General features: G+C 48.6%; 1 protein-coding gene across 2 annotated transcripts; it reads right to left on the bottom strand.

Annotated features, from left to right (window-relative positions):
• Positions 1–5,915: 5,915 nt before the first annotated feature.
• Positions 5,916–113,661, bottom strand: pigs (phosphatidylinositol glycan anchor biosynthesis, class S). Of its 2 annotated transcripts, none has more exons than XM_059973715.1 (11): positions 113,594–113,661; positions 109,856–109,995; positions 35,670–35,784; positions 27,798–27,887; positions 25,239–25,565; positions 22,807–22,949; positions 19,209–19,323; positions 17,436–17,581; positions 12,368–12,468; positions 10,839–11,049; positions 5,916–7,219 (listed from the first exon to the last, which is right to left on the bottom strand). In XM_059973715.1, the coding sequence occupies exons 1-11, from the start codon at positions 113,619–113,621 to the stop codon at positions 6,956–6,958; spliced, it is 1,680 nt and encodes a 559-aa protein (XP_059829698.1). In that variant the 5' UTR covers positions 113,622–113,661; the 3' UTR covers positions 5,916–6,955. The 2 variants fall into 2 exon arrangements, with proteins under 2 accessions (XP_059829698.1, XP_059829699.1); XM_059973716.1 differs by lacking the exon at positions 5,916–7,219 and adding an exon at positions 8,147–8,243.
• Between the last annotated feature and the right edge of the window lie 8,279 nt (positions 113,662–121,940).

Here is a 121,940-nt window from a genome sequence, read left to right on the forward strand (position 1 = left end):
TTATAAGGGAGGGGTATAATTAGGGTAAATGCAAGCAGGTGCTTCCTCTGAGGTTGGGTGACACTACAATTAGAGGTCGTGGTTAAAGGTGAAATGTTTAAGGAGAATGTGAGGGAGACTATCTTCAGAGGGTGGTGAGAGTGTGGAATGAGCTGCCAGCAGCAGTGGTGGAGTTAAGCTCGATGTCAACATTAAAGTGAAGTTGAGATAGGTACATGAAGGGCAGTGGTCCAGGTGTAGGTAATTGGGACTAGCCACAGACTAGTTGGGCCAGAAGACTTGTTTCTGTGCTGTAGTGTGCTGTGACTATTATACCCTCAGTGGCCAGTGTATTAGGTAAACATTAGACCTAATAAAGCGGCCACTGAGTATGTTCCTGGTCTTTTGCTGCTGTAGCCCATCCACTTCAAGGTTTGACGTGTTGTCACCACTGTCATGTGGCTAAGGTACTGTCACCTTCCGGTCAGCTTGAACCAGTCTGGCCACCTGGCCATTCCCCTCTGACCTCTCTATTTAACAAAGTGTTTTCACCCACAGAACTGCTGGTTTTTGTTTTTGCACCATTCTCTGTAAACTGTAGAGACTGTTGTGCATGAAAACCACACAACGGCAGTTTCTGAGATACTCAAACCACCCCATCTGGCACCAACACTCATTCCATGGTCAAAGTCACTTAGGTCACAATTCTTCCCCATTCTGATGTTTGGCCTGAACAACAACTGAACCTCTTGACCATGTCTGCGTGCTTTATGCATTGAGTAGTTCTCACTTGATTGGCTGCTGATATTTGGTTTAACGAGCAGGTGTACCTGATAAAGAGGCCTCTGGGTGTATATCCCAAGGGACAGATTTATCTGGGATCAGCATTTCCAAAGCAGAGGTGACGACTTTCCAGCCAGTGTGGTCACTGTTGTAATATAGGAAGCCTTCCAGCTATTCTATGCATAGCAAGACCTCATTCCTTGGGTTAGTGAGATCATTCAGTGATCCTTGTTGAGGGGATAGTCAGTATAGAGATGGGCTGAAGGGCCTATTTCTGTGCTGTGTCATTCTAGCGAGGGATAAACATGTCACTTCAGAATAATGAAGGGCCCTTTCCCACCCAACTTATATTTGTGGCTGGGGCTGGCTTGCCACTTCTAGGCCTTTTCTCTTCTGAGCAGAGGAGAATGAGAGGTGACTTGGTAGAGGTGTGCAAGATGTTAAGAGGCATAGATAGAGTGGACAGCCAGAGACTTTTTCCTGGGTGGAAATGGCAGATACCAGGGGGCATAATTCTAAGGTGACTGGTGGAAAGTCAGAGGGAGGATTTTTTTTGGAGGGGAATGTGCTGCCTGGAGCAGTGTAGAGGCAGATATACTTAAAAGATGCTTAGATAGAAATATCAAAGGTGATGTGAGAGGGATAGGTTAAAGGGTCAGCACAGTTTGTGGGCCAAAGGGCCTGTACTGTTCTGTCTAACACCCAGTGGTCCAGCCGGCCTGTGTCAATCGTGAGAAGTATTAGATGGGAACCATCCCTTCCTGACCCTCTTGAAGAGATCACACCAAGAGCTGATGTAGCTTGGGGTCCCATCACTGGCCAGGCCGGATTCTCGCTCATCAGCTGGTCGATGCCACGTATCAAGGCCCAAGGGGCCAATTGAAAGTATGTTAGTCTAGGCACATTGGCTGGTACCCCAGACCTGAAGATCTCTGAGAGTCCACCAGGGTAGTCAAAGGTCTAATGTCTGAGTCCACTGGAGACGGTGTCCCAGGTCTGCAAGTCCACTGGGGTAGTTGAAGGGTCAATGTCTGAGTCCACTGGAAACGGTGTCCCAGGTCCACAAGTCCACTGGGGTAGTTGAAGGGTCAATGTCCGAGTGTCCTCCACTGCAGGCTGTTGTCCCAGGTTCTCTCCTCTTTTGGGGAGAGTTTAAACTAGAATTGCTTGGGGGTGGGAACTGAACTGAAGAGACAGAGGAAGGGGCTCACATATAGAGAAAACTTGGGAGAGACAGTACAAAAGAGAGGATAGGCAAGTGATAGAGAAGGGATGCACACAGACCAATGGTTTGAGATGTGTCTATTTTAATGCAAGAAGCATCAAGAACAAAGCGGATCAGCTTAGAGCGTGGATCAGTACTTTGAGATATGATGTTGTGGCCATTACAGAGACTTGAATGGCTCAGGGGCAGGAATAGTTACTTAGAGTGCCAGGCTTTAGATGTTTCAGAAAGGACAGGGAGGGAGGCAAATGAGGTGGGGTCATGGCATTGCTGATCAGAGATAGTGCCACAGCTGCAGAAAAGGAGGAAGTCATGGAGGGATTGTCTACTGAGTCTCTGTGGGTGGAAGTTAGAAACAGGAAGGGGTCAATAACTCTACTGGGTGTTTTTTTATAGACCACCCAATAGTAACAGGGGCAGGGCAGATAGACAGGCAGATTCTGCAAAGGAGTAATAACAGCATTGTCATGGTGGGAGATTTTAATTTCCCAAATAGTGATTGACATCTCCCTAGAGCAAGGAATTTAGATGGGATAGAGTTTGTTAGATGTGTTCAGGAAGGTTTCCTGACACAATATGTAAATAAGCCTACAAGAGGAGAAGCGGTTCTTGATCTGGTATTGAGAAATGAACCTGATCAGGTGTTGGATCTCTCAGTGGGAGAGCATTTTGGAGATAGTGATTATAATTCTATCTCCTTTACAATAGCATTGGAGAGGGATAGGAACAGACAAGTTACAAAAGTGTTTAATTGGAGTAAGAGGAAATATGAAGCTATCAGGCAGTAACTTGGAAGCATAAATTGGGAACAGATGTTCTCAGGGAAATGTACAGGAGAAATGTGGCAAATGTTCAGGGGATATTTGCGTCAAGTTCTGCATAGGTACGTTCCAATGAGACGTAAAGGATGATAGGGTACAGGAACTGTGGTGTACAAAGGCTGTTGTAAATCTAGTCAAGAAGAAAAGCTTACGAAAGGTTCAAAAAACTGGGTAATGATAGAGATGTACAGACAGACAGACATACTTTATTGATCACGAGGGAAATTGGGTTTCTTTACAGCCGCACCAACCAAGAATAGTGAAGAAATATAGCAACATAAAACCATAAATAGTTAAATAAAAATACGTTAATCATGCCAAGTGGAAATAAGTCCAGGACCAGCCTATTGGTTCAGGGTGTCTGACACTCCGAGGGAGGAGTTGTAAAGTTTGATGGCCACAGCCTATGACGCTCAGTGTTACATCTCAGTGGAATGAGTCTCTGGCTGAATGTACTCCTGTGCCTAACCAGTACATTGTGGAGTGGATGGGAGTCATTGTCCAAGATGGCATGTAACTTGGACAGCATCCTCTTTTCAAACACCACCGTCAGAGAGTCCAGTTCCACCCCCACAACATCACTGGCCTTACGAATGAGTTTGTTGATTCTGTTGGTGTTTGCTACCCTCAGCCTTATACCCTCAGATTATAAGGCTAGCAGGAAGGAGTTTAAGAATGTAAGTAGGAGAGCCAGAAGGGGCCATGAGAAGGCCTTGGGAGACAGGATTAAGGAAAACTCCAAGGCATTGTACAGGTATGTGAAGAGCAAGAGGATAAGGCATGTTAGAATAGGACCAATCAAGTGTGACAGTGGAAAAGCGTGCATGGAACCAGAGGAGACAGCAGAGGTACTTAATAAATACTTTGCTTCAATGTTCACTACGGAAAAGGATCTTGGCGATTGTAGGGATGACTTGCAGTGGACTGAAAATCTTGAGGATGTAGATATAATGAAAGAGGATGTGCTGGAGTTTTTGGAAAGCATCAAGTTGGAGACTGTGAGAGGTGAGGGAGGAGATTGCTGAGCCTCTGGCGATGATCTTTGCATCATTAATGAGGATGGGTAAGGTTCTGGAGGATTGCAGATGTTGTTCCCTTATTCAAAAAAGGGAGTAGAGCTAACCCAAGAACTTATAGACCAGTGAGTCTTACTTCAGTGGTTGGTAAGTTGATGGAAAAGATCCTGAGAGGCAGGATTTATTAACATTTGGAGGCATAATATGATTAGGAATAGTCAGCATGACTTTGTCAAAGGCAGGTTGTGCCTTATGAGCCTGACTGAATTTTCTGAGGATGTGATTAAACACGTTGATGAAGGTAGAGCTGTAGATGTAGTGTATATGGATTTCAGCAAGGCATTGCTGAATCCTCAGGGATCTGTTCTGGGACCCCACCTCTTTGTGCTTTTACCTGGATGAGGAAGTGGAGGGATTGATTGTGTGGATAGTCAGAGGCTTTTTCCCAGGGCTGAAATGGCTAGCTTGAGAGGGCACAGTTTTAAGGTGCTTGGAAGTAGGTACAGAGGAGATGTCAGGGGTAATTTTTTTACGCAGAGTGGTGAGTGTGTGGAATGAGCTTCCGGCGATGGTGGTGGAGGCGGATACGATAGGGTCTTTTAAGAGACTCCTGGACGGATACATGTAGTTTCAAAAAAACACAGAGCTATGGGTAACCCTAGGTAATTTCTAAGGTAAGGACACGTTTGGCACAACATTGTGGGCCGAAGGGCCTATATTGTGCTGTAGTTTTTCTATGTTTCTATGTCTGAAAATCTCTGCGAGTCCACCAGGGTAGTTGAAGGGTCAATGTCTGTGTGTCCGAGTCTGAATCTGAGGCCGGTGGATACATACTATCTCGGGGTTAGAAGACTGTGGAAGGAGAAATGGGGTTGGTGTCGCTGCTGTTGTTTTGTTGCTTGTCATGCTCTGTATTGTTCTGCTGAACATTGTGGGCATGCTATGTTGGCACCGGATTGTGTGGGGACACTTGTGGGCTGACCTCAGTTATTAACACAAAATACTCATTTCACTGTAACGTGTGACAATTAAACTTAAATCTTGAGATCAGATCACAGAGCCAACCCAGTCTCAGTGACTCCTGCCCTGGCTGGAAGCGTCTCACCCAAAGGAACTCAGGGACCCTGCAGACGACCCACTTTGAACTGCCCATCTTCTATGCCCCAGTCACCATGAGTGTGGAGCAGCACGTACGACGGGCTCCAAGCTGAATAACTGCTCCCCGTCAACACAGTCTAGGCTCTTCCTTATTTTATGAATGTAGAGAGCCTTTGGCACATTGGTCTTCATAAATCAAAGTATTGAGTATAGAAATTGGGATGTTATGTTGAATTTGTACAAGATTTTGGTGAGCTCTAATTTGGAGTATTGTGTGCAGTTTTGGTCACCTACCTACACGAAAGATGTAAACAAGATTGAAAGAATACAGAGAAAATTTACAATGATGTTGCTGAGACTTCGGAAAGGTTGAATAGAGCATTGGTGAATAAGGGGACCTGAGTTATAGGGGAAAGGTTGAATAGGTTAGAACTGTATCCATAGGAGAATGAGGGGAGATTCACTAGAGGTAAATGCAAGCAGGTGTTTTCCACTAAGGTTGGGTAAGACAAGAACTACAGGTCATAGGTTAAGGGTGAAAGGTGAGATGTTTTAGGGGAAACCCCTTCATTCAGAGGGTGGTGAGAGTGGAACGAGCTGCCAGCACAGGGGTGGATTCAGATTTGATTTCAACGTTTAAGAGAAGTTTGTATGGGTACATGGGTGGGAGGGGTATGGAGGACAGGTCAATGGGACTAGACCGATTAATAGTTCAGCACAGACTAGATGGGCCAAAGGGCCTGCTTCTTTGCTGTAGTGCTCTATGACTCTGTCAACCTTGAACAGATTGAACAAACCAATACGCCACAGCCAGTTTGTTGAGTTTGTACTGCGAGGCAGTCCAGTGCCACCTCCACAGCTTCCATACCTCCCGTCAGACACGGAACCTGAACAAGGACAAACTGCTGTTCCAGAAGCCCTAATGAACACCTCTGTCGTTTTAAATCATTATTGCGCATGAGTTGGTTAATAATGAGTCGATTAAACACAACATTACAAGGTCAAACAGAACATTTACTGAAGCGCAGTTCTGTCTGACTAAATGGCTCACATCAGGGAACTGAACAGATGTGAACACTGAGGGTGAAGACGAGGGGAGAGAGGGAGTGAGAGGGAGCGATGGGGAGAGAGAGGGGGAGAAGGGGAGCAGTGGAGAGGGGGAGGGGGAGAGAGGTGGGGTGAGGGGGAGAGGCAGGAAGAGAAAGAAAGGGGGGAGGGGAGGGGGGAGGGGCGAGAGGGGGGGAGGGGAAGGGAAGGTAGAGGGAGATGGGGAGGGGAGAGACAGGAAGAGGGAAAAGGTAGGGGAGTTGAAAGAATAATGCCATGCGAAGGAGCTGGGATGAGAGGAATGGCAGAGAAATGAGTTAGAACAGGGTGACCGTATGATGAGAAATGCCAGGCACTACTGGGATGTGTAGGCCTCAGGTCTCAGCTCCAAGTATGCCAAGCACTGACTGTACAAATCTGCCTACTGTACACAACTTAGACACAAAGTATTTACAATAGCAATGGCACAGAGGGTTGAGTTTCGGTGTGTGTACAACAAACACAGATTCCCCCCCCCCCCCCCCCCCACTCTTGTCCCGACTCTCCTTGGCCTGTCTCCAGTGCCTTGGCGTTTGCCAGGGTTTTGGGGAAAGCGAATCATCGCTCTCTCATGAGATTTAATTTGGTGGAAACACACACAAAATGCTGGAGGAACTGAGCAGGTCAGGCAGCATCTATGGAGGGGAATAAACAGTTGACTTTTTGGGCTGAGACCTTTCGTCAAACTCTTCCTTTCCAGGCCTGATGAAGGGTCTCAGCCTCAAGGCATTGACTGTTTATCCACAGACGCTGCCTGATCTGCTGAGTTCCTCCGGAGTTGCTCTGGATCTGTGTTTTTGTTCTGGTGACACTTGCTGTATTTTCTGTGGGTAGTGTGAGGTAACTGAAGACTGCATGCTCTCTGATCCAGCACGATTCCGTGGCATCCACCATCCCAATAAATTAGATCACACAGAATCAACACTGCAAGTCGTAGTGTATCCTCTTCAATGCACCTTTCGTCTCCACCTGCGATCCATCCCCGCCTTCGCCAGTGACAGCACGATGGGGACACACATGGGCAGGAAGAGGGGGATGTAAATGGCAAACTTCTGATCGTCCGGGAAGTACAGGAGGTGCAGGAGTGAAGGATCGAAGAAGGCTTTCTCAGACGAGGTGATGGCCTCCTTGCTGGCCTGGAAGGCAGGCAAGAGCCTCCCGGCCTCCAGTTCCTCGAGCGACTGCTGCACAGAAGCCACAGCGCTGTAAACCTGGTGTTACAGAGAAGGGACAACAAGCTGTAAGTTAGCCAGGGTGATACTGCACAGAAGCCACAGCACTGTAAACCTGGTGTTACAGAGAAGGGACAACAAGCTGTAAGTTAGCCAGGGTGATACTGCACAGAAGCCACAGCACTGTAAACCTGGTGTTACAGAGAAGGGACAACAAGCTGTAAGTTAGCCAGGGTGATACTGCACAGAAGCCACAGCACTGTAAACCTGGTGTTACAGAGAAGGGACAACAAGCTGTAAGTTAGCCAGGGTGATACTGCACAGAAGCCACAGCACTGTAAACCTGGTGTTACAGAGAAGGGACAACAAGCTGTAAGTTAGCCAGGGTGATACTGCACAGAAGCCACAGCACTGTAAACCTGGTGTTACAGAGAAGGGACAACAAGCTGTAAGTTAGCCAGGGTGATACTGCACAGAAGCCACAGCACTGTAAACCTGGTGTTACAGAGAAGGGACAACAAGCTGTAAGTTAGCCAGGGTGATACTGCACAGAAGCCACAGCACTGTAAACCTGGTGTTACAGAGAAGGGACAACAAGCTGTAAGTTAGCCAGGGTGATACTGCACAGAAGCCACAGCACTGTAAACCTGGTGTTACAGAGAAGGGACAACAAGCTGTAAGTTAGCCAGGGTGATACTGCACAGAAGCCACAGCACTGTAAACCTGGTGTTACAGAGAAGGGACAACAAGCTGTAAGTTAGCCAGGGTGATACTGCACAGAAGCCACAGCACTGTAAACCTGGTGTTACAGAGAAGGGACAACAAGCTGTAAGTTAGCCAGGGTGATACTGCACAGAAGCCACAGCACTGTAAACCTGGTGTTACAGAGAAGGAACAACAAGCTGGAAGTTAGACAGGTAGAAATCAGGTCACGGGGTGATACTGCACAGAAGCCACAGCGCTGTAAACCTGGTGTTACAGAGAAGGAACAACAAGCTGGAAGTTAGACAGGTAGAAATCAGGTCACGGGGTGATACTGCACAGAAGCCACAGCGCTGTAAACCTGGTGTTACAGAGAAGGAACAACAAGCTGGAAGTTAGACAGGTAGAAATCAGGTCACGGGATGATACTGCACAGATGCAGGTGCATCACCCTATCTGGTACATGTCAAACTATTATTCTGCCTCGTCCCATCAGCCCATATCCCTCCCATCCATGTACCTACCCAAATTTCTCTTAAATGTTGAAATCAAACCCACATTCACCATTTCCACTGGCAGCTCATTCCATACTCAAACTACAGAAGTTGTTTCCCCTCATGTTCCCCTTAAATATTTCATCTTTCACCCTTAACCTATAACCTCTAGTTTTCATCCTACCCAACCTCAGTGGAAAAAGCCTGCTTGCATTTACCCTATTTTGTATACCTTTTATCAAATCTCCCCTCATTCTCCTATGCTCTGGACAATAAAGTCCTAACCTATTCAACCTTTCCCTATAACTCTGGTCCTCAAGTCCCAGCAACATCCTTTTAAATTTTCTCTGTAATCTTTCAAGCTTATTTAGTTCTTTCCTATAGGTTGTTGACCAGTACTGCACACAATTCTCCAAGTTAGGCTTCACCAACGTCTCATACAGCTTCAACACGACGGAAATGCTAACACTGGAGTTAACATACAATGTGTTCTCATTATAGACCACAGGCTGAGAACATTCACTATGCCAGCTATTCAAAGAACCCTCCAATCAGACAACACTTCGCCCTTTCTTGTCTAATTGCCTTTTAAATTCCTCAGTCCGATTCCACTGACCTCTTAAGCAATGTATTTCAAATCCCTGGAACTTAACACTCTCTCCGACTGTCAACCCTTCCACCACTGATAACCATCTCTACAGCATTTTACGAATGAAAGGATTAACGTTTGAGGAACATTTGATTGCTCTGGGCCTGTACTTGCTGAAGTTCAGAAGAGTGAGGGGGGGTCTCATTGAAGCCTATCAAATATTGAAAGATCTAGATAGAGTGTGGAGAGGATGTTTACTATAGTGGGGAGTCTAGGACCAGAGGGCACAGATAGAGTGGAAATGGAGAGGATGTTTCCTATAGTGGGGGAGTCTAGGACCAGAGGACAAAGATAGAGTGGATGTGGAGAGGATGTTTCCTATAGTGGGGGGAGTCTAGGACCAGAGGTCACCGATAGAGTGGATGTGGAGAGGATGTTTCCTATAGTGGGGGGAGTCTAGGACCAGAGGACACAGATAGAGTGGATGTGGAGAGGATGTTTCCTATAGTGGGGGAGTCTAGGACCAGAGGGCACAGATAGAGCGGATATGGAGAGGATGTTTCCTATAGTGGGGGAGTCTAGGACCAGAGGGCACAGATAGAGTGGGTGTGGAGAGGATGTTTCCTGTAGTGGGGGAGTCTAGGACCAGAGGACACAGATAGAGTGGATGTGGAGAGGATGTTTCCTATAGTGGGGGAGTCTAGGACCAGAGGACACAGATAGAGTGGATGTGGAGAGGATGTTTCCTATAGTGGGGGAGTCTAGGACCAGAGGGCACAGATGGAGCGGGTGTGGAGAGGATGTTTCCTATTGTGGGGAAGTCTAGGACCAGAGGACACAGATAGAGTGGATGTGGAGAGGATGTTTCCTATAGTGGGGGAGTCTAGGACCAGAGGGCACAGATGGAGCGGGTGTGGAGAGGATGTTTCCTATAGTGGGGGAGTCTAGGACCAGAGGGCACAGCTTCAGAGGGACGTCCACTTAGAACAGAGATGAGCCAGAATTTCTTTAGCCAGAGGATGGTGAACCCGTGGAATTCATTGCCACAGATGACTGTGGAGATCAAGTCAAGATCAAGGTACAGAGGAGATGTCAGGGTAAGTTTTTTAAGCTGAAAGTGGTGAGTGCGTGGAATAGGCTGCTGCGCTGGTGGTAGAGGTGGAAACGATAGGATCTTTTAAGAGACTCCTTGATGGCTATAGGGAGCTTAGAAAAATAGAGGGCTACGGGTAAAGCCTAGGTAGTTCTAAGGTAGGGATATCTTCAGCACAGCTTTGCGGGCCGAAGGGCCTGTATTGTGCTGTATGTTTTCTATATTTCTATATTTAAAGCAAGGATTTATAGGTTCTTGCTTAGTCAGGGCTTTAAAGATTAAGGCAGGAGAATGGGTTGAGAGTGACAGTAAATCAGCCATGATGGAATGAAGGAGAGGACTTGACAAAATGGCCTAATTCTGCTCCAATGTCTTATGGTCTTTGTTGCATATTTGATACTTCAATATTTGAGTAATCTTGTATTTATATACACTTAGTATATACTGGTTTAAAGAATTAACTATGGGGTAAGTGTATAAATACATGAATTACATACATCATCACGCTATCCGTGATACGCGCGTACTTCACTTAAAGTACACATTTTAGACTCCAGATTCATAACTTATGGTCCATTTCAGAATATCTTCCTCATCATCCCACACCAAGGAACACTGATCTCTGAGCCAGTCTAGTGCCCTTGGCTGGGCCAATCCCAACCCCTCACTGACAGTAGATACCAGGTGAAGGGAGCATTAGCCCTTGTATGAGGGCAGTGGAGAGTCAGACGTGCACTCGAGCACACAAAGTGGTGGGCGTGAGGGTGACAAAGAACCTACCTCAGAGGCAATGTTGTCATTGATCACGATGTTCCCAATTTCGTCGATGAGCTGTGCCAGGGAGGTCAGCGTGTTTGTGGCTGTGGCGATGTTTTCCACTGTCCTGACGCAGAGGAGACGGTCGGTCTCCCAGTCAGTGACAACCATGTTCCCGGGGCTTTGGATGACGGTATCTGGGGGGGGCTGCACCTTCTGTATCCCCATCAACAACCTGGCAGCAGGGAGAAGAGGGACAGAGAGTGTGAACGTGAGGGAAGAAAAGCAGGTCACTTGCCCTTTCACACGTTCTGCACTTGGGTGCATAAAGAGGCCATTCGCCCATCTAGTCCGTGCTAAATTGATTTTTTGCCTCGTCCCATCGAGCATAGTGCATTCGGACCATAGCCCTCCATACCTCTCCCATCCATGTACCTATTCAAACCTCTCTTAAATGCTGAAACCAAACCCACATTCATCCTCTACGTGAAAACGTTCTCCTCAGGCTCCTCAGGCTCCCCTTAAAAATTTCATATTTCACCCTTCACCTACAACCTGTAGTTCTAGTCTCTGTGGAAAAAGCCTATCTGCATTCATACTTTGGTTTACCCGTTATCAAATCTTCTCTCAGCCCAGGAAATAAAGCCCTAACCTACTCAACCTCTGCCTGTAACTCAGACCCTCAAGACTCAGCGACATCCTTGTAGCACATTTCCTCAGAGGGAGCGACATTCACACACGCAGGAGGCAGAGCGCCAACGAATACGTGATTGGTTTAGAGCGTATGTAAAGAGCTCCTATTGGCCAGTTGAATAGCAGCTGCTCTTCAGAAGTTTTAAGTGTTGATCAGAATGAATTTTTGTCATTTAAAAAAATTTCATCAAAGAATTGAATAACTGCGTTGCAACAAATCAGCACTGGGCGGGATCGGAGTGTTTGCATGTTTTTCCTGTGATCACGTGGGTTTCCTCCAGGTGCTCTGGTTTCCTCCCACAGTCTAATGACGTACTGGTTAGTAGGTTAATTGGTCACTGTAAATTGTCCTGTGATTAGACTAGGGTTAAATAGGTGGGTTGTTGGTCAGTGCGGTTTATTGGGCCAGAATGCCTGTTCCACATTGTATCTCTTAATAAATAAATAAATAAATAAATATAGATAGATAGATAGATAGGATCTTGGCCAGAAACGTTGATGATTTACTCCTCTCCATAGATGCTGCCTGACCTGCTGAGTTCCTCCAGCATTCTGTGTGTGTCATTCGGTGCTACAGTCACGTACACAAATCATCCAACAGGCACGTACCGGACACCATAGACTGTGTTAGAGCAGGTGGTGGGAAATGGATGACAGGGAAGTTGACAGGAGAGAGAGTAAATCGCTGGGCTACCCGGAAAAGGGGAGCACATGGGAGCCAGCAATGAGGCAAATGCCCCCTTTCTGTGTCAGTCAGTAGTTAAGCAAATTCACTGCAAACTGACATTATAAACCCAGGTTTCAGTGTCCCTTGAAAGATGTGACATCCCTGAGAATGCAAAGTTCCTTATTTTCCTTACCGCAGCTGAGACAGAAAGACCTCCATCACTCGAGCCATGTCCACCTTGACGGAAACCGGGAGGAGGGTTTTGTTCACCTGCTGTTGGTCCACATTGTAAATCTGACCAGAAACAAGATTCATGACTGTTTATTGGGTTAGGGTTAGGGTTAACCCTAATGCCAGAAACAAGATTCTTGGCTGTTTATTGGGTTAGGGTTAGGGTTAACCCTAATGCCAGAAACAAGATTCATGGCTGTTTATTGCCATTCTTCAGGACACAAGCGTGGAGGAGAATGAAGTAATTGTTACTCTGGATCCGAAGCAGCATGCAAAACTTATAAAGAACACAATAAATATAAATACATCAGATTAGCTAACGTACACAAACTGGTTGTATGTACTTGACTGTAGCTATCAGAATCAGGTTTACTATTACTAGTGTGCATGAAATTGGTTGTTTGCAGCAGCAGTACATAATAGACTATAAATTACAGTAAGAAATATACTTATACATTAAATTAGTTGTGAAAAAAGAGAAAAAACTTTGAGGTAGTGTACATGGCTTTATCATTGATTCAGAAATCTGATGGTGGTGGGAAGAAGCTGTACAGGAGTGACTGACGGCAAACGATGAAGTACCAGTGGTCACGTGGATGAAACTACTCCGACAACACAGCTCATGGCACTGATGTAATGTGGCTGACAATATTTGCAACTCTGTGGGTAAACTCTTCACTGAACAATCAGGAAGTAAAGGCCTTTCTCTCTCACAGCCCCTTCATAAACTCCTCACCTTTGTCACTCGCTTTATCTCAGAACTGGCTACCACCAATCCCTAACCCTAATCTCTAACCCTAACCCTAACCCAATCCCGCCTCAATGAAGTGGCCATGTGTTCATTATCATGTTGATGCTTGTGAGAGCTTTAGAACATAGAACAGTACAGTCCAGTACTGACCCTATGACGTTGTGCCAACCTTTTAACCTACTCTAAGATCAGTCTAACACTTCCCTTCTCCCATAATCCTCCAGTTTTCTGTCATCCATGTGTCTATCTGAAAGTCTCATCAATGTCCCTGATGTATCTGCCTCTACCACCACCTGACAGTGCATTCCACACACTCACCACTCTGTGTAAAAAAGCTACAACTGATAACCTTCACCCCAATACTCTCCATCAACCACCTTAAAATTATGCCCCCTCGTTTTAGCCATCTCCACTATGCGAAAAAATCTCTGTCTGTTCACCACATCTATGCCTCTCACCATCTTGTACATCTCCATCAAGTCACTTCTCATTCTCCTCCACACCAGAGAGGAAAGTCCTGGCTCACTCAACCTATCCTCATAAGATATGCTCTCTAATCCAGGCCACATCCTGGTCAATCTCCTCTGCACCCTCTCTAATCCAGGCAGCATCCTGGTCAATCTCCTCTGCACCCTCTCTAATCCAGGCAGCATCCTGGTCAATCTCCTCTGCACCCTCTCTAATCCAGGCAGCATCCTGGTAAATCTCCTCTGCACCCTCTCTAATCCAGGCAGCATCCTGGTAAATCTCCTCTGCACCCTCTCTAATCCAGGCAGCATCCTGGTCAATCTCCTCTGCACCCTCTCTAATCCAGGCAGCATCCTGGTCAATCTCCTCTGCACCCTCTCTAATCCAGGCAGCATCCTGGTCAGTCTCCTTTGCACCCTCTCTAATCCAGGCAGCATCCTGGTCAATCTCCGCTGCACCCTCTCTATTCCAGGCAGCATCCTGGTAAATCTCTTCTGCACCCTCTCTAATCCAGGCTGCATCCTGGTCACTCTCCTCTGCACCTTCTCTAATCCAGGCAGCATCCTGGTCAATCTCCTCTGTACCCTCTCTAATCCCGGCCGCATCCTGGCAAATCTCCTCTGCACCGTCTCTATTCCAGGCAGCATCCTGGTAAATTTCCTCTGCACCCTCTCTAATCCAGGCAGCATCCTGGTAAATCACCTCTGCACCTTCTCTAATCCAGGCAGCACCCTGGTCAATCTCCTCTGCACCCTCTCTAATCCAGGCTGCATCCTGGTCAATCTCCTCTGCACCCTCTCTATTCCAGGCTGCATCCTGGTAAATCTCCTCTGCACCCTCTCTAATCCAGGCAGCATCCTGGTCAATCTCCTCTGCACCCTCTCTAATCCAGGCAGCTTCCTGGTCAATCTCCTCTGCACCCTCTCTAATCCAGGCAGCGTTCTGTTCAATCTCCTCTGCACCCTCTCTATTCCAGGCTGCATCCTGGTGAATCTCCTCTGCACCCTCTCTAATCCAGGCAGCATCCTGGTCAATCTCCTCTGCACCCTCTCTAATCCAGGCAGCATCCTGGTCAATCTCCTCTGTACCCTCTCTAATCCAGGCAGCATCCTGGTCAATCTCCTCTGCACCCTCTCTAATCCAGGCAGCATCCTGGTCAATCTCCTCTGTACCCTCTCTAATCCAGGCAGCATCCTGGTCAATCTCCTCTGTACCCTCTCTAATCCAGGCAGCATCCTGGTCAATCTCCTCTGTACCCTCTCTAATCCAGGCAGCATCCTGGTCAATCTCCTCTGTACCCTCTCTAATCCAGGCAGCATCCTGATCAATCTCCTCTGTACCCTCTCTATTCCAGGCTGCATCCTGGTCAATCTCCTCTGCACCCTCTCTAATCCAGGCAGCATCCTGGTCAATCTCCTCTGCACCCTCTCTAATCCAGGCAGCTTCCTGGTCAATCTCCTCTGCACCCTCTCTAATCCAGGCAGCTTCCTGTTCAATCTCCTCTGCACCCTTTCTAGAGCAGGGGTTCCCAACCGTTTTTCAGATTCAGTTTATTGTTACTTAGAAACCACAAATGCAATGCAGTTATAAAATGAGACAACGTTCATCCAGAATGATATCACAAAAGCACATGACAAAACAGACTACACCAGAAAATCCAGATAACGTTTGGCAATCCCCAATCCAGAGTCCGGAGAGGCTGCTGCATTTTAATATTGTGCTACCATCTTAGCTCCCCGGAAAGGAGCTCCAAATCTACCAAACAAACAAGACCAAAAACTAAAGCTACACAAAACCACATAGTTACAACAGTGCAAACAATAGCATAATTGATAAAAAAAAAACAGACCATGGGCACAGTAAAAATAGTGCAAAGATGTTAAAGGACTATAAGTTCAAAAGAAATCACCACACAGTTTCCACAAGTCCCCAGGGTCCCGACAGACTCGCCATCCCACGCCGGCCACGCCATGGACCCCTACCATTAACTGCGGGGTCCCTGGACCTCAGGTTGGGTACCCTCACCTTCCTATAATGAAATGACCAGAACTGAAGACAATATTCCAAGTGTGGTCTACGCAGGGTTTTACAGAGCTGCAGTGTTACCTCACGTCTCTCGTACTCAGCCCCCTTGCACAAACCTTACCTCTGCCGAAGTTTGACAGTGGGCTCTGACCAACCACTGAGCTCAGGCTGACTGGTTTATTAGAGAAACAAAGCAAGCTCTAGCTCCCTCAGCCTTTCCTCCAGACATGCCCTCATCATGGTGGAGATACGGGTCCACAAGGATGTACAGCTTCTTCCTCTCCACCATCAGCTTTCCGAACCCCATCTCACTATGGAACTACCTCATTAGCTTTGCTCTCTCTATGCACCACTTATTTAATAAATATCTACAGCTCTGGCACAAGTTGTATGTGCAGCCAGGGTGCCTGAGACTTTTCACAGTCCCATAGGGATTTTATGTACTGCTGCCACAAAATAAAAACAAGTTTCATGAGATATGTGAGTGACGATAAACCTGGTTCTGATCTGGGTCTTTATTGTGGACTGAGAGCGGGAAGGGAGCAGGGAGGGTGGAATCACGGTTGGGAAAAGGGGAAGGGAGAGGGAAGGGAACGGGAAGCACCAGAGAGACTTGCTGTAATGATCAACTGGAATCAAATGACCTTGCCTGGTGAGTCAGGGCTGGGTGTGTCTGCACTTCTCTGCCACCTGACCCACACCCTCCTCCGGCACTCCACCCTCGCCCATTCCCAACACCTTTTGCTCCCGCCAGATTTACAAGCTTGCTCTCCGCTCCACATTGACAAATACAGTACAGTACAAAATCTTAGGCTGTGTGTGTCTAGGACCCTTACTGTACACACACAGTATATCTCATTGTAATTTATAGTAATTTTTAACATATTGCACTTTTCTTTCTTCTAGATTATGTATCGCATTGAACTGCTGCTGCTAATTAACAAATTTCATGACACATGCCTGTGATAGTAAACCTGATTCTGTACTGCCGCAACAATACCGCACTCTTCATAACATTTGCCAGTGATAATAAACATGATTCAGAGGCACTAATATAGCTGACAATAAACCAAACAAGGCAATACATTCAAACAATGGGCAGGAAAGGGTTAACGAGCTGATGCAGGAGGCACACTGCCTTAGCGAGAACCAGGGTGACAGGCACACAGAGACAGGCTAGACTGCCTGTTAAAACTATGCTCTCAATTAAATGAACTGGAAGGGGACAAATTTTGTGGTATTTGTGTTGATGGTGCTTGTAATAATGCTTATGGCTGATTTTGCTACCAATTCTGCTGGTTACGGAGGCAGCGAATGAACGGGAATCACCCTGGATTTAGGGATTTTTCAGATGGGGGTCCTTCTCTGGAAAACCAGAAAATTAAACTGGGTGCTATTTTCAGCTATGATGCACTCAGGGAGTGGCTGAGAAACACGGTTGCTATGGCCACTGTTGCCATGGATACTGCCTCACAGAACAGTACAGCACAGTACTGGCCCTTCAGCTCACCATGTTGTGCTGACCATTTAATCTAGCAAAGGAGGATGAGAGGTGACCTGATAGAGGTGTATGAGATGATGAGAGGCATTGATCATGTGGATAGTCAGAGGCTTTTTCCCAGGGCTGAAATGGCTAGTACGAGAGGGCGCAGTTTTAAGGAAGTAGGTACAGAGGATGGGATAGGAACTCCTATGTCATTGTATGTTTCCATGTACTGTATGTGTTGCAAAAAAAGCTAACATTTAACCTCTGGATCTTTAGGACAGGTTAATTATCTGCACTTACCAAGATCCCGCCCCAGCGGGGGCTGTGAAAAGCGTTTGACTCGACAGGAGAGCCACTGCTGTCATGGATGTACAGAGGAGAATGAGAATACTCAGGAACATAGAGAAGAAAATTCAAAACCGGATAGGATGAAGCGACATTGGATCCTGGGAATGAGTAGAGAGAAAGGTTAATTCAGGCTCCATGACTACTGGTGGCTCTTCCCTGTAATTCTCTCTCTAATATCTCAGGAAAAATCAAATCCACCCACAAGTCTTTTCCCGTGACAACTACCAGAATTTTATCATTCTGCAGAAGGCAACAACCAAGCGGGATTTGCCTACTGTTCTCACAAGAAGGAGATCTCCCTGGAAAGTAAGCTGGCCTGCCTTCACCGGCAGCTGACTCAGCACGAGATGAGCAACTGTTGCGCGCTTGTCTGGCAGAAATGTGGTTTCAGGTCAATGTCCCATGGATCATCAATCTCCAGGCCAGGTCTCCCAGCGACTATTATTCTGTGACTGTATGTGCTGGATTGTCACTGCAAAATCTGTGCTGTGTGTGACTGGATGTACTGTGGTTTGTACCTTGGTCCCAGAGGGACGATGTTTTGTTTAGCTCTATACGTGTGTATGGTTGAATGACAATAAACTGGAACTGGAATGATCCACTGCATAAACACAGGAGATTCTGCAGATGTTGGAAATTCAGAGCAAGATGCTGTTGGAAGTCAGCAGGTCAGGCAGCAACTAGGGAGAAGAATAAACAGTTGACGTTTGGACAGAGACCCCTTCTCAGGACTGAGGACACAAGCCAGAATAAGGTGAGCTGAGGGGGAGGAGTACAAGTTGGCAGGTGATAGGTGAGAGCAGGTGAGGGGAAGGTGGGTGGTGAGGGAGGGGACAATAAAGTAAGGAGCTGGGGAGGGGCACGTGGAAGAGGGAAAGGGCTGAAGAAGGAATCTGGTAGGAGAGGACAGAGGACCATTGAAGAACAGGAAGGAGGAGGGGAACTGAGGGAGGTGATGGGCAGGTCAGGAGAAGGGATGAGAGGGGAACCAGAAAGGAGAATAAGGAAAGAATTGGAGGGGAAAAATTACCATAAGTTAGAGAAATTGAGGCTTCTTAAATAGAATAAGAGGTGTTGCTCCTCCTCAGCTTGGCAGTAGAGGAGGTCACGGACAGACGTGGACCAGCGTTGGAATTGGAATGGGAAGTCGAATTGAAATGAGATCCTTTGGGAGATACAGTGTTTTGTGGGGGACACAGCAAACTCTATGGCAGTTCCTCACGATCACAGGAAAGAAAAGGAAAAAGAGAAACAGATGAAGGAGAAAGCCAAGGAAAGGAAGTAAAGCCCATTGTATGTTCAGGGGCCGGGACGGGGCCTATCAAAGGTTATTGTTGAGAATAAAAGCTGTGTAGTGGTTTCATTCTCCTTTACATTTGTTCATTGGACAGCAGTAAACAACAGTAAACAATCTTGAGGCCTGCATGAACAGAAGGGTGGCTGGCAAGTGACCCACCACAGGGACCGGTGTGGGCTCTCTACAGCTTATGGTACATTTAAATCCCTTGGTAAGGCTGCAAAATCCAACTGGAATGGACGGGGTTTCTTATGGGTAAAGGCAGGACAGACTAGGCTTGCTACTGCTGGATGTTCGAGATGTGGCAGTCATCTCGATCTGTATGTTTGAGTAAATGCTGAGGTGGTGTGGGAGTGTAGTGGCTAGTTAATCCCTTTAACTACATTAACGTCCTGGAAAACCCTTCAGTGGGCTGACCACATTCTTACCGAGTTTGGCTTCGACTGGATTGATCACATGGGACAAGCTGCCCTCAGTCAGTGAGAAGCTCGATGAGGCTTTATCAAAGCGTGGTGTCACTCCAAGAACTGCGTAATAGAGTATCTGTAAAGAGAGTCAGGTTCAGTCAGAAGCCATCGTTCGCACTAAACTCAAAACCTGACAGTGATGAAGGTCGTGAACCTGCCAGATTCAACCCAAAGTAAATTCATTATCAAGGTCATCACATACAACCCTGAGATTCATTTCCTTGTGGGCATTGACTGTATGTACAAATAAAAGCAAAATAATAAACAAGAAATAAGCAATAAATATCGAGAGCATGAGATGAAGAGTCTGTGAAAGTAAGTCTTTAGGTTGTGGGAATGTTTTCAGTGTTGGGAGGGTCAGGTACGGGGTGAAGCATGGCTGTGAGGTCCAGGCCCACAGCGCATCAACGCAACAGAGCATGGGTCTTAGAACGAGAAACGACCGGAGTTTGTACAATTTAAACACCAGGCCAGATGGATTGGTATCGGGACAAGGGGCAAGGATCGGGCCAATTCTGCTTCACTCTTCACTGAGCTGAGGCTGTGGGCCTGCTCCAGGCTGCATGTCTGCGGGCTCTGTGACATTTACCATGCTACACTCTGAGCTGAGGCTGTTGGCCTGCTCCAGGCTTCGTGTCTGCGGACTCTGTGACATTTACCTTGCCACACTCTGAGCTGAGGCTGTGGGCCTGCTCCAGGCTTCGTGTCTGCGGGCTCTGTGACATTTACCCTGCTACACTCTGAGCTGAGGCTCCAGGCCTGTTCCAGGCTTCGTGTCTGCGGACTCTGTGACATTTACCCTGCTACACTCTGAGCTGAAGCTCCAGGCCTGTTCCAGGCTTCGTGTCTGCGGACTCTGTGACATTTACCTTGCCACACTCTGAGCTGAGGCTCTGGGCCTGTTCCAGGCTTCGTGTCTGCGGACTCTGTGACATTAACCCTGCTACACTCTGAGCTGAAGCTCTGGGCCTACTCCAGGGAGGAGTGACCCTGTCAGAGGGAAGCACTGGGGAGGAGTGACATTGTCGGAGGGGCAGCACTGGGGAGGAGTGACACTGTCGGAGGGAAGCACTGGGGAGGAGTAACACTGTCAGAGGGAAGCACTGGGAAGGAGTGACATTGTCGGAGGGGCAGCACTGGGGAGGAGTGACACTGTTGGATGGAAGCACTGGGGAGGAGTAACACTGTCAGAGGGAAGCACTGGGAACATTGTCTTCAGTCTGGTACCCTCATTATAGGAAGGATAGCTATAGAGAGAGTGTACAGGAGATTTTCCAGGACGCTGCCTGGATTAGAGAGGGTGCAGAGGAGATTGACCAGGATGCTGCCTCGATTAGAGAGGGTGCAGAGGAGATTGACCAGGATGCTGCCTGAATTAGAGAGGGTGCAGAGGAGATTGACCAGGATGCTGCCTGGATTAGAGAGGGTGCAGAGGAGATTGACCAGGATGCGGCCTGGATTAGAGAGGGTGCAGAGGAGATTGACCAGGATGCTGCCTGGATTAGAGAGGGTGCAGAGGAGATTGACCAGGATGCGGCCTGGATTAGAGAGGGTGCAGAGGAGATTGACCAGGATGCTGCCTGGATTAGAGAGGGTGCAGAGGAGATTGACCGGGATGCTGCCTGGATTAGAGAGGGTGCAGAGGAGATTGACCAGAATGCGTCCTAGATTAGAGAGGGTGCAGAGGAGATTGACCAGGATGCTGCCTGGATTAGAGAGGGTGCAGAGGAGATTGACCAGGATGCGGCCTGGATTAGAGAGGGTGCAGAGGAGATTGACCAGGATGCTGCCTGGATTAGAGAGGGTGCAGAGGAGATTCACCAGGATGCTGCCTCGATTAGAGAGGGTGCAGAGGAGATTGACCAGGATGCGGCCTGGATTAGAGAGGGTGCAGAGGAGATTGACCAGGATGCTGCCTGGATTAGAGAGGGTGCAGAGGAGATTGACCAGGATGCGGCCTGGATTAGAGAGGGTGCAGAGGAGATTGACCAGGATGCTGCCTGGATTAGAGAGGGTGCAGAGGAGATTCACCAGGATGCTGCCTCGATTAGAGAGGGTGCAGAGGAGATTCACCAGGATGTTGCCTGGATTAGAGAGGGTGCAGAGGAGATTGACCAGGATGCGGCCTGGATTAGAGAGGGTGCAGAGGAGATTGACCAGGATGCGGCCTGGATTAGAGAGCATGTCTAATGAGGATAGGTTGAGTGAGCCAGGACTTTCCTCTCCAGAGTGAAGGAGGATGAGAGGTGACTTGATGGAGATGTACAAGATGGTGGGAGGCATAGATGTGGTGAACAGACAGAGACTTTTTCCCATGGTGGAGATGGCTAATATGATGGGGCATAATTTTAAGGTGGTCGAAAGAGAGTATTGGAGTGAGGGTTAGTAGGGGTAGATTTTGTTACACAGAGTGGTGAGTGTGTGGAACGCACTGTCAGGTGGTGGTGGAGGCAGGTACATCAGGGACATTGAAGAGACTTTCAGATAGACACATGGATGACAGAAAACTGGAGGGTTATGGGGGAGGGAAGGGTTAGACTGATCTTGGAATAGGTTAAAAAGCTAGCACAACATCATGCGCTGAAGGACCTGTATTGTGCTGCACTGTTCTATGTTCTGTTAGAGGTATATCTGCTCTTCAAAGAAGTACTTTATCAATCTTGAAATGCTTTAGGAAGCATAAAGCTGTAAAACATGATATAAATCAAAGCCCAGCTTCCCTATTTATTCATAGAGCTCTGTTCATACAGGCCACACAGTTCAACAATGGAATAAAGTGCAAACCTGAAAATACAATTAAAAATCCGGAAAATAAAAGACAGAAACATGCTATCTGAGAGCAACGTTAAATAAATAGGTTTGGAGCTGGCGTTTAAGAGCATCAACTGAGTCTGCATCCCTTACAGTTTGAGCCCCAGCTTAGCAGTTTAGTTAAAAAATGCTGACCTGCCAATTATCTTTCGAGGGAGATTGATTAAATTTAAGAGACCGGTGGAAGAAGACCTGAGAGCTCGAACAGGGTTCTAAAACAAAAACAATTCTGTGATGTACTCCACTCCCAGACCTTTGAGAGCTTTAAAAACAAGCAAGCAAACTTTAAAATCAATTCTAAATGATACAGGAAGCCATTGCAGAGTAGTTAGAAAGGGAATATGTTCCTCATCCTGGTTTTGGTTAAAAGTCTAGCAGCAGTGTTCTGAATGGGTTGAAGTTTGTCAATAGATTGCTTTGGAAGGCCAGTGAGAAGTGCATTGCAATGATCTAGTTTATCTGATATAAAGCCGTGAATTAGTTTTCAGCATCCTTACCTGACAGAAGTGGATGTACCTTTGCAATATTTAAACGTACAGATGCTGCTGTGGTGTCTTACTTTATGTGGAATTTAAAATTCAGATCAGAAACAACAGCCAGGCTTGTTATTTCCGATTGTCAAGTTCCCAAGTTTATCAAGACATTTATCTCCTGTGGCGTTGTGATTCCCCTCTCCAGCCAGCACACCGACACCAGCAGAGACCAATGCCACACTGACATTTTGCAGGACTCATTAACTCAGTCTTACCTGAGAGTCTACGGAAAAGTTGGCAACGAATGACAGCTTGTCCAGGAAGGGCTGCACGTAATTATTCACAGCTCTTTCGATATCCCAACAGATGTCATGGGACTTGGGATCAGGGTTCAACAGACTGAAGGTGATTTCGTATCCTGGCACAGAATAAAAGAAGCAGAAATTCAAATGGCCCACACATGCAGACAAATCAGACATCTCCTGCAAGGCACACCCTGCAGCTGACTATGGTCATACACTCAGTGGCCATTTTATTAGGTGTACCAGCTCGTTAATGCAAGTATCTAATAGCCAATCATGTGGCAGCAACTCAATGCATAAAAACATGTAGACATGGTGAAGAGGTTCAGCTATTGTTCAGAACAAACATCAGAAAGGGGAAGAAACGCGATCTAAGAGATTGATTGTTCATGCCGGACGGGGCAGTTTGAGTTCTCAGCAACTCCTGGGCTGATGTCCTGGGATTTAGAACTTACAGAGAACGGTGTGAAAAACAAAAGAACATCCAGTGAGCGGCCATCCTGTGGGTGAAAACACCCTGTTGATGAGGAGAATGGCCAGACTAGCTCAAGCTTACAGGACGGGAACAGTAACTGAAATAACCACGCACAACAGTGGTGTGCAGAAGAGCATCTCTGAATGCAGAACATGTTGAACCTTGACGTGGATGGCCACAGCAGCAGCAGATCACGAACAGACCCTCAGTGGCCACTTTATTAGGTACAGGAGGTACTGAATAAAGTGGCTGCTGAGTGTATTTCAGCAAATATCGGTGATGTTTATATTCTGGAAGTTGTAGCAAAGCAAGGGTTAAGATAATGTTCAGGCAAAGACAGATCGCAGATGAATGCAGACAGCCCAGGTCTTCGAAGAGCAGAGGTTCCCTCTGCACAGCATGGGGACCAGAGTCATTTGGTGTATGGAGACGAGATCAGGATGCAAACGAAGGATTGTAGGGTGACACTTACAATTAGTCAGTTACTTTACTAATTTTGAAGTATTATTGGATATAAACGTGAAGATGCTACTGGCTATTGTTGTTGAGTGATTGGTGATTGATCAGCCAATAAGGAACTTGAACATCCAGCTGGTCAGTATCCGGTTTACTCTGTATAAAGATGCCTTTTTTTTGTTCAGACTTTAGAACAGATTGGTGACAGGGCTAAGTTGTTCTTTTTGTTCACAGGTAAATAAAGTCTGATTGAGGAACGAGTGTGAATTTTCCGAGTCCGGTTAATCGGTGGTGACAATACACCGGTTCCTTTACCTTGCTAAAAAGGTTGACAGTACTCTCTCTATAGCTGCCACATTCGTCCTGTGGTGTCACGAGCCGAGCTGTACACAAGACTTCCAACGCACGATGTCTCAGTGAAGTTGTTCTGATGTGCTAGCTGAGGAGAGCAGTGATCTCCTCCAGTTTAGTTTTTATTTCAACCTATCCTGCTTGCCTGAGAGCACATCACTTTTACATACCGTAACTTTCCGCTTCAGTGGTAACAAACACACCAGGGCAGTGGGGCAGCAGGGTAACTAACACACTAGGGCAGTGGGACAGCAGGGTAACTAACACACGAGGGCAGCAGGGTAACAGGGTAACAAAGAGGTTAGGATAACGCTATCACAGCACCAGACACCCAGGTTCAATTTCCGATGCTGTCTGTAAGGAGTTCCTCCCACTTTCTAAAGATGCACTGGTTAGGCGGTTAATTGGTTACGTGGGTGCAATAGAGCAGTGCAGACCCGTTACACTGGTAGGACCTGTTACCGTGTTGTATACATGGATGATAGAAAATGGAGGGTTCTGTAGGAGGGAAGAGTAGGTTAAAGGGTCGACACAACATTGCGGGCCGAAGGGCCTGTACTGTGATGTATTATGCACCTGTTTATGACATTTTTCCGTCACTATGATCGTTCTTGGCAAATTTTTCCACAGAAATGGTTTACCATTGCCTTCTGGCCAGTGTCTTCACAAGATAGGTGACCCCAGCCATTATCAATACTCTTCAGAGATTGCCAGCCTGGTGTCAGTGGTCGCATAACCAAGAATTGTGATATACACCGGCTGCTCATACGACTGTCCACCACCTGCTCCCATGGCTTCACATGACCTGACCGGGGGCTAAGCAGGAGCTACACCTTGCCCAAGGGTGACCTGCAGGCCAGCGGAGGGAAGGAGCCTCTTACATCTCCTGTGGTAAAGACATATCTCCACCCTGCCTCCCTGTGTTCTAAGTACCCCTAAGTAAAAACAAAACAAACATTAGTCAGGGTGTAGGTCAGCAATCTGACTAAACGAGGTTCCAATGACGCCTGTCCTGTTTCAGTTATTGGGTAAGGCACGAGAGTAATGTGTGCACACAGAGCCTCTTTGTGGAACAGCAGGTACAGTCAATCACCAATGGCAGGAAGCAAGAAGTTGTTCTCACCCAGACTGGATTTGAATGCTGTCGAAGTCGCCGTGAAGCTGTCGGCACCAAAGGTTCCCAAGGGAACGCGGTTGGACAACGCGGCAACCACCATATCGTCAGTGAAGGACACCGTCTGCAGGATCTCCTCTATGCTGTCATCGATGTCCCGAAGCACATCCTGCACACTGTGCGAGCCAGTCACGGGAGAGCGTAGCAAGCTGGCCCTGTGCTTCCCGATGTAAACGCTGACTTCATCTGGCATCAGCTGGGAATCCGTGGGCACGACATAGATCACCACTGAACCCGCTGGGCTCTCGTAAACCTGCGATAAAGTGACAACTGCCCCTGAAAGTACAGGAGGGAGCAAGTTAGAACACAGAACTGTACAGCACAGGAACAGGCCCTTCAGCCCACAAACCAATTAAATTAGTAATCAAACGGCCAACTAAACTAATCCCCTCTGCCTACACGACGTCCACATTCATGTGCCTATTTAAACGTCCCTAAAGAGTCCCTAATGTATCTGCCTCTACCACCATCCCAGCCAGGCATCCACCACTCTCTGTGAAAAAACAATTGCCCCTCACATCTCCTTTGACATTAGCCTCTCTCACCAGAAATGCATGCCCTCTGGTATTAGACACTGGGAAGAAGATACCAGTGCAGTGGTTAAGTGGTCAGAGGTTTAGACCACAAATTCAAGTCCCATCAAGACAGCTGGGAATTTAAATTCAAGCAATTAAAGTATGAGAGATCATTCTGGAGCTATGACATTACGGATAGAATAATTGCGCATTGATTAAAATTGCAACCAGTTTTTGAGAAATAAAACCTGTGCACAATTTAATGGGACATAAACACGAGAGGTTCTGCAGATGCTGGAAATCCAGAGAAAAACACACAAAATGCTGGAGGAACTCAGCAGGTCAGGCAGATCTATGGAGGGTGTGAAGGGTGGACGTTTAGGGTTGAGACCCTTCATCAGGACTTGAGACTCATTCTGAGTCGCTCCCATTGAAACTCCATAGGGGAGGACAATAGGTGAACATTCCTGCTATTAACTCATTGCTAAAGATACATATAGATCCTTGTCACTTAACACACAGTTCGGGACAGAGCAACACACAAAATGCTGGAGGAACTCAGCAGGCCAGGCAGCATCTATGGAAAAGAGTAAACAGTTGACGTTTTGGGCCAAGGCCCTTCATCACACCAACTGGAGAAAGAAAGATGAGGAGGAGTTTTTCCTTCAGTTCTGATGAAGGGTCTTGGCCCAGTACTCTTTTCCATTGATGCTGAGTTCCTCCAGTATTTTGTGTATGTTGCCTGGATTTTCTCATTTGTTCAGGACAGATCCATTTTGTCACTGAACCTAACACACAAAACGCAGGAGGAACTCAGCAGGTCAGGCAGCATCCATGGAGAGCCAGCACTTATTCACTTTTGACGGTTCATTCCCCTCCATAGAAGTTAGCTGACCTGCTCAATTCCTCCAGCATTTTACGTGTGTTAATCTAGATTTCCAGCATCTCTTGTGCTTGTCCCTTAGCCTGCTAGTTAGTTGTATATTTATGGAGCCTCCCTAGAAGGTGGAACAGAAGAGTACCTGCCTTTTAAAACAGACACCGGTACTGAATGTTCAAAGGAGTTCTGGTAGTTGAGATGTGCTATTACATAAGACTACATTAGATGTATTACATAAATACATAATTCTATAAATTTACCTGATTATATTCTAAGCGTTAAAGTTAAGTATGTGATCATAACTACAGAAACTGTAATTTGTGATCTTTGTGTTGAAGTATAAAATATCTTGTCAGGAGAGTGAGATTCTCTTGGACTCTCCTGGAGATTGCTGTGTGAATAAAGACTTTAATATTTCCCACTTACAGCTCCTGTGTGACTCAGTATTGACACAACTTAAACAAATCTTAACTTTCAGTATGGAAAATCTCAGCAATGGTCACTCAGAAAATACCACAATCTGGTTAAATAATGCATTGACAGAGGAAGTGTGATATCATTAAATAGAATGAGTTACTCTGACTGCAAGATTTTCTTTTAGAGATACAACACGTTAACAGGCAATTTCACCCAACTACACCGATGTGAACAGTTAACCTATGGAATGTGGGAGGGATCGCAGGACGATGAGAAGAGCTTTGACAGGAATACAAGATTATAAGAGGCATAGATCGAGTGAACAGAGACCCTTTTTCCCAGGATGGAAATGGCTAGTACCAGGGGGCATAATTTTAAGGTGATTGGAGGAAAGTATAGTGGGGATGTCAGAGATAGGTTTTCTTACACAGAGAGTGGTGGGTGTGCGGAATGTGCTGTCAAGGGTGGTGTTAGAGGCAGATACATTGGGGGCACGTAAGACACTCTTAGATAGGCAGATGGATGATAGAAAACTGGAGGCTAAGTGGAAGGGAAGGGTTAGATTGATCTTGGAGTAGGTTAGTAGGACAGCACAACATTGTGGGCCGAAGGGCCTATACTGTGCTGAACTGGAAATGTTCTATGACATCTATCAAAGAAGGTACTAATATCAGATTTGAGACATATAACCTATACCTTCCACATCTTTGCTCATTAAGGCATCTTGCTCTAACCCAGTTACGGCTCTGTACGTCTTCTCGTACCGGTACTTCAAGCCTGTTTTACCTGTGAGGAAGACAGAACAACGGTTAAAGCTTTGGTAAATTACATATTTGAAATTGTACAAGGATCGGATGGTGAGAATCCTGTCTCTGACTCCAGTACCCACGTAAGTAACCTTTCTCTTGGCTTCCGACCATGAGTAGATGCACGGAGTCAACAACGACGGAGCTGAGAACAGGCCCAGGAACTGGGGCCTGAGACACACAGGTCAAAGGTGCGCTTACTGTCAGAAGCACGAGAACACCACTGAGCACATCGACATGAAACGCTGCCACAAGGAAGCAGATCCCACCTTCAAGAACCCCCACCATCTAGGCCGCGCTCCCTTCTCACTGCTACCATCAGGAAGCTAACAAACCTCACCACCCACGCCACCAGGTTCAGGAACAGTCATTACCCCTCAACCACCAGGTGCAGGAACAGTCATTACCCCTCAACCACCAGGTGCAGGAACAGTCATTACCCCTCACCACCAGGTGCAGGAACAATGATTACCCCTCAACCACCAGGTTCAGGAACAGTCATTACCCCTCAACCACCAGGTTCAGGAACAGTCATTACCCCTCACCACCCACGCCACCAGGTGCAGGAACAGTCATTACCCCTCAACCACCAGGTTCAGGAACAGTCATTACCCCTCAACCACCAGGTGCAGGAACAGTCATTACCCCTCAACCACCAAGTGCAGGAACAGTCATTACCCCTCACCACCAGGTACAGTAACAGTCATTACCCCTCAACCACCAGGTGCAGGAACAGTCATTACCCCTCAACCACCAGGTGCAGGAACAGTCATTACCCCTCACCACCAGGTACAGTAACAGTCATTACCCCTCAGCCACCAGGTGCAGGAACAATGATTACCCCTCAACCACTAGGTTCGGGAACAGTAATTACCCCTCAACCACCAGGTTCAGGAACATTCATTACCCCTCACCACCAGGTTCAGGAACAGTCATTACCCCTCAACCACCAGGTGCAGGAACAGTCATTACCCCTCAACCACCAGGTTCAGGAACAGTCATTACCCCTCAACCACCAGGTTCAGGAACAGTCATTACCCCTCAACCACCAGGTGCAGGAACATTCATTACCCCTCAACCAACAGGTTTAGGAACAGTGATTACCCCTCAACCACCAGGTGCAGGAACAGTCATTACCCCTCAACCACCAAGTGCAGGAACAGTCATTACCCCTCAACCACCAGGTTCAGGAACAGTCATTACCCCTCAACCACCAGGTTCAGGAACAGTCATTACCCCTCAACCACCAGGTGCAGGAACAGTCATTACCCCTCAACCACCAAGTGCAGGAACAGTCATTACCCCTCAACCACCAGGTGCAGGAACAGTCATTACCCCTCAACCACCAGGTGCAGGAACAGTCATTACCCCTCAACCACCAGGTGCAGGAACATTCATTACCCCTCAACCACCAGGTGCAGGAACAGTCATTACCCCTCAACCACCAGGTTCAGGAACATTCATTACCCCTCACCACCAGGTTCAGGAACAGTCATTACCCCTCAACCACCAGGTTCAGGAACAGTCATTACCCCTCAACCACCAGGTTCAGGAACAGTCATTACCCCTCAACCACCAGGTTCAGGAACAGTCATAACCCCTCAACCACCAGGTTTAGGAACAGTCATTACCCCTCAGCCACCAGGTGCAGGAACAGTCATTACCTCTCACCACCAGGTACAGGAACAGTCATTACCCCTCAACCAACAGGTTCAGGAACAGTCATTACCCCTCAACCACCAGGTGCAGGAACAGTCATTACCCCTCAGCCACCAGGTGCAGGAACAGTCATTACCCCTCACCACCAGGTACAGGAACAGTCATTACCCCTCAACCAACAGGTTCAGGAACAGTCATTACCCCTCAACCACCAGGTTCAGGAACAGTCATTACCCCTCAACCACCAGGTTCAGGAACAGTCATTACCCCTCACCACCAGGTACAGGAACAGTCATTACCCCTCAACCACCAGGTTTAGGAACAGTCATTACCCCTCAACCACCAGGTTCAGGAACAGTCATTACCCCTCAACCACCAGGTTTAGGAACAGTCATTACCCCTCAGCCACCAGGTGCAGGAACAGTCATTACCCCTCAACCACCAAGTGCAGGAACAGTCATTACCCCTCAACCACCAGGTGCAGGAACAGTCATTACCCGTCATGACCAGGTTCAGGAACAGTCATTACCCCTCAGCCACCAGGTGCAGGAACAGTCATTACCCCTCAGCCACCAGGTTCAGGAACAGTCATTACCCCTCAGCCACCAGGTTCAGGAACAGTCATTACCCCTCAACCACCAGGTGCAGGAACAGTCATTACCCCTCAACCACCAGGTTCAGGAACAGTCATTACCCCTCAACCACCAGGTTCAGGAACAGTCATTACCCCTCAACCACCAGGTTCAGGAACAGTCATTACCCCTCAACCACTAGGTTCGGGAACAGTCATTACCCCTCAACCACCAGGTGCAGGAACAGTCATTACCCCTCAACCACCAGGTTCAGGAACAGTCATTACCCCTCAACCACCAGTTTCGGAAACAGTCATTACCCCTCAACCACCAGGTTCAGGAACAGTGATTACCCCTCACCACCAGGTTCAGGAACAGTCATTACTCCTCACCACCAGGTTTAGGAACAGTCATTACCCCTCAGCCACCAGGTGCAGGAACAGTCATTACCCCTCAACCACCAGGTTCAGGAACAGTCATTACCCCTCAGCCACCAGGTACAGGAACAGTCATTACCCCTCAACCACCAGGTTCAGGAACAGTCATTACCCCTCACCACCAGGTACAGGAACAGTCATTACTCCTCACCACCAGGTTTAGGAACAGTCATTACCCCTCAGCCACCAGGTACAGGAACAGTCATTACCCCTCACCACCAGGTACAGGAACAGTCATTACCCCTCAACCACCAGGTGCAGGAACAGTCATTACCCCTCAACCACCAGGTTTAGGAACAGTCATTACCCCTCAGCCACCAGGTACAGGAACAGTCATTACCCCTCACCACCAGGTACAGGAACAGTCATTACCCCTCAACCACCAGGTGCAGGAACAGTCATTAACCCTCAACCACCAGGTTCAGGAACAGTCATTACCCCTCAACCACTAGGTTCAGGAACAGTCATTACCCCTCAACCACCAGGTTCAGGAACAGTCATTACCCCTCAACCACCAGGTTCAGGAACAGTCATTACCCCTCAACCAACAGGTTTAGGAACAGTGATTACCCCTCAACCACCAGGTGCAGGAACAATCATTACCCCTCAACCACCAGGTTCAGGAACAGTCATTACCCCTCAACCACCAGGTGCAGGAACAGTCATTACCCCTCAACCACCAGGTGCAGGAACAGTCATTACCCCTCAACCACCAGGTTCAGGAACAGTCATTACCCCTCAACCACCAGGTTTAGGAACAGTCATTACCCCTCAGCCACCAGGTACAGGAACAGTCATTACCCCTCAACCACCAGGTGCAGGAACAGTCATTACCCGTCATGACCAGGTTCAGGAACAGTCATTACCCCTCAACCACCAGGTTTAGGAACAGTCATTACCCCTCAGCCACCAGGTACAGGAACAGTCATTACCCCTCAACCACCAGGTGCAGGAACAGTCATTACCCCTCAACCACCAGGTTCAGGAACAGTCATTACCCCTCAACCACCAGGTTCAGGAACAGTCATTACTCCTCAACCACCAGGTTCAGGAACAGTCATTACCCCTCAACCACCAGGTTCAGGAACAGTGATTACCCCTCAACCACCAGGCTCCTGAACCACAAGGGATAACTTCACTCACTTAATACGCAACTGATTCCACAACTTATGGACCCATTTTCATGCTCTCAATATTATTATTTGTACGCACAGTTGTAATGTTAAAATTGTACAAGGCATTGGTAAGGCCAAATGTGGAATATTGTGTATAGTTCTGGTCACCGAATTATAGGAAATATATCAATAAATTAGAGAGAGTGCAGAGACGATTTACTAGGATGTTTCCTGGGTTTCAGCGCTTAAGTTACAGTGAAAGGTTGAACAAGTTAGGTCTCTATTCATTGGAGCGTAGAAGGTTGAGGGGGGGATTTGATCGAAGTATTTAAAATTTTGAGAGGGATAGATAAGAGCTGACGTGAATAGGCTGTTTCCATTGAGAGTAGGGGAGATTCAAACGAGAGGACATGATTTGAGAGTTAGGGGGCAGAAGTTTAAGGGAAACATGAGAGGGTATTTCTTTACTCAGAGAGTGATAGCTGTGTGGAATGAGCTTCCTGTAGAAGTAGTAGAGGCCAGTTCAGTTGAGTCATTTAAGGCAAAATTGGATAGGTATATGGACAGGAAAGGAGTGGAGGGTTATGGGCTGAGTGCAGGTAGGTGGGACTAGGTGAGATTAAGAGTTCGGCATGGACTAGGAGAGCCGAGATGGCCTGTTTCCGTGCTGTGATTGTTATATGGTTATTGTCTTGCTTTCAACAGTGTGTGTGTGTGAGTGAGTGTGAGAGTGTGTGGGTGGGTGTGTGGGTGTGTGTGTGAGTGTGTGTATGCGTGTGCAAGTGTGTGTGGGTGGGTGTGTGTGTGAGTGAGTGTGTGTGAGTGTGGGTATGTGAGTGTGAGTGTGGGTATGTGTGTGCAAGTGTGTGGGTGTGTGTGTGAGTGTGTGTGTGAGAGAGTGTGTGGGTGGGTGTGTGTGTGTGTGTGTGAGTGGTGCGTGTGAGTGTGTGTATGCGTGTGTGTGCGTGCATGTGTGTGCGTGTGCATGTGTGTGTGTGTAGATTTTCATTGATTCTATTGTATTCCTTTCTTCTACTGTGAATGCCCACAGAAATGAGTCTCTGTGAGCCTACATAATGAGACCCTACATGTTGACATTTGATTATAAATTTAATTTGAATTTTGTACTTATCTGAACAGGTGCAATGAAAATCTTACAACAGCATCACAGGTAAAAAGTATTGGCATTCACAAGAAAAACACATCAAACACAAATTATACACAACCTTTTACAAGAAAGAACACAATTAGAAAAAATTAAGACAACTCCATTATCGTGCCAAGAGACCATGGTGTTGTTAAACTCCAGTTGATTAGGGATCCGAACGGTTCCGGATCCTGGTGGTGGGACTTCGGGCTCATGGGAGGAGTGGGAGGGTGGGGATCCTTGATGATGGATGCTGCCTTCTGGAGGCAGTGTCTCCTGCAGATAGGACAGCTGGTGGGGAGGGCAGTGTCTCTTGCAGATAGGACTGCTGGTGGGGAAGGACGTGTCTGTGACGGACTGGCCCGAGTCCACCACTCTGCAGGTGGTCTGTCTAATCCTCTCTGTGCCCTGTCTCTCTCTGGAGGCAGTGTCTCCTGCAGATAGGACGGCTGGTGGGGAGGGACGTGTCTGTGACGGACTGCTGGTGGGGAGGGACGTGTCTCTGACGGACTGCTGGTGGGGAGGGACGTGTCTGTGACGGACTGCTGGTGGGGAGGGACGTGTCTGTGACGGACTGCTGGTGGGGAGGGACGTGTCTGTGACGGACTGCTGGTGGGGAAGGCAGTGTCCCCTGCAGATAGGACAGCTGGTGGGGAGGGACGTGTGTCTGACGGACTGCTGGTGGGGAGGGACGTGTCTGTGACGGACTGCTGGTGGGGAGGGACGTGTCTGTGACGGACTGCTGGTGGGGAGGGACGTGTCTGTGACGGACTGCTGGTGGGGAAGGCAGTGTCTCCTGCAGATAGGACTGCTGGTGGGGAGGGACGTGTCTGTGACGGACTGCTGGTGGGGAAGGCAGTGTCCCCTGCAGATAGGACAGCTGGTGGGGAGGGACGTGTCTGTGACGGACTGCTGGTGGGGAAGGCAGTGTCTCCTGCAGATAGGACAGCTGGTGGGGAGGGACGTGTCTCTGACGGACTGCTGGTGGGGAAGGCAGTGTCTCCTGCAGATAGGACAGCTGGTGGGGAGGGACGTGTCTGTGACGGACTGCTGGTGGGGAGGGACGTGTCTGTGACGGACTGCTGGTGGGGAAGGCAGTGTCTCCTGCAGATAGGACAACTGGTGGGGAGGGACGTGTCTGTGACGGACTGCTGGTGGGGAAGGCAGTGTCTCCTGCAGATAGGACAGCTGGTGGGGAGGGACGTGTCTCTGACGGACTGCTGGTGGGGAGGGACGTGTCTGTGACGGACAGCTGGTGGGGAGGGACGTGTCTGTGACGGACTGCTGGTGGGGAAGGCAGTGTCTCCTGCAGATAGGACTGCTGGTGGGGAGGGACGTGTCTGTGACGGACTGGCCCGAGTCCACCACTTCTGGAGACAGTGTCTCCTGCAGATAGGACAGCTGGTGGGGAGGGACGTGTCTGTGACGGACTGCTGGTGGGGAAGGCAGTGTCTCCTGCAGATAGGACTGCTGGTGGGGAGGGACGTGTCTGTGACGGACAGCTGGTGGGGAGGGACGTGTCTGTGACGGACAGCTGGTGGGGAGGGACGTGTCTCTGACGGACTGCTGGTGGGGAGGGACGTGTCTGTGACGGACTGCTGGTGGGGAAGGACGTGTCTGTGACGGACTGCTGGTGGGGAAGGCAGTGTCCCCTGCATATAGGACAGCTGGTGGGGAGGGACGTGTCTGTGACGGACTGGCCCGAGTCCACCACTTCTGGAGGCAGTGTCTCCTGCAGATAGGACGGCTGGTGGGGAGGGACGTGTCTGTGACGGACTGCTGGTGGGGAGGGACGTGTCTCTGACGGACTGCTGGTGGGGAGGGACGTGTCTGTGACGGACTGGCCCGAGTCCACCACTTCTGGAGGCAGTGTCTCCTGCAGATAGGACGGCTGGTGGGGAGGGACGTGTCTGTGATGTATGAGGAAGCAACTACTATGCTCTGAGTTACTTGCATTCCAGCACATTCAAAGTTATTCTGACCAGTAAATAACTGGTCGAAAGTACCAGCCTCCCGGCACCATGGCCCATTCCTGCTCGAGTGAGCGGAGTTTTAGAAATAGTGCTGGAAAATGCTCGTTGAATATCAGAACAACCGTAATCAGATTCAGACTGAGATTTATTTGTCACATGTGTATTAGAACAGACAAAGAAATGTGAAACTCCCGTTAGCAACCAACATACCCGAGGGTGTGGTGGGGCAGTTCACGAGTGTTGTTACACATTCCAGTATCAACACAGCATCTCCAGAATACTCAACAGAACACAGGAAACAAAACACTACACAATAAATAACAAAACAACAGCAATACAGGTCCATTTAATCCTCCCTGCTCACCCTCACACACACACACTCACGACAGTCCTCCAACTCCAGCAGGCGCCTCTGGACGTCCATCTCCAGGCTTTGGCTAAACTTACGGACTTCAGTCGTTGATATCCAGTACTGACACCCAGACTAATCATTCACCAGCCACTCAGGCCCTCTGCTCACACAGATATCTCATCCCAAAACCCATAAAATGGAGCAGCCCAGCATCCACAAAGCCCTTCATCACCCGTCCATGCCACGGGCCTTCGAACTCGAAGAGTGGAGAGGAGGCCTGCACTTGGTCACCCATCCACACTGCCGGCTTTCAAGCATGAAGCAGAGGTCGAACTCTTCAACATCCCTCTCCCTAAACACTACTCTGACCTCCAACATCCCTCTGGCTCAAAAAACATCCCTATCAATTAAAAATGCACAATCTCCACAGAGACTGCAGTTCTGGCACCTGGACCAGAACACAGAGGTGCAAGCTGCCAGAACCAGGTCCATGTTCTGGACACTCACCATCCAGCTGGGTCCGTTTATGGCTGAACTGAGTCTGAGGTAGGAGCTTCTTCTGTTGTTCTGCTGTCAGTGTGCCCCTCGCAAAGACCACCTCCACCGGCACGCTGATATCCAGCTGCAGGAGAAATGACAACACAAAGAGCACGTTACACTGAACAGACTGCAGGGTGTACTTTCCACACTCCCCATTCCCACAGTGAACACACTGGACAGTCTACTTTCCACACTCCCCATTCCCACAGTGAACAGACTGGACAGTATACTTTCCACACTCCCCATTCCCACAGTGAACAGACTGGACAGTGAACTTTCCACACTCCCCATTCCCACAGTGAACACACTGGACAGTCTACTTTCCACACTCCCCATTCCCACAGTGAACAGACTGGACAGTGTACTTTCCACACACCCCATAGTGAACAGACTGGACAGTGTACTTTCCACACTCCCCATTCCCATAGTGAACAGACTGGACAGTGTACTTTCCACACGCCCTACAGTGAACAGACTGGACAGTGTACTTTCCACACTCCCCATTCCCATAGTGAACAGACTGGACAGTGTACTTTCCACACTCCCCCACAGTGAACAGACAGGACAGTGTACTTTCCACACTCCCCATTCCCACATTGAACAGACTGGACAGTGTACTTTCCACACTCCCCATTCCCATAGTGAACAGACTGGACAGTGTACTTTCCACACGCCCTACAGTGAACAGACTGGACAGTGTACTTTCCACACTCCCCATTCCCATAGTGAACAGACTGGACAGTGTACTTTCCACACTCCCCCACAGTGAACAGACAGGACAGTGTACTTTCCACACTCCCCATTCCCACAGTGAACAGACTGGACAGTGTACTTTCCACACTCCCCCACAGTGAACAGACTGGACAGTGTACTTTCCACACTCCCCATTCCCACAGTGATCAGACTGGACAGTGTACTTTCCACAATCCCCCACAGTGAACAGACTGGACAGTGTACTTTCCACACTCCCCATTCCCACAGTGAACAGACTGGACAGTGTACTTTCCACACTCCCCCACAGTGAACAGACTGGACAGTGTACTTTCCACACTCCCCATTCCCATAGTGAACAGACTGGACAGTGTACTTTCCACACTCCCCATTCCCATAGTGAACAGACTGGACAGTGTACTTTCCACACACCCCATTCCCACAGTGAACAGACTGGACAGTGTACTTTCCACACTCCCCATTCCCACAGTGAACAGACTGGACAGTGTACTTTCCACACTCCCATTCCCACAGTGAACAGACTGGACAGTGTACTTTCCATACTTCCCATAGTGAACAGACTGGACAGTGTACTTTCCACACTCCCCATTCCCACAGTGAACAGACTGGACAGTGTACTTTCCACACACCCCATAGTGAACAGACTGGACAGTGTACTTTCCACACTCCCCATTCCCATAGTGAACAGACTGGACAGTGTACTTTCCACACGCCCTACAGTGAACAGACTGGACAGTGTACTTTCCACACTCCCCATTCCCATAGTGAACAGACTGGACAGTGTACTTTCCACACTCCCCCACAGTGAACAGACAGGACAGTGTACTTTCCACACTCCCCATTCCCACATTGAACAGACTGGACAGTGTACTTTCCACACTCCCCCACAGTGAACAGACAGGACAGTGTACTTTCCACACTCCCCATTCCCACAGTGAACAGACTGGACAGTGTACTTTCCACACTCCCCCACAGTGAACAGACTGGACAGTGTACTTTCCACACTCCCCATTCCCACAGTGATCAGACTGGACAGTGTACTTTCCACAATCCCCCACAGTGAACAGACTGGACAGTGTACTTTCCACACTCCCCATTCCCACAGTGAACAGACTGGACAGTGTACTTTCCACACTCCCCCACAGTGAACAGACTGGACAGTGTACTTTCCACACTCCCCATTCCCATAGTGAACAGACTGGACAGTGTACTTTCCACACACCCCATTCCCACAGTGAACAGACTGGACAGTGTACTTTCCACACTCCCCATTCCCACAGTGAACAGACTGGACAGTGTACTTTCCACACTCCCATTCCCACAGTGAACAGACTGGACAGTGTACTTTCCATACTCCCCATTCCCACAGTGAACAGACTGGACAGTGTACTTTCCACACTCCCCCATAGTGAACAGACTGGACAGTGTACTTCCAACACTCCCCATTCCCACAGTGAACAGACTGGACAGTGTACTTTCCACACTCCCCATTCCCATAGTGAACAGACTGGACAGTGTACTTTCCACACTCCCCATTCCCACAGTGAACAGACTGGACAGTGTACTTTCCACACTCCCCCACACTGAACAGACTGGACAGTGAACTTTCCACACTCCTCATTCCCACAGTGAACAGACTGGACAGTATACTTTCCACACTACCCCATAGTGAACAGACTGGACAGTCTACTTTCCACACTCCCCACAGTGAACAGACTGGACAGTGTACTTTCCACACTCCCCCACAGTGAACAGACTGGACAGTCTACTTCCCACACTCCCCATAGTGAACAGACTGGACAGTGTACTTTCCACACTCCCCCAAAGTGAACAGACTGGACAGTGTACTTTCCACACTCCCCCACAGTGAACAGACTGGACAGTCTACTTTCCACACTCCCCATTCCCACAGTGAACAGACTGGACAGTCTACTTTCCACACTCCCCATTCCCACAGTGAACAGACTGGACAGTGTACATTCCACACTTCCCATAGTGAACAGACTGGACAGTGTACTTAACACACTTCCCACAGTGAACAGACTGGACAGTGTACTTTCCACACTCCCCATAGTGAACAGACTGGACAGTGTACTTTCCACACTCCCCATAGTGAACAGACTGGACAGTGTACTTTCCACACTCCCCATTCCCACAGTGAACAGACTGGACAGTCTACTTTCCACACTCCCCATTCCCACAGTGAACAGATTGGACAGTGTACTTTCCACACTCCCCATTCCCACAGTGAACAGACTGGACAGTGTACTTTCCACACTTCCCATAGTGAACAGACTGGACAGTGTACTTTCCACACTTCCCATAGTGAACAGACTGGACAGTGTACTTTCCACACTCCCCATTCCCACAGTGAACAGACGGGACAGTGTACTTTCCACACTCCCCATAGTGAACGGACTGGACAGTGTACTTTCCACACTCCCCATTCCCACAGTGAACAGACGGGACAGTGTACTTTCCACACTCCCCATAGTGAACGGACTGGACAGTGTACTTTCCACACTCCCCATTCCCACAGTGAACAGACTGGACAGTGTACTTGTGTACTTTCCACACTCCCCATTCCCACAGTGAACAGACTGGACAGTGTACTTTCCACACTCCCCATTCCCACAGTGAACAGACTGGACAGTGTACTTTCCACACTCCCCATGGTGAACGGACTGGACAGTGTACTTTCCACACTCCCCATTCCCACAGTGAACAGACGGGACAGTGTACTTTCCACACTCCCCATAGTGAACGGACTGGACAGTGTACTTTCCACACTCCCCATTCCCACAGTGAACAGACTGGACAGTGTACTTGTGTACTTTCCACACTCCCCATTCCCACAGTGAACAGACTGGACAGTGTACTTTCCACACTCCCCATTCCCATAGTGAACAGACTGGACAGTGTACTTTCCAAACTCCTCATTCCCACAGTGAACAGACTGGACATTGTACTTTCCACACTCCCCATTCCCACAGTGAACAGACGGGACAGTGTACTTTCCACACTCCCCATAGTGAACGGACTGGACAGTGTACTTTCCACACTCCCCATTCCCACAGTGAACAGACTGGACAGTGTACTTGTGTACTTTCCACACTCCCCATAGTGAACAGACTGGACAGTGTACTTTCCACACTCCCCATAGTGAACAGACTGGACAGAGTACTTTCCACACTCCCCATAGTGAACAGACTGGACAGTGTACTTTCCACACTCCCCATAGTGAACAGACTGGACAGTGTACTTTCCACACTTCCCATTCCCACAGTGAATAGACTGGACAGTGTACTTTCCACACTCCCGACAGTGAACAGACTGGACAGTGTACTTTCCACACTCCCCATTCCCACAGTGAACAGACTGGACAGTGTACTTTCCACACTCCCCCACAGTGAACAGACTGGACAGTGTACTTTCCACACTCCCCATTCCCATAGTGAACAGACTGGACAGTGTACTTTCCACACTCCCCATTCCCATAGTGAACAGACTGGACAGTGTACTTTCCACACACCCCATTCCCACAGTGAACAGACTGGACAGTGTACTTTCCACACTCCCCATTCCCACAGTGAACAGACTGGACAGTGTACTTTCCACACTCCCATTCCCACAGTGAACAGACTGGACAGTGTACTTTCCACACTCCCCATTCCCACAGTGAACAGACTGGACAGTGTACTTTCCACACTCCCCCATAGTGAACAGACTGGACAGTGTACTTCCCACACTCCCCATTCCCACAGTGAACAGACTGGACAGTGTACTTTCCACACTCCCCATTCCCATAGTGAACAGACTGGACAGTGTACTTTCCACACTCCCCATTCCCACAGTGAACAGACTGGACAGTGTACTTTCCACACTCCCCCACACTGAACAGACTGGACAGTGAACTTTCCACACTCCTCATTCCCACAGTGAACAGACTGGACAGTATACTTTCCACACTACCCCATAGTGAACAGACTGGACAGTCTACTTTCCACACTCCCCACAGTGAACAGACTGGACAGTGTACTTTCCACACTCCCCCACAGTGAACAGACTGGACAGTCTACTTCCCACACTCCCCATAGTGAACAGACTGGACAGTGTACTTTCCACACTCCCCCACAGTGAACAGACTGGACAGTGTACTTTCCACACTCCCCCACAGTGAAAAGACTGGACAGTCTACTTTCCACACTCCCCATTCCCACAGTGAACAGACTGGACAGTCTACTTTCCACACTCCCCATTCCCACAGTGAACAGACTGGACAGTGTACATTCCACACTTCCCATAGTGAACAGACTGGACAGTGTACTTTCCACACTTCCCACAGTGAACAGACTGGACAGTGTACTTTCCACACTCCCCATAGTGAACAGACTGGACAGTGTACTTTCCACACTCCCCATAGTGAACAGACTGGACAGTGTACTTTCCACACTCCCCATAGTGAACAGACTGGACAGTGTACTTTCCACACTCCCCATTCCCACAGTGAACAGACTGGACAGTCTACTTTCCACACTCCCCATTCCCACAGTGAACAGATTGGACAGTGTACTTTCCACACTCCCCATTCCCACAGTGAACAGACTGGACAGTGTACTTTCCACACTTCCCATAGTGAACAGACTGGACAGTGTACTTTCCACACTTCCCATAGTGAACAGACTGGACAGTGTACTTTCCACACTCCCCATTCCCACAGTGAACAGACGGGACAGTGTACTTTCCACACTCCCCATAGTGAACGGACTGGACAGTGTACTTTCCACACTCCCCATTCCCACAGTGAACAGACGGGACAGTGTACTTTCCACACTCCCCATAGTGAACGGACTGGACAGTGTACTTTCCACACTCCCCATTCCCACAGTGAACAGACTGGACAGTGTACTTGTGTACTTTCCACACTCCCCATTCCCACAGTGAACAGACTGGACAGTGTACTTTCCACACTCCCCATTCCCACAGTGAACAGACTGGACAGTGTACTTTCCACACTCCCCATGGTGAACGGACTGGACAGTGTACTTTCCACACTCCCCATTCCCACAGTGAACAGACGGGACAGTGTACTTTCCACACTCCCCATAGTGAACGGACTGGACAGTGTACTTTCCACACTCCCCATTCCCACAGTGAACAGACTGGACAGTGTACTTGTGTACTTTCCACACTCCCCATTCCCACAGTGAACAGACTGGACAGTGTACTTTCCACACTCCCCATTCCCATAGTGAACAGACTGGACAGTGTACTTTCCAAACTCCTCATTCCCACAGTGAACAGACTGGACATTGTACTTTCCACACTCCCCATTCCCACAGTGAACAGACTGGACAGTGTACTTTCCATACTTCCCATAGTGAACAGACTGGACAGTGTACTTTCCACACTCCCCATTCCCACAGTGAACAGAATGGACAGTGTACTTTCCACACTCCCCATAGTGAACAGACTGGACAGTGTACTTTCCACACTCCCCATAGTGAACAGACTGGACAGAGTACTTTCCACACTCCCCATAGTGAACAGACTGGACAGTGTACTTTCCACACTCCCCATAGTGAACAGACTGGACAGTGTACTTTCCACACTCCCCATTCCCACAGTGAATAGACTGGACAGTGTACTTTCCACACTCCCGACAGTGAACAGACTGGACAGTGTACTTTCCACACTCTCCACAGTGAACAGACTGGACAGTGAACTTTCCACACTCCCCATTCCCACAGTGAACAGACTGGACCGTATACTTTCCACACTCCCCATTCCCATAGTGAAAAGACTGGACAGTGTACTTTTCACACTACCCCATAGTGAACCGACTGGACAGAGTACTTTCCACACTCCCCATTCCTACTGTGAAAAGACTGGACAGCGTACTCTCCACACTCGCCATAGTGAACAGACTGGACAGTGTACTTTCCACACACCCCATAGTGAACAGACTGGACAGTGTACTTTCCACACTCCCCATTCCCACAGTGAACAGATTGGACAGTGTACTTTCCACACTCCCCATTCCCACAGTGAACAGACTGGACAGTGTACATTCCACACTCCCCATTCCCACAGTGAACAGACTGGACAGTGTACATTCCACACACCCCATTCACACAGTGAACAGACTGGACAGTGTACTTTCCACACTCCCCATTCCCACAGTGAACAGACTGGACAGTGTACTTTCCACACTCCCCATTCCCACAGTGAACAGACTGGACAGTGTACTTTCCACACTCCCCACAGTGAACAGATTGGACAGTGTACTTTCCACACTCCCCATTCCCACAGTGAACAGACTGGACAGTGTACTTTCCACAGTCCCCACAGTGAACAGATTGGACAGTGTACTTTCCACACTCCCCATTCCCACAGTGAACAGACTGGACAGTGTACTTTCCACACTCCCCATTCCCACAGTGAACAGACTGGACAGTGTACTTTCCACACTCCCCATTCCCACAGTGAACAGACTGGATAGTGTACTTTCCACACTCCCCATTCCCACAGTGAACAAACTGGACAGTGTACTTTCCACACTTCCCATAGTGAACAGACTGGACAGTGTACTTCCCACACTTCCCATAGTGAACAGACTGGACAGTGTACTTTCCACACTCCCCATTCCCACAGTGAACAGACGGGACAGTGTACTTTCCACACTCCCCATAGTGAACGGACTGGACAGTGTACTTTCCACACTCCCCATTCCCACAGTGAACAGACGGGACAGTGTACTTTCCACACTCCCCATAGTGAACGGACTGGACAGTGTACTTTCCACACTCCCCATTCCCACAGTGAACAGACTGGACAGTGTACTTGTGTACTTTCCACACTCCCCATTCCCACAGTGAACAGACTGGACAGTGTACTTTCCACACTCCCCATTCCCACAGTGAACAGACTGGACAGTGTACTTTCCACACTCCCCATAGTGAACGGACTGGACAGTGTACTTTCCACACTCCCCATTCCCACAGTGAACAGACGGGACAGTGTACTTTCCACACTCCCCATAGTGAACGGACTGGACAGTGTACTTTCCACACTCCCCATTCCCACAGTGAACAGACTGGACAGTGTACTTGTGTACTTTCCACACTCCCCATTCCCACAGTGAACAGACTGGACAGTGTACTTTCCACACTCCCCATTCCCATAGTGAACAGACTGGACAGTGTACTTTCCAAACTCCTCATTCCCACAGTGAACAGACTGGACATTGTACTTTCCACACTCCCCATTCCCACAGTGAACAGACTGGACAGTGTACTTTCCATACTTCCCATAGTGAACAGACTGGACAGTGTACTTTCCACACTCCCCATTCCCACAGTGAACAGAATGGACAGTGTACTTTCCACACTCCCCATAGTGAACAGACTGGACAGTGTACTTTCCACACTCCCCATAGTGAACAGACTGGACAGTGTACTTTCCACACTCCCCATAGTGAACAGACTGGACAGTGTACTTTCCACACTCCCCATAGTGAACAGACTGGACAGTGTACTTTCCACACTCCCCATTCCCACAGTGAATAGACTGGACAGTGTACTTTCCACACTCCCCACAGTGAACAGACTGGACAGTGTACTTTCCACACTCCCCACAGTGAACAGACTGGACAGTGTACTTTCCACACTCCCCATTCCCATAGTGAACAGACTGGTCAGTGTACTTTCCACAATCCCTCATACTGAACAGACTGGACAGTATACTTTCCACACTCTCCACAGTGAACAGACTGGACAGTGAACTTTCCACACTCCCCATTCCCACAGTGAACAGACTGGACCGTATACTTTCCACACTCCCCATTCCCATAGTGAAAAGACTGGACAGTGTACTTTTCACACTACCCCATAGTGAACCGACTGGACAGAGTACTTTCCACACTCCCCATTCCCACTGTGAAAAGACTGGACAGTGTACTCTCCACACTCCCCATAGTGAACAGACTGGACAGTGTACTTTCCACACGCCCTACAGTGAACAGACTGGACAGTGTACTTTCCACACACCCCATAGTGAACAGACTGGACAGTGTACTTTCCACACTCCCCATTCCCAAAGTGAACAGACTGGACAGTGTACTTTCCACACTCCCCATTCCCACAGTGAACAGACTGGACAGTGTACTTTCCACACTCCCCATTCCCACAGTGAACAGACCGGACAGTCTACTTTCCACACTCCCCATAGTGAACAGACTGGACAGTGTACTTTCCGCACTCCTCCATAGTGAACAGACTGGACAGTGTACTTTCCACACTCCTCCCATTCCCATAGTGAACAGACTGAACAGTGTACTTTCCACACTCCCCATTCCCACAGTGAACAGACGGGACAGTGTACTTTCCACACTCACCATTCCCACAGTGAACAGACGGGACAGTGTACTTTCCACACTCCCCATAGTGAACAGACTGAACAGTGTACTTTCCACACTCCCCATTCCCACAGTGAACAGACTGGACAGTGTACTTTCCACACTCCCCATAGTGTACGGACTGGACAGTGTACTTTCCACACTCCCCATTCCCACATTGAACAGACTGGACAGTGTACTTGTGTACTTTCCACACTCCCCATTCCCATAGTGAACCGACTGGACAGTGTACTTTCCACACTCCCCATTCCCACATTGAACAGACTGGACAGTGTACTTTCCACACTCCCCATTCCCACAGTGAACAGACTGGACAGTGTACTTGTGTACTTTCCACACTCCCCATTCCCACAGTGAACAGACTGGACAGTGTACTTTCCACACTCCCCATTCCCACAGTGAACAGACTGGACAGTGTACTTTCCACACTCCCCATTCCCACAGTGAACAGACTGGACAGTGTACTTTCCACACTCCTCATTCCCACAGTGAACAGACTGGACATTGTACTTTCCACACTCCCCATTCCCACAGTGAACAGACTGGACAGTGTACTTTCCACACTTCCCATAGTGAACATACTGGACAGTGTATTTTCCACACTTCCCATAGTGAACAGACTGGACAGTGTACTTTCCACACTCCTCATTCCCACAGTGAACAGACTGGACAGTGTACTTCCCACACTCCCCATAGTGAACAGACTGGACAGTGTACTTTCCACACTCCCCATAGTGAACAGACTGGACAGTGTACTTTCCACACTCCCCATAGTGAACAGACTGGACAGTGTACTTTCCACACTCCCCATTCCCACGGTGAATAGACTGGACAGTGTACTTTCCACACTCCCCAGAGTGAACAGACTGGACAGTGTACTTTCCACACTCCCCATTCCCATACTGAACAGACTGGACAGTATACTTTCCACACTCTCCACAGTGAACAGACTGGACAGTGAACTTTCCACACTCCCCATTCCCACAGTGAACAGACTGGACCGTGTACTTTCCACACTCCCCATTCCCATAGTGAAAAGACTGGACAGTGTACTTTTCACACTACCCCATAGTGAACCGACTGGACAGAGTACTTTCCACACTCCCCATTCCCACTGTGAAAAGACTGGACAGTGTACTCTCCACACTCCCCATAGTGAACAGACTGGACAGTGTACTTTCCACACGCCCTACAGTGAACAGACTGGACAGTGTACTTTCCACACACCCCATAGTGAACAGACTGGACAGTGTACATTCCACACTCCCCATTCGCAAAGTGAACAGACTGGACAGTGTACTTTCCACACTCCCCATTCCCACAGTGAACAGACTGGACAGTGTACTTTCCACACTCCCCATTGCCACAGTGAACAGACTGGACAGTCTACTTTCCACACTCCCCATAGTGAACAGACTGGACAGTATACTTTCCGCACTCCTCCATAGTGAACAGACTGGACAGTGTACTTTCCACACTCCTCCCATTCCCATAGTGAACAGACTGAACAGTGTACTTTCCACACTCCCCATTCCCACAGTGAACAGACGGGACAGTGTACTTTCCACACTCCCCATAGTGAACAGACTGAACAGTGTACTTTCCACACTCCCCATTCCCACAGTGAACAGACTGGACAGTGTACTTGTGTACTTTCCACACTCCCCATTCCCACAGTGAACAGACTGGACAGTGTACTTTCCACACTCCCCATTCCCACAGTGAACAGACTGGACAGTGTACTTTCCACACTCCCCATAGTGTACGGACTGGACAGTGTACTTTCCACACTCCCCATAGTGTACGGACTGGACAGTGTACTTTCCACACTCCCCATTCCCACATTGAACAGACTGGACACTGTACTTGTGTACTTTCCACACTCCCCATTCCCATAGTGAACCGACTGGACAGTGTACTTTCCACACTCCCCATTCCCACATTGAACAGACTGGACAGTGTACTTTCCACACTCCCCATTCCCACAGTGAACAGACTGGACAGTGTACTTGTGTACTTTCCACACTCCCCATTCAAACAGTGAACAGACTGGACAGTGTACTTTCCACACTCCCCACAGAGAACAGACTGGACAGTGTACTTTCCACACTCCCCATTCCCATAGTGAACAGACTGGACAGGGTACTTTCCACACTCCCCATAGTGAACAGACTGGACACTGTACTTTCCACACTCCCCATAGTGAACACACTGGACAGTGTACTTTCCACACTCCCCATTCCCATAGTGAACAGACTGGACAGTGTACTTTCCACACTCCTCATTCCCACAGTGAACAGACTGGACATTGTACTTTCCACATTCCCCATTCCCACAGTGAACAGACTGGACAGTGTACTTTCCACACTTCCCATAGGGAACAGACTGGACAGTGTACTTTCCACCTTCCCACAGTGAACAGACTGGACAGTGTACTTTCCACACTCCCCATAGTGAACAGACTGGACAGTGTACTTTCCACACTCCCCATAGTGAACAGACTGGACAGTGTACTTTCCACACTCCCCATAGTGAACAGACTGGACAGTGTACTTTCCACACTCCTCATTCCCACAGTGAACAGACTGGACATTGTACTTTCCACATTCCCCATTCCCACAGTGAACAGACTGGACAGTGTACTTTCCACACTCCCCATTCCCACAGTGAACAGACTGGACAGTGTACTTTCCACACTTCCCATAGTGAACAGACTGGACAGTGTACTTTCCACACTCCTCATTCCCACAGTGAACAGACTGGACAGTGTACTTTCCACACTCCCCAGAGTGAACAGACTGGACAGTGTACTTTCCACACTCCCCATAGTGAACAGACTGGACAGTGTACTTTCCACACTCCTCATTCCCACAGTGAACAGACTGGACAGTGTACTTTCCACACTTCCCATAGTGAACGGACTGGACAGTGTACTTTCCACACTCCCCATTCCCACAGTGAACAGACTGGACATTGTACTTTCCACACTCCCCATTCCCACAGTGAACAGACTGGACAGTGTACTTTCCACACTCTCCATTCCCACAGTGAACAGACTGGACAGTGTACTTTCCACACTTCCCATAGTGAACAGACTGGACAGTGTACTTTCCACACTTCCCATAGTGAACAGACTAGACAGTGTACTTTCCACACTCCCCATAGTGAACAGACTGGACAGTGTACTTTCCACACTCCACATTCCCATAGTGAACAGACTGGACAGTGTACTTTCCACACTCCTCATTCCCACAGTGAACAGACTGGACAGTGTACTTTCCACACTTCCCATAGTGAACAGACTGGACAGTGTACTTTCCACACTCCCCATTCCCACAGTGAACAGACTGGACAGTGTACTTTCCACACTCCCCATTCCAACAGTGAACAGACTGGACAGTGTACTTTCCACACTCCCCACAGTGAACAGACTGGACAGTGTACTTTCCACACTCCCCACAGTGAACAGACTGGACAGTGTACTTTCCACACTCCCCATTCCCATAGTGAACAGACTGGTCAGTGTACTTTCCACAATCCCTCATACTGAACAGACTGGACAGTATACTTTCCACACTCTCCACAGTGAACAGACTGGACAGTGAACTTTCCACACTCCCCATTCCCACAGTGAACAGTCTGGACAGTGTACTTTCCACACTCCCCATAGTGAACAGACTGGACAGTGTACTTTCCACACTCCCCATAGTGAACAGACTGGACAGTGTACTTTCCACACTCCCCATAGTGAACAGACTGGACAGTGTACTTTCCACACTCCCCATTCCCACAGTGAACGGACTGGATAGTGTACTTTCCACACTCCCCATAGTGAACAGACTGGACAGTGTACTTTCCACACTCCCCATAGTGAACAGACTGGACAGTGTACTTTCCACACTCCCCATAGTGAACAGACTGGACAGTGTACTTTCCACACTCCCCATTCCCACAGTGAATAGACTGGACAGTGTACTTTCCACACTCCCCACAGTGAACAGACTGGACAGTGTACTTTCCACACTCCCCACAGTGAACAGACTGGACAGTGTACTTTCCACACTCCCCATTCCCATAGTGAACAGACTGGTCAGTGTACTTTCCACAATCCCTCATACTGAACAGACTGGACAGTATACTTTCCACACTCTCCACAGTGAACAGACTGGACAGTGAACTTTCCACACTCCCCATTCCCACAGTGAACAGACTGGACCGTGTACTTTCCACACTCCCCATTCCCATAGTGAAAAGACTGGACAGTGTACTTTTCACACTACCCCATAGTGAACCGACTGGACAGAGTACTTTCCACACTCCCCATTCCCACTGTGAAAAGACTGGACAGTGTACTCTCCACACTCCCCATAGTGAACAGACTGGACAGTGTACTTTCCACACGCCCTACAGTGAACAGACTGGACAGTGTACTTTCCACACACCCCATAGTGAACAGACTGGACAGTGTACTTTCCACACTCCCCATTCCCAAAGTGAACAGACTGGACAGTGTACTTTCCACACTCCCCATTCCCATAGTGAACAGACTGGACAGTGTACTTTCCACACTCCCCATTGCCACAGTGAACAGACTGGACAGTCTACTTTCCACACTCCCCATAGTGAACAGACTGGACAGTGTACTTTCCGCACTCCTCCATAGTGAACAGACTGGACAGTGTACTTTCCACACTCCCCATTCCCACAGTGAACAGACGGGACAGTGTACTTGTGTACTTTCCACACTCCCCATTCCCATAGTGAACCGACTGGACAGTGTACTTTCCACACTCCCCATTCCCACATTGAACAGACTGGACAGTGTACTTTCCACACTCCCCATTCCCACATTGAACAGACTGGACAGTGTACTTTCCACACTCCCCATTCCCACAGTGAACAGACTGGACAGTGTACTTTCCACACTCCCCACAGAGAACAGACTGGACAGTGTACTTTCCACACTCCCCATTCCCATAGTGAACAGACTGGACAGGGTACTTTCCACACTCCCCATAGTGAACAGACTGGACACTGTACTTTCCGCACTCCCCATAGTGAACACACTGGACAGTGTACTTTCCACACTCCCCATTCCCATAGTGAACAGACTGGACATTGTACTTTCCACATTCCCCATTCCCACAGTGAACAGACTGGACAGTGTACTTTCCACACTTCCCATAGTGAACAGACTGGACAGTGTACTTTCCACCTTCCCACAGTGAACAGACTGGACAGTGTACTTTCCACACTCCCCATAGTGAACAGACTGGACAGTGTACTTTCCACACTCCCCATAGTGAACAGACTGGACAGTGTACTTTCCACACTCCCCATAGTGAACAGACTGGACAGTGTACTTTCCAGACTCCTCATTCCCACAGTGAACAGACTGGACATTGTACTTTCCACATTCCCCATTCCCACAGTGAACAGACTGGACAGTGTACTTTCCACACTCCCCATTCCCACAGTGAACAGACTGGACAGTGTACTTTCCACACTCCCCATAGTGAACAGACTGGACAGTGTACTTTCCACACTCCACATTCCCACAGTGAACAGACTGGACAGTGTACTTTGCACACTTCCCATAGTGAACAGACTGGACAGTGTACTTTCCACACTCCCCATTCCCACAGTGAACAGACTGGACATTGTACTTTCCACACTCCCCATTCCCACAGTGAACAGACGGGACAGTGTACTTTCCACACTCCCCATAGTGAACGGACTGGACAGTGTACTTTCCACACTCCCCATTCCCACAGTGAACAGACTGGACAGTGTACTTGTGTACTTTCCACACTCCCCATTCCCACAGTGAACAGACTGGACAGTGTACTTTCCACACTCCCCATTCCCACAGTGAACAGACTGGACAGTGTACTTTCCACACTCCCCATGGTGAACGGACTGGACAGTGTACTTTCCACACTCCCCATTCCCACAGTGAACAGACGGGACAGTGTACTTTCCACACTCCCCATAGTGAACGGACTGGACAGTGTACTTTCCACACTCCCCATTCCCACAGTGAACAGACTGGACAGTGTACTTGTGTACTTTCCACACTCCCCATTCCCACAGTGAACAGACTGGACAGTGTACTTTCCACACTCCCCATTCCCATAGTGAACAGACTGGACAGTGTACTTTCCAAACTCCTCATTCCCACAGTGAACAGACTGGACATTGTACTTTCCACACTCCCCATTCCCACAGTGAACAGACTGGACAGTGTACTTTCCATACTTCCCATAGTGAACAGACTGGACAGTGTACTTTCCACACTCCCCATTCCCACAGTGAACAGAATGGACAGTGTACTTTCCACACTCCCCATAGTGAACAGACTGGACAGTGTACTTTCCACACTCCCCATAGTGAACAGACTGGACAGAGTACTTTCCACACTCCCCATAGTGAACAGACTGGACAGTGTACTTTCCACACTCCCCATAGTGAACAGACTGGACAGTGTACTTTCCACACTCCCCATTCCCACAGTGAATAGACTGGACAGTGTACTTTCCACACTCCCGACAGTGAACAGACTGGACAGTGTACTTTCCACACTCTCCACAGTGAACAGACTGGACAGTGAACTTTCCACACTCCCCATTCCCACAGTGAACAGACTGGACCGTATACTTTCCACACTCCCCATTCCCATAGTGAAAAGACTGGACAGTGTACTTTTCACACTACCCCATAGTGAACCGACTGGACAGAGTACTTTCCACACTCCCCATTCCTACTGTGAAAAGACTGGACAGCGTACTCTCCACACTCGCCATAGTGAACAGACTGGACAGTGTACTTTCCACACACCCCATAGTGAACAGACTGGACAGTGTACTTTCCACACTCCCCATTCCCACAGTGAACAGATTGGACAGTGTACTTTCCACACTCCCCATTCCCACAGTGAACAGACTGGACAGTGTACATTCCACACTCCCCATTCCCACAGTGAACAGACTGGACAGTGTACATTCCACACACCCCATTCACACAGTGAACAGACTGGACAGTGTACTTTCCACACTCCCCATTCCCACAGTGAACAGACTGGACAGTGTACTTTCCACACTCCCCATTCCCACAGTGAACAGACTGGACAGTGTACTTTCCACACTCCCCACAGTGAACAGATTGGACAGTGTACTTTCCACACTCCCCATTCCCACAGTGAACAGACTGGACAGTGTACTTTCCACAGTCCCCACAGTGAACAGATTGGACAGTGTACTTTCCACACTCCCCATTCCCACAGTGAACAGACTGGACAGTGTACTTTCCACACTCCCCATTCCCACAGTGAACAGACTGGACAGTGTACTTTCCACACTCCCCATTCCCACAGTGAACAGACTGGATAGTGTACTTTCCACACTCCCCATTCCCACAGTGAACAAACTGGACAGTGTACTTTCCACACTTCCCATAGTGAACAGACTGGACAGTGTACTTCCCACACTTCCCATAGTGAACAGACTGGACAGTGTACTTTCCACACTCCCCATTCCCACAGTGAACAGACGGGACAGTGTACTTTCCACACTCCCCATAGTGAACGGACTGGACAGTGTACTTTCCACACTCCCCATTCCCACAGTGAACAGACGGGACAGTGTACTTTCCACACTCCCCATAGTGAACGGACTGGACAGTGTACTTTCCACACTCCCCATTCCCACAGTGAACAGACTGGACAGTGTACTTGTGTACTTTCCACACTCCCCATTCCCACAGTGAACAGACTGGACAGTGTACTTTCCACACTCCCCATTCCCACAGTGAACAGACTGGACAGTGTACTTTCCACACTCCCCATAGTGAACGGACTGGACAGTGTACTTTCCACACTCCCCATTCCCACAGTGAACAGACGGGACAGTGTACTTTCCACACTCCCCATAGTGAACGGACTGGACAGTGTACTTTCCACACTCCCCATTCCCACAGTGAACAGACTGGACAGTGTACTTGTGTACTTTCCACACTCCCCATTCCCACAGTGAACAGACTGGACAGTGTACTTTCCACACTCCCCATTCCCATAGTGAACAGACTGGACAGTGTACTTTCCAAACTCCTCATTCCCACAGTGAACAGACTGGACATTGTACTTTCCACACTCCCCATTCCCACAGTGAACAGACTGGACAGTGTACTTTCCATACTTCCCATAGTGAACAGACTGGACAGTGTACTTTCCACACTCCCCATTCCCACAGTGAACAGAATGGACAGTGTACTTTCCACACTCCCCATAGTGAACAGACTGGACAGTGTACTTTCCACACTCCCCATAGTGAACAGACTGGACAGTGTACTTTCCACACTCCCCATAGTGAACAGACTGGACAGTGTACTTTCCACACTCCCCATAGTGAACAGACTGGACAGTGTACTTTCCACACTCCCCATTCCCACAGTGAATAGACTGGACAGTGTACTTTCCACACTCCCCACAGTGAACAGACTGGACAGTGTACTTTCCACACTCCCCACAGTGAACAGACTGGACAGTGTACTTTCCACACTCCCCATTCCCATAGTGAACAGACTGGTCAGTGTACTTTCCACAATCCCTCATACTGAACAGACTGGACAGTATACTTTCCACACTCTCCACAGTGAACAGACTGGACAGTGAACTTTCCACACTCCCCATTCCCACAGTGAACAGACTGGACCGTATACTTTCCACACTCCCCATTCCCATAGTGAAAAGACTGGACAGTGTACTTTTCACACTACCCCATAGTGAACCGACTGGACAGAGTACTTTCCACACTCCCCATTCCCACTGTGAAAAGACTGGACAGTGTACTCTCCACACTCCCCATAGTGAACAGACTGGACAGTGTACTTTCCACACGCCCTACAGTGAACAGACTGGACAGTGTACTTTCCACACACCCCATAGTGAACAGACTGGACAGTGTACTTTCCACACTCCCCATTCCCAAAGTGAACAGACTGGACAGTGTACTTTCCACACTCCCCATTCCCACAGTGAACAGACTGGACAGTGTACTTTCCACACTCCCCATTCCCACAGTGAACAGACCGGACAGTCTACTTTCCACACTCCCCATAGTGAACAGACTGGACAGTGTACTTTCCGCACTCCTCCATAGTGAACAGACTGGACAGTGTACTTTCCACACTCCTCCCATTCCCATAGTGAACAGACTGAACAGTGTACTTTCCACACTCCCCATTCCCACAGTGAACAGACGGGACAGTGTACTTTCCACACTCACCATTCCCACAGTGAACAGACGGGACAGTGTACTTTCCACACTCCCCATAGTGAACAGACTGAACAGTGTACTTTCCACACTCCCCATTCCCACAGTGAACAGACTGGACAGTGTACTTTCCACACTCCCCATAGTGTACGGACTGGACAGTGTACTTTCCACACTCCCCATTCCCACATTGAACAGACTGGACAGTGTACTTGTGTACTTTCCACACTCCCCATTCCCATAGTGAACCGACTGGACAGTGTACTTTCCACACTCCCCATTCCCACATTGAACAGACTGGACAGTGTACTTTCCACACTCCCCATTCCCACAGTGAACAGACTGGACAGTGTACTTGTGTACTTTCCACACTCCCCATTCCCACAGTGAACAGACTGGACAGTGTACTTTCCACACTCCCCATTCCCACAGTGAACAGACTGGACAGTGTACTTTCCACACTCCCCATTCCCACAGTGAACAGACTGGACAGTGTACTTTCCACACTCCTCATTCCCACAGTGAACAGACTGGACATTGTACTTTCCACACTCCCCATTCCCACAGTGAACAGACTGGACAGTGTACTTTCCACACTTCCCATAGTGAACATACTGGACAGTGTATTTTCCACACTTCCCATAGTGAACAGACTGGACAGTGTACTTTCCACACTCCTCATTCCCACAGTGAACAGACTGGACAGTGTACTTCCCACACTCCCCATAGTGAACAGACTGGACAGTGTACTTTCCACACTCCCCATAGTGAACAGACTGGACAGTGTACTTTCCACACTCCCCATAGTGAACAGACTGGACAGTGTACTTTCCACACTCCCCATTCCCACGGTGAATAGACTGGACAGTGTACTTTCCACACTCCCCAGAGTGAACAGACTGGACAGTGTACTTTCCACACTCCCCATTCCCATACTGAACAGACTGGACAGTATACTTTCCACACTCTCCACAGTGAACAGACTGGACAGTGAACTTTCCACACTCCCCATTCCCACAGTGAACAGACTGGACCGTGTACTTTCCACACTCCCCATTCCCATAGTGAAAAGACTGGACAGTGTACTTTTCACACTACCCCATAGTGAACCGACTGGACAGAGTACTTTCCACACTCCCCATTCCCACTGTGAAAAGACTGGACAGTGTACTCTCCACACTCCCCATAGTGAACAGACTGGACAGTGTACTTTCCACACGCCCTACAGTGAACAGACTGGACAGTGTACTTTCCACACACCCCATAGTGAACAGACTGGACAGTGTACATTCCACACTCCCCATTCGCAAAGTGAACAGACTGGACAGTGTACTTTCCACACTCCCCATTCCCACAGTGAACAGACTGGACAGTGTACTTTCCACACTCCCCATTGCCACAGTGAACAGACTGGACAGTCTACTTTCCACACTCCCCATAGTGAACAGACTGGACAGTATACTTTCCGCACTCCTCCATAGTGAACAGACTGGACAGTGTACTTTCCACACTCCTCCCATTCCCATAGTGAACAGACTGAACAGTGTACTTTCCACACTCCCCATTCCCACAGTGAACAGACGGGACAGTGTACTTTCCACACTCCCCATAGTGAACAGACTGAACAGTGTACTTTCCACACTCCCCATTCCCACAGTGAACAGACTGGACAGTGTACTTGTGTACTTTCCACACTCCCCATTCCCACAGTGAACAGACTGGACAGTGTACTTTCCACACTCCCCATTCCCACAGTGAACAGACTGGACAGTGTACTTTCCACACTCCCCATAGTGTACGGACTGGACAGTGTACTTTCCACACTCCCCATAGTGTACGGACTGGACAGTGTACTTTCCACACTCCCCATTCCCACATTGAACAGACTGGACACTGTACTTGTGTACTTTCCACACTCCCCATTCCCATAGTGAACCGACTGGACAGTGTACTTTCCACACTCCCCATTCCCACATTGAACAGACTGGACAGTGTACTTTCCACACTCCCCATTCCCACAGTGAACAGACTGGACAGTGTACTTGTGTACTTTCCACACTCCCCATTCAAACAGTGAACAGACTGGACAGTGTACTTTCCACACTCCCCACAGAGAACAGACTGGACAGTGTACTTTCCACACTCCCCATTCCCATAGTGAACAGACTGGACAGGGTACTTTCCACACTCCCCATAGTGAACAGACTGGACACTGTACTTTCCACACTCCCCATAGTGAACACACTGGACAGTGTACTTTCCACACTCCCCATTCCCATAGTGAACAGACTGGACAGTGTACTTTCCACACTCCTCATTCCCACAGTGAACAGACTGGACATTGTACTTTCCACATTCCCCATTCCCACAGTGAACAGACTGGACAGTGTACTTTCCACACTTCCCATAGGGAACAGACTGGACAGTGTACTTTCCACCTTCCCACAGTGAACAGACTGGACAGTGTACTTTCCACACTCCCCATAGTGAACAGACTGGACAGTGTACTTTCCACACTCCCCATAGTGAACAGACTGGACAGTGTACTTTCCACACTCCCCATAGTGAACAGACTGGACAGTGTACTTTCCACACTCCTCATTCCCACAGTGAACAGACTGGACATTGTACTTTCCACATTCCCCATTCCCACAGTGAACAGACTGGACAGTGTACTTTCCACACTCCCCATTCCCACAGTGAACAGACTGGACAGTGTACTTTCCACACTTCCCATAGTGAACAGACTGGACAGTGTACTTTCCACACTCCTCATTCCCACAGTGAACAGACTGGACAGTGTACTTTCCACACTCCCCAGAGTGAACAGACTGGACAGTGTACTTTCCACACTCCCCATAGTGAACAGACTGGACAGTGTACTTTCCACACTCCTCATTCCCACAGTGAACAGACTGGACAGTGTACTTTCCACACTTCCCATAGTGAACGGACTGGACAGTGTACTTTCCACACTCCCCATTCCCACAGTGAACAGACTGGACATTGTACTTTCCACACTCCCCATTCCCACAGTGAACAGACTGGACAGTGTACTTTCCACACTCTCCATTCCCACAGTGAACAGACTGGACAGTGTACTTTCCACACTTCCCATAGTGAACAGACTGGACAGTGTACTTTCCACACTTCCCATAGTGAACAGACTAGACAGTGTACTTTCCACACTCCCCATAGTGAACAGACTGGACAGTGTACTTTCCACACTCCACATTCCCATAGTGAACAGACTGGACAGTGTACTTTCCACACTCCTCATTCCCACAGTGAACAGACTGGACAGTGTACTTTCCACACTTCCCATAGTGAACAGACTGGACAGTGTACTTTCCACACTCCCCATTCCCACAGTGAACAGACTGGACAGTGTACTTTCCACACTCCCCATTCCAACAGTGAACAGACTGGACAGTGTACTTTCCACACTCCCCACAGTGAACAGACTGGACAGTGTACTTTCCACACTCCCCACAGTGAACAGACTGGACAGTGTACTTTCCACACTCCCCATTCCCATAGTGAACAGACTGGTCAGTGTACTTTCCACAATCCCTCATACTGAACAGACTGGACAGTATACTTTCCACACTCTCCACAGTGAACAGACTGGACAGTGAACTTTCCACACTCCCCATTCCCACAGTGAACAGTCTGGACAGTGTACTTTCCACACTCCCCATAGTGAACAGACTGGACAGTGTACTTTCCACACTCCCCATAGTGAACAGACTGGACAGTGTACTTTCCACACTCCCCATAGTGAACAGACTGGACAGTGTACTTTCCACACTCCCCATTCCCACAGTGAACGGACTGGATAGTGTACTTTCCACACTCCCCATAGTGAACAGACTGGACAGTGTACTTTCCACACTCCCCATAGTGAACAGACTGGACAGTGTACTTTCCACACTCCCCATAGTGAACAGACTGGACAGTGTACTTTCCACACTCCCCATTCCCACAGTGAATAGACTGGACAGTGTACTTTCCACACTCCCCACAGTGAACAGACTGGACAGTGTACTTTCCACACTCCCCACAGTGAACAGACTGGACAGTGTACTTTCCACACTCCCCATTCCCATAGTGAACAGACTGGTCAGTGTACTTTCCACAATCCCTCATACTGAACAGACTGGACAGTATACTTTCCACACTCTCCACAGTGAACAGACTGGACAGTGAACTTTCCACACTCCCCATTCCCACAGTGAACAGACTGGACCGTGTACTTTCCACACTCCCCATTCCCATAGTGAAAAGACTGGACAGTGTACTTTTCACACTACCCCATAGTGAACCGACTGGACAGAGTACTTTCCACACTCCCCATTCCCACTGTGAAAAGACTGGACAGTGTACTCTCCACACTCCCCATAGTGAACAGACTGGACAGTGTACTTTCCACACGCCCTACAGTGAACAGACTGGACAGTGTACTTTCCACACACCCCATAGTGAACAGACTGGACAGTGTACTTTCCACACTCCCCATTCCCAAAGTGAACAGACTGGACAGTGTACTTTCCACACTCCCCATTCCCATAGTGAACAGACTGGACAGTGTACTTTCCACACTCCCCATTGCCACAGTGAACAGACTGGACAGTCTACTTTCCACACTCCCCATAGTGAACAGACTGGACAGTGTACTTTCCGCACTCCTCCATAGTGAACAGACTGGACAGTGTACTTTCCACACTCCCCATTCCCACAGTGAACAGACGGGACAGTGTACTTGTGTACTTTCCACACTCCCCATTCCCATAGTGAACCGACTGGACAGTGTACTTTCCACACTCCCCATTCCCACATTGAACAGACTGGACAGTGTACTTTCCACACTCCCCATTCCCACATTGAACAGACTGGACAGTGTACTTTCCACACTCCCCATTCCCACAGTGAACAGACTGGACAGTGTACTTTCCACACTCCCCACAGAGAACAGACTGGACAGTGTACTTTCCACACTCCCCATTCCCATAGTGAACAGACTGGACAGGGTACTTTCCACACTCCCCATAGTGAACAGACTGGACACTGTACTTTCCGCACTCCCCATAGTGAACACACTGGACAGTGTACTTTCCACACTCCCCATTCCCATAGTGAACAGACTGGACATTGTACTTTCCACATTCCCCATTCCCACAGTGAACAGACTGGACAGTGTACTTTCCACACTTCCCATAGTGAACAGACTGGACAGTGTACTTTCCACCTTCCCACAGTGAACAGACTGGACAGTGTACTTTCCACACTCCCCATAGTGAACAGACTGGACAGTGTACTTTCCACACTCCCCATAGTGAACAGACTGGACAGTGTACTTTCCACACTCCCCATAGTGAACAGACTGGACAGTGTACTTTCCAGACTCCTCATTCCCACAGTGAACAGACTGGACATTGTACTTTCCACATTCCCCATTCCCACAGTGAACAGACTGGACAGTGTACTTTCCACACTCCCCATTCCCACAGTGAACAGACTGGACAGTGTACTTTCCACACTCCCCATAGTGAACAGACTGGACAGTGTACTTTCCACACTCCACATTCCCACAGTGAACAGACTGGACAGTGTACTTTGCACACTTCCCATAGTGAACAGACTGGACAGTGTACTTTCCACACTCCCCATTCCCACAGTGAACAGACTGGACATTGTACTTTCCACACTCCCCATTCCCACAGTGAACAGACTGGATAGTGTACTTTCCACATTTCCCATAGTGAACAGACTGGACAGTGTACTTTCCACACTCCTCATTCCCACAGTGAACAGACTGGACAGTGTACTTTCCACACTTCCCATAGTCAACAGACTGGACAGTGTACTTTCCACACTCCCCATTCCCACAGTGAACAGACTGGACAGTGTACTTTCCACACTCCCCATTCCCACAGTGAACAGACTGGACAGTGTACTTTCCACACTCCCCACAGTGAACAGACTGGACAGTGTACTTTCCACACTCCCCACAGTAAACAGACTGGACAGTGTACTTTCCACACTCCCCATTCCCATAGTGAACAGACTGGTCAGTGTACTTTCCACAATCCCTCATACTGAACAGACTGGACAGTATACTTTCCACACTCTCCACAGTGAACAGACTGGACAGTGAACTTTCCACACTCCCCATTCCCACAGTGAACAGACTGGACAGTGTACTTTCCACACTCCCCATAGTGAACAGACTGGACAGTGTACTTTCCACACTCCCCATAGTGAACAGACTGGACAGTGTACTTTCCACACTCCCCATAGTGAACAGACTGGACAGTGTACTTTCCACACTCCCCATTCCCACAGTGAACGGACTGGATAGTGTACTTTCCACACTCCCCATAGTGAACAGACTGGACAGAGTACTTTCCACACTCCCCATAGTGAACAGACTGGACAGTGTACTTTCCACACTCCCCATTCCCATAGTGAACAGACTGGTCAGTGTACTTTCCACAATCCCTCATACTGAACAGACTGGACAGTATACTTTCCACACTCTCCACAGTGAACAGACTGGACAGTGAACTTTCCACACTCCCCATTCCCACAGTGAACAGACTGGACCGTGTACTTTCCACACTCCCCATTCCCATAGTCAAAAGACTGGACAGTGTACTTTCCACACTTCCCATAGTGAACATACTGGACAGTGTACTTTCCGCACTCCCCATTCCCACAGTGAACAGACGGGACAGTGTACTTTCCACACTCCCCATAGTGAACAGACTGAACAGTGTACTTTCCACACTCCCCATTCCCACAGTGAACAGACTAGACAGTGTACTTGTGTACTTTCCACACTCCCCATTCCCACAGTGAACAGACTGGACAGTGTACTTTCCACACTCCCCATTCCCACAGTGAACAGACTGGACAGTGTACTTTCCACACTCCCCATAGTGTACGGACTGGACAGTGTACTTTCCACACTCCCCATTCCCACATTGAACAGACTGGACACTGTACTTGTGTACTTTCCACACTCCCCATTCCCATAGTGAACCGACTGGACAGTGTACTTTCCACACTCCCCATTCCCACATTGAACAGACTGGACAGTGTACTTTCCACACTCCCCATTCCCACAGTGAACAGACTGGACAGTGTACTTGTGTACTTTCCACACTCCCCATTCAAACAGTGAACAGACTGGACAGTGTACTTTCCACACTCCCCACAGAGAACAGACTGGACAGTGTACTTTCCACACTCCCCATTCCCATAGTGAACAGACTGGACAGGGTACTTTCCACACTCCCCATAGTGAACAGACTGGACACTGTACTTTCCACACTCCCCATAGTGAACACACTGGACAGTGTACTTTCCACACTCCCCATTCCCATAGTGAACAGACTGGACAGTGTACTTTCCACACTCCTCATTCCCACAGTGAACAGACTGGACATTGTACTTTCCACATTCCCCATTCCCACAGTGAACAGACTGGACAGTGTACTTTCCACACTTCCCATAGTGAACAGACTGGACAGTGTACTTTCCACCTTCCCACAGTGAACAGACTGGACAGTGTACTTTCCACACTCCCCATAGTGAACAGACTGGACAGTGTACTTTCCACACTCCCCATAGTGAACAGACTGGACAGTGTACTTTCCTCACTCCTCCATAGTGAACAGACTGGACAGTGTACTTTCCACACTCCTCCCATTCCCATAGTGAACAGACTGAACAGTGTACTTTCCACACTCCCCATTCCCACAGTGAACAGACGGGACAGTGTACTTTCCACACTCCCCATAGTGAACAGACTGAACAGTGTAATTTCCACACTCCCCATTCCCACAGTAAACAGACTGGACAGTGTACTTGTGTACTTTCCACACTCCCCATTCCCACAGTGAACAGACTGGACAGTGTACTTTCCACACTCCCCATTCCCACAGTGAACAGACTGGACAGTGTACTTTCCACACTCCCCATAGTGTACGGACTGGACAGTGTACTTTCCACACTCCCCATTCCCACATTGAACAGACTGGACACTGTACTTGTGTACTTTCCACACTCCCCATTCCCATAGTTAACTGACTGGACAGTGTACTTTCCACACTCCCCATTCCCACATTGAACAGACTGGACAGTGTACTTTCCACACTCCCCATTCCCACAGTGAACAGACTGGACAGTGTACTTGTGTACTTTCCACACTCCCCATTCAAACAGTGAACAGACTGGACAGTGTACTTTCCACACTCCCCACAGAGAACAGACTGGACAGTGTACTTTCCACACTCCCCATTCCCATAGTGAACAGACTGGACAGGGTACTTTCCACACTCCCCATAGTGAACAGACTGGACACTGTACTTTCCGCACTCCCCATAGTGAACACACTGGACAGTGTACTTTCCACACTCCCCATTCCCACAGTGAACAGACTGGACAGTGTACTTTCCACACTCCCCACAGTGAACAGACTGGACAGTGTACTTTCCACACTCCCCACAGTAAACAGACTGGACAGTGTACTTTCCACACTCCCCATTCCCATAGTGAACAGACTGGTCAGTGTACTTTCCACAATCCCTCATACTGAACAGACTGGACAGTATACTTTCCACACTCTCCACAGTGAACAGACTGGACAGTGAACTTTCCACACTCCCCATTCCCACAGTGAACAGACTGGACAGTGTACTTTCCACACTCCCCATAGTGAACAGACTGGACAGTGTACTTTCCACACTCCCCATAGAGAACAGACTGGACAGTGTACTTTCCACACTCCCCATAGTGAACAGACTGGACAGTGTACTTTCCACACTCCCCATTCCCACAGTGAACGGACTGGATAGTGTACTTTCCACACTCCCCATAGTGAACAGACTGGACAGAGTACTTTCCACACTCCCCATAGTGAACAGACTGGACAGTGTACTTTCCACACTCCCCATTCCCATAGTGAACAGACTGGTCAGTGTACTTTCCACAATCCCTCATACTGAACAGACTGGACAGTATACTTTCCACACTCTCCACAGTGAACAGACTGGACAGTGAACTTTCCACACTCCCCATTCCCACAGTGAACAGACTGGACCGTGTACTTTCCACACTCCCCATTCCCATAGTCAAAAGACTGGACAGTGTACTTTCCACACTTCCCATAGTGAACATACTGGACAGTGTACTTTCCGCACTCCCCATTCCCACAGTGAACAGACGGGACAGTGTACTTTCCACACTCCCCATAGTGAACAGACTGAACAGTGTACTTTCCACACTCCCCATTCCCACAGTGAACAGACTAGACAGTGTACTTGTGTACTTTCCACACTCCCCATTCCCACAGTGAACAGACTGGACAGTGTACTTTCCACACTCCCCATTCCCACAGTGAACAGACTGGACAGTGTACTTTCCACACTCCCCATAGTGTACGGACTGGACAGTGTACTTTCCACACTCCCCATTCCCACATTGAACAGACTGGACACTGTACTTGTGTACTTTCCACACTCCCCATTCCCATAGTGAACCGACTGGACAGTGTACTTTCCACACTCCCCATTCCCACATTGAACAGACTGGACAGTGTACTTTCCACACTCCCCATTCCCACAGTGAACAGACTGGACAGTGTACTTGTGTACTTTCCACACTCCCCATTCAAACAGTGAACAGACTGGACAGTGTACTTTCCACACTCCCCACAGAGAACAGACTGGACAGTGTACTTTCCACACTCCCCATTCCCATAGTGAACAGACTGGACAGGGTACTTTCCACACTCCCCATAGTGAACAGACTGGACACTGTACTTTCCACACTCCCCATAGTGAACACACTGGACAGTGTACTTTCCACACTCCCCATTCCCATAGTGAACAGACTGGACAGTGTACTTTCCACACTCCTCATTCCCACAGTGAACAGACTGGACATTGTACTTTCCACATTCCCCATTCCCACAGTGAACAGACTGGACAGTGTACTTTCCACACTTCCCATAGTGAACAGACTGGACAGTGTACTTTCCACCTTCCCACAGTGAACAGACTGGACAGTGTACTTTCCACACTCCCCATAGTGAACAGACTGGACAGTGTACTTTCCACACTCCCCATAGTGAACAGACTGGACAGTGTACTTTCCTCACTCCTCCATAGTGAACAGACTGGACAGTGTACTTTCCACACTCCTCCCATTCCCATAGTGAACAGACTGAACAGTGTACTTTCCACACTCCCCATTCCCACAGTGAACAGACGGGACAGTGTACTTTCCACACTCCCCATAGTGAACAGACTGAACAGTGTAATTTCCACACTCCCCATTCCCACAGTAAACAGACTGGACAGTGTACTTTCCACACTCCCCATTCCCACAGTGAACAGACTGGACAGTGTACTTTCCACACTCCCCATAGTGAACAGACTGGACAGTGTACTTTCCACACTCCCCACAGTGAACAGACTGGACAGTGTACTTGTGTACTTTCCACACTCCCCATTCCCACAGTGAACAGACTGGACAGTGTACTTTCCACACTCCCCATTCCCACAGTGAACAGACTGGACAGTGTACTTTCCACACTCCCCATAGTGTACGGACTGGACAGTGTACTTTCCACACTCCCCATTCCCACATTGAACAGACTGGACACTGTACTTGTGTACTTTCCACACTCCCCATTCCCATAGTTAACTGACTGGACAGTGTACTTTCCACACTCCCCATTCCCACATTGAACAGACTGGACAGTGTACTTTCCACACTCCCCATTCCCACAGTGAACAGACTGGACAGTGTACTTGTGTACTTTCCACACTCCCCATTCAAACAGTGAACAGACTGGACAGTGTACTTTCCACACTCCCCACAGAGAACAGACTGGACAGTGTACTTTCCACACTCCCCATTCCCATAGTGAACAGACTGGACAGGGTACTTTCCACACTCCCCATAGTGAACAGACTGGACACTGTACTTTCCACACTCCCCATAGTGAACACACTGGACAGTGTACTTTCCACACTCCCCATTCCCATAGTGAACAGACTGGACAGTGTACTTTCCACACTCCTCATTCCCACAGTGAACAGACTGGACATTGTACTTTCCACATTCCCCATTCCCACAGTGAACAGACTGGACAGTGTACTTTCCACACTTCCCATAGTGAACAGACTGGACAGTGTACTTTCCACCTTCCCACAGTGAACAGACTGGGCAGTGTACTTTCCACACTCCCCATAGTGAACAGACTGGACAGTGTACTTTCCACACTCCCCTTAGTGAACAGACTGGACAGTGTACTTTCCACACTTCCCATAGTGAACAGACTGGACAGTGTACTTTCCACACTCCTCATTCCCACAGTGAACAGACTGGACATTGTACTTTCCACATTCCCCATTCCCACAGTGAACAGACTGGACAGTGTACTTTCCACACTCCCCATTCCCACAGTGAACAGACTGGACAGTGTACTTTCCACACTTCCCATAGTGAACAGACTGGACAGTGTACTTTCCACACTCCTCATTCCCACAGTGAACAGACTGGACAGTGTACTTTCCACACTCCCCATAGTGAACAGACTGGACAGTGTACTTTCCACACTCCCCATAGTGAACAGACTGGACAGTGTACTTTCCACACTCCTCATTCCCACAGTGAACAGACTGGACAGTGTACTTTCCACACTTCCCATAGTGAACGGACTGGACAGTGTACTTTCCACACTCCCCATTCCCACAGTGAACAGACTGGACATTGTACTTTCCACACTCCCCATTCCCACAGTGAACAGACTGGACAGTGTACTTTCCACACTCTCCATTCCCACAGTGAACAGACTGGACAGTGTACTTTCCACACTTCCCATAGTGAACAGACTGGACAGTGTACTTTCCACACTTCCCATAGTGAACAGACTGGACAGTGTACTTTCCACACTCCCCATAGTGAACAGACTGGACAGTGTACTTTCCACACTCCACATTCCCATAGTGAACAGACTGGACAGTGTACTTTCCACCTTCCCACAGTGAACAGACTGGGCAGTGTACTTTCCACACTCCCCATGGTGAACAGACTGGACAGTGTACTTTCCACACTCCCCTTAGTGAACAGACTGGACAGTGTACTTTCCACACTCCCCATAGTGAACAGACTGGACAGTGTACTTTCCACACTCCTCATTCCCACAGTGAACAGACTGGACATTGTACTTTCCACATTCCCCATTCCCACAGTGAACAGACTGGACAGTGTACTTTCCACACTCCCCATTCCCACAGTGAACAGACTGGACAGTGTACTTTCCACACTTCCCATAGTGAACAGACTGGACAGTGTACTTTCCACACTCCTCATTCCCACAGTGAACAGACTGGACAGTGTACTTTCCACACTCCCCATAGTGAACAGACTGGACAGTGTACTTTCCACACTCCCCATAGTGAACAGACTGGACAGTGTACTTTCCACACTCCTCATTCCCACAGTGAACAGACTGGACAGTGTACTTTCCACACTTCCCATAGTGAACGGACTGGACAGTGTACTTTCCACACTCCCCATTCCCACAGTGAACAGACTGGACATTGTACTTTCCACACTCCCCATTCCCACAGTGAACAGACTGGACAGTGTACTTTCCACACTTCCCATAGTGAACAGACTGGACAGTGTACTTTCCACACTTCCCATAGTGAACAGACTGGACAGTGTACTTTCCACACTCCCCATAGTGAACAGACTGGACAGTGTACTTTCCACACTCCACATTCCCATAGTGAACAGACTGGACAGTGTACTTTCCACACTCCTCATTCCCACAGTGAACAGACTGGACAGTGTACTTTCCACACTTCCCATAGTGAACAGACTGGACAGTGTACTTTCCACACTCCCCATTCCCACAGTGAACAGACTGGACAGTGTACTTTCCACACTCCCCATTCCCACAGTGAACAGACTGGACAGTGTACTTTCCACACTCCCCACAGTGAACAGACTGGACAGTGTACTTTCCACACTCCCCACAGTGAACAGACTGGACAGTGTACTTTCCACACTCCCCATTCCCATAGTGAACAGACTGGTCAGTGTACTTTCCACAATCCCTCATACTGAACAGACTGGACAGTATACTTTCCACAATCCCTCATACTGAACAGACTGGACAGTATACTTTCCACACTCTCCACAGTGAACAGACTGGACAGTGAACTTTCCACACTCCCCATTCCCACAGTGAACAGACTGGACAGTGTACTTTCCACACTCTCCATTCCCACAGTGAACAGACTGGACAGTGTACTTTCCACACTTCCCATAGTGAACAGACTGGACAGTGTACTTTCCACACTTCCCATAGTGAACAGACTGGACAGTGTACTTTCCACACTCCCCATAGTGAACAGACTGGACAGTGTACTTTCCACACTCCACATTCCCATAGTGAACAGACTGGACAGTGTACTTTCCACACTCCTCATTCCCACAGTGAACAGACTGGACAGTGTACTTTCCACACTTCCCATAGTGAACAGACTGGACAGTGTACTTTCCACACTCCCCATTCCCACAGTGAACAGACTGGACAGTGTACTTTCCACACTCCCCATTCCCACAGTGAACAGACTGGACAGTGTACTTTCCACACTCCCCACAGTGAACAGACTGGACAGTGTACTTTCCACACTCCCCACAGTGAACAGACTGGACAGTGTACTTTCCACACTCCCCATTCCCATAGTGAACAGACTGGTCAGTGTACTTTCCACAATCCCTCATACTGAACAGACTGGACAGTATACTTTCCACAATCCCTCATACTGAACAGACTGGACAGTATACTTTCCACACTCTCCACAGTGAACAGACTGGACAGTGAACTTTCCACACTCCCCATTCCCACAGTGAACAGACTGGACAGTGTACTTTCCACACTCCCCATAGTGAACAGACTGGACAGTGTACTTTCCACACACCCAATAGTGAACAGACTGGACAGTGTACTTTCCACACTCCCCATAGTGAACAGACTGGACAGTGTACTTTCCACACTCCCCATTCCCACAGTGAACGGACTGGATAGTGTACTTTCCACACTCCCCATAGTGAACAGACTGGACAGTGTACTTTCCACACTCCACATAGTGAACAGACTGGACAGTGTACTTTCCACACTCCAAAATAGTGAACAGACTGGACAGTGTACTTTCCACACTCCCCATTCCCACAGTGAATAGACTGTACAGTGTACTTTCCACACTCCCCACAGTGAACAGACTGGACAGTGTACTTTCCACACTCCCCACAGTGAACAGACTGGACAGTGTACTTTCCACACTCCCCATTCCCATAGTGAACAGACTGGTCAGTGTACTTTCCACAATCCCTCATACTGAACAGACTGGACAGTATACTTTCCACACTCTCCACAGTGAACAGACTGGACAGTGAACTTTCCACACTCCCCATTCCCACAGTGAACAGACTGGACCGTGTACTTTCCACACTCCCCATTCCCATAGTGAAAAGACTGGACAGTGTACTTTTCACACTACCCCATAGTGAACCGACTGGACAGAGTACTTTCCACACTCCCCATTCCCACTGTGAAAAGACTGGACAGTGTACTCTCCACACTCCCCATAGTGAACAGACTGGACAGTGTACTTTCCACACGCCCTACAGTGAACAGACTGGACAGTGTACTTTCCACACACCCCATAGTGAACAGACTGGACAGTGTACTTTCCACACTCCCCATTCCCAAAGTGAACAGACTGGACAGTGTACTTTCCACACTCCCCATTCCCACAGTGAACAGACTGGACAGTGTACTTTCCACACTCCCCATTGCCACAGTGAACAGACTGGACAGTCTACTTTCCACACTCCCCATAGTGAACAGACTGGACAGTGTACTTTCCGCACTCCTCCATAGTGAACAGACTGGACAGTGTACTTTCCACACTCCTCCCATTCCCATAGTGAACAGACTGAACAGTGTACTTTCCACACTCCCCATTCCCACAGTGAACAGACGGGACAGTGTACTTTCCACACTCCCCATTCCCACAGTGAACAGACGGGACAGTGTACTTTCCACACTCCCCATAGTGAACAGACTGAACAGTGTACTTTCCACACTCCCCATTCCCACAGTGAACAGACTGGACAGTGTACTTTCCACACTCCCCATAGTGTACGGACTGGACAGTGTACTTTCCACACTCCCCATTCCCACATTGAACAGACTGGACAGTGTACTTGTGTACTTTCCACACTCCCCATTCCCATAGTGAACCGACTGGACAGTGTACTTTCCACACTCCCCATTCCCACATTGAACAGACTGGACAGTGTACTTTCCACACTCCCCATTCCCACAGTGAACAGACTGGACAGTGTACTTGTGTACTTTCCACACTCCCCATTCCCACAGTGAACAGACTGGACAGTGTACTTTCCACACTCCCCATTCCCATAGTGAACAGACTGGACAGGGTACTTTCCACACTCCCCATAGTGAACAGACTGGACACTGTACTTTCCGCACTCCCCATAGTGAACACACTGGACAGTGTACTTTCCACACTCCCCATTCCCATAGTGAACAGACTGGACATTGTACTTTCCACACTCCCCATTCCCACAGTGAACAGACTGGACAGTGTACTTTCCACACTCTCCATTCCCACAGTGAACAGACTGGACAGTGTACTTTCCACACTTCCCATAGTGAACAGACTGGACAGTGTACTTTCCACACTTCCCATAGTGAACAGACTGGACAGTGTACTTTCCACACTCCCCATAGTGAACAGACTGGACAGTGTACTTTCCACACTCCACATTCCCATAGTGAACAGACTGGACAGTGTACTTTCCACACTCCTCATTCCCACAGTGAACAGACTGGACAGTGTACTTTCCACACTTCCCATAGTGAACAGACTGGACAGTGTACTTTCCACACTCCCCATTCCCACAGTGAACAGACTGGACAGTGTACTTTCCACACTCCCCATTCCCACAGTGAACAGACTGGACAGTGTACTTTCCACACTCCCCATTCCCACAGTGAACAGACTGGACAGTGTACTTTCCACACTCCCCACAGTGAACAGACTGGACAGTGTACTTTCCACACTCCCCACAGTGAACAGACTGGACAGTGTACTTTCCACACTCCCCATTCCCACAGTGAACAGACTGGACAGTGTACTTGTGTACTTTCCACACTCCCCATTCCCACAGTGAACAGACTGGACAGTGTACTTTCCACACTCCCCACAGAGAACAGACTGGACAGTGTACTTTCCACACTCCCCATTCCCATAGTGAACAGACTGGACAGGGTACTTTCCACACTCCCCATAGTGAACAGACTGGACACTGTACTTTCCGCACTCCCCATAGTGAACACACTGGACAGTGTACTTTCCACACTCCCCATTCCCATAGTGAACAGACTGGACATTGTACTTTCCACATTCCCCATTCCCACAGTGAACAGACTGGACATTGTACTTTCCACACTCCCCATTCCCACAGTGAACAGACTGGACAGTGTACTTTCCACACTCTCCATTCCCACAGTGAACAGACTGGACAGTGTACTTTCCACACTTCCCATAGTGAACAGACTGGACACTGTACTTTCCACACTTCCCATAGTGAACAGACTGGACAGTGTACTTTCCACACTCCCCATAGTGAACAGACTGGACAGTGTACTTTCCACACTCCACATTCCCATAGTGAACAGACTGGACAGTGTACTTTCCACACTCCTCATTCCCACAGTGAACAGACTGGACAGTGTACTTTCCACACTTCCCATAGTGAACAGACTGGACAGTGTACTTTCCACACTCCCCATTCCCACAGTGAACAGACTGGACAGTGTACTTTCCACACTCCCCATTCCCACAGTGAACAGACTGGACAGTGTACTTTCCACACTCCCCACAGTGAACAGACTGGACAGTGTACTTTCCACACTCCCCACAGTGAACAGACTGGACAGTGTACTTTCCACACTCCCCATTCCCATAGTGAACAGACTGGTCAGTGTACTTTCCACAATCCCTCAAACTGAACAGACTGGACAGTATACTTTCCACACTCTCCACAGTGAACAGACTGGACAGTGAACTTTCCACACTCCCCATTCCCACAGTGAACAGACTGGACAGTGTACTTTCCACACTCCCCATAGTGAACAGACTGGACAGTGTACTTTCCACACTCCCCATAGTGAACAGACTGGACAGTGTACTTTCCACACTCCCCATAGTGAACAGACTGGACAGTGTACTTTCCACACTCCCCATTCCCACAGTGAACGGACTGGATAGTGTACTTTCCACACTCCCCATAGTGAACAGACTGGACAGTGTACTTTCCACACTCCACATAGTGAACAGACTGGACAGTGTAATTTCCACACTCCCCATAGTGAACAGACTGGACAGTGTACTTTCCACACTCCCCATTCCCACAGTGAATAGACTGGACAGTGTACTTTCCACACTCCCCACAGTGAACAGACTGGACAGTGTACTTTCCACACTCCCCACAGTGAACAGACTGGACAGTGTGCTTTCCACACTCCCCATTCCCATAGTGAACAGACTGGTCAGTGTACTTTCCACAATCCCTCATACTGAACAGACTGGACAGTATACTTTCCACACTCTCCACAGTGAACAGACTGGACAGTGAACTTTCCACACTCCCCATTCCCACAGTGAACAGACTGGACCGTGTACTTTCCACACTCCCCATTCCCATAGTGAAAAGACTGGACAGTGTACTTTTCACACTACCCCATAGTGAACCGACTGGACAGAGTACTTTCCACACTCCCCATTCCCACTGTGAAAAGACTGGACAGTGTACTCTCCACACTCCCCATAGTGAACAGACTGGACAGTGTACTTTCCACACGCCCTACAGTGAACAGACTGGACAGTGTACTTTCCACACACCCCATAGTGAACAGACTGGACAGTGTACTTTCCACACTCCCCATTCCCAAAGTGAACAGACTGGACAGTGTACTTTCCACACTCCCCATTCCCACAGTGAACAGACTGGACAGTGTACTTTCCACACTCCCCATTGCCACAGTGAACAGACTGGACAGTCTACTTTCCACACTCCCCATAGTGAACAGACTGGACAGTGTACTTTCCGCACTCCTCCATAGTGAACAGACTGGACAGTGTACTTTCCACACTCCTCCCATTCCCATAGTGAACAGACTGAACAGTGTACTTTCCACACTCCCCATTCCCACAGTCAACAGACGGGACAGTGTACTTTCCACACTCCCCATTCCCACAGTGAACAGACGGGACAGTGTACTTTCCACACTCCCCATAGTGAACAGACTGAACAGTGTACTTTCCACACTCCCCATAGTGTACGGACTGGACAGTGTACTTTCCACACTCCCCATTCCCACATTGAACAGACTGGACAGTGTACTTGTGTACTTTCCACACTCCCCATTCCCATACTGAACCGACTGGACAGTGTACTTTCCACACTCCCCATTCCCACATTGAACAGACTGGACAGTGTGCTTTCCACACTCCCCATTCCCACAGTGAACAGACTGGACAGTGTACTTGTGTACTTTCCACACTCCCCATTCCCACAGTGAACAGACTGGACAGTGTACTTTCCACACTCCCCACAGAGAACAGACTGGACAGTGTACTTTCCACACTCCCCATTCCCATAGTGAACAGACTGGACAGGGTACTTTCCACACTCCCCACAGTGAACAGACTGGACACTGTACTTTCCGCACTCCCCATAGTGAACACACTGGACAGTGTACTTTCCACACTCCCCATTCCCATAGTGAACAGACTGGACATTGTACTTTCCACATTCCCCATTCCCACAGTGAACAGACTGGACAGTGTACTTTCCACACTTCCCATAGTGAACAGCCTGGACAGTGTACTTTCCACCTTCCCACAGTGAACAGACTGGACAGTGTACTTTCCACACTCCCCATAGTGAACAGACTGGACAGTGTACTTTCCACACTCCCCATAGTGAACAGACTGGACAGTGTACTTTCCACACTCCCCATAGTGAACAGACTGGACAGTGTACTTTCCACACTCCTCATTCCCACAGTGAACAGACTGGACATTGTACTTTCCACATTCCCCATTCCCACAGTGAACAGACTGGACAGTGTACTTTCCACACTCCCCATAGTGAACAGACTGGACAGTGTACTTTCCACACTCCACATTCCCATAGTGAACAGACTGGACAGTGTACTTTCCACACTCCTCATTCCCACAGTGAACAGACTGGACAGTGTACTTTCCACACTTCCCATAGTGAACAGACTGGACAGTGTACTTTCCACACTCCCCATTCCCACAGTGAACAGACTGGACAGTGTACTTTCCACACTCCCCATAGTGAACAGACTGGACAGTGTACTTTCCACACACCCAATAGTGAACAGACTGGACAGTGTACTTTCCACACTCCCCATAGTGAACAGACTGGACAGTGTACTTTCCACACTCCCCATTCCCACAGTGAACGGACTGGATAGTGTACTTTCCACACTCCCCATAGTGAACAGACTGGACAGTGTACTTTCCACACTCCACATAGTGAACAGACTGGACAGTGTACTTTCCACACTCCAAAATAGTGAACAGACTGGACAGTGTACTTTCCACACTCCCCATTCCCACAGTGAATAGACTGGACAGTGTACTTTCCACACTCCCCACAGTGAACAGACTGGACAGTGTACTTTCCACACTCCCCACAGTGAACAGACTGGACAGTGTACTTTCCACACTCCCCATTCCCATAGTGAACAGACTGGTCAGTGTACTTTCCACAATCCCTCATACTGAACAGACTGGACAGTATACTTTCCACACTCTCCACAGTGAACAGACTGGACAGTGAACTTTCCACACTCCCCATTCCCACAGTGAACAGACTGGACCGTGTACTTTCCACACTCCCCATTCCCATAGTGAAAAGACTGGACAGTGTACTTTTCACACTACCCCATAGTGAACCGACTGGACAGAGTACTTTCCACACTCCCCATTCCCACTGTGAAAAGACTGGACAGTGTACTCTCCACACTCCCCATAGTGAACAGACTGGACAGTGTACTTTCCACACGCCCTACAGTGAACAGACTGGACAGTGTACTTTCCACACACCCCATAGTGAACAGACTGGACAGTGTACTTTCCACACTCCCCATTCCCAAAGTGAACAGACTGGACAGTGTACTTTCCACACTCCCCATTCCCACAGTGAACAGACTGGACAGTGTACTTTCCACACTCCCCATTGCCACAGTGAACAGACTGGACAGTCTACTTTCCACACTCCCCATAGTGAACAGACTGGACAGTGTACTTTCCGCACTCCTCCATAGTGAACAGACTGGACAGTGTACTTTCCACACTCCTCCCATTCCCATAGTGAACAGACTGAACAGTGTACTTTCCACACTCCCCATTCCCACAGTGAACAGACGGGACAGTGTACTTTCCACACTCCCCATTCCCACAGTGAACAGACGGGACAGTGTACTTTCCACACTCCCCATAGTGAACAGACTGAACAGTGTACTTTCCACACTCCCCATTCCCACAGTGAACAGACTGGACAGTGTACTTTCCACACTCCCCATAGTGTACGGACTGGACAGTGTACTTTCCACACTCCCCATTCCCACATTGAACAGACTGGACAGTGTACTTGTGTACTTTCCACACTCCCCATTCCCATAGTGAACCGACTGGACAGTGTACTTTCCACACTCCCCATTCCCACATTGAACAGACTGGACAGTGTACTTTCCACACTCCCCATTCCCACAGTGAACAGACTGGACAGTGTACTTGTGTACTTTCCACACTCCCCATTCCCACAGTGAACAGACTGGACAGTGTACTTTCCACACTCCCCATTCCCATAGTGAACAGACTGGACAGGGTACTTTCCACACTCCCCATAGTGAACAGACTGGACACTGTACTTTCCGCACTCCCCATAGTGAACACACTGGACAGTGTACTTTCCACACTCCCCATTCCCATAGTGAACAGACTGGACATTGTACTTTCCACACTCCCCATTCCCACAGTGAACAGACTGGACAGTGTACTTTCCACACTCTCCATTCCCACAGTGAACAGACTGGACAGTGTACTTTCCACACTTCCCATAGTGAACAGACTGGACAGTGTACTTTCCACACTTCCCATAGTGAACAGACTGGACAGTGTACTTTCCACACTCCCCATAGTGAACAGACTGGACAGTGTACTTTCCACACTCCACATTCCCATAGTGAACAGACTGGACAGTGTACTTTCCACACTCTTCATTCCCACAGTGAACAGACTGGACAGTGTACTTTCCACACTTCCCATAGTGAACAGACTGGACAGTGTACTTTCCACACTCCCCACAGTGAACAGACTGGACAGTGTACTTTCCACACTCCCCACAGTGAACAGACTGGACAGTGTACTTTCCACACTCCCCATTCCCACAGTGAACAGACTGGACAGTGTACTTGTGTACTTTCCACACTCCCCATTCCCACAGTGAACAGACTGGACAGTGTACTTTCCACACTCCCCACAGAGAACAGACTGGACAGTGTACTTTCCACACTCCCCATTCCCATAGTGAACAGACTGGACAGGGTACTTTCCACACTCCCCATAGTGAACAGACTGGACACTGTACTTTCCGCACTCCCCATAGTGAACACACTGGACAGTGTACTTTCCACACTCCCCATTCCCATAGTGAACAGACTGGACATTGTACTTTCCACATTCCCCATTCCCACAGTGAACAGACTGGACATTGTACTTTCCACACTCCCCATTCCCACAGTGAACAGACTGGACAGTGTACTTTCCACACTCTCCATTCCCACAGTGAACAGACTGGACAGTGTACTTTCCACACTTCCCATAGTGAACAGACTGGACACTGTACTTTCCACACTTCCCATAGTGAACAGACTGGACAGTGTACTTTCCACACTCCCCATAGTGAACAGACTGGACAGTGTACTTTCCACACTCCACATTCCCATAGTGAACAGACTGGACAGTGTACTTTCCACACTCCTCATTCCCACAGTGAACAGACTGGACAGTGTACTTTCCACACTTCCCATAGTGAACAGACTGGACAGTGTACTTTCCACACTCCCCATTCCCACAGTGAACAGACTGGACAGTGTACTTTCCACACTCCCCATTCCCACAGTGAACAGACTGGACAGTGTACTTTCCACACTCCCCACAGTGAACAGACTGGACAGTGTACTTTCCACACTCCCCACAGTGAACAGACTGGACAGTGTACTTTCCACACTCCCCATTCCCATAGTGAACAGACTGGTCAGTGTACTTTCCACAATCCCTCAAACTGAACAGACTGGACAGTATACTTTCCACACTCTCCACAGTGAACAGACTGGACAGTGAACTTTCCACACTCCCCATTCCCACAGTGAACAGACTGGACAGTGTACTTTCCACACTCCCCATAGTGAACAGACTGGACAGTGTACTTTCCACACTCCCCATAGTGAACAGACTGGACAGTGTACTTTCCACACTCCCCATAGTGAACAGACTGGACAGTGTACTTTCCACACTCCCCATTCCCACAGTGAACGGACTGGATAGTGTACTTTCCACACTCCCCATAGTGAACAGACTGGACAGTGTACTTTCCACACTCCACATAGTGAACAGACTGGACAGTGTAATTTCCACACTCCCCATAGTGAACAGACTGGACAGTGTACTTTCCACACTCCCCATTCCCACAGTGAATAGACTGGACAGTGTACTTTCCACACTCCCCACAGTGAACAGACTGGACAGTGTACTTTCCACACTCCCCACAGTGAACAGACTGGACAGTGTGCTTTCCACACTCCCCATTCCCATAGTGAACAGACTGGTCAGTGTACTTTCCACAATCCCTCATACTGAACAGACTGGACAGTATACTTTCCACACTCTCCACAGTGAACAGACTGGACAGTGAACTTTCCACACTCCCCATTCCCACAGTGAACAGACTGGACCGTGTACTTTCCACACTCCCCATTCCCATAGTGAAAAGACTGGACAGTGTACTTTTCACACTACCCCATAGTGAACCGACTGGACAGAGTACTTTCCACACTCCCCATTCCCACTGTGAAAAGACTGGACAGTGTACTCTCCACACTCCCCATAGTGAACAGACTGGACAGTGTACTTTCCACACGCCCTACAGTGAACAGACTGGACAGTGTACTTTCCACACACCCCATAGTGAACAGACTGGACAGTGTACTTTCCACACTCCCCATTCCCAAAGTGAACAGACTGGACAGTGTACTTTCCACACTCCCCATTCCCACAGTGAACAGACTGGACAGTGTACTTTCCACACTCCCCATTGCCACAGTGAACAGACTGGACAGTCTACTTTCCACACTCCCCATAGTGAACAGACTGGACAGTGTACTTTCCGCACTCCTCCATAGTGAACAGACTGGACAGTGTACTTTCCACACTCCTCCCATTCCCATAGTGAACAGACTGAACAGTGTACTTTCCACACTCCCCATTCCCACAGTGAACAGACGGGACAGTGTACTTTCCACACTCCCCATAGTGAACAGACTGAACAGTGTACTTTCCACACTCCCCATTCCCACAGTGAACAGACTGGACAGTGTACTTTCCACACTCCCCATAGTGTACGGACTGGACAGTGTACTTTCCACACTCCCCATTCCCACATTGAACAGACTGGACAGTGTACTTGTGTACTTTCCACACTCCCCATTCCCATACTGAACCGACTGGACAGTGTACTTTCCACACTCCCCATTCCCACATTGAACAGACTGGACAGTGTGCTTTCCACACTCCCCATTCCCACAGTGAACAGACGGGACAGTGTACTTTCCACACTCCCCATTCCCACAGTGAACAGACGGGACAGTGTACTTTCCACACTCCCCATAGTGAACAGACTGAACAGTGTACTTTCCACACTCCCCATTCCCACAGTGAACAGACTGGACAGTGTACTTTCCACACTCCCCATAGTGTACGGACTGGACAGTGTACTTTCCACACTCCCCATTCCCACATTGAACAGACTGGACAGTGTACTTGTGTACTTTCCACACTCCCCATTCCCATACTGAACCGACTGGACAGTGTACTTTCCACACTCCCCATTCCCACATTGAACAGACTGGACAGTGTGCTTTCCACACTCCCCATTCCCACAGTGAACAGACTGGACAGTGTACTTGTGTACTTTCCACACTCCCCATTCCCACAGTGAACAGACTGGACAGTGTACTTTCCACACTCCCCACAGAGAACAGACTGGACAGTGTACTTTCCACACTCCCCATTCCCATAGTGAACAGACTGGACAGGGTACTTTCCACACTCCCCACAGTGAACAGACTGGACACTGTACTTTCCGCACTCCCCATAGTGAACACACTGGACAGTGTACTTTCCACACTCCCCATTCCCATAGTGAACAGACTGGACATTGTACTTTCCACATTCCCCATTCCCACAGTGAACAGACTGGACAGTGTACTTTCCACACTTCCCATAGTGAACAGCCTGGACAGTGTACTTTCCACCTTCCCACAGTGAACAGACTGGACAGTGTACTTTCCACACTCCCCATAGTGAACAGACTGGACAGTGTACTTTCCACACTCCCCATAGTGAACAGACTGGACAGTGTACTTTCCACACTCCCCATAGTGAACAGACTGGACAGTGTACTTTCCACACTCCTCATTCCCACAGTGAACAGACTGGACATTGTACTTTCCACATTCCCCATTCCCACAGTGAACAGACTGGACAGTGTACTTTCCACACTCCCCATAGTGAACAGACTGGACAGTGTACTTTCCACACTCCACATTCCCACAGTGAACAGACTGGACAGTGTACTTTCCACACTTCCCATAGTGAACAGACTGGACAGTGTACTTTCCACACTCCCCATTCCCACAGTGAACAGACTGGACATTGTACTTTCCACACTCCTCATTCCCACAGTGAACAGACTGGACAGTGTACTTTCCACATTTCCCATAGTGAACAGACTGGACAGTGTACTTTCCACACTCCTCATTCCCACAGTGAACAGACTGGACAGTGTACTTTCCACACTTCCCATAGTGAACAGACTGGACAGTGTACTTTCCACACTCCCCATTCCCACAGTGAACAGACTGGACAGTGTACTTTCCACACTCCCCATTCCCACAGTGAACAGACTGGACAGTGTACTTTCCACACTCCCCACAGTGAACAGACTGGACAGTGTACTTTCCACACTCCCCACAGTGAACAGACTGGACAGTGTACTTTCCACACTCCCCATTCCCATAGTGAACAGACTGGTCAGTGTACTTTCCACAATCCCTCATACTGAACAGACTGGACAGTATACTTTCCACACTCTCCACAGTGAACAGACTGGACAGTGAACTTTCCACACTCCCCATTCCCACAGTGAACAGACTGGACAGTGTACTTTCCACACTCCCCATAGTGAACAGACTGGACAGTGTACTTTCCACACTCCCCATAGTGAACAGACTGGACAGTGTACTTTCCACACTCCCCATAGTGAACAGACTGGACAGTGTACTTTCCACACTCCCCATTCCCATAGTGAACCGACTGGACAGTGTACTTTCCACACTCCCCATTCCCACATTGAACAGACTGGACAGTGTACTTTCCACACTCCCCATTCCCACAGTGAACAGACTGGACAGTGTACTTGTGTACTTTCCACACTCCCCATTCCCACAGTGAACAGACTGGACAGTGTACTTTCCACACTCCCCACAGAGAACAGACTGGACAGTGTACTTTCCACACTCCCCATTCCCATAGTGAACAGACTGGACAGGGTACTTTCCACACTCCCCATAGTGAACAGACTGGACACTGTACTTTCCACACTCCCCATAGTGAACACACTGGACAGTGTACTTTCCACACTCCCCATTCCCATAGTGAACAGACTGGACATTGTACTTTCCACATTCCCCATTCCCACAGTGAACAGACTGGACAGTGTACTTTCCACACTTCCCATAGTGAACAGACTGGACAGTGTACTTTCCACCTTCCCACAGTGAACAGACTGGACAGTGTACTTTCCACACTCCCCATAGTGAACAGACTGGACAGTGTACTTTCCACACTCCCCATAGTGAACAGACTGGACAGTGTACTTTCCACACTCCCCATAGTGAACAGACTGGACAGTGTACTTTCCACACTCCTCATTCCCACAGTGAACAGACTGGACATTGTACTTTCCACATTCCCCATTCCCACAGTGAACAGACTGGACAGTGTACTTTCCACACTCCCCACAGTGAACAGACTGGACAGTGTACTTTCCACACTCCCCATTCCCATAGTGAACAGACTGGTCAGTGTACTTTCCACAATCCCTCATACTGAACAGACTGGACAGTATACTTTCCACACTCTCCACAGTGAACAGACTGGACAGTTAACTTTCCACACTCCCCATTCCCACAGTGAACAGACTGGACAGTGTACTTTCCACACTCCCAATAGTGAACAGACTGGACAGTGTACTTTCCACACTCCCCATAGTGAACAGACTGGACAGTGTACTTTCCACACTCCCCATAGTGAACAGACTGAACAGTGTACTTTCCACACTCCCCATTCCCACAGTGAACAGACTGGACAGTGTACTTTCCACACTCCCCATAGTGTACGGACTGGACAGTGTACTTTCCACTCTCCCCATTCCCACATTGAACAGACTGGACAGTGTACTTGTGTACTTTCCACACTCCCCATTCCCATAGTGAACCGACTGGACAGTGTACTTTCCACACTCCCCATTCCCACATTGAACAGACTGGACAGTGTACTTTCCACACTCCCCATTCCCACAGTGAACAGACTGGACAGTGTACTTGTGTACTTTCCACACTCCCCATTCCCACAGTGAACAGACTGGACAGTGTACTTTCCACACTCCCCACAGAGAACAGACTGGACCGTGTACTTTCCACACTCCCCATTCCCATAGTGAACAGACTGGACAGGGTACTTTCCACACTCCCCATAGTGAACAGACTGGACACTGTACTTTCCACACTCCCCATAGTGAACACAATGGACAGTGTACTTTCCACACTCCCCATTCCCATAGTGAACAGACTGGACATTGTACTTTCCACATTCCCCATTCCCACAGTGAACAGACTGGACAGTGTACTTTCCACACTTCCCATAGTGAACAGACTGGACAGTGTACTTTCCACCTTCCCACAGTGAACAGACTGGACAGTGTACTTTCCACACTCCCCATTCCCACAGTGAACAGACTGGACAGTGTACTTTCCACACTCCCCATAGTGTACGGACTGGACAGTGTACTTTCCACACTCCCCATTCCCACATTGAACAGACTGGACACTGTACTTGTGTACTTTCCACACTCCCCATTCCCATAGTGAACCGACTGGACAGTGTACTTTCCACACTCCCCATTCCCACATTGAACAGACTGGACAGTGTACTTTCCACACTCCCCATTCCCACAGTGAACAGACTGGACAGTGTACTTGCGTACTTTCCACACTCCCCATTCAAACAGTGAACAGACTGGACAGTGTACTTTCCACACTCCCCACAGAGAACAGACTGGACAGTGTACTTTCCACACTCCCCATTCCCATAGTAAACAGACTGGACAGGGTACTTTCCACACTCCCCATAGTGAACAGACTGGACACTGTACTTTCCACACTCCCCGTAGTGAACAGACTGGACAGTGTACTTTCCACACTCCCCATTCCCACAGTGAACAGACTGGACAGTGTACTTTCCACACTCCCCATTCCCACAGTGAACAGACTGGACAGTCTACTTTCCACACTCCCCATAGTGAACAGACTGGACAGTGTACTTTCCGCACTCCTCCATAGTGAACAGACTGGACAGTGTACTTTCCACACTCCTCCCATTCCCATAGTGAACAGACTGAACAGTGTACTTTCCACACTCCCCATTCCCACAGTCAACAGACGGGACAGTGTACTTTCCACACTCCCCATTCCCACAGTGAACAGACGGGACAGTGTACTTTCCACACTCCCCATAGTGAACAGACTGAACAGTGTACTTTCCACACTCCCCATTCCCACAGTGAACAGACTGGACAGTGTACTTTCCACACTCCCCATAGTGTACGGACTGGACAGTGTACTTTCCACACTCCCCATTCCCACATTGAACAGACTGGACAGTGTACTTGTGTACTTTCCACACTCCCCATTCCCATACTGAACCGACTGGACAGTGTACTTTCCACACTCCCCATTCCCACATTGAACAGACTGGACAGTGTGCTTTCCACACTCCCCATTCCCACAGTGAACAGACTGGACAGTGTACTTGTGTACTTTCCACACTCCCCATTCCCACAGTGAACAGACTGGACAGTGTACTTTCCACACTCCCCACAGAGAACAGACTGGACAGTGTACTTTCCACACTCCCCATTACCATAGTGAACAGACTGGACAGGGTACTTTCCACACTCCCCATAGTGAACAGACTGGACACTGTACTTTCCGCACTCCCCATAGTGAACACACTGGACAGTGTACTTTCCACACTCCCCATTCCCATAGTGAACAGACTGGACATTGTACTTTCCACATTCCCCATTCCCACAGTGAACAGACTGGACAGTGTACTTTCCACACTTCCCATAGTGAACAGACTGGACAGTGTACTTTCCACCTTCCCACAGTGAACAGACTGGACAGTGTACTTTCCACACTCCCCATAGTGAACAGACTGGACAGTGTACTTTCCACACTCCCCATAGTGAACAGACTGGACAGTGTACTTTCCACACTCCCCATAGTGAACAGACTGGACAGTGTACTTTCCACACTCCTCATTCCCACAGTGAACAGACTGGACATTGTACTTTCCACATTCCCCATTCCCACAGTGAACAGACTGGACAGTGTACTTTCCACACTCCCCATTCCCACAGTGAACAGACTGGACAGTGTACTTTCCACACTCCCCATAGTGAACAGACTGGACAGTGTACTTTCCACACTCCACATTCCCACAGTGAACAGACTGGACAGTGTACTTTCCACACTTCCCATAGTGAACAGACTGGACAGTGTACTTTCCACACTCCCCATTCCCACAGTGAACAGACTGGACATTGTACTTTCCACACTCCTCATTCCCACAGTGAACAGACTGGACAGTGTACTTTCCACATTTCCCATAGTGAACAGACTGGACAGTGTACTTTCCACACTCCTCATTCCCACAGTGAACAGACTGGACAGTGTACTTTCCACACTTCCCATAGTGAACAGACTGGACAGTGTACTTTCCACACTCCCCATTCCCACAGTGAACAGACTGGACAGTGTACTTTCCACACTCCCCATTCCCACAGTGAACAGACTGGACAGTGTACTTTCCACACTCCCCACAGTGAACAGACTGGACAGTGTACTTTCCACACTCCCCACAGTGAACAGACTGGACAGTGTACTTTCCACACTCCCCATTCCCATAGTGAACAGACTGGTCAGTGTACTTTCCACAATCCCTCATACTGAACAGACTGGACAGTATACTTTCCACACTCTCCACAGTGAACAGACTGGACAGTGAACTTTCCACACTCCCCATTCCCACAGTGAACAGACTGGACAGTGTACTTTCCACACTCCCCATAGTGAACAGACTGGACAGTGTACTTTCCACACTCCCCATAGTGAACAGACTGGACAGTGTACTTTCCACACTCCCCATAGTGAACAGACTGGACAGTGTACTTTCCACACTCCCCATTCCCACAGTGAACGGACTGGATAGTGTACTTTCCACACTCCCCATAGTGAACAGACTGGACAGAGTACTTTCCACACTCCCCATAGTGAACAGACTGGACAGTATACTTTCCACACTCCACATTCCCACAGTGAACAGACTGGACAGTGTACTTTCCACACTCCCCATTCCCACAGTGAATAGACTGGACAGTGTACTTTCCACACTCCCCACAGTAAACAGACTGGACAGTGTACTTTCCACACTCCCCACAGTGAACAGACTGGACAGTGTACTTTCCACACTCCCCATTCCCATAGTGAACAGACTGGTCAGTGTACTTTCCACAATCCCTCATACTGAACAGACTGGACAGTATACTTTCCACACTCTCCACAGTGAACAGACTGGACAGTGAACTTTCCACACTCCCCATTCCCACAGTGAACAGACTGGACCGTGTACTTTCCACACTCCCCATTCCCATAGTGAAAAGACTGGACAGTGTACTTTTCACACTACCCCATAGTGAACCGACTGGACAGAGTACTTTCCACACTCCCCATTCCCACTGTGAAAAGACTGGACAGTGTACTCTCCACACTCCCCATAGTGAACAGACTGGACAGTGTACTTTCCACACGCCCTACAGTGAACAGACTGGACAGTGTACTTTCCACACACCCCATAGTGAACAGACTGGACAGTGTACTTTCCACACTCCCCATTCCCAAAGTGAACAGACTGGACAGTGTACTTTCCACACTCCCCATTCCCACAGTGAACAGACTGGACAGTGTACTTTCCACACTCCCCATTGCCACAGTGAACAGACTGGACAGTCTACTTTCCACACTCCCCATAGTGAACAGACTGGACAGTGTACTTTCCGCACTCCTCCATAGTGAACAGACTGGACAGTGTACTTTCCACACTCCTCCCATTCCCATAGTGAACAGACTGAACAGTGTACTTTCCACACTCCCCATTCCCACAGTCAACAGACGGGACAGTGTACTTTCCACACTCCCCATTCCCACAGTGAACAGACGGGACAGTGTACTTTCCACACTCCCCATTCCCACAGTCAACAGACGGGACAGTGTACTTTCCACACTCCCCATTCCCATAGTGAACAGACTGGACAGTGTGCTTTCCACACTCCCCATTCCCACAGTCAACAGACGGGACAGTGTACTTTCCACACTCCCCATTCCCACAGTGAACAGACGGGACAGTGTACTTTCCACACTCCCCATAGTGAACAGACTGAACAGTGTACTTTCCACACTCCCCATTCCCACAGTGAACAGACTGGACAGTGTACTTTCCACACTCCCCATAGTGTACGGACTGGACAGTGTACTTTCCACACTCCCCATTCCCACATTGAACAGACTGGACAGTGTACTTGTGTACTTTCCACACTCCCCAGTCCCATACTGAACCGACTGGACAGTCTACTTTCCACACTCCCCATAGTGAACAGACTGGACAGTGTACTTTCCACACTCCCCATTGCCACAGTGAACAGACTGGACAGTCTACTTTCCACACTCCCCATAGTGAACAGACTGGACAGTGTACTTTCCGCACTCCTCCATAGTGAACAGACTGGACAGTGTACTTTCCACACTCCTCCCATTCCCATAGTGAACAGACTGGACAGTGTACTTTCCACACTCCCCATTCCCACAGTCAACAGACGGGACAGTGTACTTTCCACACTCCCCATTCCCACAGTGAACAGACGGGACAGTGTACTTTCCACACTCCCCATAGTGAACAGACTGAACAGTGTACTTTCCACACTCCCCATTCCCACAGTGAACAGACTGGACAGTGTACTTTCCACACTCCCCATAGTGTACGGACTGGACAGTGTACTTTCCACACCCCCCATTCCCACATTGAACAGACTGGACAGTGTACTTGTGTACTTTCCACACTCCCCATTCCCATAGTGAACCGACTGGACAGTGTACTTTCCACACTCCCCATTCCCACATTGAACAGACTGGACAGTGTACTTTCCACACTCCCCATTCCCACAGTGAACAGACTGGACAGTGTACTTTCCACACTCCCCACAGAGAACAGACTGGACAGTGTACTTTCCACACTCCCCATTCCCATAGTGAACAGACTGGACAGGGTACTTTCCACACTCCCCATTCCCACAGTGAACAGACTGGACAGTGTACTTTCCACACTTCCCATAGTGAACAGACTGGACAGTGTACTTTCCACACTCCCCATTCCCACAGTGAACAGACTGGACAGTGTACTTTCCACACTCCCCATTCCCACAGTGAACAGACTGGACAGTGTACTTTCCACACTCCCCACAGTGAACAGACTGGACAGTGTACTTTCCACACTCCCCACAGAGAACAGACTGGACAGTGTACTTTCCACACTCCCCATAGTGAACACACTGGACAGTGTACTTTCCACACTCCCCATTCCCATAGTGAACAGACTGGACATTGTACTTTCCACATTCCCCATTCCCACAGTGAACAGACTGGACAGTGTACTTTCCACACTTCCCATAGTGAACAGACTGGACAGTGTACTTTCCACCTTCCCACAGTGAACAGACTGGACAGTGTACTTTCCACACTCCCCATAGTGAACAGACTGGACAGTGTACTTTCCACACTCCCCATAGTGAACAGACTGGACAGTGTACTTTCCACACTCCCCATAGTGAACAGACTGGACAGTGTACTTTCCACACTCCTCATTCCCACAGTGAACAGACTGGACATTGTACTTTCCACATTCCCCATTCCCACAGTGAACAGACTGGACAGTGTACTTTCCACACTCCCCATTCCCACAGTGAACAGACTGGACAGTGTACTTTCCACACTCCCCATAGTGAACAGACTGGACAGTGTACTTTCCACACTCCACATTCCCACAGTGAACAGACTGGACAGTGTACTTTCCACACTTCCCATAGTGAACAGACTGGACAGTGTACTTTCCACACTCCCCATTCCCACAGTGAACAGACTGGACATTGTACTTTCCACACTCCTCATTCCCACAGTGAACAGACTGGACAGTGTACTTTCCACATTTCCCATAGTGAACAGACTGGACAGTGTACTTTCCACACTCCTCATTCCCACAGTGAACAGACTGGACAGTGTACTTTCCACACTTCCCATAGTGAACAGACTGGACAGTGTACTTTCCACACTCCCCATTCCCACAGTGAACAGACTGGACAGTGTACTTTCCACACTCCCCATTCCCACAGTGAACAGACTGGACAGTGTACTTTCCACACTCCCCACAGTGAACAGACTGGACAGTGTACTTTCCACACTCCCCACAGTGAACAGACTGGACAGTGTACTTTCCACACTCCCCATTCCCATAGTGAACAGACTGGTCAGTGTACTTTCCACAATCCCTCATACTGAACAGACTGGACAGTATACTTTCCACACTCTCCACAGTGAACAGACTGGACAGTGAACTTTCCACACTCCCCATTCCCACAGTGAACAGACTGGACAGTGTACTTTCCACACTCCCCATAGTGAACAGACTGGACAGTGTACTTTCCACACTCCCCATAGTGAACAGACTGGACAGTGTACTTTCCACACTCCCCATAGTGAACAGACTGGACAGTGTACTTTCCACACTCCCCATTCCCACAGTGAACGGACTGGATAGTGTACTTTCCACACTCCCCATAGTGAACAGACTGGACAGAGTACTTTCCACACTCCCCATAGTGAACAGACTGGACAGTATACTTTCCACACTCCACATTCCCACAGTGAACAGACTGGACAGTGTACTTTCCACACTCCCCATTCCCACAGTGAATAGACTGGACAGTGTACTTTCCACACTCCCCACAGTGAACAGACTGGACAGTGTACTTTCCACACTCCCCACAGTGAACAGACTGGACAGTGTACTTTCCACACTCCCCATTCCCATAGTGAACAGACTGGTCAGTGTACTTTCCACAATCCCTCATACTGAACAGACTGGACGGTATACTTTCCACACTCTCCACAGTGAACAGACTGGACAGTGAACTTTCCACACTCCCCATTCCCACAGTGAACAGACTGGACCGTGTACTTTCCACACTCCCCATTCCCATAGTGAAAAGACTGGACAGTGTACTTTTCACACTACCCCATAGTGAACCGACTGGACAGAGTACTTTCCACACTCCCCATTCCCACTGTGAAAAGACTGGACAGTGTACTCTCCACACTCCCCATAGTGAACAGACTGGACAGTGTACTTTCCACACGCCCTACAGTGAACAGACTGGACAGTGTACTTTCCACACACCCCATAGTGAACAGACTGGACAGTGTACTTTCCACACTCCCCATTCCCACAGTGAACAGACTGGACAGTGTACTTTCCACACTCCCCATTGCCACAGTGAACAGACTGGACAGTGTACTTTCCACACTCCCCATAGTGAACAGACTGAACAGTGTACTTTCCACACTCCCCATTCCCACAGTGAACAGACTGGACAGTGTACTTTCCACACTCCCCATAGTGTACGGACTGGACAGTGTACTTTCCACACCCCCCATTCCCACATTGAACAGACTGGACAGTGTACTTGTGTACTTTCCACACTCCCCATTCCCATAGTGAACCGACTGGACAGTGTACTTTCCACACTCCCCATTCCCACATTGAACAGACTGGACAGTGTACTTTCCACACTCCCCATTCCCACAGTGAACAGACTGGACAGTGTACTTGTGTACTTTCCACACTCCCCATTCCCACAGTGAACAGACTGGACAGTGTACTTTCCACACTCCCCACAGAGAACAGACTGGACAGTGTACTTTCCACACTCCCCATTCCCATAGTGAACAGACTGGACAGGGTACTTTCCACACTCCCCATAGTGAACAGACTGGACACTGTACTTTCCACACTCCCCATAGTGAACACACTGGACAGTGTACTTTCCACACTCCCCATTCCCATAGTGAACAGACTGGACATTGTACTTTCCACATTCCCCATTCCCACAGTGAACAGACTGGACAGTGTACTTTCCACACTTCCCATAGTGAACAGACTGGACAGTGTACTTTCCACCTTCCCACAGTGAACAGACTGGACAGTGTACTTTCCACACTCCCCATAGTGAACAGACTGGACAGTGTACTTTCCACACTCCCCATAGTGAACAGACTGGACAGTGTACTTTCCACACTCCCCATAGTGAACAGACTGGACAGTGTACTTTCCACACTCCTCATTCCCACAGTGAACAGACTGGACATTGTACTTTCCACATTCCCCATTCCCACAGTGAACAGACTGGACAGTGTACTTTCCACACTCCCCACAGTGAACAGACTGGACAGTGTACTTTCCACACTCCCCATTCCCATAGTGAACAGACTGGTCAGTGTACTTTCCACAATCCCTCATACTGAACAGACTGGACAGTATACTTTCCACACTCTCCACAGTGAACAGACTGGACAGTGAACTTTCCACACTCCCCATTCCCACAGTGAACAGACTGGACAGTGTACTTTCCACACTCCCAATAGTGAACAGACTGGACAGTGTACTTTCCACACTCCCCATAGTGAACAGACTGGACAGTGTACTTTCCACACTCCCCATAGTGAACAGACTGAACAGTGTACTTTCCACACTCCCCATTCCCACAGTGAACAGACTGGACAGTGTACTTGTGTACTTTCCACACTCCCCATTCCCATAGTGAACCGACTGGACAGTGTACTTTCCACACTCCCCATTCCCACATTGAACAGACTGGACAGTGTACTTTCCACACTCCCCATTCCCACAGTGAACAGACTGGACAGTGTACTTGTGTACTTTCCACACTCCCCATTCCCACAGTGAACAGACTGGACAGTGTACTTTCCACACTCCCCACAGAGAACAGACTGGACCGTGTACTTTCCACACTCCCCATTCCCATAGTGAACAGACTGGACAGGGTACTTTCCACACTCCCCATAGTGAACAGACTGGACACTGTACTTTCCACACTCCCCATAGTGAACACAATGGACAGTGTACTTTCCACACTCCCCATTCCCATAGTGAACAGACTGGACATTGTACTTTCCACATTCCCCATTCCCACAGTGAACAGACTGGACAGTGTACTTTCCACACTTCCCATAGTGAACAGACTGGACAGTGTACTTTCCACCTTCCCACAGTGAACAGACTGGACAGTGTACTTTCCACACTCCCCATTCCCACAGTGAACAGACTGGACAGTGTACTTTCCACACTCCCCATAGTGTACGGACTGGACAGTGTACTTTCCACACTCCCCATTCCCACATTGAACAGACTGGACACTGTACTTGTGTACTTTCCACACTCCCCATTCCCATAGTGAACCGACTGGACAGTGTACTTTCCACACTCCCCATTCCCACATTGAACAGACTGGACAGTGTACTTTCCACACTCCCCATTCCCACAGTGAACAGACTGGACAGTGTACTTGTGTACTTTCCACACTCCCCATTCAAACAGTGAACAGACTGGACAGTGTACTTTCCACACTCCCCACAGAGAACAGACTGGACAGTGTACTTTCCACACTCCCCATTCCCATAGTAAACAGACTGGACAGGGTACTTTCCACACTCCCCATAGTGAACAGACTGGACACTGTACTTTCCACACTCCCCGTAGTGAACAGACTGGACAGTGTACTTTCCACACTCCCCATTCCCACAGTGAACAGACTGGACAGTGTACTTTCCACACTCCCCATTCCCACAGTGAACAGACTGGACAGTGTACTTTCCACACTCCACATAGTGAACAGACTGGACAGTGTACCTTCCGCACTCCTCCATAGTGAACAGACTGGACAGTGTACTTTCCACACTCCTCCCATTCCCATAGTGAACAGACTGAACAGTGTACTTTCCACACTCCCCATAGTGTACGGACTGGACAGTGTACTTTCCACACTCCCCATTCCCACATTGAACAGACTGGACAGTGTACTTGTGTACTTTCCACACTCCCCATTCCCATAGTGAACCGACTGGACAGTGTACTTTCCACACTCCCCATTCCCACATTGAACAGACTGGACAGTGTACTTTCCACACTCCCCATTCCCACAGTGAACAGACTGGACAGTGTACTTGTGTACTTTCCACACTCCCCATTCCCACAGTGAACAGACTGGACAGTGTACTTTCCACACTCCCCACAGAGAACAGACTGGACCGTGTACTTTCCACACTCCCCATTCCCATAGTGAACAGACTGGACAGGGTACTTTCCACACTCCCCATAGTGAACAGACTGGACACTGTACTTTCCACACTCCCCATAGTGAACACAATGGACAGTGTACTTTCCACACTCCCCATTCCCATAGTGAACAGACTGGACATTGTACTTTCCACATTCCCCATTCCCACAGTGAACAGACTGGACAGTGTACTTTCCACACTTCCCATAGTGAACAGACTGGACAGTGTACTTTCCACCTTCCCACAGTGAACAGACTGGACAGTGTACTTTCCACACTCCCCATTCCCACAGTGAACAGACTGGACAGTGTACTTTCCACACTCCCCATAGTGTACGGACTGGACAGTGTACTTTCCACACTCCCCATTCCCACATTGAACAGACTGGACACTGTACTTGTGTACTTTCCACACTCCCCATTCCCATAGTGAACCGACTGGACAGTGTACTTTCCACACTCCCCATTCCCACATTGAACAGACTGGACAGTGTACTTTCCACACTCCCCATTCCCACAGTGAACAGACTGGACAGTGTACTTGTGTACTTTCCACACTCCCCATTCAAACAGTGAACAGACTGGACAGTGTACTTTCCACACTCCCCACAGAGAACAGACTGGACAGTGTACTTTCCACACTCCCCATTCCCATAGTAAACAGACTGGACAGGGTACTTTCCACACTCCCCATAGTGAACAGACTGGACACTGTACTTTCCACACTCCCCGTAGTGAACAGACTGGACAGTGTACTTTCCACACTCCCCATTCCCACAGTGAACAGACTGGACAGTGTACTTTCCACACTCCCCATTCCCACAGTGAACAGACTGGACAGTGTACTTTCCACACTCCCCATTCCCACAGTGAACAGACTGGACAGTGTACTTTCCACACTTCCCATAGTGAACAGACTGGACAGTGTACTTTCCACACTCCCCACAGTGAACAGACTGGACAGTGTACTTTCCACACTCCCCATTCCCATAGTGAACAGACTGGTCAGTGTACTTTCCACAATCCCTCATACTGAACAGACTGGACAGTATACTTTCCACTCTCTCCACAGTGAACAGACTGGACAGTGAACTTTCCACACTCCCCATTCCCACAGTGAACAGACTGGACCGTGTACTTTCCACACTCCCCATTCCCATAGTGAAAAGACTGGACAGTGTACTTTTCACACTACCCCATAGTGAACCGACTGGACAGAGTACTTTCCACACTCCCCATTCCCACTGTGAAAAGACTGGACAGTGTACTCTCCACACTCCCCATAGTGAACAGACTGGACAGTGTACTTTCCACACGCCCTACAGTGAACAGACTGGACAGTGTACTTTCCACACACCCCATAGTGAACAGACTGGACAGTGTACTTTCCACACTCCCCATTCCCAAAGTGAACAGACTGGACAGTGTACTTTCCACACTCCCCATTCCCACAGTGAACAGACTGGACAGTGTACTTTCCACACTCCCCATTGCCACAGTGAACAGACTGGACAGTCTACTTTCCACACTCCCCATAGTGAACAGACTGGACAGTGTACTTTCCGCACTCCTCCATAGTGAACAGACTGGACAGTGTACTTTCCACACTCCTCCCATTCCCATAGTGAACAGACTGAACAGTGTACTTTCCACACTCCCCATTCCCACAGTGAACAGACGGGACAGTGTACTTTCCACACTCCCCATTCCCACATTGAACAGACTGGACAGTGTACTTGTGTACTTTCCACACTCCCCATTCCCATAGTGAACCGACTGGACAGTGTACTTTCCACACTCCCCATTCCCACATTGAACAGACTGGACAGTGTACTTTCCACACTCCCCATTCCCACAGTGAACAGACTGGACAGTGTACTTGTGTACTTTCCACACTCCCCATTCCCACAGTGAACAGACTGGACAGTGTACTTTCCACACTCCCCACAGAGAACAGACTGGACAGTGTACTTTCCACACTCCCCATTCCCATAGTGAACAGACTGGACATTGTACTTTCCACATTCCCCATTCCCACAGTGAACAGACTGGACAGTGTACTTTCCACACTTCCCGTACTGAACAGACTGGACAGTGTACTTTCCACCTTCCCACAGTGAACAGACTGGACAGTGTACTTTCCACACTCCCCATAGTGAACAGACTGGACAGTGTACTTTCCACACTCCCCATAGTGAACAGACTGGACAGTGTACTTTCCACACTCCTCATTCCCACAGTGAACAGACTGGACATTGTACTTTCCACATTCCCCATTCCCACAGTGAACAGACTGGACAGTGTACTTTCCACACTCCCCATTCCCACAGTGAACAGACTGGACAGTGTACTTTCCACACTCCCCATAGTGAACAGACTGGACAGTGTACTTTCCACACTTCCCATAGTGAACAGACTGGACAGTGTACTTTCCACACTCCCCATTCCCACAGTGAACAGACTGGACATTGTACTTTCCACACTCCCCATTTCCACAGTGAAGAGACTGGACAGTGTACTTTCCACATTTCCCATAGTGAACAGACTGGACAGTGTACTTTCCACACTTCCCATAGTGAACAGACTGGACAGTGTACTTTCCACACTCCCCATTCCCACAGTGAACAGACTGGACAGTGTACTTTCCACACTCCCCATTCCCACAGTGAACAGACTGGACAGTGTACTTTCCACACTCTCCATTCCCACAGTGAACAGACTGGACAGTGTACTTTCCACACTTCCCATAGTGAACAGACTGGACAGTGTACTTTCCACACTTCCCATAGTGAACAGACTGGACAGTGTACTTTCCACACTCCCCATAGTGAACAGACTGGACAGTGTACTTTCCACACTCCACATTCCCATAGTGAACAGACTGGACAGTGTACTTTCCACACTCCTCATTCCCACAGTGAACAGACTGGACAGTGTACTTTCCACACTTCCCATAGTGAACAGACTGGACAGTGTACTTTCCACACTCCCCATTCCCACAGTGAACAGACTGGACAGTGTACTTTCCACACTCCCCATTCCCACAGTGAACAGACTGGACAGTGTACTTTCCACACTCCCCATTCCCACAGTGAACAGACTGGACAGTGTACTTTCCACACTCCCCACAGTGAACAGACTGGACAGTGTACTTTCCACACTCCCCACAGTGAACAGACTGGACAGTGTACTTTCCACACTCCCCATTCCCATAGTGAACAGACTGGTCAGTGTACTTTCCACAATCCCTGATACTGAACAGATTGGACAGTATACTTTCCACACTCTCCACAGTGAACAGACTGGACAGTGAACTTTCCACACTCCCCATTCCCACAGTGAACAGACTGGACAGTGTACTTTCAACACTCCCCCATAGTGAACAGACTGGACAGTGTACTTTTCACACTACCCCATAGTGAACCGACTGGACAGAGTACTTTCCACACTCCCCATTCCCACAGTGAAAAGACTGGACAGTGTACCTTCCACACTGCCCCACAGTGAACAGACTGGACAGTGCACTTTCCATACTCCCCATAGTGAACAGACTGGACAAGGTACTTTCCACACTCCCCATTCCCACACTGAACAGACTGGACAGTGTACTTTCCACACTCCCCATAGTGAACAGACTGGACAGTGTACTTTCCACACGCCCTACAGTGAACAGACTGGACAGTGTACTTTCCACACACCCCGTAGTGAACAGACTGGACAGTGTACTTTCCACACTCCCCATTCCCACAGTGAACAGACTGGACAGTGTACTTTCCACACTCCCCACAGAGAACAGACTGGACAGTGTACTTTCCACACTCCCCATTCCCATAGTAAACAGACTGGACAGGGTACTTTCCACACTCCCCATAGTGAACAGACTGGACACTGTACTTTCCACACTCCCCGTAGTGAACAGACTGGACAGTGTACTTTCCACACTCCCCATTCCCACAGTGAACAGACTGGACAGTGTACTTTCCACACTCCCCATTCCCACAGTGAACAGACTGGACAGTGTACTTTCCACACTCCCCATAGTGAACAGACTGGACAGTGTACTTTCCGCACTCCTCCATAGTGAACAGACTGGACAGTGTACTTTCCACACTCCTCCCATTCCCATAGTGAACAGACTGGACAGTGTACTTTCCACACTCCCCATTCCCACAGTGAACAGACTGAACAGTGTACTTTCCACACTCCCCATAGTGTACGGACTGGACAGTGTACTTTCCACACTCCCCATTCCCACATTGAACAGACTGGACAGTGTACTTGTGTACTTTCCACACTCCCCATTCCCATAGTGAACCGACTGGACAGTGTACTTTCCACACTCCCCATTCCCACATTGAACAGACTGGACAGTGTACTTTCCACACTCCCCATTCCCACAGTGAACAGACTGGACAGTGTACTTGTGTACTTTCCACACTCCCCATTCCCACAGTGAACAGACTGGACAGTGTACTTTCCACACTCCCCACAGAGAACAGACTGGACCGTGTACTTTCCACACTCCCCATTACCATAGTGAACAGACTGGACAGGGTACTTTCCACACTCCCCATAGTGAACAGACTGGACACTGTACTTTCCACACTCCCCATAGTGAACACAATGGACAGTGTACTTTCCACACTCTCCATTCCCATAGTGAACAGACTGGACATTGTACTTTCCACATTCCCCATTCCCACAGTGAACAGACTGGACAGTGTACTTTCCACACTTCCCATAGTGAACAGACTGGACAGTGTACTTTCCACCTTCCCACAGTGAACAGACTGGACAGTGTACTTTCCACACTCCCCATTCCCACAGTGAACAGACTGGACAGTGTACTTTCCACACTCCCCATAGTGTACGGACTGGACAGTGTACTTTCCACACTCCCCATTCCCACATTGAACAGACTGGACACTGTACTTGTGTACTTTCCACACTCCCCATTCCCATAGTGAACCGACTGGACAGTGTACTTTCCACACTCCCCATTCCCACATTGAACAGACTGGACAGTGTACTTTCCACACTCCCCATTCCCACAGTGAACAGACTGGACAGTGTACTTGTGTACTTTCCACACTCCCCATTCAAACAGTGAACAGACTGGACAGTGTACTTTCCACACTCCCCACAGAGAACAGACTGGACAGTGTACTTTCCACACTCCCCATTCCCATAGTAAACAGACTGGACAGGGTACTTTCCACACTCCCCATAGTGAACAGACTGGACACTGTACTTTCCACACTCCCCGTAGTGAACAGACTGGACAGTGTACTTTCCACACTCCCCATTCCCACAGTGAACAGACTGGACAGTGTACTTTCCACACTCCCCATTCCCACAGTGAACAGACTGGACAGTGTACTTTCCACACTCCCCATTCCCACAGTGAACAGACTGGACAGTGTACTTTCCACACTTCCCATAGTGAACAGACTGGACAGTGTACTTTCCACACTCCCCACAGTGAACAGACTGGACAGTGTACTTTCCACACTCCCCATTCCCATAGTGAACAGACTGGTCAGTGTACTTTCCACAATCCCTCATACTGAACAGACTGGACAGTATACTTTCCACTCTCTCCACAGTGAACAGACTGGACAGTGAACTTTCCACACTCCCCATTCCCACAGTGAACAGACTGGACCGTGTACTTTCCACACTCCCCATTCCCATAGTGAAAAGACTGGACAGTGTACTTTTCACACTACCCCATAGTGAACCGACTGGACAGAGTACTTTCCACACTCCCCATTCCCACTGTGAAAAGACTGGACAGTGTACTCTCCACACTCCCCATAGTGAACAGACTGGACAGTGTACTTTCCACACGCCCTACAGTGAACAGACTGGACAGTGTACTTTCCACACACCCCATAGTGAACAGACTGGACAGTGTACTTTCCACACTCCCCATTCCCAAAGTGAACAGACTGGACAGTGTACTTTCCACACTCCCCATTCCCACAGTGAACAGACTGGACAGTCTACTTTCCACACTCCCCATTCCCACAGTGAACAGACTGGACAGTGTACTTTCCACACTCCCCATTGCCACAGTGAACAGACTGGACAGTCTACTTTCCACACTCCCCATAGTGAACAGACTGGACAGTGTACTTTCCGCACTCCTCCATAGTGAACAGACTGGACAGTGTACTTTCCACACTCCTCCCATTCCCATAGTGAACAGACTGAACAGTGTACTTTCCACACTCCCCATTCCCACAGTGAACAGACGGGACAGTGTACTTTCCACACTCCCCATTCCCACATTGAACAGACTGGACAGTGTACTTGTGTACTTTCCACACTCCCCATTCCCATAGTGAACCGACTGGACAGTGTACTTTCCACACTCCCCATTCCCACATTGAACAGACTGGACAGTGTACTTTCCACACTCCCCATTCCCACAGTGAACAGACTGGACAGTGTACTTGTGTACTTTCCACACTCCCCATTCCCACAGTGAACAGACTGGACAGTGTACTTTCCACACTCCCCACAGAGAACAGACTGGACAGTGTACTTTCCACACTCCCCATTCCCATAGTGAACAGACTGGACAGGGTACTTTCCACACTCCCCATAGTGAAAAGACTGGACACTGTACTTTCCACACTCCCCATAGTGAACACAATGGACAGTGTACTTTCCACACTCCCCATTCCCATAGTGAACAGACTGGACATTGTACTTTCCACATTCCCCATTCCCACAGTGAACAGACTGGACAGTGTACTTTCCACACTCCCCATTCCCATAGTAAACAGACTGGACAGGGTACTTTCCACACTCCCCATAGTGAACAGACTGGACACTGTACTTTCCACACTCCCCGTAGTGAACAGACTGGACAGTGTACTTTCCACACTCCCCATTCCCACAGTGAACAGACTGGACAGTGTACTTTCCACACTCCCCATTCCCACAGTGAACAGACTGGACAGTGTACTTTCCACACTCCCCATTCCCACAGTGAACAGACTGGACAGTGTACTTTCCACACTTCCCATAGTGAACAGACTGGACAGTGTACTTTCCACACTCCCCACAGTGAACAGACTGGACAGTGTACTTTCCACACTCCCCATTCCCATAGTGAACAGACTGGTCAGTGTACTTTCCACAATCCCTCATACTGAACAGACTGGACAGTATACTTTCCACTCTCTCCACAGTGAACAGACTGGACAGTGAACTTTCCACACTCCCCATTCCCACAGTGAACAGACTGGACCGTGTACTTTCCACACTCCCCATTCCCATAGTGAAAAGACTGGACAGTGTACTTTTCACACTACCCCATAGTGAACCGACTGGACAGAGTACTTTCCACACTCCCCATTCCCACTGTGAAAAGACTGGACAGTGTACTCTCCACACTCCCCATAGTGAACAGACTGGACAGTGTACTTTCCACACGCCCTACAGTGAACAGACTGGACAGTGTACTTTCCACACACCCCATAGTGAACAGACTGGACAGTGTACTTTCCACACTCCCCATTCCCAAAGTGAACAGACTGGACAGTGTACTTTCCACACTCCCCATTCCCACAGTGAACAGACTGGACAGTGTACTTTCCACACTCCCCATTGCCACAGTGAACAGACTGGACAGTCTACTTTCCACACTCCCCATAGTGAACAGACTGGACAGTGTACTTTCCGCACTCCTCCATAGTGAACAGACTGGACAGTGTACTTTCCACACTCCTCCCATTCCCATAGTGAACAGACTGAACAGTGTACTTTCCACACTCCCCATTCCCACAGTGAACAGACGGGACAGTGTACTTTCCACACTCCCCATTCCCACATTGAACAGACTGGACAGTGTACTTGTGTACTTTCCACACTCCCCATTCCCATAGTGAACCGACTGGACAGTGTACTTTCCACACTCCCCATTCCCACATTGAACAGACTGGACAGTGTACTTTCCACACTCCCCATTCCCACAGTGAACAGACTGGACAGTGTACTTGTGTACTTTCCACACTCCCCATTCCCACAGTGAACAGACTGGACAGTGTACTTTCCACACTCCCCACAGAGAACAGACTGGACAGTGTACTTTCCACACTCCCCATTCCCATAGTGAACAGACTGGACAGGGTACTTTCCACACTCCCCATAGTGAACAGACTGGACACTGTACTTTCCACACTCCCCATAGTGAACACAATGGACAGTGTACTTTCCACACTCCCCATTCCCATAGTGAACAGACTGGACATTGTACTTTCCACATTCCCCATTCCCACAGTGAACAGACTGGACAGTGTACTTTCCACACTTCCCGTACTGAACAGACTGGACAGTGTACTTTCCACCTTCCCACAGTGAACAGACTGGACAGTGTACTTTCCACACTCCCCATAGTGAACAGACTGGACAGTGTACTTTCCACACTCCCCATAGTGAACAGACTGGACAGTGTACTTTCCACACTCCTCATTCCCACAGTGAACAGACTGGACATTGTACTTTCCACATTCCCCATTCCCACAGTGAACAGACTGGACAGTGTACTTTCCACACTCCCCATTCCCACAGTGAACAGACTGGACAGTGTACTTTCCACACTCCCCATAGTGAACAGACTGGACAGTGTACTTTCCACACTTCCCATAGTGAACAGACTGGACAGTGTACTTTCCACACTCCCCATTCCCACAGTGAACAGACTGGACATTGTACTTTCCACACTCCCCATTTCCACAGTGAACAGACTGGACAGTGTACTTTCCACATTTCCCATAGTGAACAGACTGGACAGTGTACTTTCCACACTTCCCATAGAGAACAGACTGGACAGTGTACTTTCCACACTCCCCATTCCCACAGTGAACAGACTGGACAGTGTACTTTCCACACTCCCCATTCCCACAGTGAACAGACTGGACAGTGTACTTTCCACACTCTCCATTCCCACAGTGAACAGACTGGACAGTGTACTTTCCACACTTCCCATAGTGAACAGACTGGACAGTGTACTTTCCACACTTCCCATAGTGAACAGACTGGACAGTGTACTTTCCACACTCCCCATAGTGAACAGACTGGACAGTGTACTTTCCACACTCCACATTCCCATAGTGAACAGACTGGACAGTGTACTTTCCACACTCCTCATTCCCACAGTGAACAGACTGGACAGTGTACTTTCCACACTTCCCATAGTGAACAGACTGGACAGTGTACTTTCCACACTCCCCATTCCCACAGTGAACAGACTGGACAGTGTACTTTCCACACTCCCCATTCCCACAGTGAACAGACTGGACAGTGTACTTTCCACACTCCCCATTCCCACAGTGAACAGACTGGACAGTGTACTTTCCACACTCCCCACAGTGAACAGACTGGACAGTGTACTTTCCACACTCCCCACAGTGAACAGACTGGACAGTGTACTTTCCACACTCCCCATTCCCATAGTGAACAGACTGGTCAGTGTACTTTCCACAATCCCTGATACTGAACAGATTGGACAGTATACTTTCCACACTCTCCACAGTGAACAGACTGGACAGTGAACTTTCCACACTCCCCATTCCCACAGTGAACAGACTGGACAGTGTACTTTCAACACTCCCCCATAGTGAACAGACTGGACAGTGTACTTTTCACACTACCCCATAGTGAACCGACTGGACAGAGTACTTTCCACACTCCCCATTCCCACAGTGAAAAGACTGGACAGTGTACCTTCCACACTGCCCCACAGTGAACAGACTGGACAGTGCACTTTCCATACTCCCCATAGTGAACAGACTGGACAAGGTACTTTCCACACTCCCCATTCCCACACTGAACAGACTGGACAGTGTACTTTCCACACTCCCCATAGTGAACAGACTGGACAGTGTACTTTCCACACGCCCTACAGTGAACAGACTGGACAGTGTACTTTCCACACACCCCGTAGTGAACAGACTGGACAGTGTACTTTCCACACTCCCCATTCCCACAGTGAACAGACTGGACAGTGTACTTTCCACACTCCCCCACAGTGAACAGACTGGACAGTGTACTTTCCACACTACTCCCATTCCCATAGTGAACAGACTGAACAGTGTACTTTCCACACTCCCCCACAGTGAACAGACTGGACAGTGTACTTTCCACACTCCCCCACAGTGATCAGACTGGACAGTGTACTTTCCACACTCCCCCACAGTGAACAGACTGGACAGTGTACTTTCCACACTCCCCCACAGTGAACAGACTGGACAGTGTACTTTCCACACTCCCCATTCCCACAGTGAACAGACTGGACAGTGTACTTTCCGCACTCCACATTCCCATAGTGAACAGACTGGACAGTGTACTTTCCACACTCCCCATTCCCACAGTGAACAGACTGGACATTGTACTTTCCACACTCCCCATTCCCACAGTGAACAGACTGGACAGTGTACTTTCCACATTTCCCATAGTGAACAGACTGGACAGTGTACTTTCCACACTTCCCATAGTGAACAGACTGGACATTGTACTTTCCACACTCCCCATTCCCACAGTGAACAGACTGGACAGTGTACTTTCCACATTTCCCATAGTGAACAGACTGGACAGTGTACTTTCCACACTTCCCATAGTGAACAGACTGGACAGTGTACTTTCCACACTCCCCATTCCCACAGTGAACAGACTGGACAGTGTACTTTCCACACTCCCCATTCCCACAGTGAACAGACTGGACAGTGTACTTTCCACACTCCCCATTCCCACAGTGAACAGACTGGACAGTGTACTTTCCACACTCTCCATTCCCACAGTGAACAGACTGGACAGTGTACTTTCCACACTTCCCATAGTGAACAGACTGGACAGTGTACTTTCCACACTTCCCATAGTGAACAGACTGGACAGTGTACTTTCCACACTCCCCATAGTGAACAGACTGGACAGTGTACTTTCCACACTCCACATTCCCATAGTGAACAGACTGGACAGTGTACTTTCCACACTCCTCATTCCCACAGTGAACAGACTGGACAGTGTACTTTCCACACTTCCCATAGTGAACAGACTGGACAGTGTACTTTCCACACTCCCCATTCCCACAGTGAACAGACTGGACAGTGTACTTTCCACACTCCCCATTCCCACAGTGAACAGACTGGACAGTGTACTTTCCACACTCCCCATTCCCACAGTGAACAGACTGGACAGTGTACTTTCCACACTCCCCACAGTGAACAGACTGGACAGTGTACTTTCCACACTCCCCACAGTGAACAGACTGGACAGTGTACTTTCCACACTCCCCATTCCCATAGTGAACAGACTGGTCAGTGTACTTTCCACAATCCCTGATACTGAACAGACTGGACAGTATACTTTCCACACTCTCCACAGTGAACAGACTGGACAGTGAACTTTCCACACTCCCCATTCCCACAGTGAACAGACTGGACAGTGTACTTTCAACACTCCCCCATAGTGAACAGACTGGACAGTGTACTTTTCACACTACCCCATAGTGAACCGACTGGACAGAGTACTTTCCACACTCCCCATTCCCACAGTGAAAAGACTGGACAGTGTACCTTCCACACTGCCCCACAGTGAACAGACTGGACAGTGCACTTTCCATACTCCCCATAGTGAACAGACTGGACAAGGTACTTTCCACACTCCCCATTCCCACACTGAACAGACTGGACAGTGTACTTTCCACACTCCCCATAGTGAACAGACTGGACAGTGTACTTTCCACACGCCCTACAGTGAACAGACTGGACAGTGTACTTTCCACACACCCCGTAGTGAACAGACTGGACAGTGTACGTTCCACACTCCCCATTCCCAAAGTGAACAGACTGGACAGTGTACTTTCCACACTCCCCATTCCCACAGTGAACAGACTGGACAGTGTACTTTCCACACTCCCCCACAGTGAACAGACTGGACAGTGTACTTTCCACACTCCCCCACAGTGAACAGACTGGACAGTGTACTTTCCACACTCCCCATTCCCACAGTGAACAGACTGGACAGTGTACTTTCCGCACTCCTCCATAGTGAACAGACTGGACAGTGTACTTTCCACACTCCTCCCATTCCCATAGTGAACAGACGGGACAGTGTACTTTCCACACTCCCCATTCCCACAGTGAACAGACGGGACAGTGTACTTTCCACACTCCCCATAGTGAACAGACTGAACAGTGTACTTTCCACACTCCCCATTCCCACAGTGAACAGACGGGACAGTGTACTTTCCACACTCCCCATAGTGAACAGACTGAACAGTCTACTTTCCACACTCCCCATTCCCACATTGAACAGACTGGACAGTGTACTTTCCACACTCCCCATTCCCACAGTGAACAGACTGGACAGTGTACTTTCCACACTCCCCATTCCCACAGTGAACAGACTGGACAGTGTACTTTCCACACTCCCATTCCCACAGTGAACAGACTGGACAGTGTACTTTCCACACTCCCCATTCCCACAGTGAACAGACTGGACAGTGTACTTTCCACACTCCCCACAGAGAACAGACTGGACAGTGTACTTTCCACACTCCCCATTCCCACAGTGAACAGACTGGACAGTGTACTTTCCACACTCACCACAGAGAACAGACTGGACAGTGTACTTTCCACACGCCCTACAGTGAACAGACTGGACAGTGTACTTTCCACACTCCCCATTCCCACAGTGAACAGACTGGACAGTGTACTTGTGTACTTTCCACACTCCCCATTCCCACAGTGAACAGACTGAACAGTGTACTTTCCACACTCCCCATAGTGAACAGACTGGACAGTGTACTTTCCACACGCCCTACAGTGAACAGACTGGACAGTGTACTTTCCACACACCCATAGTGAACAGACTGGTCAGTGTACTTTCCACACACCCCATTCCCACAGTGAACAGACTGGACAGTCTACTTTCCACACACCCCATTCCCACAGTGAACAGACTGGACAGTGTACTTGTGTACTTTCCACACTCCCCATTCCCACAGTGAACAGACTGGACAGTGTACTTTCCACACTCCCCATTCCCACAGTGAACAGACTGGACAGTCTACTTTCCACACTCCCCACAGTGAACAGACTGGACAGTGTACTTTCCACACTCCCCACAGTGAACAGACTGGACAGTGTACTTTCCACACTCCCCATTCCCACAGTGAACAGACTGGACAGTGTACTTTCCACACTCTCCATTCCCACAGTGAACAGACAGGACAGTGTACTTTCCACACTCCCCATTCCCACAGTGAACAGACTGGACAGTGTACTTTCCACACTTCCCATAGTGAACAGACTGGACAGTGTACTTTCCACACTCCCCATTCCCACAGTGAACAGACTGGACAGTGTACTTTCCACACTCCCCATTCCCACATTGAACAGACTGGACAGTGTACTTTCCACACTCCCCATTCCCACAGTGAACAGACTGGACAGTGTACTTGTGTACTTTCCACACTCCCCATTCCCACAGTGAACAGACTGGACAGTGTACTTTCCACACTCCCCATTCCCACAGTGAACAGACTGGACAGTCTACTTTCCACACTCCCGATTCCCACAGTGAACAGACTGGACAGTGTACTTTCCACACTCCCCATTCCCACAGTGAACAGACTGGACAGTCTACTTTCCACACTCCCGATTCCCACAGTGAACAGACTGGACAGTGTACTTTCCACACTCCCCATTCCCACAGTGAACAGACTGGACAGTGTACTTTCCACACTCCCCATTCCCACAGTGAACAGACTGGACAGTCTACTTTCCACACTCCCGATTCCCACAGTGAACAGACTGGACAGTGTACTTTCCACACTCCCCATTCCCACAGTGAACAGACGGGACAGTGTACTTTCCACACTCCCCATTCCCACATTGAACAGACTGGACAGTGTACTTTCCACACTCCCCATTCCCACAGTGAACAGACTGGACAGTGTACTTTCCACACTCCCCATTCCCACAGTGAACAGACTGGACAGTGTACTTTCCACACTCCCCACAGAGAACAGACTGGACAGTGTACTTTCCATACTCCCCATAGTGAACAGACTGGACAGTGTACTTTCCACACTCCCCATTCCCATAGTGAACAGACTGGACAGTGTACTTTCCACACTCCTCATTCCCACAGTGAACAGACTGGACAGTGTACTTTCCACACTTCCCATAGTGAACAGACTGGACAGTGTACTTTCCACACTCCTCATTCCCATAGTGAACAGACTGGACAGTGTACTTTCCACACTCCCCATAGTGAACAGACTGGACAGTGTACTTTCCACACTCCCCATAGTGAACAGACTGGACAGTGTACTTTCCACACTCCACATTCCCATAGTGAACAGACTGGACAGTGTACTTTCCACACTCCTCATTCCCACAGTGAACAGACTGGACAGTGTACTTTCCACACTTCCCATAGTGAACAGACTGGACAGTGTACTTTCCACACTCCCCATTCCCACAGTGAACAGACTGGACAGTGTACTTTCCACACTTCCCATAGTGAACAGACTGGACAGTGTAATTTCCACACTTCCCATAGTGAACAGACTGGACAGTGTACTTTCCACACTCCCCATTCCCACAGTGAACAGACTGGACAGTGTACTTTCCACACTTCCCATAGTGAACAGACTGGACAGTATACTTTCCACACTCCCCATTCCGACAGTGAACAGACTGGACAGTGTACTTTCCACACTCTCCATTCCCACAGTGAACAGACTGGACAGTGTACTTTCCACACTTCCCATAGTGAACAGACTGGACAGTGTACTTTCCACACTCCCCATTCCCACAGTGAACAGACTGGACAGTGTACTTTCCACACTTCCCATAGTGAACAGACTGGACAGTGTACTTTCCACACTCCCCATTCCCACAGTGAACAGACTGGACAGTGTACTTTCCACACTCCCCACAGTGAACAGACTGGATAGTGTACTTTCCACACTCCCCACAGTGAACAGACTGGACAGTGTACTTTCCACACTCCCCCATAGTGAACAGACTGGACAGTGTACTTTCCACACTCCCCATTCCCACAGTGAACAGACTGGACAGTGTACATTCCACATTCCCCATTCCCACAGTGAACAGACTGGACAGTGTACTTTCCACACTCCCCATTCCCACAGTGAACAGACTGGACAGTGTACTTTCCACACTTCCCATAGTGAACAGACTGGACAGTGTACTTTCCACACTCCCCACAGTGAACAGACTGGACAGTGTACTTTCCACACTTCCCATAGTGAACAGACTGGACAGTGTACTTTCCACACTCCCCCATAGTGAACAGACTGGACAGTGTACTTTCCACACTCCCCATTCCCACAGTGAACAGACTGGACAGTGTACTTTCCACACTTCCCATAGTGAACAGACTGGACAGTATACTTTCCACACTCCCCATTCCGACAGTGAACAGACTGGACAGTGTACTTTCCACACTCTCCATTCCCACAGTGAACAGACTGGACAGTGTACTTTCCACACTTCCCATAGTGAACAGACTGGACAGTGTACTTTCCACACTCCCCATTCCCACAGTGAACAGACTGGACAGTGTACTTTCCACACTTCCCATAGTGAACAGACTGGACAGTGTACTTTCCACACTCCCCATTCCCACAGTGAACAGACTGGACAGTGTACTTTCCACACTCCCCACAGTGAACAGACTGGATAGTGTACTTTCCACACTCCCCACAGTGAACAGACTGGACAGTGTACTTTCCACACTCCCCCATAGTGAACAGACTGGACAGTGTACTTTCCACACTCCCCATTCCCACAGTGAACAGACTGGACAGTGTACATTCCACATTCCCCATTCCCACAGTGAACAGACTGGACAGTGTACTTTCCACACTCCCCATTCCCACAGTGAACAGACTGGACAGTGTACTTTCCACACTTCCCATAGTGAACAGACTGGACAGTGTACTTTCCACACTCCCCACAGTGAACAGACTGGACAGTGTACTTTCCACACTTCCCATAGTGAACAGACTGGACAGTGTACTTTCCACACTCCCCCATAGTGAACAGACTGGACAGTGTACTTTCCACACTCCCCATTCCCACAGTGAACAGACTGGACAGTGTACATTCCACACTCCCCATCCCCACAGTGAACAGACTGGACAGTGTACTTTCCACACTCCCCATTCCCACAGTGAACAGACTGGACAGTGTACTTTCCACACTTCCCATAGTGAACAGACTGGACAGTGTACTTTCCACACTCCCCACAGTGAACAGACTGGACAGTGTACTTTCCACACTTCCCATAGTGAACAGACTGGACAGTGTACTTTCCACACTCCCCACAGTGAACAGACTGGACAGTGTACTTTCCACACTTCCCATAGTGAACAGACTGGACAGTGTACTTTCCACACTCCCCATTCCCACAGTGAACAGACTGGACAGTGTACTTTCCACATTCCCCATTCCCACAGTGACAGACTGGACAGTGAACTTTCCACACTTCTTGTGCCGACCCTCAAACCCTGCCTCCCATATAACCCCCCACCTTAAATTCCTCCATATACCTGTCCAGTAGTCTCTTAAATTTCATGAATGTATCTGCCTCCCCCACTGACTCAGGCAGTGCATTCCACGCACCAACCACTCTCTGAGTGAAACACCTTCCTCTAATATCCCCCTTGAACTTCCCTCCCCTTTCCTTAAAGCCATGTCCTCTTGTACTGAGCAGTGGTGCCCTGGGGAAGAGGCACTGGCTGTCCATGCTGTCTATTCCTCTTAATATCTTGTACACCTCTATCATGTCTCCTCTCATCCTCCTTCTCTCCAAAAAGTAAAGCCCTAGCTCCCTTAATGTCTGATCATAATCCATACTCTCTAAACCAGGCAGCATCCTGGTAAATCTCTTCTGTACCCTTTCCAATGCTTCCACATCCTTCCTATAGTGAGGCAGCCAGAACTGGATACAGTACTCCAAGTGTGACCTAACTAGTTATAGAGCTGCATCATCACATCGCGTCTCTTAAATTCTATCCCTCGACTTATGAAAGCTTACATCCCATAAGCTTTCTTAACTACCCTATCTACCTGCGAGGCAACTTTTAGGAATCTGTGGACATGTACCCCCAGATCCCTCAGCTCCTCCACACTACCAAGTATCCTGCCATTTGCTTTGTACTCTGCCTTGGAGTTTGTCCTTCCAAAGTGTACCACCTCACACTTCTCCGGGTTGAACTCCATCTGCCACTTCTCAGTCCACTTCTGCATCCCATCAATGACTCTCTGCAATCTTCGACAATCCTCTACACTATCTACAACACCACCAGCTTTGTGTCGTCTGCAAACTTGCCAACCCACCCTTCTACCCCCACATCCAGGTCATCAATAAAAATCACAAAAAGTAGAGGTCCCAGAACAGATCCTTGTGGGACACCACTAGTCACAACCCTCCAATCTGAATGTACTCCCTCCACCACAACCCTCTGCCTTCTGCAGGCAAGCCAATTCTGAATCCACCTGGCCAAACTTCCCTGGATCCCATGCCTTCTGACTTTCTGAATAAGTCTACAGTGTGGAACCTTGTCAAATGCCTTACTAAAATCCATGTAGATCATATCCACTGCACTACCCTCATCTGTATTCCTGGTCACCTCCTCAAAGAACTCCATCAGGCTTGTTAGGCATGATCTGCCCTTCACAAAGCCATGCTGACTGTCCCAGATCAGACCATGATTCTCTAAATTCATATCCATGATTCTCTAAATGCCCATAGATCCTTTCTCTAAGAATCTTTTCCAACAGCTTTCCCACCACAGACGGAAGGCTTACTGGTCTATAATTACCTGGACTACCCCTACTACCTTTCGTGAACAAGGGGACGACATTCGCCTCCCTCCAATCCTCTGGTACCATTCCCGTGGACAACGAGGACGTGAAGATCCTAGCCAGAGGTTCAGTAATCTCTTCCCTTGCCTTGTGGAGCAGCCTGGGGAATATTCCATCAGGCCCCGGGGACTTATACATCCTAATGTATTTTAACAACTCCAACACCTCCTCTCCCTTAATATCAACATGCTCCAGAACATCAACCTCACTCATATTGTCCTCACCGTCATCAAGTTCCCTCTCAGTGGTGAATACTGAAGAGAAGTATTCATTGAGGACCTCGCTCACTTCCACAGCCTCTGGGCACATCTTCCCACTTTTATCTCTAATCGGTCATAATCATATGTTGCCCTAACTTTTGTCAGCCATCTTTTGGCCCTCTGCAACTCCAGCATATCCTTTCTAAAACCTGAGGCCCCAAACCACTGACGATACTCCAAGTGCCATCTGACTGATGCTTTATACAGCCTCAGATACTCAGCATGAAGCACATAAAGCGATCGCTCACAGAAGCAGTCTTACCAAGAGCAGGTCCAACTCACTGATGTGGCCGTAAGGCAGGGAGGCACGGTAGGTCTCAGTTGTTTTCCACCAGAGAGGCAGCCCGATCAGTACCACCACCGCAGCAATACAGGCTGCAGACAGCTTTCCTCGGCACTTCTCTGAACAAAATCAAGAAAAAGTCTGTTTGTCATTCACATCCGAGTCGTGAAGAATTAATTAGAAACTACTAATTTTCTCTATTACCTAAACTGTAAAGTAGTTAATATATTAAGGCTCACCCACCTCAGCTGATCTCAATTCCCAGATCAAGTCAGTCACAACGGACAAACCTCCAGCTGATTTTCATAGAATATGACAGGCCTTTTGGCCACAACATTGTGTCAACCTTATAAACTATCTGACATCAATATGCTTCCCTCCCACAGTCCTCATCAATGTACTCACCAGAGTCTCCTGATGACTCGCCTCATACATTTCCTCTTCAATGTACTCACCAGAGTCTCCTGATGACTCGCCTCATACTCCTCATACATTTCCTCATCAATGTACTCAGCAAAGAGTCTCCTGATGACTATACCTGCCTTTACCCCCACCCGACAGTGTGTTCCACTCACTGTGTAAAAAAACTTCCACATGCTTTCCCCCCACACTTGGCTCTAACCATCTTAAAATTCCACTTGCTCTACGCCTCTCAACACAAGGCATTCTGCAGACGCTGGAACCTGCACAAAATGCTGGAGGAACTCAGACAGACAGACAGCATCCATGGAGAGGAATAAACAGTCAATGTTTTGGGCCAAAACCTTTATCCTATACACCTCTATCCAGTTACCTCTCATCCTCAATTCTCTAGGTTGAGTGAGTGAGGTTGGAGCACAGGAGGACGTGAGGTGACCTTGTAGAGGGAACAGCCCGAGTCCTCTGGCCAGGCCAAAATGGCTAATATGAGAGTGTAATTTGAAAGTGACTGGTGGGAAGTCAGAGGCAGGCTGCCCAGTACAATCCTCACTGATTTGATTTGATGCAGAACATGCACTTCACTGGATGTTTCGATGTACACGTGACAAATAAAGGCAGCAGCTGTGCTGAAACCGGTGTCACTGAATGACAATGCGATTATCCCCACTCACCACATGTTATCAGCAGAGATGGTCAATAAAACACCAATACAGGCTCCACCCCCTCACAGGTAACAGGACACAGATACAGGTAAACGCGAGGAAATCTGCAGGTGCTGGAAATTCAAGCAACACACACACAAAATGCTGGTGGAACACAGCAAGCCAGGCAGCATCTATAGGGAGAAGCGCTGTCGACGTTTCGGGTAGAGACCCTTCATCAGGACTAAATGAAAGGAAAGATAGTAAGAGATTTGAAAGTAGGAGGGGGAGAGGAAAATGTGAAATGATAGAAGACCGGAGAGGGTGGGGTGAAGCTGAGAGCTGGAAAGGTGATTGGCAAAAGGGATACAGAGCTGGAGAAGGGAAAGGATCATGGGACAGGAGGCCTAGGAAGAAAGAAAGGGGGAGGTGCACACCAGAGGGAGATGGAGAACAGGCAGAGTGATGGGCAGAGAGAGAGAAAAAAAAAGGGGAAAAAAAACAAAAAAACTAAATCTATCAGGGATGGGGTAAGAAGGGGAGGAGGGACATTAACGGAAGTTAGAGAAGTCAATGTTCATACCATCAGGTTGGAGGCTACCCAGCCGGTATATAAGGTGTTGTTCCTCCAACCTGAGTGTGGCTTGACAGATACAGGAGCTGTCCCTCACAGTTAACAGGACACACATACAGGAGCTGTCCCTCACAGGTAACAGGACACAGATACAGGTGCTGTTACAATCAGTTCAACCTGTTCATTCTGTAACATTAACTGGTCTCTCAGATCACCAGTTCTGGTAATTAAAAGACTACTGTCCTGAAGAAGGGTCTTAGCTAAAATCATTTCCATAGATGCTGCCTGACCTGCTGAGTTCCTCCAGCATTTTGTGTGTGTTGCTCGGATTTCCAGCATCTGCAGACTTTCTGTGGTTATGACAAGAGATTTGTATTCAGTTCTAGTCACCTCATTAGAGGACGGATGTGGGTGTAGAGGAGGTTTACCAGGATGCTGCCTGGACTAGAGAGCATGTCTTTTGAGGATAGGTTGAGCGAGCTGGGGCTTTTCTGAATGGACATTGAAGCCATGAGCACTATCTCATTTTTTTTTTGCATTACTTACTTAATATACGTAGGTATAAATATTTACTGTAACTTATAGTTTTTATTATGTATTGAAAAAAAAATTCACAAAATGCCAGTGATATTAAACTTGATTCTGATTCAGAGGATGAGGGTTGATTTGATAAAGGTGTACTGCACTGTCCTGTTCTATTGCCTGTGATGAGATGGATGATCATCAGGATTCAGAGGAGAGAGGTTACAAAATGATAGAGGTAGCAACAACTAGTCTCTGGCACGCTCTGCTGGTGGAAGGGGGGGGGGGCGGTCACTAAGTGACAAGAAACCTGCATTGCTAGGCTGACTGCCTTTAGGGAGCAGTTACCGAAGTCCATGCTTGTCTACCACCCTCTTTGGCCTTCTAGGTCACATCATCAAAGAAACTCAGCTAAATTCACAAGTCACCAAGTTGTGCCAACTGCCCCAAATCAACCCCTTCCCAAATTTCCAAATGTGTGTATATCTTATTCCTCAGAATTCTCTTCAGACACTTACTCACTCCAGGTGTTAGGCTTACTGGTCTATAATTCAAAACAATCTTTGCTGCATTTTTAAAATAAAAGCATAAAATTCACTAATCTTCAGTCTACCGACGGTTAACAATGTTGCAAAGATCCCAGCCGGCACACCTACAGTTTCTTCCCTACCCTCCCACAAGCTTCTTCAATATGGCTGGTCGGGCCTTGGCGGTATGTCTACTCTCAAATACTTTAAGCCATTCATTACCTCCTCCATTGTAATGTTGACAATCACCAAGACCTCTCCATTTAGTTTCCCTGTTCCTGAAATCTTCATGCCTTTCTCCACAGTAAGAGCAAACAAGAAATGTCATTAAGGACCTCACCAACCTCCCACAGCTCCATCATGAAGATGTACCGTTTTGTCTTTGAGGAACCCTGTTCTCTCTCAAGTTACTCTTTTTCCCTCAACATACATATAAAATCTCTTCGGATTCTCCTTCATTTCCTTTTCTAAAGCTTCTTATTGCCCTTCTGTTCCAAAACACATTCTGCATCTCTTATGCTCCTCCAGAGATTCCAACCCATCCCTGCTTGTACATGTCCCATGCCTCCCACGTTTTCCTCACCAGAACCTGAGGATCCCTCATCATCCAGAGTTTTTTTTACACCCAATTTTATTATCCCTAATTATCCAGGGATCCACACCCCTGCCTCCCTGAGTATTTCTGATATCCAGGGATCGCTGTGCCTGTTAACCAGGATTCCCTATTCCCAATAGCCGGCACTCCATGCACCTGTTATCCTCAGTATCCCTGACATCTGGGATTCCCTACCTCTACCACCCCCAATATCCCTGATATGCGAGATGTCCTGTCCCTACCACTACCAGGATTCCTGGTAGTCTTGGATTTCCTGACCCGGCCACCCTCAGTATTCCTTTTATCCAAGGTTCCTTACTCCTGTCAGCCTCAGTACCCCTAATATACGAGATTCCCTGGCCCCCTGATGTATCCGGGATTCCGTCACTGCCACCGTCGCCCTTCACTTCAACACAAATACAACATTAACTCTCGCACCTTCCGCCGCGGCATCGGCTGCCGCCATCTTTCTTCCTGTTGGCGCCCCGCCCAGGTGAACGGATGTACTGACAGGCAACTTGCCCAATCACCGTGTCGCTCATTTTCTCACCCTTAGCCAATCACATTAGAGTTGGGGCGGGTCTACCGAGGAGCCGCCAACATCCGGGGCTCACGATTCAGTTGCTCAGCGTGTTCGCGTGCGCGGGTTTTGGCGGGGAAAATGGCGCAGGCTAGGAGCGGGCTGGAGCTTATCTTCAGTCCGCATAGTGGTGTGTTCTCCCGCATCTCCGTACGTATTGTTGTGTGGTACTGGGAGAAATTCATACATTATTACTTCTGCAGATGCTGGAAATCCAGAGCAACACACACACAAAATGGTGGAGGAACCCAGCAGGTCAGGCAGCATCAATGGAGGGGAATAAAGATCCTGATGAAGGGTCTCGGCCCGACATGTTGACTCTATATTCCTCACCAGAGATGATGCCTAATCTGCTGAGTTCCTCTGTCACGTGGTGTGTATTACTCTGGATTTCCAGCATCTGTAGATCTCTTGTGCCTATGTCTACCATTGATGTGCCCTTGCCCACATCTCCTCCATTTCTCAAAACATCTCACCTTCCCACAGCCTTAACGGTGATAAAGTTCCTTTTGTTCTTACCTACCACCCATGAGTTCCTCTTGTCCTTACCATGAGCCTCTGCATCCAGCACATCATCCACCATCTCCAAAGGGATCTTCGGTTACCCCCCACCCCCACACACACACTTTCCCAGGGATCACTCCCCTTCACCCATTTTTGCCTCCTTCCCTGTCCCTTTGGAAACATTGAAATCCTGTAACATCAAGTAGTCAACGTCCTTGCGATAGCTGTTCTCGGTAATGGCCACAAGCTGTAGTTCCACGCACACCCCATATCCATGTACTGATCTATCCTCTCTAACCTCACTGTACACTCAGTGGCCACTTTGTTAGGTACCCCCTGTCATACAGGGAACATCTGAGTCAGCGAGGGAGGGAACTGGAAGGGAGCAATCATTCTACTGGGACTACTCTATCGACCAGTCCACTTCGAGATTTGACGTAGTATGTTCAGAGATGCTGTTCTGCACACTACTGTTGTAATGTGTGTTTACTTGAATAACTCGATTTTCTGTCAGCTTGAACCAATCTGATTATTCTCCTCTGACCTCTCTCATTATCAAGGATTTTTTGTCCATCGGGCTGCCACTCACTGATTTTTTTTTTTGTTTTTTGGACCATTCTCTGTAAACTCTAGAGACTGTTGTGTGTTAAAATCCCAGGAGATCAGCAGTTTCCTAGATACTCAAACCACCCTGTCTGGCACCAACAATTATTCCATGATCAAAGTCACTTAGATCACATTTTTTCACATTCTGATGTTTGTTCTGAACACCAATCGAACCTCTGGACCATCTCTGCATGTTGTTATGCATTGAGTTGCTGCCACACAATTGATTAGATATTTACATTGACAAGGAGGAGTGCCTAATAAAGTGGCCACTGGACGTGTGTCAGGAAAACCATCTCCCTCTGGTGCTACTTTCAGGGAATAGGGATCTGTATTCCCAGGTCCCTTTATTTTGTTCACATTTCAGTTCCCTACAGTGGAGTCTGGAAGTAGACAGTGTGAAAAAAATGGACCAGTGGCATTAATAATTTGGATAACAATGTGGTAAACTGGATCATTTTTGCAGATGACACCAAGATTGGGGGCGTAGTGGACAGCGAGGAAGACAATCAAAGCTTGCAAAGTGAACTGGACCACTGGAAGATGGGCTGAAAATGGCAGATGGAAGTCAATGCAGACAAGTGTGAGTCATTGAGCTTTGAGAGGATCAACCAGGGTAGTGACCAGCAGGGCATTGAGGAATGCAGTAGAACAGAGGGATCTGGAAATACAGATCCATAATTCCTGGAAAGAGGAATCTCAGGTAGACAGGATTGAAAAGAGAGCTTTTAGCACACTGGCCTTTATAAATCAAAATACTCAACGTAGGAGCCCCTTGGTTAATGATATGGGTGCATGGCATGAAAAAAGGTAAAATAAAAGGTGAGATTTTATGGGGAACAGGTGAACGTCTTCTTTCAGAGGGGGGGTGCAAGTAGAACGAGCTGCCAGTGAACATGGTGGATGCAGGTTCATTTCAGAGAAGTTTGGATAAGTACATGAATGAGAGAGGTATGGAGGGATATGGTCTGGGTGCAGGTTGATGGGACCTGAGAAACAGACTAACTTGCTAGCAGAGACTAGATGGGCTGAATGGCCTATTTCTGTGCTATAGTGCTCTATGACTCTATGATAGCAAAGAAACAGGATTTATTTGTGGTTTTAACCCGGCCTCTCTTGTCTCTGCTATTGGGCAGAAGATACAAAAATATGAAAGTACATTCCATTAGGCTCAAGGACAACCTCTTCTGGGTTGTAATAAGACTATTAAATGGTCTCCTAGTAATGATAAAATAGACTCTTGACCTCACAAGCTACCTTGTTATGATCTAACACCTTATTGTCTACCTGCACTGACGATAATACTTTATTCTACATTGTGTTATTGATTTACTTTGTTCTACCCCAATTTGCATTTGGTAATGATTTGATCTCTATGAACAGAATGCGAGACAAGGTCCTCAATGTATCAGGACATGTGACAGTAATAAACCAATTCCAATTCAACAGGGCGTCATGTCAAACAGTGCTGGAAATCCAACATTAGAAACAAACAAGCAGGAAAACTTGGCTGTGTGGATTCAGAACTGGCTTGCCCATTCCAGACGGTCATAGGTGAAGCCAGGTGGGTGGGAAAGGTCAAGGGTAGGAGAGGGGAGAGGGAAGGAGGAGGGCGCCCTGGGGGAAATAATAGGCAGGTGAGAAGTAGTAAAGGGTCAGAGTGGGGAATAGAGGAAGGAAGGAAAATTTTTTTCACTGTAAGGAGAAATTGATTTTCATACCATCAAGGTGGAGGATAGCCAGATGGAATACAAGGTGCTGCTCCTCCACCCCAAGAGGAGGTCAGGGAGTGACATGTCGGCACAGGAATGTTTGGCCACCAGGAAGTCTTGCTTGTGGTGGATGGTGCAGAGGTGCTTGTGTGTTTCCATGTGGTAACAGGATCGTGGTCAGCAGCTCGCTCCAGCATTCCTAGTGGCCAGTACTATTTATTATTCTTGTGTTAAAGTACGTTCATGGGATAATGGTGGGATGTTCAAGCTCAGTTATTGTTACATTTTAGCTCGGGTTATATAGCTGTTCGCTTGTGTGTTTGTGGGTCGCCCTGACTGTAGCCGGGGTGTGTGGTAATCACCCCCCCCCCCCCCGTATGTGACTGAGGTCTCTCCCCAGGTCATAGTGCCCAGTCTGTTTTTGTGCTTATTGTAATCAAAACGGCTGTTGAGTTAAACAAGCTTTTTTTATCTGTCTTCATGGACTGAATGCTTGCCACTTTGGTATCAGGAATAAGATCAGAAATTGGCAGTGAAACTGAAGAGCTATGACGTCAGATGGGGCGCCTTAAGACCCAGGGAATAACTCAAAGGACGGAGCAGCCCCAGGCCAGGCTCCTGAAGACGGGACCCAGAGTGAGGACCGAACATCATGCCTTACCATACAGCCCGTACCCTGGGGGTCACGGCAGAGCGTATCACCCACCTCCCTCACAGCCAGCACCTCAGTCATAGGAGGACAGGCTTCACTGACAGCACCAAAGCAAGAGGAAGACCAGTGGGCCTCAGCAATTCGCACCACAACGTCCACGCAGAAGATCCCCACATACAAGGGTACCGGCCACCTAGAGCCTCACCTGCGGCGAGTCAAATTTGCCACATGACACAATGGATGGAGCCGCACCTTGCCCTGGCGCTGGAGCAGGATGCCCTGGGTCCTGCTCAGCTAATGCCAGCTGATCAGCTGGTCCTCGTAGCGGCACTGGAGTGGTGGTTTGAGCGGAGGCCATTGGAGGAAGCAATGAGAGAAAAAGTGGGCAGCAGACGGCGCCATGTGGGATAAAGCCGGGGGTGTTTGCAGCAGATCTCTGTCACTGTGCTCGACATGGCTACCCCAGGTTCCCTCCCACAGCCCAGGAGGGCTTTGTAAAGGTGCTGACGCCAGAGTGCTATCGACAGCATATTCATCCGACATCACCATCGTCACTGGCCAAGACGGTGGCTAGGCTGAGAGGACAAAAGCAATTTTAGCCCCCCAAGGTGTTCCAGCACTGCCCTACATGCTGCAAGCCCGGGCTTGTGTCACTGAGGCAGAGGAGGAGCTTGTGAGACTGTTCCAACCAGGGCCGCGCCAGTCCCATCGCGTGCCATGGAGTGATCTCGCTACTGGTATGGCGAGGCAGGCCACATGGCCTGGCACTGCCCCACGCCACAGCCCAGTGAAGCCATCGGTAAATGGTAAGTGGGCAGCACGTCCCAGAAGGGACAATCCCCAAGCTGGGAAGCTGCTGGGAGAGATGTTCTTCCTCATCCAAGAAAGGGGTGGCTGCTGAACGGTGGAAAGCTGTCCTGCTGCACTCGGACCAGCTGGCACCGTATCGATCCTCGGCCTCCACTGACCCAACAAGGCTGAAGGAAGGGAGTGACACTCCTTCCATTGGGGCGGTGGGGCTACAAACTCTGCCCAGTGCCTCAGGCAGCAGCATCAACCGCCACTGGGTTGCTTGGATCTTGTTGTGGACTCTGCAGTTGCTGGGGACAGCTGACCCCTCAGCTGGGGGCAGTGTGGTGGTCCGAGGGTGGGGTCGGGGCATTGTCAACAGCCAGCTCCAACATTCCTAGTGCCCATTGCTATTTATCGTTCTTTTGTTAAAAGGCGCTTGTGCAATTATGATGGGATTTTCAAGTTTGTTTATTACTACAATTTAGCTTGTGTTATACCGTTATTCTTGTGTGTTTGTGGGTCACCTTGACTGAAACTGGGGTGTGTAATAATCACCTCCCCAGTCTGCATGTGACTGAGTGGGTTCTCTCCCCAGGTCATAGCACCCGCTCTGCCTCATTTGTCATGGACCGAATGCTTACCACAGTATGTATGTGCAATTGTGCAGTGTGTCCCTTACTGGTTACAGTTCTTTGTATTATTCCGGAAGCTTCTCTGGTATCACATTATTTGAATAGGGGCTATGTGATTGGTTAACCCTTATCTACAAATTTGAATGGGATGTCAATGGAGTAGAAGTCCAGAGCATGTGGGCTCACCATCTTTAGTCTTTCCCATTCCTACTTTTTGTCCTTAGGCTCTCTGCTATCCCTGTTTCCAATTCTCTTTGTTCTACTTCTGCTTAATAAAAGGATCATGAAGCAACACATTTTGTGTCCCTTTGACTTCTGAAAAATCTTTGCATCAAAAAATAACAGAACCCAACACCTCCCACATAACGTTCAATTTTCCTTTTCATCCATGGACCTACAGAAGCATATCAGATCAGATAGGAGCATGGCAGGTCAGATAGAAACACAGCAGGACCTATAGAAGCATAGCAGGTCAGATAGAAACACAGCAGGACCTATAGAAGCATAGCAGGCCAGATAGAAACACAGCAGGACCTATAGAAGCATATCAGGAGCATAGCAGGTCAGATAGAAACACAGCAGGACCTATAGAAGCATAGCAGGTCAGATAGAAACACGGCAGGACCTATAGAAGCATAGCAGGTCAGATAGAAACACAGCAGGACCTATAGGAGCATAGCAGGTCAGATAGGAGCATAGCAGGTCAGATAGAAACACAGCAGGACCTATAGGAGCATAGCAGGTCAGATAAAATCTGAAGAAAGAGAAATAGTTGATGTTTTAGGTTGATGTTATTCTTCCCAGAATATCAAAGAGGACACAACAGTGGCAAAGAAGAGGTACTGGAGGCAGATACCGTGTGGAACAGGCCCTTCTGGCCCAACGAGTCACACCCCCAACAACCCACCCATTTAACCCCAGCCCTGCGCTGTTCTGTGATTAGGCTAACGACTCTGACTGGTGAAAAAAAATTGTTACAGAAACTGCAATGAATAATCCTATGCAACGGTATAGAAGACAGAGATAGAGGAGATTCTGGTTTGGGAGGGAAGATTTCCTTTTGCAGAAAGGTTTGAGAAAGAATCTTGACTATTTTCCACCTGAATTACAAGTTTAAACATATTTAAATGTAGATGAACTGAACACACTGATGAGGGAGAGGGAGGAGTGGAGAATCCATCATTGTGTCTGGTGCCAGCCCCCTAGGCCTGAGTCGACGTAGTAGTAGCAAATATTCACCACAGTAGGATAGCAGTTAGTGAGACGTGATTACAGTTGGGGCATTGGAGTTTAGAGCTGAGAATCAGAATCAGGTTTATTATCACCAGCATGTGATGTGAAATTTGTTCCAGCATCCTCTGTGAGCAGGTTTGTACATTCCTTCCTTGTACGTGGGTTAGTTCTAGTTAGTCAGTTAATAGGTCATTGCAAATTGTCCTAGCAAGAAAGAGGAATGGATGGTGGTTGGGAAGAAAGAGCTGTTTTTTAATTTAGTGATCGAGAATGAAGTAGGCCCTTTGAGCCGAGCCATGACTTACCAGCAACCCCACAACCCCAATTAACCCTAACCTAATTTACAATCACCATTAACCTAACCGGTACGTCTTTGGACTGTGGGAGGAAACCAGAGCACCTGGAGAAATACCAATGCATTCCACGGGAACAACAAAGTGTAGGAAACCTTGGTTTTCTAGTGATATTGAAGCCCTGGTTAAGGAGGGTAAAAAAGGAGACACATAGCAGATAAACACAGGTGGGGACATTTGAGGTGCTTATGGAGTATGAGAAATATAAGAGAACACTTAAAGAAATCAGGAAGGCTAAAAGAAGGCATGTGGTTGCCCTCATAGACAAAGTGAAGGAGAATCCCAAGGGATTCTACAGATACGTTAAGATCAAAAGGATTGCAAGGGACAAAATTAGTTCTTTGGAAAACCAGAATGGTAATCCATGTGTGGAGTCAGAACAGATGGGAGAGATCTTAAATGCATTCTTTCCATCTGTATTTACTCAGGAGATGGACCCAGATGTGAGGCAAATCGGCATCAACTTCATGGATCCTATACAGACTACAGAGGAGGAGGTGCTTGCTACCTGGAGGCAAATCAGGGTGGATATATCTACAGGGCCTGACAAGGTGTTCCCTAGGACTGTATGGAAGGCAAGTGCAGAAATTGCCAGGACCTTTGCAGAGACATTTAAATCCTTAGCAACAGGAGAAGTACCAGAAACTTGGAGGATAGCCAATGTTAATCCACTGTGTAAAAAAGACTCTAAACAGAAACCGGGAAATGCCAGCCTGGTGAGTCAGACATCAGCTGTGGGAAAGTTATTGGAAGGTGTTCTAAGGGACCGGATATATAAGCATTAGGATAGATATGAATTAAGGATAGTCAGCATGGCCTCATGTGTGGTAGGTCATGTCTAACCAATCTTAAGAGTTTTTCATGCAAATTACCGGGAAAGTGGATGAAGACAAGGCAGTGGATATTGTCTACATGGACTTTAGCATTTGCCAGGGTCCTGCATGGGAGGCTGGTGAAGAAGGTTCAGTCACCTGGCATTCAGGATGAGGTAGTAAATTAGCTTTATGGGAGAAGCCAGGGAGTGGTAGTAAAGGGTTGCCTCCCTGACTGGAGGCCTGTGACTAGTGGTGTGCCACAGGGAACAGTGCTGGGTCCATTGTTTGTCATCTATGTCAGTGATCTGGATGATAATGTGGTTAACTGGATCAGTATGTTTGCAGATGACACCAAAACTGGAGTGCAGTGGACAGTGAGGAAGCTATCACAGCCTGCAGTGGGATATACACCAGCTGCAAAAATGGCAGATGGAATTTAATACAGACAAGTGTGAAGCTTTGTTCTTCAGCAGGACCAACCAAATAGGTCTTACACAGTGAACGGTCGGGCACTGAGGAGTGTGGGAGAACAAAGGGATCTGGGAACACAGGTCCATAATTCATTGGAAGTGGTAGAGAGGGTTGTAAAGAAAGCTTTTGGCACTTTGGTCCTTCATAAATCAATGTATTGAGTACAGGAGATGGGATGTTATATTGAAGTTGTACAAGATGTTAGTGAGACCTAATTTGAAGTATTGTTTACAGTTTTGGCCACCTACCTACAAGAAAGATGTAAACACGGTTGAAAGAATACAGAGAAAATTTACAAGGATGCTGCCGGGACTGGAGGACCTGAGTTATCAGGAAAGATTGAATAGGTTAGGACTGTATTCCTTAGAACATAGAAGATTGATAGCAGATTTGATAGAGGCATATAAAATTATGAGGGATATAGACAGGGTAAAT

Source organism: Hypanus sabinus, chromosome 6 (assembly GCF_030144855.1).
Source record: "Hypanus sabinus isolate sHypSab1 chromosome 6, sHypSab1.hap1, whole genome shotgun sequence".
NCBI classification, from domain to species: Eukaryota; Metazoa; Chordata; class Chondrichthyes; order Myliobatiformes; family Dasyatidae; genus Hypanus; species Hypanus sabinus.

Bases quoted from the DNA above. Each gene is read 5' to 3' on its own strand.
- pigs (XM_059973715.1), bottom strand. From the start codon at position 113,621: ATGGCGGCAGCCGATGCCGCGGCGGAAG. The intron at 27,888-35,669 runs GTGAGTGTCCAG...TCTTCCTCACAG, and splicing joins TAAACGGACCCAGCTGGATG to GTAAAACAGGCTTGAAGTAC. The intron at 19,324-22,806 runs GTAAGACTGAGT...CTCTCTTTACAG, and splicing joins ACTTTTCCGTAGACTCTCAG to ATACTCTATTACGCAGTTCT.